This window comes from Peromyscus maniculatus, chromosome 4 (assembly GCF_049852395.1).
Source record: "Peromyscus maniculatus bairdii isolate BWxNUB_F1_BW_parent chromosome 4, HU_Pman_BW_mat_3.1, whole genome shotgun sequence".
Taxonomy (NCBI): domain Eukaryota; kingdom Metazoa; phylum Chordata; class Mammalia; order Rodentia; family Cricetidae; genus Peromyscus; species Peromyscus maniculatus.
The window spans coordinates 118,303,565-118,447,743 of record NC_134855.1 but is presented as its reverse complement, the minus strand read 5'-3'; the positions used below and the strand labels follow the sequence as shown (position 1 = coordinate 118,447,743).

The window sequence follows — 144,179 nt, the reverse complement described above, 5'->3', positions numbered from 1 at the left end:
CTGGCTGTGTTTTCTTCTTCAGTTCAGTAGGACTAGCGATTCAGAGTCACTGGTGGGGAGTTTCCTGAGAATTGGCCAGGCAGTGCTGTCTACAGCCAAAGGCTTCTTAGGCCCGACTGCCGAGTGATGCAGACCCCTCTGTCTTGAGCTCCCTGCAGCCTGCCTTTGCCTGATCATTTCTCATCAGCCTCCCAAATCCGGCCAACTCCAAATCCAGCCCAGTTTCCCATTCCTAGCAGACGTGAGCTACCTGTTTGTAAAATGCACAGGAGCAAGTGGTTCAGTTGGGGATTTCTCCGGATGTCATTCATTGATCTTCCACTTCCCGCTGCCATCCATATCAGTGAAACAGAACTAATGATACCTGGCCAACCCCCCAGTTTAGAGAAGGAAATGAACAAGCCTGTGTGAAAGGGCCTTGGAGTTAAACAGCATGTGGAAAGCTGGGCGGTGGTGGCGCAAGCCTTTAATCCCATCACTCGGGAGGCAGAGCCAAGCAGGCGGATCTCTGTGAGTTCGAGGCCAGCCTGGTCTCCAAAGCGAATTCCAGGAAAGGCGCAAAGCTACACAGAGAAACACTGTCTCGAAAAACCAAAAAATAAATAAATAAATAAACAGCATGTGGAATGATGTCATTTAGATCAGAGGGGAATTTGAACAGCTGCTAAAGTTTCAATAAGATTCTGGCTTTTATTCATAATTCCTCATATAAAACACCAAAACCCAAAAAAAGCCATGACCCCACCTTAGTTACCTCTCCTACCCAGGGGGACTCAAAACACGACTCTCTCTTAACAGCCACCTCCTCACCACAGTGAGACCATTTTCTCCTGTGTCCTCAGAGGCAGAATGGAGCATCCTCTCACGACAGGAGGCCAAGATGGCAGAAAAGAACAACACACTGTCCAGGGCCCAGCTTTGGGCCATCACCCAGAGGCTTTGGTTCCCCCCAGACCCCCCCCCCCCCCGCCCCCAGTGAACCTCTTCACTATTCAGACAGCAGCTGTTGGGACATCCATTCCACACTAGAAATACAGCCACAGGCTCTTCTCTCTGACCCCTCTTCTAGTCTTTCCTGCCAGGTTTCCTCTTAATTCACAGGTCGCTCACTGTGATCAAACTGATCAACTTTCCTCACTGGAGGTCTTACGGATTTTTGTTTGTTCCTCTGGTTGTTGTTTTGACAGAAAGCATCTACATTAAAAACCGGGGTGGGGTGGGGGGCAAATAAAAACCAAAGAGAAAAAAAGAAAGAAACCAGGAGCTTCGTTCGATCTCCTTTAGATTTAGCTGATGAGAGATCACTCCATTTTGTCCTTACTGATCTCTTCATTTAGCAATTAAAAAAATAATCAAGTGTTTAGGGCAAACTTTATTAATTTTGTCATCTCAGACAAATTAATAAAGTGACTCTGATTTTCAAAAAATAAGCATCCCGGCAAGTTCAGGCCCCAAACTTATTACAAAGGTGTTAGGAGCATGACATTTCTAGTGTTTATCATCACATACTGTCCATTTCTTCAGTGAGGCACTTCCCAGTTCTTGTTGCCCTAAACCTTCACGCGAACCAGTGAGGAAAAATGAGTGTAATGTCACTTCCAGAGAGCCTCTGAGAATGTAAGAAGGTTGAAGGGGTCATGTTTGGTAAAACCTTGAATTCAAGGAATGGAAGTGAGGTATCCATCAACTATTGTGGAGTCGCTGTAAAAATAGGAACCTCTGGTGCGCTCTTTTGTCTTTGGGAACATGCGCTGGACCTAAGGTAACACAGACGACTTATCCAAACAGCCTCACTGAGAAGCACCTCAGTGGGCTGCTTGATCTGCTTGATCCAAACTCAGGGTCAGGACAGACTGCATCGCTGTAGGAACATGGAACAACGCCTCGTTTCCCAAATTCCTTCTCTGCCAGAGATGTGAACAGAGGAACGGGGGTTCCTCCAAAGTTCACCCTGGGGAACTAATGGGGCGTGGGGGGGGTAGGTAGAGGGGGGGGTGGGGGCTCTACTTACAGAACATGAGTCAGGAGTTACTGACAGGACAGTGGGTGACCCCAAAGCAGCCACGTTGGCAAGTTTTTATCCAGCATGGACGTTGGCTTCTCCATAGCTGAAAAGATGAACCCCCTCCCCTGAGCTTCCCAAGCCTGTATACTCTAGCGCCCCCCTGTGGCCACGTGCAAATAGGACAGACTTACAAACGGCTGTGAGAAGCAGCTGGGTACCGAAATGAGGGCCCAGTGACCCTCCCCAACTCCTCCTGCTGTGAGGGGGTGTCAACACTCCAAGCCCAGACACAAGGACCATCTGCAAGCAGACCCAGTTCACCTGATGAAGATGGCGACTGTTTTGCTGGAAGGATGGTAAAATTAACTGAGGATAGGAACTTAAAAGCATTCAGCTGACAAATTACTATGAGACTCTTGCAGTTTATATTTTTAAATTATTTCAGAAGCTTAACCATGAACAAAGCCTGCTGTCCATTCCTACTGGCTATTTCAACTGTCTCAACTGACTCTGGATCAGGTCTGAATTTTTTATCACGTTGGTCTGTTGCAAAGGCCACGTGGTGCCTTCAATTCTGATGTTCTCCCATTACGTTTCTACCAGAAATACCTCTGCCCACTAGAGATTATAATCTCTGGTCTTTAGAACAATTATAGAAGAATGCCTGTCTTGTTGGACTACATTTCCCAACATCCTTTGCATCCATGTATCCCCGCCCCTCCTCAACAGCTTAAGCGAAAGGTGCCATTTGTGCTAAGGCAGTCAGTAGGCAAATGGAACTTCTTCCCAGTCACTTTGCACTTTGTGGATGGAACACAACAGAAAGCAGAGGCTCTGGGGAAATACAGAACCACTTAATGGAAAGAGTCCCTTAATTACCAGTGAAGAAAATCCTCCACCACCTAGGAACATCCACGTTAAAGTGTTGATTAAAGGTAAAAACAAACATTTCGGTATTATGTCCCTGAATTTGGGGAGTTTATTTGTTACAAGTGTTAGCATTACCTTAAGGAACACTTAATTCATCTACCACTACTATGTTATTGTGGATAAAGTGTAACTCATTCAAACTGCCACCTCCTTTACTGTCCCCCAAGGGCAATGCAGATAGACAAACACACAAACTGAAAATACCTTACTGGCATTATAAATCCTAGACTTCTTTCTTTAAATTCAATGCCTTCTTTGACTTAACTGTTCTTGATAACAACAACTTCGAATACCATTTTCCTTCTAAATATATTCTAAGCAATATATTCCTCCCCCTCAACTCTTTCAATATATTCCCAGGTTTAAAAGATACCTACTTCTAGAATGCCATGTTATGGCCTGGTTTTCATTCACTCATCGGTATATTTACCAGGTGATTGTTCACACTATGAAGTAGTGGGCTTGGCTCTGGGGTCAGGGACAAAACAAAATAATCTTCAAAGAGATTGCAATGCCCTCTGGGAAAAGCATATCATCTGCTGGAAGAATGTGTATAAAATATTATCAGTAGTACCCTCTGCACTGGAGGGTTATGGTGATTTTTTTTTCCTATTTAGTTCTATAATATCAGTTTCCCCTAATTTCAGAGAGATACAGTCATAATAAGAAAATGAAAATAATTACTCAAACATCCACCTTTCTATTCACATGGTCTATTTTAGTATAGGAAATCTTTGATGATATTAAAATATTTGGGCCTGGAGAACCTGTGTGCCATGCTTCCTTGTCGGAGAAGTCAGCCTCTTGGGCCCATAAGAAGCCATTTTCAACATATGAGCACATTAAACAGTACTGTGGCACACCTGATATTTTAGTTAGAACATGTTCTTTGAGAAGAGTCAGAGATTGATTCACCTAACCTGAACCACTGACTTTAAAGTAAACTCTCATGTACAGAGTACAAGTTATGTCTAAGTTGATTAGGTATTCGGTGGACTTGTTTACTGAGTCCTGGGCATCCTCAGAACAATATATATCAAAAGAAGACTTTTCGTTTGTTTGTTTCAGTGGTATGAACCTTTTGCTAAGTAAAGTCAAGGAATAAGGAGTCATTTCTAGAGTTTAGCAATGCAAATTCCTTTATTTGAGTTGCCCTTAGTAGCTAGAAGCATGCAAGAATTTCTTTTTCTGGAATTTTAAAGGAAGATTTTTATATCCCATCTCAACCCTCTACAAACTTCGAAGTCTGTTGAGCAAGGCATGTATGCCCATCTTACTTATAGGCACTTCTTGCCGTTCTTAAACTCCAGATCCCATAAATGAATGGAGATTCCTATGCCTCAAGAAATAAACTAAAAATGATTAACTTAATTAATCCTTCATTAAATTAATGATGATTAATTTAAGAATTACAGACATGTAAGCAGGAAGATCAGGACTTCGAGGTCAACCTCAGTTATGTAGTGAGTTCGAGGCCAGCCTGGGCTACATGAAATCCTATCTCAAAAATCAAAAACAAGGGCCACTGAGATGGCTCGGCTAGTAAAGGCACTTGCTGTGTCTGGCGACATGGAACTCACATTAAAACGTAAGGCGATCCCACACCAGTTGTCATGACTCCACACATGTGCTGTGACATGTACCTTCACAAACATACAAATAATAACAAAAACCAAAACCAGTAAGTGAACACCTCAATTATTGACAAAAGCTGCCCAGCTCCACGTCATTTGAGTCAATATGCCTTCCACACGTGGGCTGATACAGCTTTAGAAGGTGCACCCCGCTGGCCTATGAACACACACACACACACTGAATGGGCTGGAATTAAAGACATAGACCGCAGGTTACAATGTCTATTTTCTTTCTTGCTAGGAAGATCTGTCCCAATCTCTTGAATTTTAAGTACTGTTAGGTGAGCATTTTTTTCCTCCCAACAAATTTATTTAGCAGACCTCAAAGCTTTAGAAGTCTTTAAGAAATGAGCCAGGTGTGGTGGCACACACCTGTGATCCCAGCCTTCAGGAGGCTGCTCTCTGGAAGATAGTGAGTTCAAGGCCAAGCGTGGGTCACACAGTAAGACCCTGCTTTGGTAGGGGGTCAGGGAGGGAGGGAAGGAATGCAGAGAGAGGAGCAACTGATAAGCAGAACACAGCCGAAGGGACGTCACATGAGAAAAGGGTTAGCGGAGACCCCAAGGGCTCACACGTTATTGAAGCCTAAACCTGGGTTTGAGAACGCAGCTTGGTAGCCTAGCACGTATGAGGTGTTGAATTCAATCCCCAGAACCAAAAACAAAGTGAATTTCTGGGGAAAAAAGAAAAAACAAAAACTCTCCATAACACATAGATGCCCAACAAAAACACAGTTCTGGGAAAGACGCTTTAAAAGTAATACTCCCGCCGAGCGGTAGTGGCGCACGCCTTTAATCCCAACACTCGGGATCTCTGTGAGTTCAAGGCCAGCCTGGGCAACAGAGTGAGTTCCAGGAAAGGCGCAAAGCTACACAGAGAAACCCTGTCTTGAAAAAACCAAAAAAGTGTTTAAAAATACTCCTTAGAAGCCTTTTCCTCCATGTTAAGCAAACAAAATAAAAATAAAAACATAAGCCATAAGTAGTTGGAAAATAAAGAAAATAATTTTCTACCTTGGCATAATTCAATGAGGAAAAAGCCCCAAAAGAATATGGTAACATATCATTCAGGAATCATATTCCAACCTGAGAGATAAAATAGCCTACCCGTTCATTCTGTAAGAATGATTGAAGCCCTGCTAAGCATCTTATTAAACTTAGTTTTGAACAGAGAGTTCAAGACTGTCAAGAACCTGGAGAGAAATAGATAATCACATTCCATGATTCATACTATGGAGATTATGTGATTATTATTACGTAGCTAACTACACTTTTATTTCAGGGATCTGTACTCACAAGTACCTCAAGTTCTTTGCTCACAAGTAGGAGCTAACTAACCCAGGATAATAAGAAGAAAGGGTTTTGAGGCCTATGTTAGCTTTCTATCACAAATGTCCTTCCCCAAAACAGCACGTTTATTTTCTCATGGTCTCTTTAGCTCAAGAGTCTAAATGGCCTGACTCTGCTTATGATCTCCTATGACTAAAGTCAAGGCTAATTCCATACTGGAGGCATTGGGGAGGGCTGCATTTTCAGTCTTACTCAGACTGTTAGCGAATTAAGTTCCCTGAAGTGTTAAGAAGACCAAGCCCCCTGTGGCCTTGCTGGCGGCTCATTGAGCTGCTGCTGATTCTTTCCATGTAACCCCCACATCCCACCATCCAGTGTGGCAAGTTGAGCTCCTCCAGTACTTTTAACTTCCCTCTCCTGCTCTGGCATGATGAGGGTGTAGACCCTCTGCCTACCAGACATAAATTGTGGCATTTCTGGACCCATTCTGCCTACCAGACATAAATTGTGGCATTTCTAACAACAGTCTCTGGTTCTCAAGTATCTGTACCTGATGGGGATGGACTGCTTCCTTTCTAGGACATTCACCTGGCCAGAAGATTGTATGACATGGCTGCTCAGACAAGCCCAGATGCTCACATTCCTGTGTTCTTTGCCCTTATGAAACTGGAAACTATGCATTTGCTCCGAGATATTCTGTTTTTTAATGTAAGTTTGTCTCAAATAGATTTTGAATAAGACACTCTGGGACAAAGTGATAAGGCTTACCAAAGGAGTCTTTTTTTTTTTTTTAAAGTTAACTTTTCTTTGGTAAGTAGAATGCAAAGTCTTGTACTAACACAGCAATTCTGCTTGTTGAGTATGTGTTGACACTATGTAGTACAACCAGTGAATTAATTCAGCAGACACTCTTTCCGCACACTCCATGTTCAGAGTAAGCAGGGATGTGCTATATATATTTGTTCAAAACACAGCTCTTGCCATCAAAATCTGAGACTGGTAAGCAGATGGCAGGTGGCAAGTGGTGCCACAGAGAACTGTAGTTCTTAAGAGTAGAAATTAATTTATTTTTTTTGAGACAGGGCCTTATGATATCATCAAGGCTGACCTGGAAGTCACTGTGTAACCCAGATTGACCTCAAATTTGAGATCCTTCTGCCTCAGCCTTCCCAGTGCAGGTACTACAGGCAAGTGCCACCTTGTCAAGCTAAATTTGATACATCTTCGTGGTTATTTTAATGGTGGTAATTCAGCCTGCGTATGGGCTCTACCCTGAAATAGACCACATCTTCTAAGATGGAAGGGAGCTGGGGGATGGCTTGAGGATAGGGTGGCAGGGGTGGGTTTGTGAGGGGAAACGATTCTGACTCCAGTGAGGTGCTGGGGTTGTTTTCTTTTTTTGACTGTCTGCCTCTTTCCAGCAGTTCACCATGAGATGGAAATGGCTGAAACTGGACAACACCGTCGGACCATACTGGGATTTATTTGTGATTGGCCTAATTGTTGCCATGCTGATCTTCTTGCTTAGAAATCGCCATAGGTAGGCTCTGGACCATCAGGAAACCTGCTCACAGGTTTATGCCAAGCTATCCTCACCCAATAAAGAATTTCCTCATCCAAATCACGAGCTGCTGCAGATTTCCCCACACAGGCTGTGATGGAGAGTGGATAAAGCTTAAGAACTGTCCCAGAGAAACAACTCCAGACTTCCTGCTTAGTTAAGGGGACCATAGCAGGATGCTGAGGACAAGTCATCTAAGACTTGCCACAAATTTGCCATCTTGGTGATCTAGTTCTGACCTACAAAGGTGTCCTCCCCTTTTGAGAGAGCAAGCTGGGTGTCTTGGCTCTAGAACACATACTGAAGTGAAGAGAAGGGTGACTTTGGGGAAGGTGACAGATGACACTACACAAATAGATTCCATAGGGATGATCTTGGGAGCAGACTGAAGTTCTGATGAAGAACTGCACTTCACAGCAGGCCATGCCTGGGAAGGGGGAGTGTGGCAGAAGTGGAAGAGGGTACCAGCTTCCTGGGCACCGGTGGAAAGGTCTCACTTTTCTGGCTCCCAACAGGCAAGTCAGGGGCCTAAGACCTAGCAGGGGGGTTGGTGGGTAAGGAGAAGGCCATGACCTCTGCTGAAGGCTAGGTTTGAATCATAGCTCTGTAACTTTCCAGCTACTTTTGAAATCTTTAGCTTCAGTTTCCCGATCTGCAGGACAAGGGGATTATTACCTATCTTAGACAGTTGGCATGAGGCGTAAATGAAGCAATGTATGTAAACAGAGTAGCGGAGTCTTGCACCTATGGGGTACATCATAAATGGTAGGGTTGGGGGCTGGAGAAATGGCTCAGCAATTAAAAGCACTTGGATGCTCTTCTAGAGGACCCTGGTTCAATTCCCAGTACCCACATGACAGCCCACAATTATCTGTAACTGCAGTCCCAGGGGATCTGATGCTCTCTTTTGGCCTCCATGGGCACTGTGTACACATGATGCATAGACATACAGGCAGGCAAAACACCCACACACATCAAAATAAAGGTAATTTAAAAAAATAAGTAAGTGGAGCTTTGAATATCCTTTTAAAATTCATGGTGAGGAAGCTAAGCACAGTGTATACACCTGTGGTCACAGCACTTGGGAAACCGAAGCATTGAAGTTGTGGCCTATATGCTGTGAATAGTGAGATCAAGGTCATCACTGATAACATAAGGGGAGCCTATTTCAAAACACAAAAGCAAACACAAACAAAACCTCAAACGACTTTATAATGGGGTGACAGAGGCTAAGTTAATAATCAGCATGGCCTGTGTGCCCTGTGACTGTCCAGCCAAGATGCTGAGTACCAGTAAGAAAAGATCCATGTTGGTACTCTATAATCCAACACAGTCACAACAAGAGTTTGTTGTTGTTGTTTTAAATGATGTGGAGAACAGTACAGATGAGGGAATCTAGAAGAACATGGAAAGCAGGCTTTACAAACTAGGAGTTTACAAGTCATCAAAATGTCCATTTCTGGGCCTCTTCTCTGGTGCCACCACTGAGGGCAGCTTCAAGATGACAGACCAAGGGAGAAAGAGCCTCCTCCCTCTGGAAAGCCACTGGCATTTTCCCACCATGGCAAAGCATTTTGTACTGTTCACCACATTATTTAGCAGGGAGCACACAGACCCACAAGCAATGTACAGAGAGACTCTTAATAGAATCCAAGAGAAAAGTAATGACATTCAGTCACTATCTTCATGACAGCAGACAAATCTGATCAGGATGATGAGCCCTGAGCAAGCTGAGGTCATCTTAGTGCCTAGAAAACACAAGATTCATTTTGCTGCTGAGGGGCCTGAAAATCGGCCATCTGAAACTGATGCCACAACAGCCAGAAAGAAGGCAGCCGAGACTTGGCAAGTATGCTGGCCCAGGGTGAGAGAGAGGGAGACAAGAAGCTTATACAAAGATCTCAAGCCAGGTGGAGGAGGGATGGATGTGGAGAGAATGGAAGGGCCTCACTTCTGAGAGCCTCACTTGTCACAAACACTTCAAACTTAATTCCTTTCTCATCATTTAGGGTCCTCTACAAGCTGACCAGGGACTTCAGTGTAAGTGGTTTATCTGGAGGGTATCATGGGGTCCTTCTTGGGGCGTGTTGGATAGGATTACTACTGATAAGGATATCCTAGATCATTGGGTTCAAAGGAAAGGGTGTTTTTATTGTAAACAAAAGTCTTGTGAGATTCCTTGAAAATATCAGAAAAAGGAGTAAATGTCACACACATTAGGGCCTTAGCATGACTGATTGCTATTTTAATGTTATTAATGTTAAGTATCTTTACATAGGAATAACATCGTCCACACATAGGAAATCTTCAGAGAACATGTTGCTAATTGTGCTGACAATCTTGATTTTTCAGCTGGTGAAAGTGAGCCTTTTTTCCCCATGTTTCCTTAATTTCCTCTGTGGGAGACCAGCTCCCACATTTTCCCATTTTTCCCAGGGTACTCTTGAAGAGAGAGGGATAAAAAATGTTAGATAGAAATGTAGTGGAGAGAGAAAGAGACAGAAACACTGGATAGCTTCGGGAGGTGCTGTGGGATATTCTGTATGTCCTGTGTGAGCCTGTTCTTGGGTTCCTCATGGCTTTACCCAGCAGGTTCGCACAGAGGATAATTAGGACCACGGGCCTGAGTGCAGGTGTCTGAGATGGTCTGCAGTTGGCTGTGCTGGGGGATGGTCTGTATGTCAAGTTGCTCTGATTGGTCAATAAATAAAACACTGATTGGCCTGTGGCTAGGCAGGAAGTATAGGCAGGACTAACAGAGAGGAGAAATAAAAGAACAGGAAGGCAGAAGGAGTCACTGCCAACCACCACCCTGACAAGCAGCATGAAAAGATGCCGGTAAGCCACGAGCCACGTGGCAAGGTATAGATTTATGGAAATGGATTAATTTAAGATATAAGAACAGTTAGCAAGAAGCCTGCCACGGCCATACAGTTTATAAGCAATATAAGTCTCTGTGTTTACTTGGTTGGGTCTGAGCGGCTGTGGGACTGGTGGGTGACAAAAATTTGTCCTGACTGTGGGCAAGGCAGGAAAACTCTAGCTACAGGGAGGGCCCAGACCAATATCTATCGGCCCCTCCTAGATCTTCTAAAGGGCTTTATATAGGAATGTCAAGGGGTGGGTAGATATAAGATAAAAATTTCAAGCAGCACTGGCCTCAGGCTTGTTCTTATTAATAAGACCTTTAAGATTCATGCAACAGGTGGGGCAAAAGACCTCCCCATTGCACGGCCAAGTGCAAACCCTTCCAATCACCTGGTAACCACACACATGGTCAAGCCATCCCTTAATGCAGCCCTGCTGGGTAAAGCAAGCTCAGATCTCACTAGGAAACCTTTGTGGGCCCCTATACCCCTCTTTCTATCCTCACAGCCATTAGCAGAGGGTGTTTAAAGCAGAGTTGTTGTATTCTGATGCTACCCAGTGAGCAAGTTCTGTCTCTGGAGGGTTCAGCAGAACGGACTGACCAATGTGAACAATGTGTCTAGAACAAAAGTCTTCTGTAGCCTGGAACCTTGACAGAGGGGGACAGGAGTGTGGCGAATAGCCAGGCCCACCCTGTTAGCTTCCTTTTCCCATTTCCCCAAAGCAGAGACTGAGACAAAGAATCAGTGCAATGTAGGTTTTTCACTACTGTGGTTAGGGTTATTCCTATTTTAATTGTTTAGGGATATTGTGAATGGGAGTGTCTCCCCGATTTCTTTCTTAGAACATTTGTTACTAGTATTTAGAAAAGCTACTGATCTTTCCATGTTGTTATTCATCCTGCTTCTTTGCTGAAAAGAGAAGTTTGCATCCTTACCCCCTGCTGCTGGTAGATAGGCATTTGACTCCAAGGGCAGTCTGGTTTCGCTCACTTGCTTTCATTTTTTTTTTTTTTTTTTTGTTCTGTCCTCTGGCACATGCCTCACCTCTCCCTATCATTAGGCTGTGTCACATCCAAATCCATTATGACCTCTATGTTCCAAATGTTATATCACAGATGCAGATCCCCACCACCACTTCAAGAAAGCTTACTCCAAAGGGGAACTTTGTCAGCTCCTTTCTACAGACTGTTCAGCATTCTTCTGTTTAATTTTGTTTTCTAACATAAAGTTGGCAGATAAAGCATCCTCAGTGGTTCCCTTAGAACCTTTCTCCCTTGCTGAAGCTTGGAGGAGAGGTCTATCTGTCTTATCATAGTGGAAAATGCAACAATGATCAGAAACTTCCAAAAACATTTGGTGGCACCCACCCACTTCAGGACATAACACCCTGCCACTCATCAGCAACTCTAGCCCAGGACATTCAGACTCCCAGATTACAAATTGGGGGCATTTGGCTCCTCTGACTTGGGTCTCAAAAACCAAGACTTGAGTTGTCCTGTTGCATTGCCCAGAAGGCCTTGACAGTTTTAGACTGAGATGTGAGCTATGGCTGAGCAGCACTGAGTAGCTCTGACCTTAGAAACAAGAACAATGTTATGGTTTGGGTCATTTCACCTCTTCATTTTCCAGTTCGCTTAGGAAAATGAGACTGTTGGACGAGTTTACAAAGCCACAAACACTGTGCAAGTATACAGCTTCACCTCTGAATGAAGAAGGCCTCCCTACTCAAAGTGTAGTGGAGAGAAAACTCTGTTGAAGCCCAAAGAATTTGTATTTGTGTCCCAACTGAAAACCTAACTGTAGCTGGGCAGTGGTGGCACAGGCCTTTAATCCAAGTGCTTGGAAGGCAGAGGCAGGCGGATCTCCATGAGTTTGAGGCCAGCCTGGTCTACAGATGGAGTTCCAGGATAGGCTCCAAAGCTACACAGAGAAACTCTGTCTCAAAAAAACAAAAAAACAAACAAAAAAAAAAACAAAAAACAAAAAAAAGAAAGAAAGAAAGAAAAAGAAAAGAAAACCTAACTGTAAGTTTATAATGGTTCACAAATACAGAACTAGACAATACTATTTCATTTACAAGGTATCAAGAATTCACTTTTTTGTAATTTATAAGTAACCCATTGGAGAAGGGGAGGGGTCAGAAATAAAATGGAGGCGGGGTGGGGGAGGGAGACTGGGGTGTCATGCTGAGTTTTGCTTCCTCACCAATTCTGTCTTCCCTTCATTCCTTGCTTGGTTAGAATAAATTATTTTCCCAGAGATATTTTGCTTATAAATGATTGACATAGAAAATTATTCACCTCCTCTAGACACATCTCTTTTTTTGAAGAAAAAGTATCAACCCACATTAAAAATAAATGTGCCATCCTAACAATAGTATGTTACTAACAAGAAAAAACATGAAACTAAAAATATCAATTCCAGCGGAGGCAACAAGGGAAACAGCAGGTGCTGGCTGGCCTCTCTAGAAGCACAACACACCTGAAACCTCCAGCTTTCCGGATTTTGAGCCTCAATGGCTTCTCTGAGGAAACCAGAATTCAACCTAAGCATCCTCCCTGGATCAGAGAGTAGATAGCAACCTTACCACTGCCCTTTCTCATTCTCTTTTTTCTTTCTTTTTCCCCTTGTTTTCACTTTAAGATAGGATATAGCTTTGTTTCCCAAGCTGACCTAGTGGTCTATGCCTCAGTCTCTGAAGGAGTGGGTTTAAAGGAATGTGTCACTGTTTCCTGCTCGTAGTGTATCCTCCTCTCATGTTACCATCGAAAATAGCTTTCACTGTCATCTCTGTTTTCACTTTTGCACCTTCAAAAGTATTAAAATGAGCAAAAATTGAACTTTACAACTTTCTTTGGAAAATCCTGTTCTTAAAAAGAAATCACATTTTGAGTCATTGTAGTGTAAATGACTAAAATATAAAAGAAGAAAAAGGGAAGAGGGAGGAAGGCATAATTTTTCCACTTGATTTGCTCATAATTTAGAATGGGATGTGCAGTCTTGATTGTGATCTGTAAGTGGAGTTTTCCTGTCCTGGCAGCTGCTCCCAAACAACCAACATGGAGACTTAATATGAATTATAAATGCTCGGCCAATAGCTCAGGCTTGTTACTAGCTAACTCTTACATTTAAGTTAACTCATATTTGTTATCCATGCTTTGTCAAGTGGCCTAGTACCTTTTCTCATTACAGCATGTCCATCTTGCTTCTCTCAGCAACTGCTCAATACTCCTCTGACTCCACTCTCCTTTTTCTTCCCAGCATTCTCTGTTTGGCTCTTCTCCTAACCTTATCCTGTCCAACTACTAGCCAGTTAGCTTCTTTATTAAACCAATCATAGCAACATATATTCACACAGTGTAAAGGAATATTCCACATTTCCCACTTTTTGTCTAATTAAAAAGAAAAATTTTAACTTTAACATAGTAAAATTATAATTATTAAGTAAGAATTACAGTTACAATATCCAGTCCATTTGTATTTGGCAAATTTAGAGAATTTATCTTATCTTTGTGACTCTAAAGTTTTATACTTAATTTACCTTTTATCATAACTAAGGAAAACTTATGATGACTGTTTAGTCTTCAAATTTGTCAAAGACCCTAGAAGGGTGAAATGTTACCTAGTGACAGGGACATCTGGCTGCCTGGACAGTCACTCTAGGTTCTTCTGTAACATTGGGGCATCCAACTTTGGCCTACAGGCCTAGTATATCTGACAGACATTTCTGAGAAACAGGAAATTTCTATCTTATTCTGGCAAAGTTTGGCAATTGCTGTTTTGCATCCTACTGGTTCAGTTTGGACAGTATACTGTCAGCAATTGAAGCAAGAGCAGTTTCTTGCCCAGTGGCTAACTAACTATTGCCACAAGGAAAGCAAACACCATACAAATTTTCTTTGGTGCCCATCATCTCCTCTGAAGTAAACTGATGCTGTCAGGAGTAAATATGTCTCACTGTCATAAAAAGCCTTAAGTTATTAAACATATTAAATGACATATTCTGTAGGTCTTTGAAGTGTTTGAACCATCTATCTATCTAAATATATCTATCTATGTATGACCTTGAAAACATATCTAATGTGACTAAGTTTGATTATTATAGATGACTATTTATTAATCTGTATTTCTTAATCATGTATTACATTTTTCTTTGTTTTTTTAGTGTATTACATTTTTAAATGAGCTGCATTAACACAATACCTTAAACATATATAAACTTTTAAAGGTAATCTATGACTGTACATACTCCTTCCCTTCTCGCTCCCAAGCCTATGTATAGTTTTAAACACACTGTAACCCATTCAGAGGTTTTTTTTGGTCTGGATCTGTTTTTACTGAGAATCTATATTGTTTTTTGATCCCATGAAACAAATCTTAAACTGCTATGTCAGCCACCGCCAGTGTAGCTTAGCTTAGTGTATGGTGGTAGTGCATGGCGGCTGGCTCTTCCCACAGGCAGCTGCCAAGAGATGCCTCTCTGTATCACCACCCACGTGTGAGACTGCTGGAACCTGCTAAGTGACTTAGCTCATGGCGCACTGTCAGGAGGGCTCAGGCCGGTGGCTCAAGTCTACAGACCGTGGCTGGGAGATGCGTCTCAACATTGTGGCCAGCATGAGAGACTAGAAAGCTGTGCCTGGCTCTATTTCTGTGTGTCTAGAACCCTTTCCCAAGCTCTCTCAGGTTTTATGTGGATGTTGGTGCAGGACATTTGAGCACCATTTGTAGGCGGAAGTTTGGCCTTGCAGGACAGAAACTTCTACCTATAAGTGATCAAATACTGTTGTGATCTGTGAGCTACACAGGCTTTCCATGCCAATTCCTCTCCTGTTTTCTCCTCTGTTGCTACTCTATGTAAGTGTTCTTCCTTGCAGATGGATGGTGTCTGAAGCACCAGTGGTTTAACCCAATGCCCTGGGAATGGCTCAGCGTTATCACGGGGCAGCTCTTAGCATCCTGCGCTTCTTTCCTTCCTGTGCTCATGTTCCTCTCTGCTTAGAGGAGCACAGGTGGTCACAAGAAGAGCAGACCAGAAGTGTCATGGAGTTGATATTCCCAGAAACAACCCCCACTAAGGAAGGGACAGGAACTCCTCCCTTTTCTTGTCGCTCAGTGGGCTGTGTCACAGAGTGTTTCTGTAGAACATCTCCTGAGGTGCCAAACAGGAAGGAGCTCAATTTGTCCACCTGGTAAAGTGTGATCATTAACACATTGTTACTGGCTTCCTTCCCTGCTTCTTTCCCACTCCCTCTCCTGCCTACTCTGTCTCCAAATAAACCAACTGGCCTTCAAAACCTTGTCTCAAGCCCTGGTGTGTGAAAAACATAAACCAAGACATAGCTTAAGGAGGAACATGTCAAACATCTCAGAAAACACAGAGAGAATTGCTGAGTTGGGAATAAGAGGAAGATCTGTCCATATATGTACCACAACACACACTCTTGTGGGAGCACAGAGCAGTTTTGGGCTGGCTCACCACTGTATTTGCAGCACCCAGGAGTCAGCCTGTATATTGCTCTCAAAAATGTAAATAGGATTCCAAGCTGGCTTCTAAGGTCTTTCAAACACTAAAATAACAGTTATCCCAAATAATGCCAAAGAAAAAACTGGGATTATGAAAGAGGAATAGAAATAAATTAAGGAAAACAAGCTCTGTTTCCCTTTACCCACAAAACACTCCTGATACCAATTGTGTGGGAGGTTTTTCCATAGCAACAAACTCTCCAACTCTAGGTGCTCTACAATTCTATTCAATTCTGGCACCATCCACCCAGAGCTAACCTGACACTCTATAAATTGAAGGACTCAGTCTCACAGGACTGGTCTGCCTACCACATCTGACACCAGTCAGGTTACCCATACTTTTCTCCAACTTAACTACAAATCAGGGCTTTGCACAGTACTGTTAAATAGCTTACAAAAGTCAGTGAAATATTTACTTGCCAGTTCATTAAAATATATCATTTTTAAAAATCTGCCCGATATCAGCATCTAGAATTACAATCATCCCAAACCAAATTCCTAGACACCAGTGTGAAGAAACAGTAACAGCCAAGACATTCTGTGCCCAGGAGAGCCCAGCAATTCTTCTGCAGTAGGCCCTGGGAAATGCAACACAGCTGAAGCCCAAGACAAGGAAACAAATAAATCCAGTTATGAGAACACAAACAGTGGGAGGAAATGAATACAACAGTTCAAGACCTAAAAATGGAAATAGGATAAATAAAAACCCAAACTGAGAGAAATATAGAAATGAAAAATTTAGGAATTTGAACAAGAAGCCCAGAGTCAAGCCTCACCAACAGAATACAAGAGATGGAAGAGAGTATCTCAGGCATTGAAGAAAAGACAGAAGAAATGGGTACCTTGGTCAAAGAAAATGTTAACTCTAAAAAATTCTAGACACAAAACATTCAGGAAATCTAGGACACTATGAAAAGACAAAAACTAAAATAGAGGAGAAGAAACCTAGGTCAAACCCACAGAAAATGTTTTCAACAAAATCATTGAAGAAAATTTTCCTAACCTAATGAAAGAGATGCAGCATATAGAACATCATATAGGTTGGACCAGAAAATAAAGTCCCCTCAGCATATAATAAAACACTGAACATGCAGAACAAAGAATATTAAGAGTTTCAAGGGGAAAAGATCAAGTCACATACACAAGCAGTTCTATTAGAATAGCATCTGATTTCTCAATGAAGACTCTAAAAGCCAGAAGGGCCTATACAGATGTTCTACAAAATTTAAGAGACCATAGATACCAGCCAAAAATATGATATCTGGCAAAACTTTCAATCACCATAGATACAGAAAGAAAGACATTCTATAATAAAGCCAAATTTAAGCAGTATCTACGCACATATCGAGCCATACAGAAGGTGCTAGAAAGAAACTTCAACCTGAAGAGGTTAACCATACAGAAGAAAACACAGGAATAAATAATCCCAGGCCAGAAAAATCAGGGTGGGGGGACACACTACAACAACAAAATAACAGGAATCAACAAACATTGCTCATTGATAACTCTCAATATCAATGGTCTCAATACTCCAATAAAAAGACACAGATGGACAGAATGAATGTGAAAACAGAATTATGGCAGTTTGAAAGAAAAATGGCTCCCAAAGGGAGTAGCACTATTAGAAAGTGTGGCTTTGTTGGAGTAAGTATAGCCTTGTTGGAGGAAGCATGACAATGTGGAGTCAGGCTTTGAGGTCTCAGATATGCTCAAGATACCACCCAGTGTCTCAGTTCTCTTCCTGTTGCCTGTGAGTCAAGAAGTAAGAACTATCAGCTACCTCTCTAGCACCGTGTCTGCCTGTACTCTGCCTTGCTTCCCACCATGGCATTAATGGACTGATCTCTGAATTGTAAGTGAGCCACACAATTAAATATTTTCCTTTATAAGAGTTGCTATACCAGAAACCCTTTCCTAAATATAACACCAACAACACAGACCCTGAGCACAACAATTAATAAATGGGACCTCTTGAAATTGAGAAGCTTTTGCAGGGCAAAAGACACAGTCAATAAGACAAAAAGACAGCCAACAGAATGGGAAAAGATCTTCACCAAGCCCACATCTGACAGAGGATTGATCTCCACAGTATAAAGAACTCAAGAAACTAGACATCAAAATACTAAACAGTCCAATTAAAAAATGGGCTAAAGAGCTAAACAGAGAATTCACAAAACAAGAACTACAAATGGCTGAAAGACATTTAAAGAAATGCTCAACATCCTTAATCATCAGAGAAATGCAAATCAAAACGACTCTGAGATACCACCTTATACCTGTCAGAATGGCTAAGATCAAAAACACCAATGACAATCAATGTTGGAGAGGATGTGGAACAAAGGGAACACTCCTCCACTGTTGGTGGGAATGTAAACTCATACAACCACTGTGGAAATCAGTATGGCGGTTTCTCAGAAAATTAGGAATCGAACTACCTCACGACCCAGCCATCCCACTCTTGGGCATATACCCAAGGAATGCTGATTCATACCATAAAGATACATGCTCAGCTATGTTCATAGCAGCACTATTTGTAATATCCAGAACCTGGAAACAACCTAGATGCCTGTCAATGGAAGAATGGAAAAATGGATGAAAAAAATGTGGTACATATACACAATGGAGTACTACTCAGCAGAGAAAAACAATGAAAGCATGAAATTTGCAGGCAAATGGATGGAACTAGAAAAAATCATCCTGAGTGAGGTAACCCCAAACCCAGAAATACAGTCATGGTATGTACTCATAAGTGGATAGATATAAAAAAGAACAATCTGACTACAACCCACAGAACCATGGAGGCTATATATATATATATATATATATAAATATATATATATATATATATCATGGAGGTCCCTAGGACAACTGTGGCTTATAATAAATTTTGGTTTTACTCAATTACTGAGCAAGCCTCAATGAAACACCTCACTATTAAGATAAGAATACATACTCTATCAAGATGATAATAGAAAAATAAATAAATAAATAAATAAATTTTAAACAATAAAAAATAAATAAAAATAGAAAAATTTGAAATATTAAACAAACAAATATTTTGCTAAAGTTAAAAAAAGGGAGAACTAGGGACTCATCATTCCTCTCCACATTCTATTCTTTCCCTTGTTTTATATATTTTAAATTTTTTTATCAGTGGATTCTGCTGGAGGATCCGATGCAGATAAGCACTGGAGGGCTCCTGTTGTAAATCACCCTCTGGAGCAATGGAAGGATCTTTCTACTAGCACATGGAGGAGACCCAATCTAGTGTTGGTGTGGCCCCGGAGTTTGGTTTGTGTCTTTCCTCAGGACAATGAGGTTCCTCTTGGGATTCCTGAGCACTGAATGTGCCCTGTGGCTGCTGCTGAAGCCCAACATGACAGAGACCTAATGGGTCATCATGAAAAAATCTACCCTTCTGATGCCAATGGAGATTGAGAGCCCAATATGGCCAGCTTTGGCAAACATTAATGTAAGCCTAGGAACTGTAGCCATGAGATTGGATTCAGCAGAAGAGCTGCCAGCCAAAGTCATGCTCGGATCAAGAAAACCGGGCCTTGGTTCGTGTTCCTGGAGTTGTATCCATGCCAGTGGATGTCCACACAATCCAGAAGAGAATTTGACATTGCTGCTGCTGCTGTTGCTTTTATAACAATGGCGCACACCGCTGCTACTATTTCTGGGATTACCATTTCATAATTGCTACTACAGCTAGCACAGTGGAGACCCTGGCAACAAAAGTAGCTACTACAGTTAGTTAATCTTTCATTCTATTGGGCATGATAAATTTAATTCAGTAGTTATATACATCTCAATTGGCTTTGAAAATTATAAATTTATAAACTCAAGTTCCAGTTGCTTTTGGGATGCTATCTTACAAGGACTCCAATGTACAGTATGGCTTGATAAGGAAGGGAATGGCTTGGTTGCCTTTAGCCTACTGGCTATAGGTGAGATAGGACCTCTGTTGGTCTTTTCTGTATTGAACACACAGATTGCAAGCCCAGTGCCACTTTGAGATCTTTGGCAGCAATTAACCATGCAGCTCACACATGATTGAGCCGGTATGATAATGAGTATTCAGAGACAGGTAATACCTGGGGGGCACTCACTAACCTAAGACAGAGCACCTGTGTGGCATGTGTAAGCGTCTCCATGATGGGTAAGGTGACCTGCTGACGTCCCATGCAACCCAAGTCAGAAGCTCATTTTTTAATAAAAGGGGGACCTGCAGGGCCTTCGCCCCCGTTTGGGGTAACTGTTGACTTGCTTGCTGACCTTGACCTTGATATCCTCCCAATGCTAATTCCCTGCCAGGTTCCACCCTCCTGAATGCTTAAGGGAAGTTCCTTGTCTGTGGATCCTGAATAATGGGCATTAACAGTTTAGATGCAAGATTGTAAAACATCAGTAGTGAACTTCTGCCCTCCCGGGTCCTCCCATTGTGCTGTAAACCTGTAATTAAGACCTCCTACCCCCTTTAAGAAATTACATTCGACATTTAAAATTAAATATATATATAATTGAATGAATACTGCGAATGTAATCTATGAATACCACAAATGTGATTAATATCATGAGTGTAACTTAAAAAATAAATAAAAGAAAAAAGAAAAAAACAGTTGCCATGGTCATGGTGCCTCTTCACAGCAATAGAAACCCTAATTAAGACAAGAATCCATCCTTCTGATGCATCCAAGAAATACACCTTAACATCAAGGATAGACGCCACCTCTGGGTAAAAGGATGGAAAAGACATTCCAGGCAAATGGACCTAAGATAAAAGTAGCCATTTTAATATCCAACAAAATAGACTTCAAAAAACAAAACTAATTGGAAGAGATAGGGAAAGACACTACACACTCATCAAGGAAAAATCCACCAAGGGAACATTACAATTCTTAACACCTATGAACCAAACACAAGGGCATCCAAGTTTGTAAAAGAAACATCACTACAGTTTAAATCACATATTGACCATCACACAGTGATAGTGGATGAATTCATTACTCCATTCTTGCCAATAGACAGGTCATCCAGACAAAAACTAAACAGAGAAATGCTGGAGCTAAATAATATCATAAACCAAATGGACTTAACTGTAGCTACAGTTTTCCAGTCCTGCTTGGCCCACAGTCAGGACAAATCTCTGTCACCCACCAGTCCCACAGCCACTCAGACCGAACTGAGTAAACACACAGAGACTTATATTGCTTATAAACTGTATGGCCATGGCAGGCTTCTTGTTATCTAGTTCTTATATCTTAAATTAACCCATTTCTATTAATCTATAAGTTGCCACATGGATTGTGGCATACCAGTATCTTTTATATGCTGCTTGTCATGGCGTCAGCTGGCAGCGTCTCTCTGACTCAGCCTTCCACTTCCCAGAATTCTCCTCTCTCCTTGTCCCACCTATACTGTCTGCCTGGCTACTGGCCAATCAGTGTTTTATTTACTAACCAATCAAAGCAACACATTTAACATACAGAACATCCCACTCAAACACAAAAGAATATACCTTCTTAGCAGTTCATGAAACTTTCTCTAAAACTGACCACATACTGGTATATAAAGAAAGTCTTAACAGATACAATAAAATTGAAATAACAACCTGCATCTTAGCTGACCACCACAGATTAAAGCTGGATATCAAAAACAGAAACAACAGAAAGCTTGCAAACTTATGGAAATGGAACAACTCACTACTGAATGAAAAATGGTAAGGACAGAAATTAAGAAACTTAAAATTATTTAGAATTGAATGGAAATGAATACACAACATACCCAAACTTATGGAACAAAATAAAGGTGGTTCTAAAAGGCAAGTTCATAGCACTAACTGCCTACATTAAAATAAAAAATTGGAAAGATCTCATACTAGTAACAATAGCACACTGGAAAGCTCTAGAACAAAAAGGAGAAATCATACTCAAAAGAAGTAGATGGCAAGAAATAACCAAACTCAGGGCTGAAATCAATAAAGTAGAAACAAACAAAAACATGCAAAGAATCAGTGAAACAAAGAGTTGGTGTGTAATGGAGGTTTTTCTCTGTCCTGCCCCATCCTGCAGCCATTTCCAAATAATCACTCAGAGACTTATACTAATTATATATGTTTGACTGATGGCTCAGGCTTATTATTAGTTAGCTCTTACATTTAAATTAACCCATATTTCTTATCTATGCTTTGTCACATGGTTCATGTCTTGTTACCTCATTTTCTATACATCTTGCTTCCATGGGTAGCTGGCTGGTGTCTGCTGACTCCACCTTCCTTCTTCCCATCATTCTCAGTTTTGCTTTCCCACTCAGCCTTATTCTGCCTGGCTATAGGCCAAATCAACCATTATTTATCAACCAATGAGAACAACACATATTCACAGAATACAGAAAGACCATCTCACAGCATCTCCCCCTTTCTGTCTAATCAAAAAGGAAGGTTTTAACTTTAATATAGTAAAATTACATATAACAAAAAAACTAGTTATATCTAGTCTATTTGTATTTGGCAAAATTAAAGAAAATACTCTATCATCCACATTGGGTGCCAGATGAAGCACGATCCTAATTAGTCTCTATGAAATCTCAGACTGAAAGGGTGGGATCCTGTCTGTACAAATCCTCAGACTGAATGGGCACAATTCTGTCTCCACCCACTTTATATCCCTATCTCCAACCTCCCTAGTGCTAGGATTAAAGGCATGTACCTCCCAAGTTCTGGGATCAAAGGCATGAGATCCCAAGTGCTGGGATCAAAGGTGTGAGCCACTACTGCCTGGACTCTATGGTTAACTAGCGGCTAGCTCTGCCCTCTGATCTCTAGGCAAGCTTTATTTGTCAGAACACAAACAAAATATCATACAACAATGGTGCTTTGGGAAACCAATAGCATTGACAAACTCTTAACTAAATTAACTAAACAGCAGAGAGAGAAGATGCATACTAACAAAATTATAGATGAGAAGGGTGACATAATCATAATGACATACTTTAGAAACTTGTAATTCACCACATTGGAAAATCTAAAAGAAATGGATAATCTCTTTTTTATTAAGAAAATAATGTTTTATTCATTTTAGATCTCCCTCTTCCCTTTTCCCGATGCCCAGCCTGCCCCTCCCAACCCACTCCCATTCCCTCCTACAAGAAGGTAAGGCCTCCCATGGGGAGGTACATTTAGTAAAGGTAGGTCAAGTCCCTCTCCCTGCCCCAAGGCTGTGCGAGGTGTCCAATCATAGAAATGGGCTTCAAAAGGCCTACTCATGAACCAGGATAGACTCTGATCCTACTGCCAGGGGGCCCCCTAAGCAGATCATGCTACACAACTGTCTCGCTATGCAGAAGGCCTAGTCCAGTTGCATGCAGATTCCACAGCCGTTGATCTAAATTTCATGAATTCCCATTAGTTTTGTTTGGTTGTCTCTGTAGGTTTCCCCATCATGATCTTGATGCCCCTTGCTCACAGAATCCTTCTTCTTTCTCCTCAACTGGACTCCTGGAGCTCAGCCTGGTGCCTGGCTGTGGATCTCTACATCTGCTTCCATCAGTTACTGGAGAAAGGCTCTATGATGACAGTTAGGATATTCACTGACCTGATTACTAGGGTAAGCCAGTTCAGGCACCCTCTCCACCGTTGCTAATAGTCTAGGCTGGGGTCATTCTTGTGGATTCCTGGGAATTTCCCTAGCATCTGGAAGAAATGGATAATTTCTTGATATATATCCCCTACAAAAGTAAAATCAAGGTCAGATAATTTTAACAGACCTATAACTCCTAGTGAAATGGAAGCAGTCATTGAAAGTGTCCAACAACAATAACAACAACAAAAGCCAGATGGTTTTAGCAAAGAATTCTACCAAACTTTCAAAGAAAAATTAATGCCAATACTCCTCAAATTTTTCCACAAAATAGAAACAGAGGAAACATTGTTCATTTTAAGAGACCATAGTGACCCTGATACCTGAACTACATAAAGACCCAACAAAGAAAGAGAATTACAGACCAGTTTCCCTAATGAATATAAATGCAAAAATTCTCAATAAAATACTTGCAAACCAAGTCCAGGAATACATCAAAAAGATCATCCATCTTGACCAAGTAGGCTTCACTCTGAGATGCAGGAATAGTTCAACATACATAAATCAATCATTGTAATCCAGAATATAAACTGAAAAACAAAAACCACATGATCATCTCATTAGATGCAGAAAAGGCCTTTGACAAAAATCCAACACCCCTTCAAGATAAAAGTCCTGTAGAAATCAGGGATGTAAGTGGCATACCTCAACACAATAATGGCAGTTTACAGCAAGCCTACAGCTAACATCAACTTACATGGATAGAAACTCCAAGCAATTCCAGTAAAGTCAAGAACAAGACAGGGTGTCTACTCTCTCCAAACCTATTCAATATAGTACTTGAAATCTTAACTAGTTCAATAAGACAACCGAGGGAGATCAAGGGGATACAAATTAGAAAGGAAGAAATTACTATCTCTATTTTCAGATGATATGAGGGTAAACATATGTGACGATAAAAATTCCCCTAGGAAACTCCTACTGATAAACACTTTCAGCCAAGTCACTGGATACAAAATTAACTCACAAAAATCAGTAGCCTTCCTATATACAAATGACAAATGGACTGAGAAAGAAATCAGGAAAACAATACCTTTCACAACAGCCTCAAAAATACATAACATCTTGGAGTAACTCTAGCCAAACAATTGAGAGACTTGCATGATAAAAAGTTTAAGACATTGAAGAAAGAAACTGAAGAAGATACCAGGAGATGGAAAGATCTCCCATGCTCATGGACCAGTAAGATTAATATAGTAAAAATGGTCATCCTACAATAAGAAATCTACAGACTCAATACAATCCCAATCAAAATTTCAACACAGTTCTTCACAGATCTTGAAAGGACAATTTTCAGCTTCATATGGAAAAATATAAACAAAACAAGACAAAAAGAAAAAACAAACAGGATAGCTAAATCAATCCTGAATAATAGAAGAACTGCTAGAGGAATCACCATCCCCAATCTCAAATTGTACTACACAGCTATAGTAATAAAAACAGCATGGTATTGGTACAAAAATAGGTATATCAATAAATGGAATCAAATTGGAGACCTAGACATAAATCTGCACTCCTATGGACACCTGATTTTTGATAAAGAAGCTATAAATACACATTATAAAAAAAAGACAGCATCTTCAATAAATGGTGCTGGTCAAACTGGATGGCTGCATGTAGGAGAATGCAAATAGACCCATACTTATCAACCTTGTCAAAATTCAACTCCAAATGGATCAAAGACCTCAACATAAGGTCAGATATACTTACTCTGATAGAAGAGGGAGTAGCAAATAACCTTGAACTCAATAGCACAGGAAAAGACTTTATGAACTGTGGGAGGCCATCGCCCACCTTTTCAAGGGTTCTTAGGAAGAGGAGAGAAGGATAAGAAAATATTAGATAGAAAGACAGTGAAGAGGAGAAAGACAGAAACACAGGATAGCTTTGGGAGGCCCTGGGTCAATACCCAACAGCCTTTTCCATTTGTTCAAAAGAGCTTTATATAACAATGCCAAGGGGAGGGGCAAAAGACCTCCCCCTTGCTAGATCAAAGCACACTGCACAGCCAGATGTAGACCCTTCCAAACACCTGGTAACCATGTCCATGGTCAAATCATCCCTTTATGCAGCCCTGCTGGGTAAAGCAAGCTCTAATTCTCAAACCCTGAGTAACTTGGGCCTCCACACTTAACAAGAACACCAATAGCACAGGCATTAAGATCAACAACTAATAAATGGGACCTCACAAAACTGAAAAGCTTCTACACACCAAAGGACACCATCTTTCAGATAAAATGGCAGGCTATAGAATGCCAGCCACCGCCATGAGTACCAACATGTAAGATACTGATAAGCCACAAGCCATGTGGCAAGGTATAGATTCATAGAAATGGGTTGATTTAAGATGTAAGAACTAGATAGCTAGAAGCCTGAGCCATTAGGCCAAACAGTTTAAATAATATGAGTCTATGTGTTTGTTTTATAAGTGGGCTGCAGGACTGCCCGGGCTTGGCGGGAGCTGGAGAGTTTCTCTCCAGCTACAGAGAGATGTAATGGTATTTGTTCTGCCCATGACCTTGGGCTATAAGGCCTGAAGGAGGCGGTGCTTCCTGCCCCTTCTCCCTGCTGCCTGCTTCCTGGTCTGACTGGACTGCCAGGTGGATTCACTTCAGGTCAGAGCAGAGGACAACTTCAGTTGTTCACTTGTTTCTGCATTTGAGTGTATTTCCTCAATTTATATTTTAATAAATCCCTATTACCCATTAAATAGACTCACATGGATTGATCTTAATAAACCCAGGCTATTGCAAAGGCTATATAGGTTGCTCTCCATAAACAGACACCAAGGTCCTATTGTTGAAAGTAACACTTGTACAACTCACTGGACACAAAGTTGAGCTGGTGCCTACATAGAGCCTTCACCCCTACTGGCTAGTGTTTTGGGTACCGGAAGGTACTCTGCAGGTGACCAAAGGAGGAATGTGAGCACCAACCCAGCTACAAACCCTTCAGTCTACAGCAGTGCCCTGCCAGCAAGACGTACCAGTGCAATAGCGGCACAAAGCTTGTAGAAGACACCAGCCAACATCTGATTTGACTGAAGGCCTACTCCATGAGATGGAACCCACCCCCAGTGCTGCTTAGGTGACCAAGAACCTGAGACTGGATAGCCCAGGGACCTAAGGGGAAACCAAATACTGCTGTTTAACAAAAGAGACATAGAGATAAAACGACTCCTAATGACCTTCTGCTATACTCATAGAACAGTGCCTTCTTCCTGCAAGCAGATGGAACAAATCCAGAAACCCAGGCGATATGCAGAGAGTGAGACCTTGAAACACTCAGCCCTAAATGGATGTCTCCATCACATCCCTCCTCTCAGGACTCAAGGAACCCCGGGCAAGAGCCAGAGAGGATGGAGGACACCAAGGAAAGAGGCCTTCAAAACACAGAAGGACAGATGCACATAGGAACTCATAGACTGAGGCAGCATGCACAGAGCCTGTAGGGGTCTGTACCACATGGGGTCCTAGAGCTGAAAGGAGAAGTGGACTCCAAGGGAGTCTCATTGAGGGAGGGAAAAAAAACTACTCTTAAGGGTAGACAGCATGCCCAGCAGGAGATAGACAACAGAAAAACAAATTCAACAGCATCTTTGGAGGTTCCTTGTCTCAAAATGTCTTCTCAGGGTTGTCTCGATTATTTTTTTTACTTTTATCTATTTATTTATTTATTTATTTATTTATTTATTTATCTATTTATTTTATAACCCTTCTGCTTTGCATATGTATTATGGCTTCCAGTTTTGCATTTTCAATGGGACTCTTGAATGTTTCTTGTGCCTTGGTGTGTGCAGAGGTGGTGAGGTGGGGTAGGTGAGGGGAGTGGGGGATGGGGGGGTGGAAGTGGGGGAGTGTTTTTCTTCTGTTTGCTTGTTTTTTCCTATTTCAATGTGTTTGTTTTTGTTTTCTCTTATTATATTTTGTCATTATCCCTTAGATTTTTGTTTGCTTTCTAATGAAAGGCAGAAAGGGGGTGGATCCAGATGGGAGGGGAGGTGGGAAGGAAATGGAAGGAGTCGAGGCAGAGAAATTGTAATCAGAATATACTGTATGAAAATAAAACCTATTTTCAATTTCTGGGAAAGGAAGACAATTTTGAAGAAATAAACAAACTGATAAAAATATAAGGCTATTGATAACTAAACCATTTACATAAGTTATAATAGAATAAGCCAAATATATACCGTAGAACTGGTGTTTCAAATCAACCAAGAATTCATTTCTTTCTGTTTGTATTGGGTAGTCTGCTAGGGGAAAAGAAAAACAATCAAAAGCTCTACCTCATAAACTGCATTAGATTCTAGAGAAGCCAAGATTTAAACATGATAAACTTTAATGAAAAGACATTAAGTTCAAAGACACAGACAGGCTTATGGATAAAATGTTAAAAGAAAATATGATAATTCAAACAGTAACCAAAGCAACAAAAATAGTGGTGTAGATATCATACAAACTATTTTACATTTTTTTAAAAAAGGAATGGGGTGTAGCTCAGTGGTAGAGCCACTGTCCAGGATGTACAAGGTCCTGGTTTGACCCCCAGCACTGAACAAAAAGTAACACAGAGAAAGAAGGGCTTTTTAGAGTGAAGGGAACAATTTCTTAGGAAGCTACAATTACAAACATCTAACATCAAACACATCAGGAACAGCTGCCAGAATGAAAGGAACAGACGATCCAATGACGACGACTGTTCAGTGCCCCACTTTCAGCAGCAGACCCTAAGGAGGTGGATTCACACTGCAAACCAACTAGACAGAGCAGATATCAATCAGGACATCCCTCCCAACAACAGAACTCCGTGGAAAATGGTCAGGCAATTCCTCAAAATACTTCAGCGTATTTTGTATGTATGGGCATTTTGAGGCCATAAAACTGATTTAATACTATATATTAGTAATGTTTCTACAACTCTTTGAATATACTAAAACCCACTCAATCTTCTCTTCCAAAGGGGAAATTTATGTTATGTAAATTATAGCTCCATTCAAGCTGTTACAAAAATAAACAGATGGAGACAATATGACAGTCCTCTCATTTGTTAGGGCTTGTGGAATATGAGTGTTATTGTTTAAACTTTAACTTTTAGGTTATAGTGAAAGTAAAGGGATGCTGAGACAACATGGAAAGAACACGTTACTTCCTTACTCCCTGTGGTACAGACAAGTGGTGTTCAGCAAAATGTTCCCCGTGCTCCCCTAAGCTTCCCAGCTTCCTTGATGAGTATATTGGTCTCATGTGACTAGTTCAGGCCAATGAACTATGAAAGTGATATTTGGCACTTCTAGGAAGCCAAGGTGATCCAAAGCTATTTATGCTTCTTTAGTCTCTCTTTCCCTGATAATAATACCTTGGAATGCAAAGGAAAAGATGGCTATAGTGCTGGACAGAGGGAGTGTGGCATCAATAAAAAAAAAATGATACTGATTACCCCGATTAGATAGAATGTTTTGGCATAAAACGATTAGTAATAACCCAGTGGGCTTTCTTGTTGGCACATACCTATACTCTCAGCACACTGACTGTGGAGGAAGGGCATGGTAAGGTTTAAGATCAGCTTGGGCTACACAGAGTTCAAGGCCTGCCTGAGCTAACTAGCATGCTCCTGTCTAAAGAAAACCTAAAGGCTGGGGATTTCCTTGCCCAGCACGTGCTAGGTCCTGGTTTCAAACCTGAGCATGGGGTAGGGGTGGGGTATCCAGAAAAAGTGGGAAAAGAATTTAAAAATAATGTTTAAGATCCTAGAACGGGGTTATACTTTGTAAGTACAAATCTGTAGAAGTCATTACTGAGAAAAAATGAGTAGAAACAAAGAAAGCTATAATCTACAAAACAGAAAGGAGGGAAGAAAACATCTACAATAGATGTGTCCAACTAAATCACAACAGAAAAAAAAAACGGGATAGGGTCTATTTAAAACCTAGCCAACAGTTATTTGTGCCACTATATATAGGCACTGTGCGTATATCACTCATCCTCACAGTGATTATGCAAGAGATATCATGTTTCTTTGTAAAAGGAGGCAGGTGGAGGAGGACTGGAGTGAAAGCAACTTCTGGACAACTGCTACAATCATGGACTCACAACAACTTTGGCTGCCTGCAGAAAATCAAGACAGTCAATATGCCAGCATGGACGTGGAATGCACATGAGTCCCCACCCTTAGCTGGGGAACTACGACAGTGAGGAGTGTGAGAGTCCTTTTCTTTAGGGTCTGGTCCCTGGTAGGGTGACCAGGCTCCAGTAGTTGGTCCCAAACCTGTGTACTAATAGGACTCAGTGGATTATATATATAAAAAAACAAAAACAAAACAGAGCACATGAATGAGGAGGGAAACATGGTGAGGAGAGTTTGAGAGAGTTGGAGGGAAGACAAGGATGAATATGATCAAAATACATTAAATGTACATCCTAGTTCAGGTTTCTATTGCAATGAAACACCAGGACCAAAAGCAAGTTGGGGAGAAAGGGGCTGATTTGACTTACACTTCCACATTTTAGTCTATCATTGAAGGAAGCCAGGACAGGAATCTGGAGGCAAAAGCTGATGCAGAAGCCAGGGAGGGATGCTGCTTACTGGCTTGCTCATCATGGTTTGCTCAGCCTGTGTTTTGTTTTTTTTTCTCTAGAATTACTCAGGCTATCAAAAGACTTGATGCCTGCCACAGACCTGAAACTAAATAGTAATGGAATGGTAAAAGCACAAACATCTGAGCCAGTTTTCTTACACAAATTAGGAATTTCATGTCTCACCTTCACCACAGATCCAAGTTTCAAGGAAACATGGCAATTCAAGACGCTGCAGAGAGGCCCTTCATTTGATAGGCAGCTGCGTCATGCTGCAGGAGGAGCAGAGGCTGTGTGTGAATATCCACAGCAGAGTACCTGACTGACATTGGATGGCATCTCCCTTTCTCGTAAAAGTCGGCACACCACAAATCCCTTTATTTTAGTAAAGATTCCCAATAGCTTGCTATCTGCTGTAAACTCAGCCTCACAGGTGTGCAAAACTAAACTAACTATGCCCAAGAGCAACCAAGACAACTGTTCTCTTACAAGTGGCTCCACTAAAAAGCTGCTATTTTCCCTGTCCCCCCTCCCAAAGACTTGACTTTGGGAGGGGGGACAGGGTGACTCAGCAGGCAAAGTGCTTACCACCCAATGGTGCGGATCCCTAGAACGTCCTAAAAGCTGAGCGAATGTGGCAGCCCTCCCGTGGTCCTCAGCACACTAGGAGGTGGAAACTGGATCCCCAGGAAGCTGGCTGGCTAGCCAAATCAGCAAGTTCTAGCACTAGGAAGACACCTTGCCTTAATATAGGAAATGAAGAGTGATGGAGGAGATCCAGAGTCAGGCCCCTGCCTCCACATGCGTGTATGTACACAGCTGTACACACGCGTGCCAACACAAACAGAAACAAAGCCAGTGGGGTTGGTGGTGCTCACCTTTAATCCCAGCACTCAGGAGGCAGAGGCAGGTGGATCTCTGAGTTCGAGGCCAGTCTGGTCTACTGAACTACTTCCAGGACAGCTAGGGATACACAGAGAAACCCTGTCTTAAAAAATCAAAACAAAGAGCAGCGCCCCGGAGATTCCATGTCTGTGTCTTGCTTCAACAGTGTTTGGATGGAGCAGACCCCGGGCCTCCCTTTGTTAGCTTCCATCCATCCGTCTTTCAGTGTCTCGAGTTGCAGCCTCTGGGACCACCTCCTCGCAGCCTTTGGCTACTAGGAGCAGCCAGCATCGTGTCTTCGAGGTTAGCTCCATACTGCGTATCAGCCATGAGCTCCCAGGTTCGTCAGAATTATTCCTCCGAAGTGGAGGCTGCAGTGAACCACCTGGTCAACTTGCACCTGCGGGCCTCCTACACCTACCTCTCTTTGGGCTACTATTTTGATCAGGATGACGTGGCTCTGGAGGGTGAAGGTCACTTCTTCCACGAGTTGGCCGAGGAGAAGCGCGAGGGCGGTGAGCAGCTGCTCAAGATGCAGAACGATCGCGGTGGCCCTGCACTGTTTCAGGATGTGCAGCAGCCATCCCAAGATGAGTGGGGTAAATCCCAGGAGGCCATGGAAGCTGCCTTGGCCCTGGAGAAGAATCCAAACCAGGCCCTCTTGGATCTTCATGCCCTGGCTTCTGCTCGCACAGATCCTCACCTCTGTGACTTCCTGGAAAACCACTTCCTGGATGAGGAGGTGAAGCTCATCAAGAAGACGGGCAACCACCTGACGAACCTCCACAGGGTGGCTGGGCTGTAGCCAGCGCTAACCGGTGTGCCCTCGCCATCTCTGGGCGAGTACCTCTTCGAGAGGCTCACTCTCAAGCATGACTAGGAGGCGTCACCTTCCAAGGGGCTCCCTCCTCTGCTCTGCACCAGCCAGCCTCAGGACCTTCACCCGAACCTCTAGGCAGCTTTGTAACTGCTCTGGAGCCCCTCCCAAGTCTTGGGACCAAGTGAAAATAAAGCATTTTGAAATAGCAAAACAGAACAAAACAAAACAAATAGAAGCATATATATTCGATTACACCTCATACATATGCAAACACAAAAAGTTAACTCTGAGGAACTCTGTAAGACTAGACAATTTAATCTCTGTATATATTTATCACTTTTTGTTCCTGTGACAAAAAAAAAACCAACGGAGAGAAGACTGATTTTCTCTCACAGTGTCAGAGTTTTAGTTCTTGATCAGCCATCTGAAATGGAGGGCAGAGCACGGCAGCATGTGACAAAGGAAAAAGAGGTAGAGACCAGGGACATCTCAAAACCCTCCCCCTCTAGTCAGGCCGGAGTCTCACAACCCGCACCACCTCCTCCTGAGAGTCAGCCAGTCAGGATCCAATCACTTCCCACAAAGCCCCATTACTGACAGCGAGCCTTCTTGAGACAGACCATTTCAGATTCATATCATAACATAAAACTTTAATGCCAATTAACCTGAAGACCTGTCAGGAGCAAGGCACACTCTGAGCAGAAATCCATGGCTTCTAGAAGGGGACCAAAGCACACCAGCTCTCACTCCCCTCACATGGGGGAAAGCTCTGAAACCTGGAGATGCCAACAGCAGAAAGAAAAGCACCGGGCACTGTTCCCACTCCAGCAACCTCCCAAGCAGACAAACAAGATTGGTGCATACATAATGCAGGGAAATAAATAGGACTTGGGGAGCCCTTGTGAGCTGGAGATGGGGCTCAATTGGTAGAGTTTTTGCCTAGCATGCTGGGAGCCCTGAGCCCTTATCCTCAACCAGGTATGGTACCGCATGCCTGTAATACCAGCACTCAGAAAGCCAGAGGATCAGAAATTCAAAGTCATTCTCAGCTACCTATTGAGTTCGAAACCTGTGTTCCACAAACACATCACAGTGTGGACCCCTCATACCTGGGTGAGTCCTTCCCTGATCATCTGAGAAAATGCAGGGCGGGAAAACTAGACCTTCTTTGGTCCCCAAAAACTTTCCCAGCCCGTTGCCCCATAAAGCAATTATAGGCTCTCTTTCCAGAAGGATCAAGATCTTCCAGGATGGTCGTGGGGATTATCAGGAAACGGTATGAATCCAGAACTCACACCATAGACTCCCAAGTCAGTAACTGGGATCAATCCCAGAAAGTCAACTTCTTGAGAAAGTGAAACTAGGTTTGGGGTTCACACGTGTAAACAGGAGTCTGGGTTCTTTTCCAAGTCACTCAATTAAATATAACCGCAATGCTACCCAAAAGTTTCTTGATTCTAAGTCTATTTTGGGGACTTAGTTTCTTTGCAACAAGAAAAATTTAGAAATATTCACAGGAGTCTGAAAAGGGTCAGCAGTACTGAGTCATGTTGACTTCCCAACACAAGGGAAATGTTGAGCGTTGTGGATGCTTCTCAGCATCTTTTCCTGTAGAGATCACCAATCCCCTATCCTGCTCTCTTCCCTACCGGGGCGTCCAGAATATGACGTGGGTCACCCAGATCTCAACAAGAGCTCGCTGCCACTCTGCTGAGAAGAAATGCATGGCCAGCAATTTTCAACTCCGCTTTGTAAAGGGCCTGTAAAACCAATCCACACTTGCCCTTTGCATTAAAGGAGACCAAAGGGGCTGTGGGTGACATTGGAAAAAGTCAGGGCATGGAGGCTGGCGGAAGCAGTCTAGGGACCGGGGGGATCTCTTGACAACAGAGAGATATGAAGTACTCAGTGGCTAGAGAGAGACTGCCCGGGGAGAAGTGCGAACAGCTTACTGGGGGTGGGGGTCGGGATGAGGGGAGTCGATACTCCTCCATGCCTCAGGAAATTGTGTGTCTCAGGTCCAGAGAAACTCGGACCACCCTGGATGTCCCAGAGCCAGGGCAGGGTTGTGATAAAGGGCTCCCACAACCCTGAATTGGGAGAGGCCAGGGGCCTCAGAGACCTTAAGCTGGGGGGGTCTCTGCTTGAGACACTCCTCCCTCGACCCAGTCTCTGCCACCACTGAGCAGTCAGTCACATCCCGGCTGAGGAGGGGCTGAGGGATAGGTCTTCCCAGCGGGTGGAGGTGTGGACCCTGGAGGGGCTCCTCAGCCACAGGACCCTGCACCCAGCTCCACTTAGGGACAGACACCTGCGGCAGCCAACATGGATTTTATTTTTTTGTTTTGATACAGGGTCTCACAGTATAGCCCAGGCTGGTCTAGAATTCGCTATATTGTCGAGGCAGCCTTGAATTCATAGCACCCCACCTGCTTTGCCCTACTTGGTGCTGGACTAGCTGACATCGACTTGAACTTGGTTCTTAATCAAATGTCAACGCTAACTGCGTTTCCATAGGAAAACAGGTGAGCTCGTTTTTTATAATCAGAGATATTAAAAGAAAACCAAGCTTTTTCTTTCGAGCCACCAACCAGCTCCCAAATGTTGACATGGAGATTTCTTATTAGTTATGAATGCTCGGTTTAGCTTAGGCTCGTTTCTGGCTAGCTCTTTTAAATTAACCTGTTTCTCTTTGTCTGCCTTTTGCCACGGGGCTTGTTACTTCCCTTTCCTTCTGTGTGTCTTACTTTCCTGCTCCCTCCAGTGTCTGGCTGCCTGGTGGCTGCCTGGCTCCTTGCCCAGGCATGTCCCTCTCTCCCTCGTTCTTTTTTCATTCTTCCTCCTCTTGGTTTTCTTTCTCTCCAGCCTAGATTCCTCCTCCTACTTATTCTCTCTGCCCACCAACCCTGCCTATCCCTCTTCTGCCTAGCTACTGGCTGTTCAACTTTTTATTTGACCAATCAGGTGCCGTGGGCAGGCAAGATGAAACAAATGCAACTCATTACACAATTAAACAAATGTAGCACAAACAAATGTGACACATCATTACACCATTAACAAAGTCAACAGAAACAAATGTAACACACCTTCACATAGTTAAAGTAATATTCTGCAGCAGAAACAAATGTAACACATCTTTGCCTAGTTAAAATAATATTCCACAACAATGGTATGTTAAATATATAACAATAAGAATAAATGTAAGTGTATAGTGAGACATATATTTGCTTTTCATTTATTTGTGTGTGTATGGTATATATACGTGTTCATGTAGGCGTGTGTGTGTGTGTGTGTGTGTGTGTGTGTGTGTGTGTGTGTGTGTGCCAGAGGAGTTCATTGATTTGGATAGGCTGGCTGTCCAGTAAGCCCCAGTGATCCTCCTGTCCCCCTGTTTCTCCCCCAGTGCTGGGTTACAGAAGACCTGAATGTGAGGACTCCAAACTCAGGTTTTCATGTTTGCACAGTAGACCTCATATTCACACAGTAGATCAACAAACCATCTCCTTGGGCCCTGTTCGGTTTTTGAGCACTCAGCAGTTACTAAACACATGCCAGCTTTTCACCACTGTGCCAAAGTAGCTGAGATAAGCGACTTATGAGGTAGAATTGTTGGCTCACCTTTTGGAAGTTTCAGTTAGGGTTGGTTGGTGCTATGGTTTTGGGGGGGTCTATGGCAAGACAGCATCACTGTGAAGAGTTGGCAGTGAAGACAGCTGCTCATCTCACAGCAACCAGGAAGAGATGGTGACAGGAAGGTGCAGAGGACCCAGTATGTATTCAAGGGCATGTCCCCAATGGTCTAATGCCTTACATTAAACTCTACTTCCTAAAGGTTACATACCTCCCAAGAGTGCGTTATGTGAAGACCAACCTTTCTTTTTTCTTTTTTTCTTTTTCTTTTTCTTTCTTTTCTTTCTTTTTTTTTTTTTTTTTTTTTTTTTTTTTTTTTGGTTTTTTGAGACAGGGTTTCTCTGTGTGTCATTTTGGTGCCTGTCCTGGATCTCACTCTATAGACAAGGCTGGCCTCAAATTCACAGAGATCTGCCTGGCTCTGCCTCCCAGTGCTGGGATTAAGGCATGCACCACTGCCACCCAGCTTGAGACCAACCTTTCAACACAAGAGCCTCTGGGAAGCATTTAAGATCAATCTTTACCCTCCTTTATGTTGCAGTTGGGAATTTAATCAATTACTAAATGACAAACTTGTCCATACCCACTTTTCCTCTCTCAATCCAGTCAGAAAGCCTCTTTAACATAAGCCCCATCACATACCACACACCGTATAGGACACATTTTGTTTCACTTATTTAACGTGCACACACACATAAGCATGGCATGCCAGAGGACGGCTTTGCAAAGTCAGTTCTCCTTGCGTCTTTCCATGGCTGTGAGGATCCAACTCAGGACATCAGGGTTTCGTAGCAAAAAGGGTCATCTCAGCAGCACAACATATATATTTTATTACCAACACAGCAACAGGAAGCCCTTCAAGACTCTCAGCTGTAGGTTGTGGGCATAGCTAGTGAGACAGTACTTGCCTAACAGGAGACCTGAGGTTCTAAACCCCAGCACTGTTTTATCAAGCAACTGATTGATTTAAGTTTCTAACTACATTAAGGAGCCAAAACTGGGTTTTTATGATTCAGTTTTCCCTCCTCAAAAATAAATAAATAAATAAATAAATAAATAAATAAATAAATAAATAAAACAAAAAACAAAAAAAACAACCTATTCTTCTGTAAGGTTTGTATTCTTTTAAACCCCTGAAAGCAAAGGTAACCAATATTTCTGGGCACAGGTAACAGGCAAGAGTTTTGGTTTGGGGTTGTGCCCTTTGCAACATACACCAATTCTCAACTTGCAGCCGTTGCAGTCTATCATAAACTGCAACGTGGACATTTGCTATGAATGGATAAGAGCGGACTCTGGGTTTGTGAACTCTATCCTGAGAGGCCTTGAAATGAACATTCCCAAGGGATCCCAACAATGTCCACTTGCCACCCCTTTCCTCACTCTGCCTCTGAACAGGGTAGGTGCACCAGGGTGGGTGTTGGAACTCTGCCGGGACTGAGGCAGGGGAGCTAAAGCACCTGCCTTTCCAGTTCTGATGCTACTTCCGGCTCAGTACTGCCCGCAATCAGTCCCTTTCTGTGGGACTTGGCTTTCTCAACTGCAAAGCACAACTGCTCTAATGTCTTATAACTCAAATTTCAAATGCTTGCAGTCTAGCTTCTCAGATGAGAAATTAAGGGCTCCAGAACAGGGAAAAATGCTTTAAGATCCTCCTATGTGCAGCAAGAATAGTATTGTTTGAATCTTATCTTTTTTTCTTTTTGGTACTCAGGGAATTTCATCTGGCATGCCTGTTTTGATACAAAAACATCTGCTTCCTATTTTGGATATTGGGTGTGTGCTTGTGTGAAATAGACTATTCTAATTTTTATTTCATTATTCAGAAAATATTTGCTAAAGATGAAAATGATCCATCTTCACCTTACTAAAGCATTTCAACGGTACTCTTATACTCAAGCCTTGTTTAGATTTTGCAGAGAAGCAAAAGAACTGTCTGAGGTCAAGTGATTTGTCTTCAGAGAAAAGGAAGCAGGAAAGGGAAGTGTGTGTCTAGTGAGATGGCTTAGCAGGTATGTGACCTTCAGCCTACCCCAACAGCCTGTGTCCGGTTTCTGAATCCCATAAGGTGGCAGGAGAAAACCAACTCCCAGGAGTTGTCCTCTGAGCACCACCTGTACCACAGCATGTACACACCCATACTATTTTGGTATAAAAATGAAGCCAGGTAAAGTGGTGTAAGAATATAATCCCAGCATCAGGGGTGGAGGCAGGAAGATCAAGAGTTTAAGGCTTTCCTTAGCTACATAGTGACATGGTGGCTAGCCTGGGCTACATGACACAATTTCTCAAAAATAAATAAGACAGTGATTCAAGTAGTACCTAACTGTTTACTAACCAGGCATCTAGTGTGAGCAGGAAGCAATTTCATGGAGGACCAATGGCATCATAACAGCAATCAATTCATTTTTGAAAGTATCTTTAAAACTTTCTAGATGTGAGCTAACATGTCACGTTGACTACTACATGCCAGGCATTGCTGTAACTAGACAAGCTCACCACTCATCGGATCCTCACAAATCCTCCTGGGAGGACACTGTGTCACCATCCCGATTTTACAGAAGAGGAAACTGAGGTCAAGTCACTCGCTCAAGGCTTAGTTAGCTACTGTGCTGGTTACTGGATAATCAAGCCTGTAGGTGGAGATTCTGATAACTGAATGTCGAATCTTCCAGAACCATTCAAATTACTTAACCGGCCTCTACAACACCTGACACCATTGTGCTGAGCTAGTATTTCCTAAAGCAAGTTCATGGTTTTGATAAGAGTCTGGAAGACTGGGGGAGGGAGGGAACCTTCCTTGAGACTTACAGAGGTTCTGTGAAACAGTCACAGGTAAGATTGCCACTGAATTTTGCTTGACTCAGCTGTGCCAGCCATACTTACCTCTGAGAATCCTCTTACCTGCATGCCAACCCACACCTTCTCTAATGCCTATTAATATTCTGCGTTAAGGCAGGCAGGCTTTCTAGGCTAGAAATGGCAAACATGATGCTATTCTCTGCTAAGTTGTGCACTAACATTTCTAAAGCTGGTTTCAGTGCTCTGTAACCTACCAATGTCAACTAGTTAACAATGGAAGGGGATTCAGTGGGAAGGCCTGACTTCAGAACTCAGGCTAATCTTAACCACCATTCTGCAAGGCCATCTTGGCATAGAATGACAGCTAGATACCTTCCTGGACTTGAGATGTACACTATCCCATAATGTGATGCCCTCTTAGTTTGGCTACAAATTCTTTTACCTCAAAATTCTACTTGTTCTCTAGGGCAAGTCCCCTCATCCCTAGCACACATCTCCTCCTCGTCCCCACAACTAACTGTTATAATTGTCCACATCTAACTACTGTTTTCCTTGGTACTCAGATTTCTGAGGTAACTGTAGCAGGAATCTTAAAAGTTCTTATTAATAAAATCAAACCTGAGGCGAGTTATTGGGGTCCATGCTGGTAGATCAGAGAGACAGAACAAGCCACAGCTACCTCACCTCGCCGGATCCTCAGCTGGTCTTGTCTCCTCAGACTGGAGGCCTCTGAGTCCTCATCTGGAATGGGTCTCAGCTGAATTACTGCTCAAAAGCCTGAATGCTTAACAAGCCAAAATCTTCTAGTTTCTGGTCCTCACGCCTTATATATCTTTCTGCTTTCTACCACCACTCCCTGGGATTAAAGGCATGTGTCACCATGCTTGGCTATTTCCAATGTGGCCTTGAACTCACAGAGATCCAGAGGGATTTCTATCTCTGGAGTGCTAGGATTAAAGGTGTGAGTGCCACCATTTTCTAGCCTTTGTATCTAGTGGCTGTCTGTTCTCTGACCCCAGATAAATTTATTAGAGTACACAATATTTTGGGGAACATAATACCACCACAGGTAACAGTCTACCTTTAATTCCAACTGAGTGGCTGATCTTAGAACCCACAGCTAAATGTGCCTGATACTGCTGTGCTCATTGGAATTCCAATTCATTTATCTATTTATTTATTAACTGTATTTATTCTTTCTCTGTGCTACTAGAACTGTGGTTGTTATAGCAGTGTCAGTGTAGGAGGTGAACATTTAGCTGAAAGAGGTCAAACTTACTTGACATACAGGAAACAATGTATAAAGTACAAAATAATTCAAGTTCAAGTCAGGCTCGGAAAATCAAAAAGAATTTGGGCTGGACTGGAAAGACAGTTGAGCTGAGAGTACAGGGGACCTAGAATGTGGCAGGCAGGCAAATATGTAGGGACGAAGACTCTGAAACAGGATGGCTAGGCACAGGCTAAGGACATAATCCCTCCAGTTCTTAACTCATAACTGGCTAGGGTGCACAGAGTATGCTAGTATGCTAGCTTTTGCACCAAGACCAAAACCAAACGAAAACCAGGAGAAAATGAACTTGTGAGGACACGTTTATTTCAGCCTGTGGTTTCCGAGGCTTTAATTCCATGGATGCATGGCCCTACTGCTTTAGGCAGCCTCACATGGAAGTGACAATCGGAAGCAGAAGTTATTCGCCTTATGCTGTCAGAAAGGCTACACCCCTAATGACTTAGGTTCCTTCTACAAGGCCCCACATTTTAAAGGTCCCATCACCAACCAACAGAACCATGAATAGGACCACGCCTTCAACTTATTTACCTGTAGAGGTCATTCAAGATTCAAACTATAGCAGGTGGGGAGGATGATATGAAGAGAGACTGGAGGCTCATGTTCTTGTCCTCCAAAAGGTGGCAGGTGTGACTTATTGTCAACTTGACTGGATTTAGAATCACCTAAGGAACATAATTCTAGGCATATGTTTATCCAGTAGGACAAAACCCACTGTTTTAGTCAGGGTTTCTATTACTGTGAAGAGACACCATGACCACGACAACTCTTATAAATGAAAACATTTAATTGGGGTACTGGCTTACAATTCAGAGGTTCAGTCCATTATCACCATGATGGCAGTGCACCCCCACAGTGATATACTTCCTCCAACAAGGCTCCATCTACGTCAACAAGGCCCTACCTCCTAACAGTGCTATTTCCTTTGGGGGCCATTTTCTTTCAAACCACCACACCCACCCTTAACATAGGTGGGTGCCCAGACTGCATTCAAAAACAAAAAGACAAAACCAGGGCAAGAGAGCATGGTGTGCAACAACATTCATCCCTGCTTCCTCACTGTACATGCAGGGTGACCAGTCACTTTTGTGCCTCTAGCACCATAATGGACAAAGTAAGCCCTTCCTGAAGTTACTTTGTCAAGTATTTTATTATAGTAATGAGAAAAGTAGCCAATACAATGAGGGAATTAACACACCCCACCCCAGCCCTGTTGGAATCCAACTCAGCAAGCATCACTCATACCTGGTAGGCAAATGCTCTACCACTGAGTTACACCTTAGCACTAAAACTGCTTTGTTCTGCCTCACCACACACAGCAATGAGGTCAAATCCTACTGGCTCTGCTATCTGTGTGACCTTGCAAAACTCACAATCTCCACACCTGTTTCCTCATCTGAAAAGTGGGACAATGGTGCTGGTATTTCATAAGGAACTGTACAGATAATTATGCTATCAGCAATTAACTATCTGGCAAGAGAATATTCAGAGCTCTTTGGTTTTTGTTATTCGAGACAGGGTTTCTCTGTGTAGTTTTGGCACTCACTCTGTAGACCAGACTGGACTTGTATTCACAGAGATCTGCCTACCTCTGCCTCCTGAGTGCTAGGATTAAAAGTGACACCACCATCCAGCTATACTCAGAGCTTTAAAGTGCTTTATCATTCCATGGCACTGTACAGGGTAAAGGGAGTTGCTTTGAGAACCATGTGTTTAGCTGGCTTTTCAAGAAGCCGGCAGACGACCTGACTTGATTACAGACTGCTCTAGCTGGTCCTCCACAATACTGCCACTGCCACCTGAGGCCCAAACATTTCCAGTGCTTTTATGATTTATAGCTATGACCTAGTCATCTGGGTAAATCCAGGGCACTTTCCAAATGTTTACTTCTTTAGGTAACATCTAGAAAAATGTCATCTTCTGCAGAAAATATAGAAGGCCATTCATACTGAATGAGACTGAAACTCTCCTTTATAGCTCAGAATTTTTTTTTAATGCAATTTTGTGTCTGGAGACATAGGTCAGTTGTTAGCATGTTTGTCCATCATGCAAAGCCCTGGGTCTAATCCACAGAACCACATACAACTATGCACACGGTAGATCATATCTGTAATCCTAGCACTTGGGAAGTTGAGGCAGGAGGCTCAGAGGTTCAAGGTCATTCCAACTACACACCAAGTTCCAAGTTTGAGGTCAGACTGGGAAACATGGGATACCTCCAACCTTTCCAAAAAACAAAGTCTAAAAAGGAAAAGAGGAGGGGAAGGAAGAGGCAAGGCAAAATGGAAGGATTAAGGTAAATCACAATGTATTTCTTTACTGCTTTCCCGAAGTTTATTATAAAAATCAAACTAAACTTTTGATTAACAAACAAACAAAACTTCCCTTTTTAAAAGGGAAAAGTTAGAGGAAGATCAGCATGATTTAGGGGGAGAATGTGAACCAAGTCAGTGATATGTATCTGTCAAAATACCAGAATACAACCCATGACACGGTACATCACCAACAGAAATGTCCAGTAACCAGAGATCCAAGAAACCGTAACGGTAGGAAGGCCTCCCTGGTTAGTCTGTCTTGGGCTCCAGGTCCTGGGGTCCATCTGGATGTTCCTCTCATTTTAGCTTGTCCAATGGTGCCTAACCTCAGTAATGGGTTTGCTTAGGCCATGATTCTCAACAACAGGGAAGCATATGGAAATACTTGAAAGTCAGTGTTGTGGAAAGGCATCCTGTGAGCTTAACAGCCATTAATCTCTGCATCAGAGCTGCTGAGAATACTCAAACGCCATTACTATCGTCATCTGAGACTCCAGTCTCTCTCTGCTATACCTTTCTCCCAGTTGTACTTCTACACCAGGCCTATGGTCTCCTGGTTAGGCTTAGGTTATAGAGTATAGATAGTGTGGACGTCGTCTTCTATGCTCAGATTTTCTGGTAGTGTGGCTGCTTTAGGTCACCTACCATCCTTGAAGTAAGCCCGATAAACTCAGTGGCTCATCAAGCTGGACTTTGGGGGTGAAATTATTACTTTGGTCCGTTGTTGGTGCCTTCTCCAACATGAGATGTTTTCTTATGTCTCTACAGCATAAGTTCATTCGACACTCAGAAATTTGCAAGGTATGCTGGGAGCCTCTCCTGAAACCGAGAACCGAGTCTTGTATATGAGAATCCTGAGGCCAGAGACAGAATTGCCAGAAGCAGGGCCAGGGCTAATCCCAGGCCACCTGACTTCCATGCTCCCTTCTTGTATTTCCAGGCTTTGGTTACAAAGGCTGCCATGTTCTAAGAATTTTCCTCTTCCCATTCTCCCATTCACAGGTAGACTTGGTAACTGCTCTTGACTCTCTGCCAAGCTGGTTCTGACAGATTAAGGGGCATCCTGAAAACATAATCCCCTCACAACAGACTAGAAACAGGCTGGTTTAAACTTGCTGCTTTGAAAATGTACTTAAGGGACTGGTGAAATGACCTGTTTCTAGCACCTGTGTAGGGAGGGTTATACCCACCTGTAATTCCAGCTCCAGGGAATTCAATGCCCTCTTCTGGACTCTGTAGGCACCTGCACTCTTGTGCATATATTTACACACATACACACAAATGACAAAAATAAATCTTAAAGGTAGAGCAGACTTACAGAGCATGATCAAATCTGGGTTTTAAAAAGCTCATAGTTTTTGTTTTGTCTTATTTGTGTGTGTGTGTGTGTGTGTGTGTGTGTGTGTGTGTGTGTGTGTGTGTATTTTTTTTTTTTTTTTTTTTTTTTTTTTTTTTTTAAAGATTTATTTATTTATTTATTATGCATACACTGTTCTGCCCACATATATGCCTACACACCAGAAGAGGGCGCCAGATCTCATTACAGATGGCTGTGAGCCACCATGTGGTTGCTTGGACTTGAACTCAGGACCTCTGGAAGAGCAGCCAGTGCTCTTAACCTCTGAGCCAGCTCTCCAGCCCCGTGTGTGTGTATTTTAAAGACTCATAATATTTCCATATACTTTGTTCCTTTAAGAGCCTGATAATAAGTGTGGCGTAGTATGGTGTATCATCTAGTCATCTTGATAACAAGCTGTCAGTAATTCAACAATCAAAAGGAACCAACTAAGGAATCCATGAATATATGTGTAGCTCACCAAATTTTCAAGGTCAGTTTCACAAATTCTCTGGTTTTCTTCAGAAGCAGCCCAAATCACACTTCCAGAAAATTGATCCTAAAACTCATAGGAAATGAAATTTGAATCTTAGTAAATGTGCCCTGGGAGGCTTGTTTTTTGAGATACTAAGGAATCAAATCTCCAGGCAAAATTATCTTGGGTCTTGTGATCTCTGAGAATAAATATAATAAATGCATATCTTTACCTAATTTTAATAAATAGGATGTTTTACATGTAAAGTTACAACTCAATATAACCTAGGTACCTAATTTGTCTCAGAGTAAATTAGTTGCTGCTTTGTAAAAATAAATGAATCGGTGCTTAAATGACAAATATTTATGATCTGTTTCTGTGGCTTTGCTGGGTAATTTAACTCAAAGTCTCATGAGGCTGTAGTCAATGTCAGCGAAGGTTGCAGTCATCTAAGATGTTCCTAGTACTGGAGGACCTGCTTCCAGCGTGGTTCCCTAACATTTCAGTTGGCAGGCACTCTCTGCTTCTGACCCTTTAATCCTCTCTATGACACTGCATGGGTAGCCTCAAAATTCAACAGCTGGCTTGCCTCAAAGTGAGTGATTGAGGAGAGAAAGAGGAAAGAGCAATGCCTTTTAATATCCCCTTCTGTCTATATTCGTTTGATGCCTCAGATTTTGGGTACTCAAGAAGGAAACTGAAGCTCCATGTCTTCAAGAGGAATGTATCAGAACATGTACAGAAATGTAAAACCAGCAGCTAGCAAGATGATTAGCTTTTTACTTGTAATGCACCAGGGCCCACTACACTGTTTTCTTCTCCTTCCTTTTTTCTCTCCCACACCAAATATCTAGCCTACCCCCAGATGTGTACTCATTTTTTTTCTTTCCTAGACAATTCAAGGTAAAATAATATTTAGTATTCTATCCCCACATAAGAACTACATAATCAAAATAAAAATGGTAACATGACCGCAATACATATATAATACACTTACATATATACAATGTGTTCATATGCATATCAATGTTTACATTACACATATATAAACATATATACAATATACATAAATAGTAGTTCTTTTATTGTTGTTTCCACCTAGTGGATGAAAATGTTATGAAAGGGGATTAAAAAAAATACAAATGTTTAATTCAAAGCCAGCGAGATGGCAGCAGGGAAAAGTGATTGCCACCAAGCCTGACCACCTCAGATTGATCCCAGGAACCTGTATGTTTAAAGGAGAGAACCAACTCTTGCAAGCTGTCTTCTGACTACAACAGGTGTGGCCCCCTCTAACACAAAAGAATAAATAAATAAGTGTAAATAATAAAAAAAATATTTATTTCAGGCTGGAAAGCTGGCTCAACATTAAGAGTATTTGCTACTCTTGTAGAAGACCAACGTTCTGTTCTCAGCACTCATGTGGTTGCTCACAACCAATTCTAACTCCAGTTACTTACACACACACACACACACACACACACACACACACACACACACACACACATTTGCGCATGTGCACACAGACATAAGTGGCCCCCTAGTGGCCACTTCCTCTAACCAGGCCCCATCTCCGAAAATTCCACAAACTCCCCAAACAGGAGCAGTGACCAAATGTTCCAACAAGAAGCCCTGTGGCACACTTCACTGCTTCCACATTTTCTGACCCTGAGATGACAAGACAGTAAACTTGGATTAGAATAATACTGCAACAGGTCTAAAGTTAACAAAGGAAAGCCTGACCATAAACAGTTGAAGCATTATATCAGTATTTTTACATGATTTGGCCTCTGCAATTCTTTAAAATGTTTCTTCTCTTAAGATAAAGCAGTGTAGAAACCCATGGGGATCCTACCTAGACCCTAGAAGTAAAAAAAAAAAAAAAAGAAGAAGAAGAAGAAGAAGAAGAAGAAGAAGAAGAAGAAGAAGAAGAAGAAGAAGAAGAAGAAGAAGGGGAGTATTCAGGTGCTTTTAAAATGAGGAGGAGCTGGGGATGTGGCTCAATGGTTAGAGCACTGGCTGCTCTTGCAGAGGATCCAGGTTTGGTTCCCAACACCCACATGGTGGCTCACAATCACCCTTACCATTGTCCCAGGGGATCCAATGCCCTCTTCTGGCCTCTGCAGTTACCACGCATGCACATGGTGCAAACATGCAGGCAAAGACTCAAATACACAAAACAAAACTCTAAAAACAAAATCAAAACTAACAACAACAAAAATAACACACCCAGGGAAAGGAGGTGGATCTGGTGAAGGGATGCTCTCCTAAGATCCATAACAGCACAGTAGCTTTGGAGAATGCAGACTCCTCGGGTCATCTAGGTAAGTCAAAAGTGCGACAAATAGCTGGGTGTGGTAGAGCCTGCCTGTAATATGAGCACTAAAGGCTGATGGAGCTCTGAGTTTGAGTCCAGCCTGGTCTACATAGTGAGTTCCAGGACAGCTAAGGCTACCTAGTGAGACCTGTCTCCAAAAACAGACAAACAAGAAAAAGTGTAAGAAATAATTTTGGCTTCCGTGTCTGCAGCAGTCACTAGGAAAGTGTTTCCGCTGTACTGCACCAGAACTCCCCGGAACCTAGCAATTTGTCCCTCCTCTCACCTTCAGAGCTGTGATCCTCCCGCAGAGATAACAAAGGACCAGCAGGCAGAAAGGTACAGAATGCCAGCGTGAGCAATGTTTTCCTACCAAATCATATATTTACACATGCACACATATTTCTAGGTTCTTCCTCCCACCCCCAAGGAAAACATTTCCTTTGTTTTCAGGCTGAATCTGCAAAGATGCCCAAATCACTAGGTAACAGTATCCTTACATAAATAGAACCACTGAGAACCTGGAACAGTTACTGAGCATGGATTAATATTAGATTGCTAGCAAATAGCTTAATATGTTGCTTCTTGCTTCAAACTGTAATAATTTAGATGTGAAAGTTACTCATTTCTGATGAAAATTCTGGAATTCATTACAATTGAATAAAATAATATTTATTGTTTTTTTCCTTGTGACATGACATCATTTAGTTTTGCTAGCTCTCCAAATGACACAGTTGCAGAACCTCTTTCAGCTGGCCTTGCCTGAAAACAATAAAAACAAAAGATATTAGATAGAGAAGCCCCGCCCAACACAACCCCAATCATGTTATGCATAATAAAATATACCCTAAGTTAATCAGCAATGGACAACAAACAGAAACACAAACACTCCAAAAAAAGTGATGCCTTAATAACACTACCTGAGAGTCATGGTATTTCCATCCTATCATGTGGTAGATCTGGTATGTGGCAGGTATGGAACCATCTTCATTTCTGTACATTTCTAAAAAGACACACACGGTTAAATTCTGGAAACAGTCAGGTGAGAAGAAGTACCCGCTCAATAACAATCACCTACTTCAAAGAGAAATGGGTACTAGGATAGCTGCAGGACTGAGAATGAATGCCTCACCCAGGAAGTCTTAACACAGAAAAGCGACATGATGGAAACAAGAGTTGTTTGCAAACAGATATATAGGCTCTGTGTTTTGAGAGGAAAAAAAAAAAAACCATGAAGCCGAACAATACCTTAGAAGAAGGAACTAGCACTGTGGAGCAAACCCCACTGAGCACAAACCCCTCCATGAGTGCAGGTAGAAAGAGTGGGTGGCTCACCTCTGTAAACCGCTGCAGCTGCCAGCATAGTGTCTCGGTGCAGCAGAGCTTTTCTGTTCCAAGAACAGTTGCTCTCACCCATACCTAAAAATAGACTACAGTTTGAGAAAATACTGCAAATACCCTGGCAGCTCAGTATAAAGACAACATCTTATCTTATCCAACAGCATACCTATCCTCAGTCTCATCCACCTTTAGATTATAGCGAGGCTGCTTACTGACTGGAGCAAAACTGCTTGAAGCCTCTTCATTATTGAGTCAGGTAAGAAATTCTCAGGAGGGAAGCCCCAGGACGCTTCTTTCCATAACAGCCACAGTCTATAGTAAGACAGCTCAGCAAATGCCACTAGACTCTAGATGGGTCACAAGCATTGACAAGTGCCTTTCAAAGAAAACCACATCTTACACCCCTTCTAGCTCTGACGCTTTGACAATGCCTCCCTCCTTGTAAGCAGCACATATAATTACAAGAGCCAAACTTAGAAGAGGGCTGCCTGTACCACTCATTAGATAGGACCAAAGCCATGTCTTCAGATTTTGTGATATTTTACTAACACTAGATTTAAAAATTATGTGTGTTCCCCAAAGAGACGCTTCTTATTTTTATTTTTTTATTAAGAGATTTTCTATTCATTTTACATATCAACCTCAGATTCCCCTGCCCTCCCTCCTCCCACAACGCCCTCCACCTCCCCCCCAATTCACCCCCCATTCCCACCTCCTCCAAGGCAAGGTCTCCCCTGGGGAGTCAGCAGAGCCTGGTACATTCAGTTGAGGCAGGTCCAAGCCCCTCCTCCCTGCACCAAGGCTGTGCAAAGTCAGAGACACTTTTCTTAGCATTTTTAAATTAATCTTCAGACCTCTTTCCTTATTTTAAAATTTCAAACTGTTTCTCAGTTGTTTCAAATGGTCAGAAGGCTATTTATTGACAATTCTTATTGTAGAGATTGAGAGATAGCTAGGTGATACAGTGCTTACCTAACGTGTTCAAGAGGCTGGGGATATGAATTAATGGATACAGTGCTTATCGTATAACCATGATCTCCATCCAGCACCCACATAAAAAGCCAAGTGTACCTGATACTTGGGAGGCAGAGGCAGGAGGATCTTTGTGAGTCTGAAGCAAGCCTAATCTACAGAGTGAGTTCCAAGACAGCCAGGGCTACACAGAGAAACCTTGTCTTCAAAAAAAAAAAAAAAAAAAAGAAGCAGCAGCAGCCAGGTGTGGTGGTAATCCTTGAGGCAGCTAGGCTAGCACATTAGTGAGCTCTAGGTTCAGTGAGAGAGAAAAAAAGAGAGCAACAGAAGAAGATACTGACAGTGACCTCTCGCAACCACATGTGTACACATATGGAGGCTGCCCACACACTCATATGCACACATAAGCATATCACACACACAGAAACCTGGGTTCAATTCCCAGTACCACAAAAAATAAAGATAAATTAATGTAATATCAAATTAATGTTATGCATCTTTCTTTATGGATACATTTAAATTTAAAGTTATTTGGAAAGGCCATGTTTAAGATCACTCTACAAAACAACTAAAGGAATTTTAAAATATTATAATTATTCTTAATATTAAAATGTACTACATGCTGGGCAGTGGTATGGTAGTGCATGCCTTTAATCCCAGCACTTGGAAGGCAGAGGCAGGTGGATCTCTGTGAGTTCAAGGCCAGTCTGCTCTACAGAGTGAGTTCCAGGACAACCAGGGCTTGACAGAGAAACCCTGTTTCAAGAAAAAAAAAAAAAGACCAAGTGTCTACTACTTACTTCACTAATCAAGAAAAGATTCATTCATTTTCTTCAATAGTCTAAAAATAGTAACCTATTTTTAAATTTTTATTTAAATAAAATTTTAACAATAAATAACATGTCAAATTTTATTTCAATGGGTTTTTAAAAGCAGTCAACAAGGAGGCTGGAGAGATGGCTCAGTTAAGTACACACACTGCTTTTGCTGAGGACCTGAGTTTGGTTCCCAAAACACATCAGGCAGCACACAGCAGCTTATAACTCCAGCTCCACGGATCTGACACCCTCTTCTGGCTTTTGAGGAGACACTGATTCTAATAAACCCAATGTCCTATATTTTGTGAGTTTAATGGTCCCAATTCATAAAGATGATTAATAGCTACAAACTAGTAGTTAATAAAATATTGTGGCTAAGTATAAATGATAATTTGTAAATATACATTTACAATCCCAGTACTGAGGAAATAGAGGCAGGTAGATTGTGATTTCAGGGTCATCCTCAGCTATGTGAGACCCTTTTTCAAGTACACAAATAAACAACCTGCAACCAAAGTAAAACACTGGGGGCCAGAGAGATGGCTCAGTGGTTAAGAGCACATACTGCTCTTCCAGAGGACCTGGGTTCAATTCCCAGTATCTACATCAGAAACTCATAACTTCCAGTAATTCCAGTTTTAGTATCCACTGTCCTCTTCTGTCCTCTATGGGTATCCACACAAAATAAAAACAAATCTTAAAAAAATATTTTAGACCCACTATATATCCATGTTACAACGCATTCTCCCACATAGTGAATATCAATCACAGTGACCAAAAGTAAACTAGGGTTCACGCTGCAACAATATAACCAATGATGAACACAGTACTTGAGTTTCTACTCAACTCTCCACTGCCCTGCCTTCCTTACACATCACATGTAGTAAATGCATACACAACACAGAATGCGCTACTAGACATTCTAAAGTGCTTTCCAAACAACTCATCACTTGCATATTCTAAATAAGATCATTAGACACATTCCACCACTGTGGGTCTGACCCAGCTCAGTTATCAAGAGAACTCTACACAGTATCAACAGCAATTCCACCGCCTTAGTAGCCCACTCTTCCTCAGGGACGGGCACTGCCTTACTCAACACCCCTTTCCTTGTGAAGTACTCAAGAGAACCTGGACTCAGGGATCACAACTTTATAAACTAGGATTCAGCCTTTATTAAACCCGGTTTTTCATCTTTAAAGTGGAATATCGTGAAGCACACTGTGGGGAAGCTTTACTGACAACCACCTAGCAAAGATGGCAGGCTCAACCTGAGCTTGGGATAAGACCAGCTGGGAGGGAACTGCCTAAGAGTCTCAGTGTTTTCATATTTGATCTTGGCCAGAAGGCTGAGACTTCTCACAGTGTTTTTAAGGTTAAGTTCAATTGCTTATTAAAAACAAACTTTAATATGTTATTACTGGAACAATGATGAGTATTGCCTTAAAAAAACTGAACTTACCTTAAAACCACTGTGAAAGCCTTGAAAATTTCTCATGTATTCATCAGCTGATAATGCAACTTGTTTGTAAAATTAGGTCAATATTCTGGACTTTTTTTCTGTGAATTAATAATAATGGCAGCTAAAATGAGACATCCCTCAACTATTTGGAAAACAAACATAACACAGATGTAGATAGAATAGCCAACTGGGGAGATACCACCTTCCAATTGGCACAGCAGCCCCCCTGAAAGCACCCAAGCCCCTCCAAGTCCCATTCCCCTCGGACTTTTCCCACTGAGTAAATAGCTGAGACTTCAGGATATGAACGACTTAAGCTGTCTGCCTCTACTAAATACAACTTGGGCAGGCTCCTTACCTGTCTGTGCCTTAATTTCCTCATACATCAGGACAGACTGATCATGCTAGTTCCAATCTTACCCTCCTATAAACCATGCCTTATAAGCATGCAAACAGTGCTCTTCTACTATACTCAAATCTGACTCATCTCTGTGGAAAATTCTCTAAACAAACTATAAGGCTCATCTGAAAAAAATCTAGAAGCTTCTGGTCTTCTATCATTCCCCATCATCTGCCTCTTCTATACACTTAAGCAATATTACTACAGTAGTTCTCCCAATATAAGATTAGGATATATATAATAATCTCTCCACCCCATGATTTTATACACACTGTTCTCTGTGCTACCCCTCCAAATTCTCCCTACACTTCCTCCTCCTGGGCAACTCACTTTAGCTTAGGTTCAGCTTTTTCTACAGATGACTCCCTGACATCCTAAGCAGATTTAAGGCCAAATCCTTTGTGTTTCTCTTATTTTACAGCTGAAGGTTTGTCTGTCTATCTTGGGAGTTCTTTCATCTACAATATTAGCAACTTGAGATCAGAAACTATGTATCTCTTACCACTGGCTGAGAAGTTGGCACACAGCAAATGCTCAATAAAAAGTAAATGAATAAATATAAAATCCAGCAGTTAGTATTTGTGTCCACTTTCTCAAATGGCATTTTTACACATTATCTTTATATAATTCTTAATCCACCTACAGATTAAAAAAAAAAAAAAACATCAAAGATATATGACTTTTGTAAAAGGCCTCACAGTAGAGATATCTCTCTCAAGAGTAAGCATAGGAACAGTTCCTCAAAATGTAAGACCTATTTAAAACCCTAGGGGACAGGCATTATCAATTGGGAAAGGGCCTGAGGCACCCTTCTGGGGAACCAGAAGGGTTTTAAAACTTAAGTCTAGAAGGTGGTTAAAAATACAGTGACCTGCCTGGTGGTTGGAAGACCATGTATAGTGGTTTAATGAGAATAGCCCTTGAATGAGGAGAATGCCTGCCATAGCAGTATCTGAATGCTTGGTTCCCAGTTAGTGGAATTGTTAGGGAAGGATTAAGAATTATGGCCTTGCTGGAATAGGTGTGGCTTTGTTGGAGGAGATGTGTCACCTGGGGTGGGCTCTGAGGTTTCAAAAGCCCATGCCAAGCCCAGTGTCTCTCCCTGCTTGCCTACCAGTAGATCAGGATGTGAGTTCTCAGCTCCATGCCTGCCTGCCTACCACCAAACTCCCTGCCATGATGATAATGAACTAAACCTCTGAAACCGTAACCAAACCCCTAATTAAATGCTTTCTTTTATAATACTTGCCTTGGCCATGGTGTCTCTTCACAGCAGTAGAATTGTAACTAAGAGAACATGTGTCCCACACCTGCCTTCCTGTACCTCTTCCAGACCTCCCTTTCAGACTAAGGCATCTCTCCACCCTCATCAGAGAAGCTTCTGTTTGCAGTAGATAGTAACACAGAGACCCACAACTGGCCATGGCGCAGAGAATTAGACACTGTAGATATTCAGTTCTAAATGGAATACATATACCAAACCCTTTCCACCAAAGGCTCAGGGATCATTGATAAAGAGGAGGCAGAAAGAACATAAGAGGCCAATAGTGGGTAAGAAGAAGGAAACAGTGTCTTCTGGACACAGCAAGGCAGCTGCACAGTTGAACCAGTATGGCAGCATGCCCAAAACCTGGCAAGCCCAAGCCAAATCAAGTCCCAGCATGCAGAGTAGAACTGGATACAATGTTCCACGCCTACCTGAGGTGTTATTAGCCATTGTTAACTGCTGGGAGAGGAAGGGTCAGTTTTCTCTAAGAGTGTAGCCACTGAGAAGCCAACCATAATCCAACAGAAGGCCACAGATCTAAGTAGCACAAATTGGCCTTGATTTGGGGGGTTCGGGGCAGGGACACAAAACTGGGTGGGAAGGGAAGGTGGGTGGATCTTTAGGAGAGTGAATATGATCAAAATATATTGTATGAAATTCTCAAAGAAATAATAAAGTATTTTTTTAAAAACACAAGTAGCTATAGCATTAAAATTATGGCATTTAACTGGACAAAAAAGGCCAATTTCACTATTTTAAGGATATATCTATATTTAGTATACAGTATGTGGATTCAAGCAACTAATTCTAGGTTTAGCATGACTACAAACAAGAGAGAGAGAGAGAGAGAGAGAGAGAGAGAGAGAGAGAGAGAGATACTTATGCCTTGATATGTTCACCTGTAAATTAAGGTATTAGAAAATCTAAGCCAGATACAATGGTAGATACTTATAACCCCAACACTGAGAGGTAGAGGCAGGAAGACAGTGAGTTTGGGGTCAGCCTGTGATCCAAAGCAAGATCAAGGGTAGCTTGAGGTACATAGCCAGAGTGTCTCAAAAACATCAGAGGCTAGAGAAGTAGCTCAGTGGTAGACCACTTACTTTATATGTGCAAGGCTAAGGGATTTCTGATCCCTAGAAAACACACCAATGTGGAGCAGGGGAGCACCCACACATGGAAAGAAAGAAAAAAGCATCAGAGAACTGCAGAGTAATTACTGTATTTTTAAATCAGTGGGCAGTAACCTTTTCCAACTGATAGGTCTAATTTCTTGTCTCTATTTTCTTTCTTGAAATGAATCATGAGCACAGCATTTATTGTAGACCAGTACAAAATAAAGTCTATTTGAAGAATTATCACTGAAGCCTAAATGAGAAATAATAAGTTCATTATCATGTCTCAAGCTTTTAGATAAAAGAGCTCCATGATTCTATCAGTGTTTTCAGTATTTGAGGAAGTGTTCAAAAAATAGTTTCTGTGTTTTATTACCTTTATCATCTTGAGTATAAATCTACAGCCTACCACTCCTTTATTTCATGATGAAAAGGGACCACAATGGTAAGCTTTTGGCTATGTGCATTTCCCTATGTTAACATGACAGTGTAAGGCCACACTCAGAAGAGTGCTAAACATGTGAAACGGGTCTTGTGATAAACAGGCAAGTAATGGAAGCACATAGGGCAGAACCTTATCACTAATAGACAACCACAACAAGCAACAGGGGTCAGTGAAGAAGCCAGGGCAGGAGACAAGATATTGGCACCTAATTCTGCCACTCAGATTCAACTGTTCTCCTTAGCCCTAGTGTTCCTCACTAATACAAGAGCAATGCAGTTACCAAGAGGGCTACTAAAAAAACAAGTGTAATAATGTTTGTAAAAATCCTAAGTCTATGAATAAAAGAACAGGCAAACAATTTTATAAATTTAATTATTTCAAAACACATTACAAATTTCAGAACCAGATAAGGGCTTCCTTAGGTAAGCATAATTCTGTTTCACAGACCCCAACTTTAACTCCTCAAAATCATCCATGCTATTAATGAAATGTGTGTGTGTGTGTGTGTGTGTGTGTGTGTGTGTGTGTGTGAGAGAGAGAGAGAGAGAGAGAGAGAGAGAGAGAGAGAGAGAGAGAGCGCTCAAGGGCACATGGGGAGGGAGAGAGAAAGAGAAGAGAGAGAGAGAGAGAGAGAGAGAGAGAGAGAGAGAGAGAGAGAGAGAGAGAGAGCACATGAACAAGTAGTTCACAAAGGAGACCAGTTGGAAACCTCTCGATGGAAGGTATTTATTACTTATGAGTCACAGTCATCTAAGTTGGGAGGTAGGATCTGTGTGGCTGTTGTTCCTCAGTGTCTTCCTGGCCATTACCTCTGCCACCTGTCATACACCCTCTCCACTTAGCCATAACCTTCTCCTGCTTGCTGGCAGGTTATCACCCAGTCAGTCCCCTCCTTTGCAAGGTTTGGTACTTGGCTCAGTTTTCCTGTGTACCTCTGGTCATACCACCATTCTAAGAGAAAGGGTTTTCAATGCTAGTGTCCATCAAATTCCATTCTCCCTACCTCATACCCATTGAGTTCTGTCACTCCATCTCTGCCCCATATGTGAAATATGTCCCAGAAGGAGTTATCACTTCAAACTGCTTTACCTTCAAATCATTCACCAAGCATCTCATTTTCCGACTTAATCATCCTGCCCTTTCAGCATGATTAAGTACTTCAGCCATAACTGTTTTCTGACTGCTTTAAGAATGCTTAGCTACAGCAACTTTCACCCAACTTCCCAGCTCACTTCTGCCTTCTACTTCCTTTTTCTTCCAGGTCACTATTTCAATTATATTTGTGGAGTTACCTTTCACTTTTGGATTTCTATCACAAAAATAGCAAAACCTCAATTCGAACCGACTCAACTACCTCCCTGTTGCTAACCACCGTTGATAAGTCTGATTGACTTTAAATCAGACTTCAAACTCTGTAACTTTTCCCTAGTCAGTTCACCCTTCTCTCCAATGACTATTTCAGAGTGTTTCTACATCATTCTCAAGCTTTGTACCTCTATAGAGTATTACTTCCTTTGTAACAAGGAAAACAGCTCCATGATCTGGGAACTTCCAAAAACATATGTCTACTGGGACTATTCTCTTGCCAGATAGATAGATAGATAGATAGATTGACAGACAGACAGACAGACATAGACAGACAGATAGATAGAGAAAAAAAATATATATATATATATATATATATATATATATATATGACTCCCCATCCCCTAGTCAACTCTGCTTCAGTGCTGTGGGAGACTCAAGTTACTACAGGGGATAAGAGGCTCATCAGCAAAGACATACAGGTAATCAAAATTTATACAACTGCACTCACTAAATGCTTATTTCATAAAGGCCACAACTGAGCTACCCAAAACTGTCAAATTTCCCTCCTAAATAACTAAAATACACTTACCAAAATCCAAAACACCACCATCTCTTAGCAAACTTTATTGCAGGAAACTTCCTTTGCTAATTAACTCTTAAAAATATGTATCTTGTACTTGGAAGATGCTTGGTGGTTTGGAATACTTGTTGCTTTTGCACAGGACAAGAGTTTGACTTCCAGCAACCACATCCATTTAAGCTTAAACTCAGGGAATCCAACATCCTCTTCTAGCCTCCTCTAGGACCAGGCACACACATGGCACACATACATAAAAACAAGCATATACAAAAATAACACATATACATATAAAATAAATCTTTAAAATTTTTTTTAAATATTAATGATATTTTGGCTTCCTCCCAATTAAAATGCTTGATAAGGACAATCTTTTTTTAATTGAGTAATTATTTAATAAAGATCTGCAGTGATATGGGAGACTCAAATTACTACAGGGGGTTAAGAGGATGATCAGCAAAGATACAGGTAATCAAAATTTATAAGACTGCAATCACCAAATGCTTATTTCACAAAGGCCATTGCATCAGGTTGGGGGATACAAAAGTGAAAAAGAAAAACTGAACCCTTGAGAACCTTTGTCTGATAGAGACTAAGGAATCTGGCCTCAACATGGGCATGACCATGAGCAGAGACAAATCAAGAGCTCTCTACTGACATCTGGGCTACTTTGCAGGTGTGGTATGTATCAGGGATTGTAAGAATGAACCTTGAAAAAAGAGCAATTACAGAGACTTTGGAAGGTCTAAGTGACAAGCCTGGTACAGCTACATGATGCAATTTTCAATGCCAAGCTAACACTCTGGATCTGGACTAATGATAAAGGCCTTCCTTAATTTTGAGCAGGAGACAGCAAACATGTATGTAGGAAAAAATGCATTACAACACATTAATTTGGGTAGCCCAAATTAACATACCCAAATGCCCAAAGCAACATACCTCTGAGTTCAAGGCCAGCCTGAGGCCAAACCATGAGACAGTCTCACAAAACCAAACCCAACACAAATTTTAAGAATTTGGGAAGTCAAATTATCAATATATTTGGGGTACTGGAGATCAAACTCAGGGAAGGGAAAACAATGTTAAGAGGGTCTGTTATTGCTTAAACATGGAACCTCCCACTCCCCCAACACATACACCACCACCACCGCCAACAGGTCTATGTGTTTGAAATCTCAGTCCCTAGCTGGTGGTACCATTTTGGAAGATTGTGGAACAGTCTAGCTGAAGGAACTGGGTAACTGGGGCGCTAAACCACCTCTTTCTCCCGTCACAGGGTCTTCCCTGACATGACAGATTGTACACCCTAAACCCTGAGCCAACATCACTTCTCCCTTAAGTTGCTTCTGTAAGTTACTCAGTCATAAAGACAAAGGTAAGTAATCCCGGGACTTTAAGGTTCTGTGCAGGATCTGATCTGATTCTTACCTGCCACCAATCCAACTCTCCATCTCACTGTCCTCTGCCAAATGCTCCTTTTCCAGTTCCAGCCATGTTCTCTTGCAAAAGGCTTTTGAATATGCTATGCTCTGTGCCTGAGACACACTTCTCTCACCTTTCATCCGGTTAACTCATTTTATTTCTTTAGAACATAGCTCAAATGCCATCTTCTCAAACAAAATTCCTTAAATCTCCCAGACCAGGATCTATTCTCAACTAAACCCTCAATCCTAAACTCATTAAACTATCTAAGGTTTGTAATGTTTTTTAAATGTCTGTGTGTGTGTGTGTGTGTGTGTGTGTGTGTGTGTGTGTGTGTGTATGTATATATGTAGATATGTGTGTGCATGTTTAGACCTGACATATGAACTGTTGCTACTGGAAGTCACTGAAGTATTTTATCACAAATGTACCCTTCAACAAATTCCTCCTCTATTATTCCAGAAGCAGATAGTGCTACAAGCCTCAATTTCATAGCACTAGCCACAATTCCAATCTAACTCTTCTAGTGTCACGTCCTCCACTTTATACTATAAGCTCTAAGACAACAGTGTGCTCTCTCTACAGGAATGGATCCCTAGTGCTTACCCCAACCTCTGACATAGAGTGCACCGTCAAAATGCCTCTCAAATGGAGTCTACAAATGTCTCACCTTTTAAATCTTCCATCAATTCAAACATTCCAGGATAGTTAACTTGAATTTCATCAGTATCCTATTTTTAAAAGAAAAATGTAATATTTATGTGACAATCACAAACAAACAAATAAAAATCAAGACATCTTGGGGTTGTCTTCTGCTCTTGACAAAGCCTTGCCTACTCTCCCAATCTGCTGTTTCTTCCCTTACCCCTCTGGAGCTACTTTTTAAGATTAGGGGTTCTGTCAGTTTACCCCCCTTGCTTTCTATCAATACACAGGAAATGATGTCATTTTTGGTTGGCTGATTTTATGAAATGCATTCACGGTAAGTTAACTCAAATAGGTATTTTAACGGTAAGCCTATCGTCGCTAGCTATGCAACTGGGGGCGTTCTTCATCAAAAATTCCAATCACCTCCAATCAGATTTAGTTGTTTCTATGTCAGAGGGTTTGGAAATCACAGTCAATCTATTCAACTCGTCTGAGCAGAGTAATGAGTCCTGTAGGGCGACTGTGATTGGAAGGTGGGAGGGAGATGACTCTCTTCTGGAAATTTATTCTCGGAAAGTTTGAGGAGTAGAAGGAAAGGGAAAGAGAAAAGCAAGTATTTCATACCAATAGTCAGGGTATCTCATACCCTTTGGCCATTTAATAACAAGGGCCTCTCGGGGTGAAAAGCACTTATATATTTTTTAAAATGCTGAGAGAACTGAAGCACCTCTCCTAAATTCCCTTAAGTAGTACAGAGATAGGGTAGGGAGTCAAGTCACAGTCACTGAAGCCAGGTGTGTATGCCTGTGATCAAAGTACACCGGGGGTGGAGACAGAAGGATCAGTTCAAAGTTACAGTGACTTCCACATCAGCCTGGGGTATATGAGACCCAGTCTCAAAAAGGCCTCCCCAAAATAAAGTAAGTTATATCCAGTGTGCTATCCCATCAGTCTATGAAGAATCTGTGTTTCTTCTACACTTCCTATTTATGGATCCTCTTTATAAAACTCTCCACTGGGACTGAAATACAGCATGTTCTATCTCAACTAAGCCTAGACGGAGAAAATGTAGTCATTTGTGTCTGCTGGAATCGAGAGTTGGTGGTAGGGACAGTACCACAAGTGCCCCTATAATGGATACCCGTTACCACATTTGTAGTGGTCTTATCTCATATTACACCTAGCTTGGATTAGAAGATTCTAATGGAGTAGTATTTTTAAAGTCTCCCTTAAAGGGGTTGGCAGGCAAAGCACTGAGTTCAGTACTGAAGCCCACAGCAGGAGAGAACTGATTCTCAAAAGCTGTCCTCTGACCATGGCACACCTTCCTCCCTCACAAAATAAATACATGTTATTTAAAGAGAAGTCTCTTCATAAACTGGTACATTTTTTGAAGCTACTTATCCTGGAAGCTAAATGCTAAAGTTTATATTCTCAACAATTCAGTCAAGTTGTACTTATGCACACTAAAGATAGCAAGACACTCACCACCCCCCAAAAAAAGAAGATAAAAGAAAGAGCAAGGGAAACTGCCCCAAGCAATGAAATAAGTGGGTGACTTGGTTCTCCTGCTACTCACCACAGTCAGAGTATTGAAGCCAGCTCTCCCAAGCAGATGTCCTAGGTCACTGACAGCAGTGAAAGGAGAAATGTGTGGGGAAAATCCTCCTTCCCTTTCTGTTTCTGCTAACTGTAACGAACACCGAAGTTCATAGAGCGTGTCACCTCCAAACATCGCACCAACAAACACCCCATCTGGTTTTAAGACATAATGAATCTGTAATAAATATAACACAACTATTCAAATTTTACAGACAGAAACATCAAAATGATAAATGTATCCAAGTTAATGTTTTATGACTACAAACCTTATTTTGCCAAATAAATCAGGAAGTAAATAACATCAGACAAGAATCCTAGAGTCACTACTGTATGGCGTGTAGTCATGTTGTACAGTAATGACAGAGACAGAAAATACACTCACTAATGATTCTAGTATCTATAAGATGTCGTATGTTTTCAAATTTTATAAGAGAAAACTTGCTTTTTACAGTAACAAAACACTACAAGAAAAAACATTTAAAGAATGATAGCTCACAAAATTGTAATTCTTCCTGTTTGTGCCCTCTAAAAAGAATTTTTTTAAGATGTCCCACCAACAGATGGAATTTATTTCCTACTCTTTTAATCTGGGCTGAACTTCTGGCTTATTTTGGCTAAAGAAATGCAGTACAAGTGCCAGCTCATGAGTTTCAGCCTCGTTTAGGCCAGTTCTCACATGGCTCTGCATGCTTCCTTCAAACTGTTCTCTTGGAACACCCCCACTTGGCCACACCATCATCTACCCACCACTCGCTGCTCACTGATAAACACCAGTCCACAGGCATTTGTCTAACACTGACTGAGAGTAAGGTACAGGACAGATACAAACATAAACAAGTTCCTACCCAGAAAAAGTTCACAGGCTATAAAGGGAGAGAAGGAATTTAATATAGAATATGCTTTGTAGCCAGGCAGTGGTGGTACACACCTTTAATCCCAGCACTCATGAGGCAGAGGCAGGCAGATCTCTGAGTTCAAGGCAAGCCTGGTCTACAAAATGGCTTGCAGGATAGTCAAGGCTGCATGGAGAAACAGTGTCTCAAAAAAAGACAAACAAACAAAAGAATATGCTTTGCAATACCAATATTATTTTAAACAGTAATTAAATCTTTTATAAATATAAGTAATTCTAAAACTGACTATTCTTAAAGTTCTCAGGAATATCACCTAATGTGTATATTTGTAAGTCAAAGAGTACCAAGTATATCCAGCCCACAGAACATTACAAATATTTGGTTTCATTCCATTCTCTGTAAGACTTATAAACAGTGAAAACAGAAACATTTGTCAATCTGGATAATAAACTAACACAGAACTAAGCCAACATAAGTTTCCTTACCTGTTCAAGTGCTCTAGGAAGGTCATTCACCCAGTGCAAACTAAAATAGAAACACATAGTTGCTTAACCTTAATTAGTGTAATTATCATTAGGCTAAACCACAAAAAAGTATTAAACTTTAAAATCTGAAATTAAAGTATTTGCTATACTTCCACAACTCTGATCTTTTTTTCACTCTCTCCTTAATTTTGCCTTTTCCAGAATGTCATATAGTTGGAACCAACATAATTCAGCTTTTTGAATAAACTTTCATTTGGTAATGTGTCTTTAAGTTTCCTGCATTCTTATCATGTTTCTACACCTTATTTCTTTTTAGTGCTAAATAACTCCATTGTCAAAATGTACCACAATTCAACCACTTAGTTCTGAAGGACATCTGTGCTGGATAGTTTTATGTCAACTTGACACAAACTAAAATCACCTGAGTAGAGAAAACCAATTAGGAAAACAGCTGTAGGCAAGTTTGTAGGATATTTTCTTAAGTAGCGATCAATGGGAGAGTGCCCAGCACATTGTGGGTGGTCCCACCCCTGGGCAGGTGGTCTTGAGTTCTGTAAGAAAGCAGGTGGGCAAGGCAGGGCAGGCAAGCCAGGAAGCAGTACTCCTCCATAGCCTCTGCATCAACTCTTGCCTTCAGGCTCTTGCCCTCACCGATTTGATGATGAACTTTATATGGAACTGTGAGTGAAATGAACCCTTTCCTTCTCAAGTTACTTTGGTCATGGTTTTTCATCACAGCAACAGTAATCCTAAGACAGCATCTTAGTTGTTTCCAAGTCTTAGCAATTAATAACATAGCCACAGTGGTAAAAGCACTTGTTACTCTTGTAGAAGGCTGAGTTCAGTATTTAACACCCAAATGGTGGCTCACAACAATCTGTGACTCCAGTTCCAGAGGACTCTACATTTATTTCTGGCCTTCACAGGCACCAGACATGCATGTAGTGCACATACATACCTACAGTTAAAATACTCATATACATAAAATAAACGAATTTAAAAAAATTTTAAGGAGTAATATATTATTCATGTTCATGATTTTGCATGGATATAAATTTTCATTTCTTTGGGTAAATACCAAAGAGTATAAATGTTGGAACCTAACAAAGTATGTTCAAGTTTCAGGAAATCATCGAACAGTCTTTCAAAGTGTCTATATCATCTTGCTTTCGAACCAGCAGTGAGTTCCTGTTGCTCTACACCCTTGCCAGCAGCTGGTGTTGTCAGTGTTTGGATTTTTCCTATTTTAATAGGTAGACAGTACATCCGACGTCTTTTAAGATGATGGAAATCAAAAGAACAAAGCTTTCTAAACTTACACATAAGACACCTTTTAAATCTCATGTTTTCTGCTGACCCTGTTTATTCTCTAATGTGTGACAGCAAAAGAGCTTTAGCAAGCTGTATGTAGAAACCTGGGAATAAAAAGACACTACATCAGATGATTTCTACTAGGGTGTCCTAAATCCATAATTGCTAAACAGAAGAATCTTGCAGTTTATAAACTAAAGAATTTACTTTATCACAATGAAGAACATACAGTAAGAGTGTTTGTCTTTAACCCAAGGATTTAGGTTTAATTCCAGGTTGGGGTGGAGGGTGGTGGTATTAATCCATTATCTATTGCTAGCTTAAGAGTAAAATGTTACAATGTAAATTAGACCTACTTATAACATATATATACACACATACGTATGTGTGTGTTTGTGTACACATGCATGCATGCCTGCACATGTGTGCACGTGGAGGCCAGAGGCTAACCTCATGCTTGGGTTCTGACCATACTGTTTTTTAAATGGGGTCTCTCACTTGTCTGGAACTCATCAAGTAAGACTGACCTGCTGCTGGCCAGGGAGCCCAGGGATCTGCCTGTCACTGCCTCTCCAGAGCCAGGATTACAATACAAGCATGTGCCATCATGGCTGCCTTTGATGTGGGTTCTGTGAATCCAACTTAGGTCTTCATGCTTACGCAGCAAGCACTGTACCAGCCAAGGCATCTCTCCAGCCTCTCTAACATACATTTTAAAAGTACAAATGGATTACTAACCTTAAGCTGCTAACCACCAGGTCAAATGTGTTTTCTTGGAAGGGAAGGAATTCTTCGTCAGCTAAAATATTCACAGTAGGAATATCTGTTTCTAAGGAATTTTTCTAATGGTAAAAAACAAAAGTTCAATATATTTAAATAGAGTTTCAATTACTAACACAATCATTGTTAAACACTGTTAACGTTATATTTGCTCAGAAGTTTCTATCAAAAAACAAAACGAAACACAAAATGTGGCACACAAAAGCATACAAGAATCTTTCTTAAATAACATCTAGCTGCTCCAAAAATAGGAGCAATAAATCCATTCACACTAAAAGAAATCTCAGGTAAATGAATATTTCAGAACAACAAATGAAGCCACAAAATACTAGATGTAAATCTGGGTGAACACTTTTATACTCTTAAAAACGTATGTAAACAAGACTAAAAAGTTAGAAACTGTAAATGAAAATATTGATGTTTTATGACAAACTAATTTAAAAACTTCTAAAAAGCAATAAACAATGTAAATGAAAAGTGGGAAGATATATATTATAAATTATGAAAAGTTAATGTCTCTAAAATATAAACTCTTACAAATGGCCTAAAAAACAAAACAAACAAACATGTAAAAGCTCAAATCAATGAAGGTGAGAGGATAGGCATGTCACAAAGTTATTTTAAAAATTCAAAGTTAAGGAATACCAATGAGCGTCAGGCATGGTGGCGCACGCCTTTAATCCCAGCACTCAGGAGGCAGAGGCAGAAAGATCTCTGAGTTCAAGGCCAGCCTGGTCTACACAGCTGTTCCAAGACAGGCAGGGCTCGTTTCCACAGGCACCAGGCATGCACATGGTGCACATACATACATCCAGGCAAAACACTCATACACACAAACTAAAAATAAATTTTGAAAAAGAAACATACCCACACCCACAGAGAGACAGAGAAAGACAGAGACAGAAAGACACTGACTAAATGGTAAGTGGCCAAAATCCAATAATCAAGCTATCTGTCCACAGCTATTTCACTGAACTAATAATCAAAGACAGAAAAAAATAAGAGGCAATTTTAAATTTTTACTTATCTGATTAACAAAAATAAAAGGGGCTGGACCAGGATTGCCAAAGAAAAGAAGAAAAAAGCACTTCCACATAAAATCCTCATTCATCTTTCTAGGGACAATCTGGAGATATATACTGAACACGAAAAATAAAGAAATAAATGAATTCGACCAAGAATTTATCTACAGGTAAAAGTAAATAAACCAAACACACACAGTCACTTTACATATGATGTTAACAGCATGGGTGGCTACAGAGAAATCAAAACTGCAGCAGGCTTCCAGAAGCTGCTTAGATAAATCTATGTGATGCTCACATACTGGCAGGCTATGTGGTCATTTTAAAAAGAGGTACACACACAAACAGTATTCAAACATAACACAGTATCATTCCACAAAAACATGGAATGTTAATGTACTGTTTACGTGAACTTGGGGAATGGAGATACACATTTATAAAGGTGGCAGGCCAAATGTCAACAACAGCTGTCTCTGGGTAGTAAGATTAAGAATCCTTTTCTTACTGTATTCCCTGTATTTATAGCTGGAAGATTTCCTGTGTCCTGGCCTGCCGGCGGTCGGGACAAGTCTCTCCCACTCACGTCCCACAAGTAAACACACAGAGGCTTATGTTAATTATAACTGCATGGCCATGGCTCAAGCTTTTAGCTAGCTAGCTCTGTATCTTAAATTAGCCCATAGCTATTAATCTATGTATCACCACATGTTCCGTGGCTTTACCTGCTTCCCATTACATGTTGCTTCTTAGGCAGCTGGCTGGCCTCACTCTTCTCCTTCTTCCTGGATCTCTGAATTTCCTACCTGCCTCTAAGTTGCCTTGCCATAGGCCAAACAGCTTTATTTATCAACCAATCAGGGCAACACATATTTGAAGCATACAGAAAGACATTCCCCCATCAGTATTATCTGAGTCTATATATTTATAATTACACTTATATTGCGAAAGAAATAAAGAACTAAAAATTAAACCAGGAGGTCAGAAACAAATATTAAAAAGCTACCTACCAAAGCATGTTCTGCAATGTCTGTTTGAAAAATCTTTCCCACGGTCTCCTGCAATGGAATAATCAAAGCAAAACAATTACTGAAATTTCCAAAGGAGGAAATTACAATTTTTACCTCCTCCAATCTTTAATCTGTATCTTCTGGTCTCTTTCTCTCACCAACAACAGGCATCAGCTTCCCAATCTTGAGAAAATTCTTATCTCAGCACCTCTCTGATTTTATCTAGTATTACTTGTGTATTATAAACATATACTTGATGTATGGGGTTTTTTTGCTTATAATTCAGGACTCTGCTCATGAGGTTTACAATTCTTGGTGTTTATAAAGTCACTAAATCGCCCTCTAGGGGTGGCTCATGGTCTAAGCATAATCACAGTTTCTCATTGGGTCAGTCCTGGTCAGTCAGTCTCTCTCTCTCTCTCTCTTGGTTTTTCAAGACAAGGTTTCTCTGTGTAGCTTTGCGCCTTTCCTGGAACTCACTTGGTAGCCCAGGCTGGCCTCAAACTCACAGAGATCCACCTGGCTCTGCCTCCCGAGTGCTGGGATTAAAGGCGTGTGCCACCACCACCCAGCCAGTCTATCTCTTTAACCGCAGCACCACTGAGATCTCCAGGAAACATCTTCAGTGATTTCCATTTGGTGTCCCTCTTCTGTTAGAGAAACTGCTATCTTTCAATTCATACCACATTCACTTTTTTCTGCTCACAGCTTAGCAAGCATACACCCTACCAATATTTGTTAGGCAGCGGAGAGAAACAAGAGAGCACTGTGAGTTGAACTCTTTGCTGATTTCCAAGGCACTGCTACTCTGCCGAGGTGGATTACGTGCTACCTGCCACAGGCTTGGTAAGGGAGGTGCAGAACTGGCTCTCAGATGACACCACTGTGGAGAGCAGAGAACTAAGCTAATCAATCTGACTATCTATCTGTCTCTCTTCAAAATCTGAACAAAGAGATGAAAAGACAGGAGCAAAGGTCTCTGAGCTCGAGAGCACAAACACTTAAGGTTAGAGCAGTGGTATGCTAAAAACTAACTCTTGGCAGGGTACTATTATGTAGCACTTGACAATTTCCATGGTGTAACTATTTCTGCCATAGCTGATTTCAAGTTATCAATACAATATCATTAAACAGAGTTGGGGAAGAAATAACAACTAGCTCTCAGGAGCTGGAAAAAGCTAGTTAATCATAGGGTATATATAGTGGGGCCACATGCATCAAGAATACTAGAGACAAAAAGCTGGGCAGTGGTGGCACATGCTTTTAATCCCAGCACTCAGGAGGCAGAGGCAGGTGGATCTTGGAGTTCAAGGCCAGCCTGGTCTACAAAGTGAGTTCCAGAATAGGCTCCAAAGCTACACAGAGAAATCCTGTCTCAAAAAAACCACAAAAAAAAAAAAAAAAAAAAATGTTAGGGACAATCTACAAGAGAAAAAGAATGAAGATAACATATAGCAATATAGCATCCATATAAGCCCAGAAAGCATGTAAAACAGGGGTGTACTTCATACTTCAGTTTCAACATCTCAATACCTTATGAGAGATAACTCTATTTCCAAATCTGAGTAGCATAGAACTTCCAACAAATACCTTTGTATTTAAATTGACTTCAGTGGATTTCTGCTTCTTAAAATCAAAAGATGGGCCAGAGACATAGCTCAGTAGTAGAGCCCACATTAGCAAGTGTTCTATCACTGAGTTACACCCCAACTGAGTTAAAGTTACCTTAATATTCACGCATTCACAATGTAATAATTATTCATTGAGGGTTGTAGGTACTATGATTTTAGTAATGAACAAAAATAAGCAAGTCTAGTACAAGAAGAAAGACACCAAGGAAACAAACTAATACCATAGATTAATGAGTGCTATGGAACTTACTGTCAGCAAAAGTGGGGGTACTATTTGAGAAAGTAATCACAAGACTGTTGAGATGGAACAGTGAGTAAAGATGCCAGGCGCCAATCTGATGACAGATATAATCAACTTTCTAAAGACATCCTCTGATCTCCACACGTGTGCTGTGACAAGCATGTGCTCGCACACATACAAATACACACGCAAATACATGATTATGACGAATTTAGAAGAGAATCCATCAGTTCTGACAAGATGAAGAATGACTTGGCTCATACTTTAAAAGGATCATCCTGAAGTGAGCACAGATTGTTGGGGGCAAAGATAGAAGCAGGGAAACCCATGCGGGAGCGACTACAGCAATTTAGGCAAGGGTTGGGGACAGCTAGGGCCAGTACGGTAAGGTGAAGGATGTAAGAAGTGGAGCTACAGATACATATGATACCAAATGGGAATTCCAGATCCAATCCTGATCAAGTTCTGCTGGGTTTAGTAGGACTCCCATATATTACACCTTTAAATCTGCTTCATCTCCCAAGACTGTAATGCCTTTAACACTGCCTCTTAAAGGGCCCATCTACTCCCTCTTCTTGACTCATTCTGACATGACATGCCCAAATTAATGGTCCTTCAGCATCACTCGATCACACTCCACAGCACTCTCCCTTCCTTCTGCCATGCTGATCCTCAACGCTATGAACCACCAACCCGGGATTCTGGGCCTCGAAGACTACATCAAATAACTCCTTGCTTCTCCTGCCCTTTCACTCTTGCATTTCAGCAAGTGTTTTATTTCCTATGGCATTTGTTATCATCAATAGTCGTGTCTGGGGAGTCTCACAATCCCCCTGCACCCCAGCCCAAATATACGTTTATCAAAATAGATTTTACTTCAGAAATCCCAGGGGCTTCAAGATGGCTCAGAAGTTAAGAGCATCTTCTGCTCTTTCAGAGGATCCAAGTTCATTTCCCAGTCATGTCAGGTGGCTCACAACCATCTGGAACTGCAGCCCTAGGAAATCCAATATCCACATGCCAACATACTCACCTACACATAATTAAAATAAGACAAATAAATATTTTTTTAAATCTCATTTTAATCTTTGTGTCTAGCACAGTGTCTTAATCACAAAGGCTAAAAGGATATGTGAACAAATGAATGTATTTATGGTTTGTGGTGATTTGAATAAGAATGGCCCCTATAAGCGCGCAGATTTGAATGCTTAGTCATTAGGGAATGTGGCCCTACTCAGGGATTAGGAGGTGTGGCCTTGTTGGAGTAGGTGTGGCTTTGTTGGAGGAAACAGTCCCTGGGGGTGGGCTTTAGGGTTTCACATGCTCAAGCCAGGCCCAGTGTCTCTTCCTGCTACCTGCAGATCCGGATATAGAACTTCCTTCTCCAGCACCATGTCTGCCTGCATGCTGCCATGCTTTCCACCATGACAATAATGGACTAAACCTCTGAACCTGTAAGCCAGCCCCAATTAAATGTTTTCCTTTATAAGAGTTGCTGAGGTCATAGTGTCTCCTCACAGCAACAGAAATCCTAAGACATGGTTTGCATTAAAAAATGTGAAATAAAATAATATGAATACTATTAAATGCTATCTATATTTTACACAGCTTTTAACTAATAAAATTAATATGACTATGTATGTATTTATGTGTGTGTACATATTTTTTACATTGCCAAGAATCATATTCAGAGCTTCATATATGCTGGACAAGAATTCTGCCAGTGAGCTACACACCAGCTTTTATGGTGAATTATCAAAAATGCTTAAACAAAGTGAGAACAAAGAGAAAAACAGGTTTAAAGAAATTATTGCTTTTAGAATTCTTAGATTTCTTTAAAAAATTATTGAATTAAAGCACTGAATAAATGTTTAGCAATTTTAACATAATCAAAATCTAAATATTCACAGGGAAGTCTTTTCTTAAAATTAAGTAAATTGGGGCTGAGGAGATGACTCAGTTATCTTGCCTTCAAAGTACTAGGATCTGAGTTCAATTCCCTGAACCCACATAAAAAAAAGCTGGGCATAGTGGTGCCCGTAATGCTAGCAAAGGAGTAGAAGAGACAGGCAGCTCCCAAGGCTCACTGGCCCTCTAGTATAGCCTACTTGGCAAGGAGTAGGCCTACAAGAGACATATCCCAAAAAAACACAAAGATGGATGGCACCCAGGGAGAGCACCTGAGGACGACACCAAGGCTGTGCTCTGCCCTCTGTGTGCGTGAGCAAACACGTACCTACGCACACAAAGAAATGCTCCAGGCATGCTTTGCATGTGCACACACACAATTAGTCAACTGTATTTTTCAAAGTTGATTAAGCCAGTGTATCAAATACCTTATTCAAATGTTGTGCTATGTAGCCTCTTCCACATCCCACGTCCAGCGCAAGAGGGAAATCTCTGAAAAAAGACATAGAAGCTAAGCTTTGCAATACCGTCCATAAAATAATCAAGAACTAATTGTCTTAAGTAAAAAGATTTTAGTAACTACACCTTTCAGGAGCCTTGCCGTACCAGCGTATCTAGCAGAAGATAGAATGTACAGAGCCAATCTGTTTGATCTAGTCACTAATCCACAGGCCCTAATACTGAACCATGGAGACCCAGCCTTAGGCAGGGGATGTAGGTCAGCAGTAGGTCAGCAGTGCAGCACTTTCCTAACATGTTCGAGTTTAAGCTCTAGCAGCACAAACAAACAAAAAGGTTTAGACATGAATTTGAAGAACACTTAACAAAGGCATCTGAGTTCAATAACCCAAGATTGAAGTCAAGCTAAATGTAAGTTAATATGGAAACGATGGCATACTTTGCAGCAAATCAATAATTATCTTTGCCGGGCGTTGGTGGCGCACGCCTTTAATCCCAGCACTCGGGAGGCAGAGCCAGGCGGATCTCTGTGAGTTCGAGGCCAGCCTGGGCTACCAAGTGAGCTCCAGGAAAGGCGCAAAGCTACACAGAGAAACCCTGCCTCAAAAAACCAAAAAAAAAAAAAAAAAAAAAAAACAAAAACCAATAATTATCTTTACTTCTCAAATACTCTGAGGCAGGAGAACACTTGGAAATGTGCTCCATTCTCCATATGAAATTTCATAAAGCATTTTCAAGCTTGGGCTGGGGATACAGCTCAGTGGTAGAGCGCTTGCTCAGCATGTGCAAGGCCCTCGGTTTAATCCCCGGCACTACGGAGTTAAAACTAAAAACCTAAAACTCCAAGAATTATCGAAAACTGAGGAGTACAGTAAGTTCCAAGTGTCCAGTGCTAAGTTAACTCAAATATCTCCTCTTTCTTTATATATATAATATATATTTCTTAAAATTATATATATATTTTAAATTCTTATTTTATATATGTGAATGTTTTGATTGCAATGTATGTATATGCATACCTGGTGCCCACGAAAACCAAAGTGGGCATCCCTTAGAACTAAAGTTACAGATGGTTTGAGCCTCCATGCGGGTACTGAGAACAGAACCCAAGTCCTCTGGAAGTGCATGCAACCAGTCTTCCTAACTACTAAGCTATCTTCCAGATCCCAGCTCAAACATACCATGTAAGGAGCAATGGATACTTGAATTCAGTCAATCTGAAGCCAGAGCCAGAAGATTAAACCTCCATATTAGACTAGCTCCTCTAAATTGGGACGCACAGCAACTATAAACCATGGGTTTCCATAAACAGAAGAAAGAACAAAAAGAACTGTCAGTTTAATTATTTTTAAGACTGGTTGCCAAAACTGGGCTAGGGAGATGGCTCAGTTGATAGAATGCTTGCCATGCAACGTGATGACTTCCAACCACCAGCAGCACCCACATGAAAGTTAAGCTTAAGTGTGGCAGCATGTGCCTATAATCCCAGTGCTAGAAAGGCAGAGGCAGACAGATCTCTGGGCCTTGCAAGACAGCCAGTTGTAGTGATTTGAAATAAAATGGCCCCCAAAGAGAGTGGAACTACTAGGAGGTGTGGCCTTGTTGAGTAGGTATGGCCTTGTTAAAGGAAGTGTGCCACTGTGGGGGTTGGGCTTTGAGGTTTCCTATGCTCAGGATACTGCCCAGTGTCTCAGTTGACTTCCTGTTGCCTGCAAGATGTTGGACTCTCAACTACTTCTCCAGCATCATGTCTGCCTGTACACCATCATGCTGCTCAAATGATAATGGGGTAAACCTCTGAACTGTAAGCAAGCCACCGCAACTAAGTTTTCCTTTATGAGAGTTGCTGTGGTCATGGTGTCTCTTCACAGCACTAGAAATCCTAACTAAGACACCAGTCTAGCATAGTATAAGGGATGGAAACTGCAGGCTTGTGCATGCTAAGCACAGTGGCTACAAATCAAGGCCTGTTAAGTACTCTAATATCAGACAGAGTATCAACACAAGGACATTTACTAGCATTTTAAATAATTTCATTCTGAACATTTAATGTTTAAATTATCCTTTCAGTCATAATCACAAGTCTTAACAGACTTGGCTTCATTATCCTCAGAGCTGTGGCATAGTTTGTAAACTCCAAACTAAAAAGCAAAATTTAGTGTTTCATTCATTAAATCACAAATAAACTATAATTCAGGCAAATGATAATAGTAAGCCATTTTTTGTCTTTAATTAGTGACAAAAAAATGAAACAAGGAGGGGCCTATTTGCAACAAGGAAGTATTTTTTTACCTTACAAAATTATAGACTCCTTTTCATTTGTAAAGATGTATCCAAAATATAGCTGGAGATTCTGAGAGTTTACAAAACTCTCCCTGCTTTTATGAGATAATGATGATAAATTTATCCCATGTTCGTATAATTCAATGAATGTCACTTAAAGAAAAGCCAACAAAAAGGAGTGATTTGCTAATGCCAGAGAGCAGGTCTACTATAAAGCCATTCTTTGGCTGTAATTCCACTACATGGTGACAAGTCTGAATCAATAAAGCTTTCATTACGCCCAAAGCATACAGCAACAGATCCATCAAGATTTTTATACTACTCAATGAAAGTGCTCTTTCTCAAGTCATTCCCCACAAAATTGTCATAAAATCTGTACCACCATTAGCAATATGTAAGATAAAATGGGCAAAGCCTCACCTATATGAACCAGGAAACAAATCTAGGTACACTTTCTCCTTCACTCAAATGGCAAAAGATTCTATTGTTTATTTCAGTAAAACCTAAACTTAGATTTAATAAATCTTAAAATTTCACATGTAGTTGATTTTTTTTGTTCCATATTTTGAGCAATCTGTCTATTAAAAAATTTGGACTAAACCAAGTAGATCAGTCATTCAGGCTTAAAGAAAGGCAAAAGTTTTACATCCATACTATTTGCTTTCCCAGAAAAAGAACAGCCAGGTGTGGCTGTGCAAGCTTATAATCTCAGCACCTAGGAATCTGAAGCCGGAGGAGTGCCATGAGCTGGAAGTCAGCCTGGGCTACATAGTGAGACCCTATCTCAAAAATCTAAAAAGAAAGATGATGTTTAGAGTGATTTCAATCACCAATCCTGGTAATAAATTTCTCAGATTCAACTATTCCACATATCAAGCTCTCATCGTTTAATTTCAAGTCTGCATTCAACAGCAGATTCTGTTGTCTTCCAGGACTGGTGGAACATGTCTAGATTCCCAGATGCTCAAGAGACTAAGAAAGGAGGACTGCCCAAGCTCAGTTAGAGGCAAGGCCTAGGAGTTAGAGCAAGACTCTGTTTTGGGAAAGAGAGACAGAGACAGAGACTAAGAGACAGAAAGACAAGGAGAGGGGGGAGAGGGAGAAAAAGAAAGTGACAGCATCTCACTGTAATATCAACTCCTACCTGGCTATGTCATACACACGGTCTGCAATCCGACTTCCAACCTGAAAGATTTCAAGAGTCAATGGGTTAAATACACGGAGTAGGTTTAACAGAGGAGTAACATTCTTTTTTCCTAAGATTCAGTTTACGTTCAAAATGGTAAGTACTTTGCATCCAATTTTCTATTTTCCCACAGCAACTTTCTTTATAAATACTGGATATGGATAAAATAATATAAAACATAATAAAATATCCCTGGAAACAAACTGAAGTAAATTACTTTAGAGCCAATTTAATAAAACCAAAATTAAACCATCTGCTGGGTGTGGCAGCTTATGTATATAGTCCTGTCTGGAACATATACTAGTTCCAGCCTAGTCTATATTATAAAGACCCTTGTCTCAAAAACAACATAAACACAGGGAGGCTGAAGCAGGTGATCTCTGTGAGTTCAAGGCCAGACTGGTATATATTACACAGTGAATTCCAGGACAGCCAGGCCTACAGTGAGATCTTGCCCCAAAACAAACAAGACCAAAACCTGCTCTAAATAATCTTAAAAACTAGGTTTAGTTTTTGGTTTTTCAAGACAGGGTTTCTCTGTGTAACATCCCTGACTGTCCTGGAACTCGCTTTGTAGACCAGGATGGTCTCAAACTCAGAGATCCTCCTGCCTCTGCCTCCTGAGTGCTAGGACTAAAGGTGTGAGCTACCATTGCCCAGCATAGAAGAGGGCATCTTAATTAAGAAAATGTCTCCATAAGATTAGCCTGCCGGGCGGTGGTGGCGCACGCCTTTAATCCCAGCACTCGGGAGGCAGAGCCAGGCGGATCTCTGTGAGTTCGAGGCCAGCCTGGGCTACCAAGTGAGTTCCAGGAAAGGCGCAAAGCTACACAGAGAAACCCTGTCTCGAAAAACCAAAAAAAAAAAAAAAAAAAGATTAGCCTGTAGGCCAGTCTGTAGGGCATTTTCTTGATTAATGATGGATGTAGGAAGATCCAGCTCTTTATGAGTGGTGCTACCCCTAGGGCAAGTGGTCCTGGATGATACAAGAAAGCAGGCTGAACAAGCCATGAGGAGCAGGCCAGTAAGCAGCATTTCTCTAGGGCTTTTTCTAGTTCCTGCCTCCAGTTCCTGGCCTGACTTCCCTCAGAACTGAAGTGTAACTTGGAAGTTGTAAGATAAACCCTTTCTTCTTCAAGTTACTTTTGATCATAGTGTTTTATCACAGCAATAGAAACCCCAACTCAGACAAATACAACTGATACATTAGCATGAGATACATTAAAATACAAAATTATTCACTTGGCTAAGGATTATAAATCAGTATATAACTGATCACTTAATAAAAACTTAGTACAAACTTTGTGTAACTGCTAAATGAATTAACCACGCTTTTGTTTTGTTCTATCTGAGAAAGGGTACCCAGGCTGGCTTTGAACTCAAAACAACCCTCTAATCCCCCACCTTCAGCCTCCTGAATGCCAGGATCACAGACATGTGTCACCATACTCAGCCAATCTACATTAACAGCTTTTTTTTTTTTTTTTTTTTTTTTTTAGTAACTTTTGCAAATTAGTAAGCACCAAGTCTGGAAAAGTATAGATGACCAGCTCCCCAGCACACTATAAAAGAAGTCGAATGGTAAGTGCCACCCACCCTTCACTAGGCTAGTGACATCTGGCATGATTCCACTCAGTCTTTAATAAACATTCCGGGGCTGTGATTACTATTTGAAAGCTCAGAACATAGCTGTTTTCATTTTGAGAGGGTGATGGGCAAGAGCTACATCGAAGTCTTTGCCCTGCACAGCCCACTTTGTACGTCATTCTAAATGGCAATACCTTTTACTTACTTCAAAAACGACTTTCATATGCTTTACTGAAAATATTCTAGTTCTGCACATTCACAAGGCTCCAGTAGGCTGTAATCCAGGTGCTTTTCTTGAACAGAAAGAGGTACTTATGGAAGGGCCCCTATAGGTCCTCTCAGGCTGTCAGGAGTTCTGTACTTATCTCTTCTTTTTCCTAGGATACTCGAACTATCTCCCATCTCAGCTCGACTAATTTCTCACACTTTTCGCCATAGCAGCCGTTCTTGACCATCCTAGTCACCAATTCCACCATTTCACTTTTTCTTCTCCTTACTTTGGCTGAAATTACATCCCTGTCTATGCCTGTCTCGCGCCCTCTCCTTAATGCTATCCTGCAAAGGCGGGGGGTGAGGGGGGTGAGGCGGGGAGCGGGAGGATTGCTTTGCCCTGGAACTCAGGCCGTACTTGCTAAGCGAATGAGTGATTGTCATGCACGCTAGCCGAGCCTCGTCCTTTCAGCATAGGAAGGCCCACAAAGGTGAGGCTTCTTCTCAAGGTCACACGGCCGGGTGGGTCGGTCCGCCCTGCCGGGCTGCGCGCCTCCAAGCGCCGCGGTCCCGCAGTCTCACCTCCTCCTTCAGGTAGTCAAATTTCCTAGGCTCAGGCTGCCGGGCTGCCCAGTTTTTCTGCTTCCTCTTCAATTCCCTGTCGAAGATGTTTAGGGCTCTGGGCGAGGTGCTGCCCGAAGGAGGGACACCGGACGCTACCTCCCTGCGACCACAGCTCCCGGCAGAGACCGCCGGGCCCCCAAGCCTCGGGCTTAGGCGCCAAAGCACGACCGGCCGCAGCATCTCCAGGAGCGGCGCCACAGCAGGGCATATTTTCTCTTGTGCGCATGCACCGGGGCGGGGGGACTACGGCTAGCACAATGATACACAATTATTGCAAGCGGGAAAGACAGGGCTGAAGTAGTTTGGCCCAGTTCGCGTGCCGTCACGGCGGAGTGTCGCGCGAAGGATTGTGGGTGTGCGCTCCATGTGAACTCAGACCGGGATCCGAAGAGAGAACCGAGGAGCTGCGTGGGTCTCCGACGGGATCTCCTTGGGATCTGTGAGTAGTGCGCCTCTTGTTTGGTCCCTTTCTGGCCTCATTGTTCTCTTCAGGGCTGCTCTCCGAGAGACCTCGGCCGAGTAACTTTCCCCGAAAGTTTGTGAGATGGGAAGGTGGTTCCGGAACCAGCTGGCCTGGAGCTCCCGGTAGGGATGAGGGGAAGCGTTTGTAGTGAGGTCGAGTTGCCTTCGCTCCTCTGAACATCCGACGTTTGTCGAGGGCTTCAATTTCCAGCGTTTACAAGCACTACCTCTGGTTGTTGGATGCCGTGATATCTATATCGTAAAGCTATTCAAAGATTAAGTGCTGTAGTACCTCTGAAATTTACCAGCGCAGCCGTGAAGTTTTATGTTTCTCTCGTTAGAATGTAAAGGATTTTGAAGTAAAGCAGCCCTGCCCTGTGTGATGGCGGAGCACACCTGTAATCCCAGTATTGGGGCAGAGACTGTTCACAAGGGAACAGTATGCATTTGTACAAACATCTGTGCGTTTTCATATGTTTATAGCGGATCAGCCTTTCTAGACCTTAGTCACTTCGAGAATAAAACGTTATAAGAAAATGACATTTGGAACTGGTGAGATGGCTCGAAGGTTAAGAACACTGGCTGCTCTTCTAGAGGACCAGGATTCAATTTCCAGCAACCACGTGATGGTGGACAGTCCATAAAACCAGTTCCAGGGTATCAGAACTCACCAGGCCTCCGTGGGCAGCAATCACAGAACTGGTACTCAGACATACATACAGGGATAACACCCATACACATGAAAAAATTTAAGAAAAAGAAGGTAACATTTGTTAACTGTAGTGCGAGACATTTTTATTTTCCTTGAATTTTTCGAGACAGAGTTTCTCTGTGTAACAGTCCTAGCTGTCCTGGAACTCGCTTTGTAGACCAGGCTGGCCTCAAACTCAGAGATCCTCCTGCCTCTGCCTCCTGAGTGCTAGGATTAAAGGTGTGCACCTCCACCACCCAGCAGTGTGAGACTCTTAATTTGGTTCTTAATAGATGGAAGGATTTACAGAAGGAACCCTGAGGTAAATCTAGTTTGATCCTCCCCTTCCCCCCCATTAGTTATGAGACAACTTTGTAGAACTAAGAGCTGTTGAAAATATAAAGATTAACAATGAGAATGGAACAAAGTATGAAAAACAAATGAGACTAACTGAGATTTAAGAATATTTTATTTCTCTTTCTCTATGTGCGTGCGTGTGTGCGTGTTGCATGTGTGTTGCATATGCAGTTGCTCACATCAGGCCACATGCACTGTGTGCTCATGTTTGGGAGAGTGCTTGCTCTCCACCTTATTTTTTGAGATAGAATCTCTCATTGGAACCTGAAGCTCTTAAAGTAATCTGAGTTGGATGACCAGGGATCTTCCTACCTCTGGTTACCCCAGCCACCCAGCACTGGGATTACAGGCATGCAGGGTTTTTATGTGTGTTCTAGGGGATCAAATCCATATCTTATTTGTGCAGCAAGCACTTCACTGACTGAGCCTTATCGCAACCATCAATCTTTGGTTTCTTGAAACAGTCTTGCTATGTATCCCAGGCTGACCACCAGTTCCCTGTGTAACTGTGTAAGGTCTGGCCTCAAACTCATGATAATCATGTCTGCCTTTAGAATCCTGATTTTACATGTGTGTGACTCCACCTTAGTAACTGTTTAATTGATAACAAATACAATCTAGAAATACAGAAATTATGAGGGCATTCAGCTACTAAACATTGCCCTCCACAAAGCCCTAGGATTCTCTTTGCTTTGTCTTATATTTGTTTCAAGTGATCTGTAATGTAAGGATTATATTTTACTATGTTTTTTTTAATGTCCAGAATAGGTTGGTTTTCTGAAATTAAGTTTAAGTTCCTTAATTTTATGTAAATTTAGTGTTTAAGTGTGTGTGTGTGTGTGTGTGTGTGTGTGTGTGTGTATGTATGTGTGTGTGTGCATACACAGTGAACAAATGTGGTTTTGTTTTTTTATATTTTAGTTGTATTATTAACCATTCATCATTGTAATATATATTTTATTTTTCAGTGTTTGGTTTTTCTGGATATTTCTTCAGTAAGACTTTAAAAATGTCATCCAAACAAGAAATAATGAATGACCAGCGGTTTAGGCGGGTTTCAAAGGATCCCAGATTTTGGGAAATGCCAGAAAAGGACCGAAAAGTCAAAATTGACAAGAGGTTTCGAGCCATGTTTCATGACAAAAAATTTAAATTGAATTATGCTGTTGATAAAAGAGGGCGCCCTATCACCCACAGCACTACGGAAGACTTGAAACGCTTCTATGAGCTTTCAGACTCTGATTCTGATCTCTCTGATGAAGAAAGCAAAGTACTGAACCAAAAAAAAGTAAAGCAGAAACAAAAACAGACCAAAAAAGAAGCAAAGTCAAAAATGCTGATTGAGGAGAAAAAGAAAGAAACCAAAAAAATTGATCAAAAGGATCCTATAAATAAAAATGACTTAGATAATTCTGAAAAAATTCAGAAAATGAAAAGCTTGTGTAAATCACAGAAGATAGATTCAGAAATAAGTCCCAAGAAGGATAGTGAAGAATTTCTGCAAAATACAAAAAAGAAAGGGAGCATCACTAACCACAGTGCAGACTCTTTGCCTAAAGGAAAACAAAGGACCAAAGATTCTAGTACCTCTGAAATTGTGAAATCTCCAACAATCACTGGTTCTAAGGCAAAAAGAGAAAAGCAATCAGGTTGGTTGGGAGTGCTGATTCTTCTGTATTACACTATTTTATTGATATCTCCTTAAGAAGTACACAATAATTATTTTTGTAGTATGATGAGAATGGTCAAATGTTTATTATATGCTATGAAAGAAACAATATGCAATGATTTCTTCTAGTTTTGGTACCAGAAGACAAACATGAAAGCTTGGGTAAATGATTTTGGTTTCTAGTGAGCAATGCTGAGAGCTGCTATATGTTGTTATATAGGAAGAGATGTTTGAAGAAGGTAAGTAGAGTTGGATAGTCGTTCATTTAGTCTGTTCAGCTACTGAGTGACAACTACTATAAGGCATGGACCCCCTCCTTTAGGATTATTGCTAGCTTATATGATGTCTTTTGCAAATTAGAAAATTGCATGTCCTCTGACCACATAGACACAACGTGCTCTGGGATTCATAGTTTGGTGAGAGGATGGCAACTTTGAGTGAAACAACATGTTGATTTCCCTTGAGGAAGCATGGCATCTGCAGAGTACATGACTTGATGAATTGAGACTAGATTAATCTTAGCTCTTTTTTCCCTTTTGGCAGATAACAACCTGCTAAACTCTGTATGATGACCCTGGTCTAATGGCACTGTCCACTAGAAATACATAGTGATGTATTTCCTAGTAGTGGCATTAAATAGGAAAAATAAGCACTTGAAATAATTTTATTTATTTAAATCCAGTAAATCCAAATTTCATTTCTATGTAATTAATGATAACAAATTTATACTTTTATATTTTAGCATTAATCTCAAATTGAAAGAGCCATTTTTCAAGCGCTAAATTGTCTCTTTAGACTGTTAGCTACCATATTAGACAGCATAGACCTAAAGTAGAAAAGTCAAACCTGTAACACAAAATACTATAACAGAAGGTTTGTAAGTGAGATGGAAAAAATTCAAAAGTTGTTAATCAAAATATAATCAGAGAAAAATTCCTAAGGAATCCATTATTTCTATTGGGATTTTGGGGTGGGCGTGATTGGGACTAAGTTTGAGAACCAAAATACTTTTTGAGCAGATTTAGGATTGGATGTATGTAGATCAGTGGTCCCATTCTTTTAGACAGTAGAGTATTAAAGAGGTTTGTAGTTTTAATCCAAATAGTATCTGTAAAGTCTTCTTACTATAAATACCTCCCTGTATCCTGGCATGCTAATAAATGTCTGTAATCCCAGCAGTTGGAAGATAAGTCACAAGGATCAGGAGTTCTAGGTCATCCACAGCTACATAGTGCTCTTGAGGCCAGTGTGGGCTACATGAGATCCTGTTTTAAATTGAACAGGCGAGTGGCTCAACAAGTAAAGGTGCTTGCTGCTCAAGCCTTGCAGCCCGAGTTTGATCCTCAGTATCCATGGAAAGGAGGAAGTAGAGAACTAACTCCACAAAATTGTGCTGACCTGAGCACATGACATGTCTGCATCCTCCCCACCCACCATGCACAAGCACATCGTGCACAGCCATGCAAACAAAATTTTTTTAAAGCTGTTTGTATGTATATGTATGTACTGTGGAGATCAAAGAAGAGGGCATTAGATCCCTGGAACTGGAGTTACAGGTGGTTAGGAACCACCGTGTGGATGCAGGGAACCAAACCCAGATCTTCTACCACTGAGCCATCCTCCAGCTCCCCTGTAGACAAGTTTTAATGCCTCAATATGGTACATTAACTCAGATTCATTAATCAATAATTACTCTTTGTTTATGAACCCATCAAGGGCATAGAGCTTATAAATTCCCTCTTGCCTTCGCTAGTTCAATGTTTTACACATTGTAGGCAATAAGTAGTGGATTAATGAATAAATATTATAAAAAATAGTATTAAAATAAAAACAAATTTCACTCTTCATCTTAATTTTTAAAATTTACCTTGCATTCTCCAAACTTAGAGCCTCTGGAGTAAGCTGAAACAGGAATACCAGCTTAAACATAGTGCATTAGACACATGCAGAGGTGATTGCTGTTAGAAGTAGAAGATGAGCTCTTTCAGAGCTGTGAAAGAAAAATGAAATCCTATTTAAACAAAACATCTTGGTGTGTGGTTAACTAGCAGTTATAAAATGTCAGAGTTAGCAGAAAGTTTTTATTTATTATTTCTATTTGGTGATCTCATTCATAATGCAACTTCTTTTGTCAGTTATGTATGAATGAGTTATAAATTTTATCTCCAGCTCACACTTTACTGAGCATATCTCTTACAGTAAACAGCTTTATTGATGTTTTCTGTTACATGACTCAAAGGCACTTTGTTTTGTGGTTCTAGAGATCAAACCTAGTGCTTTGGACATGCTAAGCAAGCACTCTATTAACCTTGAAGACACTTTAATTCAAATATCCAGAACTTAACTAAAGTAAAGTCTCTTCCTCAAATTAGTTACTTTCCAGTGTACCATGTTTACCTGTCTAGCCAGCTAGCTGGCTGTGTCTGTAAGCTAGGAAGGCAGGCCTCATTGACACTTCTAAAACTGTTGTTCCCCATGTCAAATACCCCTGTCACTATACTATCTGGTTTTACCAAAGCTTTTTTCACTTTGCTACATTTCTACTGCCATCAGCTTTATATTGCCTTCATGTCTTGTGTAGAGTTCTATACTGTCCCTCGATTTTTATTATTCATACCCACTCTACCCCTCCAGTTTTCTGCAGTGTAATTCAGATGATATCTCGGTGTGCCAATCTAGTAGTGTGTCCTATTGGAAATGGAGCAGTGGCAAAGCCCATCTGTAGCTGAAAGTTTTTCTGTGTCCCACCCGGTCCTGCACCCGCTCAGACCCAAATAAACACACAGAGGCTTATATTGTTTTTGTTTTTTTTTTTTTTTTTTTGGTTTTTCGAGACAGGGTTTCTCTGTGTAGCTTTTGCGCCTTTCCTGGAACTCACTTGGTAGCCCAGGCTGGCCTCGAACTCACAGAGATCCGCCTGGCTCTGCCTCCCGAGTGCTGGGATTAAAGGCGTGCGCCACCACCGCCCGGCATATTGTTTTTAAACTATGGCCATGGCAAGCTTCTTGCTAGCTAGCTCTTATATCTTAAATTAACTCATTTCTATAAATCTATACCTTGCCATATGGCTTGTGGCTTACCAGTACTTTACATCTTGCTTCTCCTGTGGGTGGCTAGCAGCATCTCCCAGCTCTTTCTCCTTCCTCTCTCTAGTTAGTGTCCTGCCTAACCTTATTCTGCCTCACCATTGGCCAAACAGCTTTATTTATCAACCAAGCAGAACAATACATATTCGCACCATACAGAACATCATCCATCACCCATCCCCTTTATCATGCTTCCGTGTTAACTCCTTAGACCTGTTTGTTACTTGACTCCTTGCTAGCTACAGACCACACATGAGTGCTGCTATTTTGTAATTGACAATTCTTTACAGATGCTTTTCTTACTGCTTGGAACAAATTTCCTTCATCATCTTTCTCACTTTGATTACTTAATTTCTCTTCACCCTTTAGTTAGCTGTTGAGTAGTTCTTGGAAGCTTTAATGCTTGTAGAGTAGTTTCATTTTATGTGTGATTTGCTTGTTTAATACTTGTCACTTATTCAACTGGAAATAAATTGACACCTTTTTTTTTGCCAGTGGTTGTATATTAAATACACCACAAAGCAGGTATTCCATGAATACTAAATGAGTATATAAACACACTTACATCATCTTATAAATGTTATGATTTCACTTAAATAACTTGCTATAGCATGAGTTTTACTGAGCTTATGTTCCTTTTCTCTGTTTTGTAAATGTTATACTGGATCTAATGTCAATAATTTGGATTTAATATAATTCAGAATGTATGTCTCCTTTCTCCCTCCCCCAATATGCTGAAGTGCTTCCAATCAGAATGGCAAGAGACAATGATGGTAAAATGCTGGACAAAGATGCCCTGGAGGAAGATTCAGACAGTGATAGTGAAATAGGAAGTGATGAGGAATCTGAAGGTGAAGTCACAAGTGATGATAGAACTTCAGCTGATGATGATGAAAATGAAGACGAAGAAGAGGAAGATGAGGATAGTGAGGATGATGATGAAAGTGACAGTGGTCCTGATCTTGCAAGGGGTAAAGGAAATATAGAAACTAGTTCTGAAGATGAAGATGATTTTGAAGATTTATTTCCAGAAGAACCTGGTTTTGAACATGCTTGGAGAGAATTAGATAAAGATGCTCCTCGGGCTGATGAGGTAACATTTTCAGTAAATTATTTATGAATAACAGAACAGTTAGCTTTTATGGGTGATAGGGTTGATATTATTGAATTAACTAGGAAAGAACTGAACAGCTAATTCAGTGATGGAATTCTTGGCTAGCATGTGTAGGCTAAATAAAGCAGGGCTTGGTGGCGCACACCTATAGTAGCACCACTGAGGAAGCAGGAAAATTGCAGTAAGTTTAAGGTCAGCCTGGAATACATAGTGAGTTCTAAGCTAACTTGGATTATAAACCCGCTCAGTAAAACCCTATCTCAGAAAAGAAAAGTAAACAAAAGAAAGCATTAAAAATAAATTGAGTGAAGCTTCACTGGTAAAAATATTTGTGGGACTTGTTTGTTTTTGATTAAACTCAGGGCCTCCTATCTGCCAGGTAAGATATCTGCCAGTGAGCCACATCATCAGACCCTGGCAGAATTAATGATGATTAAGAGTTAAGGACTGGAGATAAACTCAGTGGTACAGCACTTACCCAGCATGTACAAGCCTCTTAAGTTCGATTCCAACACTAGAAAGAATAAACACCTTGAAATGGAGCTAGTGTGTGTAGATTAGATGTGTGTCCAAGCAGATAAAATGGGAAAGAAGTTCTTTTCCTTTTATCCCTTTTTGTTGTTGTTGTTTTTTGAGAGTGTTTCTTTTGTAAAATGCTGTTTTTAATTTTTAAAGATAGCATGTAAAGTAATGTACCTTGCTGTGGCATTTTCATACATTTATGCCAATATACTTGGTTCCTGCTCATCTTCCTTCCATTCTGCCCTCTCCATCCTTTCTGCCCTGCTCTTATTCATCCATTGCCTCACCCCAAATAGTTCCCCCTTCTGCACATGTATTCCTTCATTATCTTTTCCCCAACTCTTCCTCCACTGTCATGGACCTTTTCTAGTTTCATGATGTATATACACACAAATTTAAATCTGGATTTAGCAGGCTAGGGAGATGGTTCCATCCATAAAGTGCTTGTTTATAAGGACCTAAGTTTCAGTGACACAAAAATAGTAGGATCCTAAAGGCTAATGGCCAGCCAGTCTAACCAACCAGTGAGCTTCAGATTTGGTAAGAGACCCTGTCTTTAAAATAAATAACGTGGAGCCAGGTGTAAGTGGCACAATTTAATCCCAGGATTTTGGAGGCAGAGGCAGGTAAATCTCCTGAGTTTGAGGCCAGCCTGATCTGTATAGTAAGTTCCAGGACAGCTCGAACTACATAGTCAGACCCTGTCTTCTTTAATAATAATAGTAATAACAACAACAACAACATACAGAGTGATCAAAGAAGACACAATAGTGTCAACCTCCAGCTTCTGTATGTAAAACACACACACACACACACACACACACATGCGCGCGCGCGCGTATCAAAAAGTAAAAACCTAGCAAAAAAGAAAACATGAAGTATATGTTTTCTGAGGCTGGTATATCTCATTTAACACAGTTTCTAATACCATCCTTTTTTCTGCAAAGGTCATAATTTCATTTTTATTTTTTCCTTTTTTATTTGCGTTTGTGGTGTTGGGGGCTGCATAGGCAGACATCAGGTGTCCTCAATTGTTCCCCACCTTATTTGGTTGAATTGGTTTGGTTTGGGGTGGGTTTTCTTTTTTGTTTGTTTTTTGTTTTTGTTTTTGTTTTTTAATTAGTTTTTGGTTTTTGGTTTTTTGAGACTGGGTTTAACATCCCTGGCTGTCCTGGAACTCACTGTGCAGACCAAGCTAGCCTTGAACTTACAGAGACCCACCTGCCTCTGTCTCCCAAGTACTGGGATTAAAGGTGTGTGCCACCCTTTCCAGCTCTCCCTTATTTGGAAGTCAGGTCTCACTGAAGACAGAGCTCACTAATTCAGCTAAACTGACTGCTTAGCAGCCTGAGGGATACTCCTGTCCCTGCCTCCCACATACTGGGTTATAGGCATATTCAACTTTCAAATTTTAATTTGGGTTCTGGGATCTGAACTCAGGTCTCCTGCTTGTTCAGAAAACAATATGAACTGAGCCATCATTCTAGTCACCTGAGTAGGTTTCTGTTTTGTTTTTGTCTTTGTTTTTTAATGTGTTTAGTGAGCATATGTTAATTATACATAATAATGGGTTCATTATGACATACATGTTCATACATGTATTAATGTATTTTGATCATTCATTCCTATGATTATCCACTCTCATCCTCTCCCCACGCCCACTAGTCTACTTCCTGTTGGGTCATAGGCCCTAAGGAGAAAGCTACAGCTTTGCTAAGTGGACATGATGTGCCTGCTGAATTGTCTCCAAGTTACTAAGTTTATTCCCAGAAATGAGTGCTGCTGTCAGCTTAGTCAGAGAAGCTCCTTTTTACAAGGAGCAGCAGCAGTTACAAAGAATAAGTGACTTGATTGCTCAGGTATAAAGGGGACATTTATCTCACACACACACACCCTCCAAGTCTTGGAGAACATTCTAGGAGATAGAGTGGAAGGTCCAGGAATGTCCATGTAGAGCCTTTAGAAACCTTCAAGTATGTGATTATGTTGAAAATAGGGATGTTTGACTTCTTTTCCTGTATGTATCCCTTAAGTCAGTGGTTCTCAACTCTCCTAATGCTGTGACCCTTTAATTCAGTTCCTCTTGTGGTGACCCCAACCATAAAATTATTATCACTGCTACTTCTTAACTGTAATTTTGCTACTGTTATAATTTAATGTAAATATTGTAATGTAAATATTTTTGGAAATCGAGGATTGCCCAAGGGGTAGCGGCACACAGGTTGACAACCTCTGGCTTAAGTACTATTTTGAATCAGAGTAGAGAAATTGGACACCATTATCTCCTTCCTGATTTTAGAAGACATGCTTTTCAATTTTCCCTGTTTAGTATAATGTTGGATATACATTTGTCATCTATAGACTTTTTATGTCAAGAAGTGTTCCTCCTATTCCTGATTTCTTTAGGAATTGTATCATGAATTTATGTTGATCTTTGTCAAAGGCCTTTTGATACAGAACCTTTCTGTGAATACTTGGCTGGCCTTGAGCCTACTGTGGTCCTGCTTCTTCTGCCTCCCTCTGGAGTGCTGGGATCTCAGGTATGTGTGCCGTCCTGTTCAGGAAGAATTTCTACATAAGTCATTTAAAATACATAAAAGCAGCTTTAGATTTGTTTTTGCTAGGAGTTTGTATTTATGTTCTTATTGCACCATAAGAAATGCTCTGGCCGGGCAGTGGTGGCGCACGCCTTTAATCCCAGCACTCGGGAGGCAGAGCCAGGTGGATCTCTGTGAGTTCGAGGCCAGCCTGGGCTACCAAGTGAGTTCCAGGAAAGGCGCAAAGCTACACAGAGAAACCCTGTCTCGAAAAACCAAAAAAAAAAAAAAAAAAGAAATGCTCTGGAGTAACCCATTTCCTCACTCTGAACTGGTGATAAACTATCTTTAAAACTGTTGTGGTTAAAACATCAGTTTGTGATCACACCCTGGTTCAAGAACTCCAAAAACCAATTTAGAGATAGTGCTTATCGCTTGTGGTTTTCCTATTGTTTGCCCCACATGACGCTCCCTCTGCATGTTAAATCAGTTAAATAACACAGATGATTTCAGAACTGGAGAAAGACTATACTACATTGTTTATCTTTCTTTTTTCAACCATTGAAAATGATACAGATCCCAGCACTTGGGAGGCAGAAGCAGGTAGATCTCTGTGAGTTCAAGGCCAGGCTGGACTGTATAGTAAATTCCAGGACAGGCCTAGATTACATAGTGAGACCCTGTCTCAAAAAAAAAAAAAAAAAAACAAAAACAGATTCTATAATAATTAATAATACTTTAACTTTCTCAGATTACACACCGACTAGCAGTTTGCAACATGGACTGGGATAGATTAAAGGCAAAAGATTTGCTGGCTTTGTTCAATTCATTTAAGCCCAAAGGCGGAGTTGTATTTTCTGTAAAGGTGAGAAAATTGATTTTATTTAAAGTAAGTATTTCTAGGTGTTATAACTTAAATCTGACTTTGTTTCTAATTAAACTGACTTCATTTTCCTCTTCGAAAAAATATTTTATTGATCTGGAAATTGTCCAATACATTTGAGTATGAAACTTAATTAACAGGTAGTAAGAAGGGAAAAGCAAATCTTTTTTTTTTTTTTGGTTTTTTTTTTTTTTTTTTTTTTTGGTTTTTCGAGACAGGGTTTCTCTGCGTAGCTTTGCGCCTTTCCTGGAGCTCACTTGGTAGTCCAGGCTGGCCTCTAACTCACAGAGATTCGCCTGGCTCTGCCTCCCGAGTGCTGGGACAAATCTTTGTGTGGGTGTGGGTGTGGGTGTGGGTGTGGGTGTGTGTGTGTGTGTGTATGCACGCATGTGTGTATGAAGTTAGAGAACCCCTTTCAAAGGTAGATTATTTCCTCTGACATGGGTTCTGGAGATGGAGTGCGGGTTGTTGATCATGGTGCTTTGGTTTTGTCCCCACCCTATCTGTTATACTCTGGCCAAAATTATTACCTAGAGAAAACTCTTCAGTATGCTTTATCTTCATGTAGTTAGAAATGAGTTTTGCTTTCCTGCAGTGAGTTTGAAATGAGTTGTAGTTTTTGAGCCTAGTGCTGACTCTTGACATCTTAGTTTTGACAGGTCTTCAAATTCTATAAGAAAGAATGTATGGATTATGTCAGTCTTATTTTTTGTGTTCAGATATATCCTTCGGAGTTTGGAAAGGAGAGGATGAAGGAAGAGCAAGTTCAAGGACCAGTAGAGTTACTGAGTATTCCTGAGGATGCCCCCGAGAAAGACTGGTACTGAGTCACTCTAGAATATAAAACTAATCCTAGTAAAGTCACGTACTTCACTCGGAATTCTATTACCTTAATAGGACTGAAGTTTGCACTTAATACTAACAGATAGGATTCAGACAGCTTGATAACTGACTATAGTTGGTGGCGCATTATGCCAGCATTTTGTGTGTATGCTTGGAAATAATGATTGCAGTATTTGAAAAAAAAAAAAGCAGTTCATAATTATCTTCATTGCTATGAATTAGTGTTGTTTTTATCTTCATATTATATTTTTGAGTATTAAATAGGAAAATAAAGGAATAAAACATGGTTTTATGTTACAGAAAACAACTTAGGAAGTTGTAAACCACTAGGTGGAGCTGCATGTGCACTTAATAAAAACGGTGGTTAACTGGATGGTAACGAAAGTGGCAGAGGAACAGAGGATAGTTAAGTGAAATTAAACTTTTAAAGTTCAGATGCTGGCCAGTGAGATAGCTATGGGTAAAGGTGCTTACCCTCTAGTCTGACAACCTAGGGATCAGAATTCAATCCCCAGAACCCACATGGTAGAAAGAGGAAACCAACTTTTGAAAAAGTTGTTTTCTGACCTTGTAATGGAGAGATTTCTTTGTTCTTGTGTACATATGTTGGATTTAGTTTTTCCCCATTAGGTCCTCTAGAGAGAAGCTAAGAGACTATCAGTTTAAACGATTGAAATACTATTATGCAGTAGTGGAATGTGATTCTCCAGAAACTGCAAGTAAGATTTATGAAGATTGTGATGGCCTGGAATTTGAAAGCAGTTGTTCTTTCATAGACCTAAGGTAATTCAGTTCATGTCTTAACCACTGAATCCTACAAGATCATAATGCAGTAATATTTGAATGCGCAGTACTCACTTACATTCTAGAAAATGAACAAGAAAAAGCTAATAATAATTGAAGAAAAAGTAATTTAAAAACCATTTTATTATTTATGTCCTTGAAATAATAATTCTTTCAAAAAACATTTTTAAGATTTTTTTTAATTTATTTATTTTTACTTCATGTGCATGAGACCCCTAGAATTGGAGTTGCACATGGTTGTGAGCCGCCAGGTGGGTGCTAGAATTCAAACCTAGATCCTCTGCATGAGCCAGCAGGTGTTTTTAACTGCTGAGCCATCTCTCCACCACCTCTCCCAATAATTCTTGATACAATATATAGTAGATGCATTTTATATGTATGTGGAAATAATCTCCTATGTAAATTATAAAAACATGGTTATAATAATCAGATATTTACCTCTACTTTTCATCCCACATTCCCTAGCCTGATACCTAAAAATTGTCAGTCACCATGGCTGATTTACCTGTAAGGAATAGTTATTTGTAAAATGAAATTTTTGGCTAAGATTATTCTTAATCAGCCTTAAATTTTTCTTTATTTTCAATGACTTTTCACGATTATGTGCTATGTATTGAGACCACTTACCCAGTATTAATTCTGTTTGATCTTTGAACTTAAAGTGAGTCAATGACTGTGTTATTGCATTGGGTCTTTGGAAGCTAGTTTATATTAACTAGTTCCTAATGCAAAGTCTATATAGAATTCTCTCAAACTTAATGAAATTTTAGATTTATAGTTTACAAATTTCAGAGATGTGCCAAGATTGTTTCTGGCCTTTTAGAAATTTTTACATTTGTTTTCTATAGAAATTTTTGTATAGTATATAAACTATAACTAATTAGAAAATCTAGATGCTGGTATTAACTGCTTTTTTTTTTTTTAAGGTTTATACCAGATGATATTACTTTTGATGATGAGCCCAAGGACGTGGCCTTAGAAGTTGATCTAACAGCATATAAACCAAAGTATTTCACATCTGCTGCAATGGGAACATCGACGGTATTTATTTGTTTATTTATTTGATGTACACTGATGTTTTGCCTATATATATTCTGTTTGGGGGTGTCAGATCCCCTGGAACTGGGAGTTACAGACAGTTGTGAGCTGCCATGTGGGTGCTGGGAATTTAACCCAGGTCCTCTGGAAGAGCAGCCAGTGCACTTAACTGCTAAGCCATTTCTCCAGCTCCTCAATGGTATTTCTTAACTCTTAAAAATGTGTAGATGAGCCAAGCATGGTGACACATGCCTGTAGTCCCAGCACGTGGGAAGTTGAGCAGGGGTACCAGGAACTCAAGAGTCAGCCTTAGATACATGAGACCCTATATTTAAAAAAAGAAAAAAAATTAAATGTATACCTAGACTCTTGCTTTTAGCAACTTTACAATTAGATGGTATTCTGAATGTTTGTGCATAGGATACTATAATGTTTGAACATATTTTTCATAGTGTCTTTTTGTCTTTAAGCCTGAGTCAGTCTGCTAATGTTTTATGTTGTTTGTTTGTTTCCCTCTATTATTTTACCCATATACTTTGAACTAGATTCTTTGTACCCAAGGATGTATTTCAGTGGTAGAACATTTATCTAGCACATATGGAAGTCCAGCGTTTTATCTTAGATTTTTTTAATAGGTAGTGTGTCAGTTATTAAGATCCTAGGGAATAGGAAGGACATAGCTTTACTTCAAATGACAGCTACACAGAATTGTTGACCATTTGAAATAGGAGCACATTTTTCAGCAGATGTGATTTTAAAAGTTTTGTAAACAACCGAAGTAGAATAATTCATTACTACTAGTTTTCATATTAATAACAAGTAGCCACATTTCTGTGTGTTACAGTAGTTTGTTACATACCTAATGGCTTCTCTTTCACCCTAAATCTCTGCCTACAGCAAACTGTGTGATAGACTATTGTGCTTGTCCAAGAAAGCTGGTGTCAGATATCTGCTTCCTGCTGTGCTGTGAGAGGGTATTCTGGTATTGATTAGTTACAAAGGATAGTAAGACCCCAGAGTAAGTGAATTCTAAAAGATAGAGCCACATCATGTTATTTTCAACACTTAAGCACTTACAGTAGGCAGCATGTGTAGCCAGCTCATCTGGAGATTCTGCATCCTGATCTGTATCACCAATACCTGTTTTCCTTACAGCAGCCATTTGGTCATTATCAACACACAGACAGTTTTCCGAGTAGCCAGTCCTGTGACGGGCTAGACCGTCTAGGATATTTTAAGGATCTCGTGGTTAATTAGTACTTAGCTTGTTATCTTAATGTGGAGAAATTGGACTGAACAGAAAAGGCAAGGCCTTGAACTCATTGTGCTGTAAACATAAAACCCTTTCAGAAGGAACCTTTCACAAGGTACTGGATAAAGCAGTGGTTTGCAACTCCTTTGAACAACTCTTTTACCAGTTTCCCTAGGACCATTGGAAAACACAGATATTTACATTACAGTTCGAAACAGTAGCAACATTACAGTTACGAAGTAGCAGTGAGAATAATTTTATGGTTGTGGTCACCACAACACGAGGAACTGTGTTACAGGGTCACAGCATTAGGAAGGTTGAGAATATAGGATAGGAGCCAGTCTCCCTCAGTCATGTTATCAATGAACGTACTTGCTGTACAGCTGTGCTGTACTTATGATCATGAAAGCCTTTGTCATCAGTGACTCAATCTTTTTAGGAAAATGGCACCTTTTGAGATTATGTTGCTTATTAATAGATTTCATGTAGTCTATGGCTCAACTGTCATTTTAGTTCTCTAGAAGAAAATCATGTTCTCACTGGTTTATAATAGTATTAACTTTTTCTAACATATTTCTTTTTTTTCTATCATAGTTAATCTGTTTCATAATATATTAGGTAATGGACTATCATTCATGTAGCTGAGAATTAGGGGGAAAGTAAAAGTGGACATACATGATTCTCTGTCCACAAATAGGATACCATTTATTTATTCCTGCCATTCTTTTTTTTTTTTTTTTTTAAATGTGTCCATGTCTGAACTTTTTATGTGCATTGTAACTTTTGGTAGGGGAGAGAGGTAGGGGGGGTCTCACTATGTAGCTTTGGCTGGCCAGGAACTGTCATGTAGACCATGCGGGCCTCATACTCACAGAGATCTACCTCTGCTTTCAAATACCTCTGGGATTAAAAGTATGCACCACCATGCCTAGTATGCTTTTTAGCTTAATACTAAACATCTAAGTTAACAGTGTACTTCAGTAAGTATGAGTTTACCTTTGGGCTTTTGTGTGGTGTTTAATTTTCATTCTTTGGTTCAAGGTGGAGATTACTTGGGATGAGACTGATCATGAAAGAATCACAACACTTAACAGAAAGTTTAAAAAGGAGGAGCTTTTGGACATGGACTTCCAGGCCTACTTAGCTTCCTCCAGTGAGGATGAGGAGGAAGAGGAAGAAGCACTGCAAGGTACTTGCTAATCCTTTTATTGGGTGGTTAATGGAGCTGTGTCTTGGGCAAAACTTAAAAAGATCCCCAAACTGACTGCATAGCATACTTATATACATAGAATTATATGCATGTATATGCATAGATACATGTTTGAAGGATTGGCAAGATGCTCATTGGATGAAAGCACTTGCTGTACAAACCTAATGACTTGACTTTGATCCCTGGAACCCAAGATAGAAAGAGAACTGACTCACCAAAAGTTGTCCTCTGACCATCACATGCGTGCTTTGGCATAGTCATGTCCACCTTCCTGCACACACACACACACACACACACACACACACACACACACCACAAATAGTTAAGATAAATAAAAATTTTTTAAAATCCTAAATACTTTACTAGGCTAATTTTCTATAGCCACAAAATTTATTTAAACTCTGGCTTAGTAAAAATGCCTAGCCTGTTAGACTTGTAAACATGTAAAATACTGTTTCTCCCCACACACCTTAATTAGTTTTGAGACAATCTTTCTATGTAGACTAGGCTTATCTTGAAGTCACAGATCACAGAGATCCACCTGCCTCTGCCTCCCAAGGTCTGTGATTAGATTATAAGCATGGGCCATCACATCCAGTTTTTGCAGTGCTAGGGACTGAACTCAGGTTATTGTAAATGCTAGGCAAGGACTCAACTAACTGAGATACATCCCCAACCCCACTATAGTAATCCTAAATAACTTTTGTACTTTATTGTGTAACACTGTCTTGTACTGCCCTTCCTTGTTTTACATTTCCCTGGCTTCCATTGCTCTTTCTTTCTAAATCTCTTTCCTTCAACTTTAAGTATTTATTTAAGAAATCCTTTCACTAAGAACCAGCTACTGTCAAAACTCTCCTGATATTTGGTTTGTATGAAAAGACCAGAAAATTTTGCTTTTGCTTGCAAAGGATTCTAAAATTGGATTTCCAAAGACTTCCCTGTATCCACACTGATAATAACACCCCATTGACTTCTGACTTGATTGGTGTTTATGAAAGTTATCTGGAGATTTTCTTTATTCTAAGAGTGGATTTTTTTATATATGTATTGAGCTTGGGATTTTTTTGGGTCCATTTAATTCACAGTGGTATCTTTTTTCAGTATTGATGTTCTCAGTCACTTGATTTTTCTCCTGTTCTTCTAGAACTCTATTTAAGTATGCATTAAATCTTTCCACTGTATCTTCTCTTTAGATGTTTTTGATTTAGGGCTTTGTGTGTACTAGGCAAGCACTCTACCACTGAGCTAAATCCCCAATACATTCTCTTACATTTTTATCATTTCCCCCTGTACTTCATTCTGGATATTTCCTTTTGTTTACACATTTTCTAGTTTGAAAGTGTCTTTTCAGCAGTGTTCATTCTACTAATATACCAACCCACTGAATTCTTTATCTTGGTTGTTATCAACTTCACTTCTAGCAGTCCTGTGTGCCTATTTGTCACATCATCAATGCACTTTTTGGTAGTTTGATATTTGTCTGGTACTCCCTCTGGATCTCTGCTTAATTCCAGGGGACTAGTTGAACTTCCTCCTCTTGTGGATTTTCACTTGTGTCCTTTTGATTCTTAATAGTCTTCCAATTGAGTTCACAGCTGTGGATCAGGAACTAGGAAGTGCTTAGAAATAATATAAAACACTTGGGATCATCCTTGTGGTATTCCATTCTCTATTCTTGATTTTGACATGATAATTCTTCATTAACTTGTCAGTCCTTTCAGACTTCAATTTCATTTTGTAATCCCTTTGAAACTTATAGAAAGACTTTAAAAATAACATATCCAGCTGGGCGATGGTGGTGTATGCCTTTAATCCCAGCACTCAGGAGGCAGAGACAGCTGGAGCTCTATGAGTTCAATGCCAGCCTGGTCTACAAAGCAAGTTCCAGGACAGTCTGAGCTGTTACACAAAGAAATCCTGTAGATATGTAGGTAGGTAGGTAGAAAGATAGAGATAGATGGTATCCAACTAAGCAATAATTATCAGGTCTATCTTTGTTTAAAAAATTTTGATGACTGAAATGATTGTGTGTTTGTTAAATTGATCATGCTATTTGCTTAGAAATAACTAATGTTATAAAATACAGTACCAGTTTTTTTCCATTTAGTTATTTGGTGATTTCTTGTGAGTCGTGTTTGTGTGTGTGTGTGTGTGTGTGTGTGTGTGTGTGTGTGTGTGTGTGTGTGTGTGTGTATGCATATGTGCTGTGGAGACCAGAGGTCACCATCTTGTATCTTTGTTTATTTTTAAACACAGGGTCTTTTCCTCTCTGAGTGAACATGGAGCTGACAAATTGGCTAAGCTGGCTAACCACTGAACTTCAAATCCGTTTGTCTCCATTCCTCAAGTGCTGGGGTTGGAGACTTGCCTAGCTTTTACTTAAGTTCTGGGGACTCAAACTCAGGCCTTTATACTTTCATAACAGACACTCCACCAACTGAGCCTCAGCCCAGTAAAGTATTATCAGTGCAGTCTGAGATTTTTCCATGTATTTGTTTGTTTTGGTGGTTCAAGGGATTCAACTGAGCTACGCTAGCTGTAGCCCTTAAGCTTTGAATGATAGTATTTGCCATTACATCTGTGTTATTCTTATCTAACAGAATTGCCAAGCATTAAAAAATACAAGTTCAGTGCTGACAGAAAATGAGAAACCAGAAAAGTTAAACATAGATATAAGTATTTTAAATCAGCCAGAAAGAACATCTTTATTTATAGTTTAAATTTTTCCTTAGTGTTTTCCTTTTACATGATGTAGTATTTCTATAACCTAGTGGCATATGAAATAATAAATACTTTTATAATTTTAACATAAGGTTATTAAGCCTTGACTTTCTTAGTTTCTGAATGGTCTGTTGTTTGTTTTTATGTCACTAAAAGTAGTGCTTTTAAGTTTGCCATAAAATGCTATTTTGCAGTATTAATGTAAGAGAAGGAAAATAGTATTTAATAGCTTCTGTTTATTTGTATACATTATATATTGATAAAATCATGTAATTGCTGGAGTGTTTCATCCTCTTTGAAAATGTATAGTTTTCCAGCTAGTGAGATGGTTCAGTAGGTGTTGCCAAGCCCAATGGTCTGAGTTTGATCCCTAGAACCCACCCACATAGTAGAAAAGAACCAACTCCTCAAAGTTCTCATGGCACATGCATTCACCCAATAAATAAATGTAATGAAAGCTTAATAAAGAACGTATGTAATTTACAGTGGTGCATATTGGTTATGAAAGACTTTACATTTTAAGGTCTCAGTGACTGGTACTTGTTAATCTTCCTCATGAATTTGAATGTTTTATTTCTTAGTGTACATGGCATAGCCTTCTCATAGACCTTTTGTATCTTTCCCCTGTAAATAAGAAGAATGAATTTTGTCTTCGTCTACCATAAGTATGGGAAAGGTAAATTTATTTGCTTATGTGGATATTATGTGCTTTTCTGATAATTCTCGATAGTTTTCCTTTGCTATAGTTCTAAAATACAGAGGAAAATAATATTCCATGCCCATTGGGGAACACTAGGTCCATGTTTTTCAAATGGCTTTGGAAAATGGAACTAAATTTTATTGTTTTGTGTGTGTGTGTGTGTGTGTGTGTGTGTGTGTGTGTGTGTGTGTGTGTATGTGTTGCATGTAGAAATCAGAGGACAACTTGTAAAAATCAGTTGTTTCTTCCTACAGTATGAGTCCTGGGGATCAAAATCATGTCAGCAGGCTTGGCAGCAGGCATCTTTCTTCTCTGAGCCATTGCACTCATCCTGGAATTATTTTATTTTACTTATATGGGTGTTTCACCTGTATGTCTGTGCGCTGTTTGAATACCCCTGGTGCTGGTAAAGGCCAGAAGAGGGTGTCAGATCCCCCTGGGACTTGAGTTATGGATGGTTGGTAAGCTGCCTGTGGGTACAGGAAATTGAATGAACCCAGGTCCTTTAGAAGAGCAGCCAGTGCTCTTACGCGCTGAGCCATCTCTCCACCCACCTAACCCCATTTAAATTTTAAAGCAATATTGTTAACAATAGGACACCTAATATTATTGGTAAGTAAGCATTAATATTCCAATATATTTAATATGTTAGACTCATTGGGGCTATAGCTCAATGGTATAGTGTTTGCCAAGCTTCATAAAACCCTATGTTGAACCTTTAGGATTGTAAAATAGGGGGGAAAAAAACAACACAGAAAACAAACTTAGACCCTGCTGGTTTCATATCTGGACTTAACCACATAGTGAACACACAGATCAAGTTTTCTTAACGCCCTGTTCCTTTTTTTGTGTAGCTGTGAAACAAGAATTATAATAATACCTGGCTCATAGATAGAAATGATGTATATAAAGTATTTAGCATAGTACCTTGTATCAGGTATTTTAATTTTAATTCTTAAAACTAAAGATTAATTTCTTTCAGTTTGAAATATAGTAATTATGATTTTTTTCAAAAGCATTCCTTTTTCTTCAGTATTTTAATTGATTACAAACACACCTTAATCTGTAATTTAGTGCCTCAGACTAGTAAATTTGGATACTAAACATTCCTGATAGTTGTTTATAGAGTAGCTCACTGTTTGAATTTATTTTTAAAAATCTTATGTACTATTAAGGCGTTCATAATATTGTCCTTGAATTAGGAAAACAGACCTACATGAGTTATCCCACATTTTAGAGCTTCAGAAAGTACAATTTTAGTACTGGAAAAAATCAATTTAAAGTAAGCCATCAGAGACTTACCACTAATATTTCAACCTGGAAGGAGCTTGCTTCTAATTATGTTTTCAGAAGTAAGCTTTTAATAGAATGAAATACATTGCCATTTTGTTAATGTGTTCCTCATGTTTTATCCATTGAATTACGGGATACATGACAAAATTCCATCCAACATTATTATTGTGGCACAAAGCACAAACAGCAAAAAAATGAGCTTCAGCTGTTTGAGTGAAAATATAAAAGTGTGATAGGATGATGGAAAGAATGCCCACAGCCGTTTTTATTCACTTAGAGAGAAAAAATAACTTTTAAATATTTGCTTAACCAACTTTTTTTTTCCTTTCGAAAATCACTTTTTTTTTTAAGAGATTTAAGAACAAGGTGTTAACACTGATGTTTTACAGCTCCATGCTTTTATCACAGTTTTGATGACTATAAGTTACAAAAACAGGAATATCACTGTATCACTTCCAAATTTTCCTCCACTGGCAATGTTTAATGAATTTGATAAGTTTGTGTGTTTTACATTAAAACCCAGATTTCTTATTTATGTTACTGACTTGAAGAATTTACAATGAAACTGTAAAAAAACAACTTTATGGTTTGATTTTCTCTGATGTTTGTTGCCCAGGGGTTTTATACTGTTTCTTCGCATTTAAATTTTTTGTAAAACTAGAATTCAGAAATATCAATCGTCTTCTCACATAGTGAAAGTAGTTGAATTAGCTCGTAGTCTTTTTGTCTTTGTCATTGATTGGTGAACAATATTCTAAGAATATATGTGCTTATTCACAATCAAATGGAAGGACTTCATAGGCTCGGGTTTACCTTCTAAACAACTTCCTTTCCTCTTCTGTGTGGCCTGAGAAGCTAATCCCATGTGTCAGATTCACACCAGCAGCATTCAGACTCCATTTATTGAACAGAACATTTAGAGGGGACTAAAATGTCAAACTTAGTGCTCTTGCAGTTTGCATAGAAGGGATTATTGTGTAGTACTCTGACAATGCTATTATTAAATTTCATTGTCTCTGAGTTTTACTGAGTACAAGACCAGTCTTTGTTTTCATATTCACAAGTTGAAGTCTGATTTAATGTTCTGTGATTGCAGTATTTCTTTGACAACAGTTTTTAGCCATGTACTGAAGAGACCATGAGACCTAAACACTGAAGTTGGAAGGTAATTGTTTCTCTCTGTCAAATGACATTGATTAATTTCGTTTTTGTTTTGTTTTATTTAGATGAGGATGGAGTCAGTGTAGGAGAAGATGGAAAAACAAAGAAAAATCAAAAGGATGATGAAGAACAAATTGCTAAATATAGACAGCTTTTGCAATTTGTTCAAGAAAAAGAAAGAAAAGGAAAAGAAAATGATATGGAAATGGAAATCAAGTGGGTTCCAGGTAAGAATTAGATATTAAGTAAAAGTTTTCTTCTGAATGCATTTAGATGTAATTACAAAGATGCTAATACTTCTTTAGAAGCATACTTTTTTTATAAGTTCTATTTTCCAGAAATGTATTGATAAGGAAATGGTATTTAATTCACCTCAGAATTAATGTTTTATGCTCTTTTTCCTTTTTTATTTTAAATTTTCTCATATATTTTCATTATATTCTTTCCCTTCTCCCTACTCCTCCCAAATCTTCCCCACCTCCCTACCCATTCAGCTTCATGTTCTTTCTCAGAAAAAGGAAAAACAATTATTAAAAAAAAGAAAAGAAAAGAAAATCAAAACAAACTAAAAAGAAAACATATATGACCAAAAGAAATGAAACAATGCACAAAATGGAAAACAAACCATGGCGTCTGTTTTGTCCTGGCCGACTACTTCTGAGCAGGGGGCCTGCACTAGCATGAGGTGATCTAGCTAGTGTCGTTCCGTTACAGAAACTGATTTTCCCTCTCCTAGTAGGTGTCAATTGCAAATATCTTCTTGGTTAGGGATAGGACTGTGTCTACTTCCCCTTCTCATTTTGTCTGACGTGAACCCGTGCAGGTCTTGCACATGCCATCCAGTCTCTACAAACTCCTGTGTGTGTCAGTCCTGTTGTGCCTGGGCATGCTGGAGTTTCTCTGGAGTCGTCCCCTCTGGCTCTTACAATTGTTCTAACTCCTCTTCCCATAGATCCTTTGGGGAGGCCAGGAGTGGGGTGGGGAATGGGGGTGGTTATACACTTTCCAGCTTACATTTGTCTTAGTTTCTTGGTTTTACTAAGTACAGATTATTCCTGTTCAGTTATAAAAATAGACCTTTCCTAAGTTTGATTCCTCAATTTAGAATATAGAAAATTGAAACCAAGTATCATGTTTTCTAGTTATTACAATTCTTTAAAAAAAAAGAAAAAAAAACACTATAATTCTCAAGTGATCCCTTTTCCTGTAGCCTTACTGTTTTCTTCTTTCCTTTCTTTTTTCTCCCCCTTGCCCCTCCCCCCCCCCCCCAGACAGGGTTTCTCTGTGTGACAGCTCTGGCTATCCTGGCTTTGTAGATAAGGCTAGCCTCGAACTCACAGAGATCCACCTGCCTCTTCTTCCTTGGTGCTGGGAATTAAAGGCATGCACTACCATTGCCTGGCCCTTACTGTTTACTAATTCATGAGGTTTCACTAATACAAAATATATGTTATTGAGTGTTCCATCTCAGTTTTGCTATAGTTAAAGAAATGTGGCCTAATAGAGTAGTATACTGAAAATTGTAAAATGCGTAACGTAAAGATAGATAAAAGCTAGCATAAACAGGAATTGTCATCTACAATATACATTTACACTCACGCACATCCCAATAGTTGTAAATCTGCATGTACTTTTGCAAACAGCGATGTTTATGGATTACTGCTGTTTACATATGATCATTTCTTACTGTTTTTGGTGAATTCATTCCAGGATCTCCTACAGGTACAAAATCATGGCCTGTTATTTGCAGATAACTTATACACATCATCTTTTATACTTAAAATCATCTCTAAATGACTAAGTAAAGGCCATGTAACAGATGTCAAATTATTTTTTTTTTCTTGAATAATGACAAGAAACAATATATAGTTCTACTACCCTGACTCAGCTATACCTTAGGTAAGTTCTGGTTCCACTTGCCATTTTTCTGTTGTCAAATGCTTAACCATATTTCTGATCTATCACTGCAGTAGACTTACAGCATTGAAAAGAAACAACATTTTTCAAAGCTACAAGTATCAGTCCTTTCAAAGGGCTCTTCACTTGGGCTTGCTCTTTTAGGGCCTTTTAATTTAAAAAACTTATTTTTAACAACATTCCCCACCCTTTTAGAAGACCAGTGAAGAGCAGCTAGCCACAGTGAGAAGCAGATGCTGACATTCAGGCTTAGTGCAGTAGTCAGATATGTGACTTCCTCTTCATACAACAGCTGCCACATATGCTCTGGAGCAGCCTGTGGTCCTCTCACACGCTGGTAAAACTACCACTGACAAAACCTCAAATGGTAAAGCTCAGGTGCCAGGTGTCTAAGATGCTATAAATAACCTATAGGTTTTTTTATAGAATAGCTTCCCAAATAGAAATACTAGGAAGGAGTATGGGCGCTTTCTGTGTCTTGAGGTTGCTGTCAGATTTCTTTCCGGAAATGTTAACATCAGTTTTTAGTGCCTTCAGTAGTAAGAGTGCCGGTGTCCTGGAATCATCACTATTAGGTATGTACTTTTCACATGTTACTGAATTGAGTAAAGTTGGTTTTCTTGGAGAACTGAACACCTTGATTTAAAATGTTTTAAAAGCTCTATACAGATGTATAGATATATATAAAAATACTTGCCGGGCGTTGGTGGCGCACGCCTTTAATCCCAGCACTCGGGAGGCAGAGCCAGGCGAATCTCTGTGAGTTCAAGGCCAGTCTGGGTCTACAGAGTGAGTTCCAGGAAAGGTGCAAAGCTACACAGAGAAACCCTGTCTCGAAAAACCAAAAAAAAAAAAAAGAAAAATACTCTGTGTGTGTGTTAGGTCACAGAACAACTTGCAGGCATCATTTTTCTCCTTTCGAGCATGTAGCTTCTTAGGATCAAACTCCAGTTGTCATGTCTGGTGACAAATATCCACTGAGCCAACTTGCAAGCCTAAACTCTATTTTTGAAAGCTCCCGATAGGGTATTTTTACTGTGAACACATATTATATGCATGCCTATGTGTGCATTTGAGTATAATAGTGAAAGAGGTCTTTTTACATATTATGTAGTGTATGAGATAATTGAGCTACTCTTTCTTAACATTGGTTTACACATTTGAAGAGTAGGACTAATAATACTTAGTTTTTGAGGCATTTGTGAAGGTACATTTCATGTCATGTATATTTTGGTAGTTTTACCTTAAGAAATGTAGGTTTTCGGTAACAATTACTGTGAACTTTCTTCTGTGGTCTTCTATGATATTATACTTGAGTAAACCACAGAAGCCTATGTATCAAAGTCCAGAGGGAAATAGATAGCAGGCTCCAGTCAGATGGAAACCCATTGTCCACAAACTTGACTAAGATGAACTACTCCTTCTATTGATACTTAGTTCCTATGAAAATGTAGTAAACCAACCATAACTAGGGTATGTAGCAACATTAATTAGAAGATTCTTGAAAGAGCTGTAATTCCTTATTTTTGTGTTTGTGAAGTAGTATCTTCTGCTATATACTGTTCCTAAAGTTCCTGTCTGACTATTGAATTTGGTAGATAAGGTGATGTGTGTAATTAGCATTATCTAATGATCTAATTAGTGAATATGCCTCATTAGACAATTTATAATAAACAGATAAATTAAGTATATCTCTAACATAACTTTTCACATATTGGTAATTCTATTAATAGGCATGGTGCTTGAAAGTATTCAGGGCGAAAGCCTGTCTTAAGCAGAGAGAGAGAGAGCAGAGGGAGCAGGAGAGAGAGGAAGGAGAGGGAAATCAATTTTTAAAAGAAAGTTTAGGACATTCAGGAGGAGATCATCTCATGGACTGGAATTGGCAATGAGTAGCAAGAAGCCTACACTGTGGGGGAGAAAATTTCACCAGCTCACTTCTGTTTATTTGTTTATTTATTTATTTATTTCCAAATGCCATTTATTGAAGTGGGGGAGAGGTTTTAAATACAGGCTTACAGCACAATGGGAGAACCCTGGAGGGCAGAAGTTTGCTACCGATGTTTTACAATCTTGCATCTAAGCTGTTAATGCCCATTATGCAGGATACACAGACAAGGAACTTCCCCTAAGCATTCAGGAGAGTGGAACCTGGCAGGGAATTAGCATAGGGATGATATCAAGGTCAAGGTCAGCAAGCAAGGCAACAGTTACCCAAAATGGGGGCCAGGACTCTACCGGTCCCCCTTTTACTAGAAAATGAGCTTCTGACTTAGGTTGCATAGAGATGCCTGCCCAGGCCACACAGGTGCTCTGTCTTAGGTTGGTGAGCACCCCCCAGGCATTACCCGTCTCTGAATACTCATTATCATACAGGCTCAATCGTGTGTGAGGCCACTATGTGTTGGGGGACTCAAATTAGTGCCAATGGAGACAAAGTGGATTTTGTTAATAGCTGAGTGTGACTGCTAATGAGTAAAAGCCAGTCTCTGAGGAAGACTGGAAATTGAGTGTTCATTGCTGGTTTGATTGATAATTGTGAAAGTGGAGATGGTTTGTGAGAGATTTCGATATTAATATGGGATGTAGGAGATTCCTTCTGAAGACTACACCAGTGGTAAAGCTGTGAATATCATAGGCCTTTCTTGTTAGAAACACTTGGGATTGGGATCCTTACTCTTGAGAAGGAGGAATGGAGTCCAGAGAAGCAAAAGCAAAAGCCCCTCTGTCTCATCCAGCAGAGAGTTCCCCTTTCTTCCTGCCTTGGGCCATGGAGCAGGGGTACATTTCTTCCTCTCCACCTTGTCTTCCCTCCACTTTTCAAAGCAGTGTCCCAGTTTTACTCTAGCATCTGCTCTTTAGCCTTGTCCTTTCCCGTCTTCCTGTAATCTCGGATCTGTTGCTGTCTTCCACAAGTAGTTTACACAGAGATCAGGGACAATCATATATGACTGTTGAATTATTAATTCTTTATTCAGAACAAAATGGTTTGAATCAGTTGTGCATTCATTTTGTTAGGTAGCCCTGATCCAAACATTTCATTTTCAGACATCTTAAAGCCTGTTCAGGCTGGGTAGTGGTAGCACACGCCTTTAATCCCAGCACTCGGGAGGCAGAGCCAGGCGAATCTCTGTGAGTTCAAGGCCAGCCTGGGCTACCAAGTGAGTTCCAGGAAAGGAGCAAAGCTACACAGAGAAACCCTGTCGTGAAAAAACAAAACAAAAACCTGTTCAGCATTAATTTTTGGCTATTTCTTTATTTCTGTTTATTGCCAATGTATTCATTATTTGAAATACATTCACAAGATGTTTTTTTGCTCATAACTTTTAAAAAAGCCAGATATTTTAAATTTTGAATTGAAGGCCAGGAATATAACTCAGTAATAGAGTACTTGTCTAGCAAGACCCTGGGTTAAGTCCCTAGTGCCACAGTGGGGTTGTGGGGAAGTTAAAGGATGAGATGTAACTCAGTGGCTGAGTACTTGTCTAGCTTGAATGAGTTCCCAAGTTTGATCCTTAGAACCACAAACACAAAAAAGCTCCAAATATCATACCCAAAACAGCTAGCCTTGGGCTGAAAAAGACAAAAAGGTTTGAGTTGAGAGGAGAGTCAAATGGAAAACCTGTGCTTAAAAATGAACTAAAAGAACTTGCAGTCTGCCTCCTAGTTTGACAATGGAAAAGAAAGTTTATATGGTAACTGCAGAGTCACACAGCTGTTAGGTGATTAGAATTTTAAAACTTAATCATCCAGGTAACAGGGTGACTATAAAAGCTTTGTAAGGTAGTAAGCTGAAATTAATACTATGTAAATAACGTTTGAGTCATTTGTGGACTGTATAATAAAAATAGAAGCAGGAGCTAGAGAGATGGTTCAGCAGTTACGAGCACTTACTGTTCTTGCAGAGGACCTGGGTTTGGTTTTCAACACCCATGTGATGGCTCACAACTGTCTGTAACTCCAGTTCCTGTGGCTCTGACACCCTCTTCTGCCCAAATGTGATACAAGCCCACAAGCACATGTCTATTAAAAATAAATAATTTAAGCCGGGCGTTGGTGGCGCACGCCTTTAATCCCAGCACTCGGGAGGCAGAGGCAGGCGGATCTCTGTGAGTTCAAGGCCAGCCTGGGCTACCAAGTGAGCTCCAGGAAAGGCGCAAAGCTACACAGAGAAACCCTGTCTCGAAAAACCAAAAATAAATAAATAAATTAATTAATTAATAAATAAATTTCATTAATTAATTTAATAAAAATAATTTTTAAAAAATCTAAAAGTGTTTCTAGAACATTTTCTTTATAGAGTTGCTTGTCAGTCTCTCAGTTTCCTGGGTTATTGAAAGATATTTTCTTCCTTAATAATATTAAAGTGAAAACTGGGGATACTTTTTATGCTGATTATAATACATTTGGTTTCTGTTTATGTTTTTCTAGTGTTTATAATAACATATAGGATTTTTTATTAATTTTTTTATTTCTTGAGGTTATAATACAGTCACATCATTTTCCCCTTCCCTGTCCTCCTTCCAAACCCTCCCATATACACTGCCTTGCTCTCTCAAGTCCTGTTTTTGCATTAATTGTTGTTACATAATTGTGTGTGTGTGCATAATTCTTGAATACAGACATATAACCTGTTCATTCTGTATGAGGTTACTTGTGTGTATGTTTTCTCTGGGGCTGACCGTTTAGTCTTTTATAACCAATTGGTGTGCTGTTCTTTGGAGAAGACTAGTTCTACTGACTGCTCTTAGCATTCTTGAGTTGCCTGTAGTTTCTTGGTGGGCTTGAAGCCTAATGAGCTTTGGTGTCATTCTTGTTTAGGCATTGATGTTGGTGAGACTTTCTGGATGTAGCTTTTGACATTCATAGGAGACATAGTGTCTCAGTAAATCCCAGTTCCCGTGGCTCTTACAGCCTTTCTTTCTGCCCCTCTTCCGCAGTGATTCCTGAGCCTTAGGTCCACCAGTTGTATTGTAAATATAGCCTTTGGGACTAGGCTCTGCAACTGCATTTTGATTGGTTGTGGTTTTTTGTAATGGCCTCCATGTGTTGCAACAAGAAGTTTGCTTGTTGAGAGGTGAGGACTACACTTATTTGTGGGTATAATGACAAATATTCAGAATATAGTTAGGGATTATGCTGGCTTAGTAAAATGGTGGTTGTGGGTTCTCCTCTAAGATACATGAATTCACTGGCCCTGTATAGTTGGCTAGGTTTCTACTACCAGGCATGATTTCCCTCTTGTTGGGTTAGGTTTTTATTTTTAAATTTTAAATTTAAGATTTTATTTATTTTTATTTTATGCATATTGATGCTTTTTGTGGTAGCCAAAATAAATAGTGATAAAAGAAAAGAGACTATTTCTGGCGAATCTGTTCTTAGACCTAGCTGTGCTGGTGAGGCTGTGAGTGTTGCAGGTTAGAGCAGGGAGAGCACCTGCTATTGTGGATATCCTGGGCCAGTCCGCATCTTAACCCCTTTCCCAGAAGAAGGAAATGGACTGTCCGTGTATGTGAGGACGCCAGTTCAGAAGGTGCTGTATTGGGTTCCTAGCTTTAAAGTATGTTTACCGTCTGCTGTATTAGACTTTAGAATGGTGTAGGTGGTATGATTGTTTTTGCTTATTTTTAACTCTTGCTTGGAATTAATTGAATACTGTAGCTTAAATAGTATCTTTCATCTGCTGAAAATTCCTCTACCATTTTCCTCTTAAAAGTCCTAGGTTGTCTTCATCTTCTCTGGTTTCCCTTCTAGAAATCGTGTTTGGTTTGTGTTTTATGTGTTACTTTCTTCGTTTGTGTCTGATAACTCTTGACTTCTGTACCTTTGTATCTACACAACTTACTGGCTAATTTCTTCAGTTCTGCTTTTATTTCATTGATTGAGTCTTTCTCTGTAGTATATGTGTTGTAACCTGGACACTGACTAGTTGTTTTTCATCTCTGGGAGTTGCTTTTTTCTTTTTTCCTCCAAACTTGTATCATCCTTTTGATAATCTTAATTTTTTAAATTTCCTCTTTCACTTTTTTAAGTGCTGATTTTATATTTTGTATCTCAATTTCCAAATCTGTAGTTTATGTTTCTGTCTTACTGGTTTTTGTTTCTACTTTCTCTAGTTCATCGGGGATTTTAATTGGAATCTTGTTGTCTCAGATCTTTCTCTTCTTATAAGAAATCTGTATCAGAAGGCCTTTTTTAGAGAGTATTTGTCAGGTGCCTGGGGCATTTCTAATCCAAGACCTATCGAATTTTTGAGTTGGTGTATTTGGGACCACACAAGTAGTGTGAATTCCAGCTACAAGTCCGTGGCTTTGTGGGCTTGTGGTTACAAAGTCTCTAAGGAAACTGTATTTTTACTCCCCCTGATCTGCATGTACTCCCCCTGAACTGTAGGGGGAGGGTCATCATCTAGTGGGGGCACATTTAAAGATCCCAGGACCTCCCACCATGATCAGACTCCAAACTTTGTCCCCTGCCTCCTTGGCTAGCAGCCCATTACAACCCCAAATCCATACTAGACATATTAGCTTAGTATGTATCCCCAAGGAAAACTCCCTGCTTCTGAACTAGTTTAATATTTCTGTTTGGGCTTCCTTGTTGAGACTTGACTCAGGAATTCTTTTTCTTTGTATCTTAGTCATTCATGTAAAAGATTTCATTCATTTTCTACCTTGCCAATAAATGTATAAAAGTCACAATAGAACAAATAATTTCTTAGTCTTTGCCATCAATAAATTAGCAGATTGTCTTTCCCAGACTTGGCCAGAAGTTAGTCTGCAAATATGAGGCTATCTTGGTAGTATGTTACTGTGATTACAAGCTGCTTGGAAGGCAAGGAAAACATACAAATAAACATGAGACAAATACAAGAAACAATAGCTCCCTAATGAGGCCCACATGTCTTGTATTTGAAGTCAGTGTTTTAAGAACATTGAACTCTAAGAAGCAGGCCTAGGGGACAGTTTGATGTGTAGTAAAGTTAATACCCTTGGAAGTGGAAGCCATTATTGTTTTAAGGGAGAATGAAAGGGCATTTAGAAAAGGTTAGAGAAAGATAACTTAAGTTCTAGACATATGTAAAGCATTTTCTACCAGTGTTGTTATTGTCTAAAGTGAAATAACTTTAGACAATAACAACAAAAAGTAACATCTATTCAATGAGTACTTTGGGCACATCTGTGAATATTTATTAAATGTTTTGGGGGGAGACACAATTGTTAGGTGAGTAGAAATTCCCAGTCTGAGCATCTTTCTTAGACTTATCCTTATTATCCTTATTTTATCTTTGTTGTTTTCACATAGTAAATGTAACAGGATTCTAATAGTATTGAGTACAGCCAGAGAACATTTGTTGACTTTGATTGACTGACAGCATTAGCTATTTGCTATTATTGCAGAACTAGTTTTTATTTTACTTTCCAATTCCATGTGTTGTTGCTCCCAGTCAGTGGGGTGAAACAGATTTGAGTCACTTTTCCCTTCCCTTGCTTTCTTATTCTATAGACGTTTATAAGATGTGTGCTGTAGGACTCGCACTAGCTACTATTCTGGACTAGGTGTCCCTTTGACCCTAGTTACGTGAGTAAATGTGTCCTTCCTTGTCCTAACACTTTCGGGAGTAATATGCTATTTTGAAGAGGTGCCTTGATGGCAGTGCTCCTCAGGACATGACTGGTGGTTTTCCTCTATAAAACCCAGTATCCAGAATGAGTTCCACATTTGGAGTTTTGGTGTTAGTGACGGTAGTTAGTAACATTTTAAAAGCGTTTGGAATTGAGTGCCACATAGTCTAATTTATAACACACACAAAAATTTTAAGAGATTGATATGTAAGTGTTCATAAATACTCCCAGTGAGTCCTAAGCCTTTATTTAAGTAAAAAGTGCCAGTTTTGACCTATATGAGAACTCTTAAAACCTGCATTTTGTTTTTATAAACAAAGCCTGTAATAGTACCTAGTTGAGTTGTTTTAAAACATTCATATCCTTTGAAGACTTCAAATATTTCATATGGATAAGGTCAGGAGGAATGTATATTCTTCTTATAGATTTTGTGAGAATATTTATGAGTCTTTTTGTATGCACAGAAACTGCCAAAATGATTCTGAATAGATTGTGCTTATTAAATTATTATTGCCATATTGAATCATCTGTAGTTGTGGCTCGCTTTAGAAGGGGCTTTACCCCTTATTTGTGGGATTATTGATATCTTTATCAGTCTGTGGACATATGCTTAAAGATTTTTTTTAACCAATTTGTACAAAACTAAAAGCAGTTACAATGAAGTTGTTTTTCAGTCACATCGTGTCTTCTCTTAAATGAGGCTAAACCGACTCTGAAGAATGTTCTTGTGCATTTGCCAAGAGACTTCTGAGATGGGCATATTTTTAAGAATTCAGAACATAAACAACTGTAATCTGTGGCAAGAGATTTAAATGACCTCATGATGACAATGAGAACAAAGCATTTTTAAGTTACTGTGGTGGTGTGTTAATTCACTGCAATGTGTTTGTCAGTCTTCTATTTTGGTATAGTAAGTGAGAGCCAGGCAAAGGAAACTACAGACTGACTTGAACTCAAGATATTATTTCTTTATTGCTAGAAACAAAGTTCCAGAGAAATATTATTTCCTAAGGATAAATAATGCATGCATTATTCTAGAACTAGTGGTTCATGTGAACCAGTTAGAGACAGAAGCCATTTGGAACTTAAAGTTTTGATTCATTTTCTATTGGAAATAATATGTTCTAAACATCAAAGATCAAACACTTGGCAGGAAATAATCCTTCCTTCAAATAGTTCAAGACGTGTTTATTAAGTACTTAGTGTGTGTTTGGGACTGTGCTAAATATTATGGAATGTGAAAGAACTTAGGAAAAAGAACTATATATTCAAGTACCAAATAAAATGACATCTTACTTACATGATGCAAATAATCACATAACCCCTTTTCAGAAATTACCTCTAGCCACGGGCATGGTGGCACATACCTTTATTCCCAGCTTTTGAGAGGCAAAGGCAGGTGGATCTTTGTGAATTCACATCATGAGTTCTAGGGCAAACTATGTCTCAAAAAAATAAAAACAAAAGATTTTAAAGATTTAACTGTCATCTAATAATATAATAGTATATCTATGAAGTTTGAGGTTAGAGTGATTATATGCTGATCTGTGTGCATTATATATATTACTCTATCTTGTTATGTGAAATCAACTTGTTTTATCAGAATTTACTGCCTTCTCCTATATGAGGATCTCATCTTACATTCCCTAGGTACATTACTGGTTCATTTGAAGATCTGTATATGACTGTATCATTCACATATCTTCTAAAAACTGAGTACTAATATAAAATGTTTTTCTCATAAAGAATGAGTTTTAGTGATTTCTTTTATGTGTATGAGTCTTTTATCTGCTTGTGTAATAGGAACTCAGGGCATGCTTGGTGCCCACAAAGGACAGAAAAGGGCATTGGATACCTAGAACTGGAGTTACAGGTGGTTTTGAGCCACCATGTGGGTGCTGGGAATCAAACCTAGGTCCTCTGAAAGCAATCAGTGCTCTTAACTTCTCAGCTATCTCTCCAACCCCAGATATATTTTTTAATTGAAGTTTGTGTTTCTTTTTTTTTTTTTTTTTTTTTTGCATCTAACAAATCAGAGCTCCTACCCTCAGTATTTTATATATAATTTAATACTTTTCTAAGTCTTGGAAATTTGGAGATTAAGTATTTGCCTAACAGCCAGGAAATGGACCTTAGCACTCACCTGTTTCAACCTGGTCTTTAGCACTCACAGCACTGTTGTTACTAGTTCTATATATTTTAACATCTACCAAGTATTTTGAAGTTCAAAGGGAGGGAAGTATATGTGGGAGGGAAGGTTTGCATCCATCTAATCTCTACCAGATTTATTTTGTATCCTGAGACCAAAGGTAAATTTGAATGAATAGGTGTTAAAGCCTAAGCTGGCCAAGGTCATTACTACTACCAGAGTAAAAAATATATAACTACATTTCTGTCTTCTTTGAAGATGATGGTATTTATTTATTCATCTACTTTTGTTAGAAATTTTGAAGGACATAGTTAGATGTGGAGTTTTAAATATTTATATGACACAAAATCCATCTTTTAAAAATAGCAAATGGTTTGGCATGGTGGCACACACTTATAATCCCGTCTGTCAGGCGGCAGGGCCAAGAGGACACCACAAGTTCAAGGCCTGTCTGGCCTACACAGTAAGTTGGGGACCAGCCCAGCCTTCCAATTCTGCATAGTGCAAACCTGTTTCCATATAAACAAAATAAAATGTAACAGTGAGTGGAATGATCAAAATGGTCATTTGAGAAAAGAGGTGAGTGATCTAATTCATCTTCCCAAACACATTCAAAATGCTATAAATGCAAAAACAATCCTAGAAATTATTCTAATTGCTAAATACCTTAAAATTTCTAGTTTAATGGCCAAAGGATAGATGAGTCAAGAGCAGAATATAGGAGCAAAAGCTTTAGAGATGAACCATGAAAACAAATAACAGCATTGAAGAACCAAGCCATGTAGAGTCGAGGGAAGCTGGTGGCCCTTTGGTTCTTAACTCTATAGCCTTGGAGAATACTTAAGCAGTGACTCGAGGATTTGTTCTCCAGTTTTTGTTGGTCACAGTGCTCAGGGAACACAGGCTTTCATTCGAGTGACAAGAAAAACTAGAGATGATTTTGCTTAATGAGTTAGTAGTTGTAGCTTGTGTTTTTGCTTCAGAATTTTTCTTCACTCAAGTCTTCACCAAAAGGCAGAGAAGCAGGAATTCTTCTTAGAGGCTCAAAACAAGTGTAGAGAGAGGAAGTTTCGACCTAAGTAAATATTTGGGTTCCTTTTTCCTTTATTTTTTAAATTTTGTTTGTTTGTTTTGAGACAGTATTTCTATTATATAGCCCATTTGAACTTAAACTCAACCTTGAAGTACTGGGATTGTAGGTAAACCACCATGTCTGACTAATATATTTCCTCCCTCTCCCTCCCTCTCCCTTCCTCTCTGTCTCTCCCCCTCCCCTCTGGAAATTGGTTACCTGTCATTTTGTGGCCTTAATATTGCAGGTATTCATTGTTGGATATGCCTACTTACATAAATTATGTATGTCTCTTTCTGCTTTTGTAAGCTTTTAACTGACTGAATATCACCATTTTCAACTAAACAATTTTTCCTTTCCAGGCCTTAAGGAGAGTGCAGAAGAGATGGTCAAAAACAAGTTGGAGGGAAAGGATAAACTGACCCCTTGGGAACAATTCTTAGAGAAGAAGAAAGAGAAGAAAAGACTGAAAAAGAAACAGAAGGTATTCATGCTAATTGACCGGGTATTTATTGAATGCCAGTTCTATGCTTCACACCGCACCCATTAGTTTGAAATGTTTGTCTCTGAGACAGAATCTCACTGTATGTATGGCCCATGCTCCCCAGTGCAGGGACTGTAGGTGAGAGCCACTACACCCATCTACAAAAAAATAACTTTTGGACCTTTATTGTGATAAAGTGGCAAAGTAGGGTAAACGTCCGACCCCCTTGATATGCTACCTCTTTTTACTGCAGCTTTCTTCAAAACGTATATAGACAGTTCAATGCCATTAATAGAATAATTCCACAAGGAGTGAAGCTAGCAGTTTCTGGGAAGATTTTCTAAGCTGAGACTTTCCCCCTACTTTTACTTTTTTCTTCTTTTAGTTTTGTTTTGTTTGTTGTTTTTTTGAGACAGGGTTTCTCTGAGTAACCCTGGCTGTCCTGGAACTCACTTTGTAGACCAAGCTGGCCTAGAATTCTGAGATTCACCTGCCTTTAATACCACTTAAAGGTATGCACCACCACCACCTGGCTGACTTCTCCTTTTCTTATTTGTATCCATTGAATTTCTTTCTTTTGCCTTATTGCTCCAGCTAATGTTCAAGCTCAATATTGAAAAAAAGTGGGAATAATGAACAGCCCTGTCTTGTTCCTTATTTCTATAGAATTGCTTCAAGTTTTTCTCCATTTAGGATGGTGTTGGCTGGGTTTGTCACATAAAGCTTTTATTATATTGATATATTCCCTCTAGTATATAAGAGATAAAAATCTCTCTTGGATTTTTATCATGATGGCATCTTGGGTTTTTTTTTTTCAAAAGCTTTTTCTCAATTTACTAATTGTGTACTAATCATATGTTTTTTCTTTTTAAGTCTCCTTACGTTACTCATTACATTTATTGGTTTGCATATGTTGCACCATCCCTGCATCTAATATAAAGCCAACTCGGTCATGGTGGATAATCTTTTTGATATATATCTGTCTTGCAAATATTCAGCTTGCAAGTATTTTATTGAAGTTTTTTTTTTTTTTTTATCTATTTTCATCAGGGATATTGGCCTGTAGATTTCTTTTTCTGTTATGCCTTTATCTGGCATTGGGATTAGAATGATACTGGCATCCATCATAGTAGGTGTTTGGGAGTACTCCTGTTTCTATTATTCTTTAAAATTTTAAGAAGATTGACTCAGATCTTTGAAAATGGTGAAATTCTTCTGTGAATTCATCTGGGCCTGGGCTTTTTTTCTGTTTGTTTTGTTTTGTTTTTTTCAAGACGGGGTTTCTCTGTGTAGTTTTGGTACCTGTCTTGGATCTTGCTCTGTAGACCAGGCTAGCCTCAGAGTCACAGATATCCGCCTGGCTCTGCCTCCGAGTGCTGGGATTAAAGCCGTGAGCCACCACAGCCCGGCTCTTTTTTTTTTTCCCCAACAGAAGCCTTATTATTACTTTTTCAGTCTCATTTGTTATGGATCTGTTTAGATTGCTATAACTTTGATAGTTTGGGTGAATCTAGAAATTCATCCATTTCTTTTAGATTTTCCAACTTAATGGCATATGGGTGTTTTAATTATTCCCTTATCTGAATTTCTTTTATGTCTGTTGTAATATTTCCCTGTTTAGTTCTGATTTTGTTAATTTGGGTCTTCTCTTTTATTCTTTTGGTTAGTTAAGCAAGCCAAGGATCAGTCAACTTGTTTATCTTCTCATGGAACCAGCTCTTAGATTTGTTGATTCTTTGTATTGTTTCCTTTGCTTCAATTTCATTGGTTTCTACTCTGGTTTTTATTATGTCTGGCCATCTACTGGATTTATCATTTTTTCCAAAATTTTTAGTTGCATCATTAAGTCATTTATTTGTGTTCTTTATAATTTTGTTATGAAGGCACTTAGGGCTATAAATCTCCCTTGCAGGACAGCTTTTGTCTCCCAGAGATTTTGTTGCATTGTGGTTTTATTTTCTTTTAGTAACAGAATTTTTTTTCTTTCTTATTTTCTTCTTTGACCCATTAATCACTCCAGTAATGAGTTGTTTACTCTCCATGAGTTTGTGTACTTACTGAAGATTTATTTGTTATTGATTTTAGCTTTTATTTAACTAGGGTCAGGTAAGATACATCTGAATTTGTTAAGAATTGTTTTGTTAGCTGGGCATGGTGGCGCACGCCTATAATCCCAGTACTCGGGAGGCAGATCCAGGCGGATCTCTGTGAGTTTGAGGCCAGCCTGGGCTACAGAGTGAGTTCCAGGATAGGCTCCAGAGCTGCACAGAAAAACCCTGTCTTGAAAAACCAAAAGAGTTGTTTTGTATTCCATGATATAGTCTATTATAGAGAACCTTCCATGGGCTGCTGAGTAGAATACATATTCTTTGGTATTTGGGTGGAATGAGTCCATTGGATATATAATATTATTTGTTTTTGATGTTTCTCTGTTTATCTTTTGTCCAGATGATCAGTCTATTAGAGGAAGAAGGGTATTGAAATTACCTACTATTAATGGGTTGATATTAATCTGTGCTTTTAATTCTAGTAGTACACATGAAATTGGGTGTACCAATTTCAGTACATATATGTTAAGATAGTAATATCTTTTTTGGTTAACTGTTCCCTTGATTAAAATGAAGTGTTTATGGTAGTTTGAATGTAGTTGACCCCCATAAGCTTATTGGGAATGACGCTCTTAGGAGGTGTAGCTTTGTTGGAGGAAGTTTCTCACTGTAGGGGTGGCTTTGAGGTCTTCTATGTTCAAGGTACACCCAGTGTCTCAGACCACTTTCTGTTGCCTGTGGGTAAAGGACTCTCAGCTCCTTCTCTAGCACCTTGTCTGCCTGCATGCTATGATGATAAGGACTAAACCTCTGAAAATATAAGTCACCCCAATTAAATACTTTTCCTTTATAAGAGCTGCCATTGTCATGGTATCTCTTCACAGCAATAGAAACCCTACCTAAGGCAGTGCCCTTTATTATCTCTTTTGACTAGTTTCTGTTTGAGGTCTATTTGTCAGATGTTAAGACAGTAACACCTACTTGCTTCCTGTTCCTTTTGCTTGGAATACTTTTTCCATCCTTCCGCTTTAAGATGATCCCTATCTTTAAAGCTGAGTTTCTTGTAAACAACAGAAAGATGGACTTTGTATCTTAATTCATTCAGCCAGCCTGTGTCTTTTGATTGGAGAGTTGAGGCTATTAATATTTAAAATTATTGAAAGGTGTGTATTAGTTGCTGTCATTTTGTTGATTTTTGTTGTTGTTTTGTTGGTTTTTGTTTTTGTTTGGTTTGGTATTTGTGTTCTTAGTTGTATTTAGTATTTTATTAATTGCAGTTTCATTTGTCTTCTTTCTAGGGTCTCTTGGCTATGCTTGTTCTTCACTAAGAAGTATTGTTTCCAGTATTCTCTTTAGGCTTGGCTTTTCTGGACATGAACTCTTTTAGCCTATTTGAGTTGTGGAAAGTTTTTCTTTCTCCTTCAACCATGACAGATGGCTTTGCTGGGTACAGTAGTCTATGTAGGTGGTTTTGTAGAACTTGGCGTACATTGCTCTTTTGGCTTTCAAAGTTTCCATTGTGAAATCAGCTGTTATTCTGATGGGTTTTCCTTTTTATGTGACTTAGGATTTTCCTCTTGGAGCTTTCAATACTCTTTCTTTGTTCTGTTTAAGTGTTTTAACTGTGATATGTTGTGGGGAGTATTGCTTATGGTCTTCTCTATTTGGTATTAGCTGTGCTTCTTAGATCGTCTGGGTATATCTTTCCTTAGTTTGAAAGTTTTCTTTTGAACATCATTGTTCAAAAGCCATTGACCTGGGATCATCTGTGCCTTTAAGTCAAAGATTTGGTCTTTTCATGGAGTCCCAGTTTCTTTCCTGTTTTGTTTTGTGTTTCTGCTTTCTTCCTATTCTTTGCTTGTCTTTTTTTTTTTTTTTTTTTTTTTTGGTTTTTCGAGACAGGGTTTCTCTGTGTAGCTTTGCGCCTTTCCTGGAACTCACTTGGTAGACCAGGCTGGCCTCGAACTCACAGAGATCCGCCTGGCTCTGCCTCCCGAGTGCTGGGATTAAAGGCGTGCGCCACCACCGCCTGGCATGTCTTATTCCCCTAGTTTGTCTTTAGGTTCTAATCGTATGTCTTATATTTGATCAATTTTACTTATAAGGCTTTCTTCTGAGTTTTCTAATTGTGTTAAATTTTTCAATTCTATCTTCATTTCAGCTTGAGGTCTCTTCAGTATTTCTATGCCTGTTGAATTCCTTTCTCAAATCTTGTATTGTCTTTGTCCTGTCATTTCAGACTTATGTTTGTGTTTTCTTGGGCACCACTCAGGTGTTTTGTTCTCCTTGAGTTCATTGAGCTATTCGATTGTGTCTTTAAACTCCAAGTTCTTTGATTAGTTTTATGATTGTTCAGTTCTGTGTCCTGGAGCTCATCTTGGTAATGCTCACTGGAGACCATTGCTATAGAACTTGGTGGGTTTGGGAGGACATACTGTCTTGACCTTTCATAGTTTTTGTGCAATGAAATCTGGAAGTGTGGGCTTCTTGTGTTGGTCATGGATCTGATGCGAACACAGCAGACTGATGTGATGCCTGGAGGCTAGAACAGGAATGAGTGGGTCTGTAATTGTGGGTAAGCCTGGGAATTAGGGAGGGTGCAGTCATGGTGGGGTCAGGTAGGGTTCACCAGGCTGAGCCAGAGCACATGATGTCCAGGGCTAGCTGGACTGGATCTAGATCTGACACAAGCAGCCTCAGGACCGAAGTTAGGAGGAATTGTACCATGTACTCGTGTCTCACCACCTGGGCTTGGCTAAAGGGTCCCTCTAAATGAAGGCTCCCAAATCTGGCAAGTGCCAGAGGGAGGAAGAGCAGCCAAGAGAAGATCTGGATTTGTTAACATGTAAAATACATACAGTAAGCAATCAGTGTCTTCAAGACTTGGTCTTCTGCACCAGACTTGATGATAGCATCAGATGCCTTCTGATTTCTTGGTGCCTTTAAAGCTTAATGGATCATATCATTTTGCATCCAGGATGAATATATTCTAAGTATATTTATTAAAATGACAGGGATGTTTTAGACTCTTAGAAATAAACCCAGTTTGATTAGTCTTATCTCAGTTTACTTTATGGTCTTATTTGTTAGTTAAATAGACCAATACAGTATAGACAGTCTGTTCAAATTGTATCAGGGAAATTTTAGCTTTCAAAATTATTTAAAATAGACAGTTTACAATGGTAGACCACAGATAAAACAAGGTGTTTGTTTTTGTTTTATTTTCTTTTGGAAATCGTCTTACTAGGTAGCCTTAGCTTACCTGGAACTTGTTGTGTAGACCAGGCTGGCCTCAAACTCACATCTGCCTCTGCTTCCTCAGTACTGGAATTAAAGGTGTGTCCCACCATGCCTGGCCTTTAAAAAAAATTGTTTTTAAATTTTGTATGTGTTTGTCTGTGTAAGTGTATATGCATATATGTGTACATGTAGATGCCCAAATAGGCCCTTAGAAGCCATAATTGGGTGTTGGATCCTTTGAAGCTGGAGTTAAGGTGGTTGTGAGCCATCTGACATGGGTCCTGGTCTTTTTATGATAAAGTAGTGGTTGCTTTTAACTTCTGAGCCATCTCCTCCCCAAGGTCATTTTTTAAACTGAAAATAAGAACAGAGCATTAATTTATATGTTTTAAAATTTTGTAGTAGAAATCATTTCCTCTTTAACCAAATAGATTGTTCTAAATGTTTGAGATAACCTATAGTGTTGACTTTGTTATTCATAATCACTGCCGTTTTTTAGTTGTATCAAATATCAAGCCATTCTCTTTCCTGAATAACCAACAATGTTCTCCTGTGAGTATCTATATCCCTTTATAACTCTTATGTCAGTTGAATATTGAATTCAATTGAAGTATTATTTTATAAATGTCTATGTATGCATCTTAGTTTAGTTTCCTTTGCTATGATAAAATATTCTTACCAGAACAACTTGGTGAAGGAAAGGGTTTATTTCATCTTATACGACCAGGTAATAGGCTGTTTCTGGGGAAGGATATTGGGGAAGGAACTAAAGCAGGACACTGCTTTCTGGCATGCTTCCTCTGGCTTTCTCAGCTACATTCTTTATGCAGCCCAGGACTAAAGATGGCACCACCCACAGTAGACTAGGCCCTACTGTAGTGATATATTGTGTACCCTAATAAAGTTTGCCTGAGGATCAGAGGACAGAGCCAGCCACTAGATTAGACATAGAGGTCAGGCAGTGGTGGCACACACCTTTATTCCCAGTACTGGGAAGCACACATGCCTTTAATCCCAGGAAGTGATATGAGTGGGTGGAGAAAGGTATATAAGGCGTGAGGAGACAGGAACTAAAGACTTGTTTTGGCTGAGGCCTTTCCGGTGAGGACTCAGAGGCTTTCAGTCTGAAGATTCATGGGAACAGGATTGGCCGAGGAGTTGGTGAGGTGAGGTTGGCTGTGGCTTGCTCTGCTTCTCTGATCTTTCAGCTCTTACCCCAATATCTGGCTCAGGGTTTTATATTAATAAGACCATTTAGCATTCAAGCAACACTCTACTTCATCAGTTAGCAGTTTAAAAAGTGCCCCCACAGACATGCCCACAGGCCAATCTAATGGAGGCAGTTCTTCAGTTGTGATTCCTTCTTCCCAAGTGATTCAAGTTTCTGTCAAGTTTACAAAAACTGAACAGCACAGTATGTCTCATTACTTTCTAAGGACGGGGACCACATATCTGATAATACTCTCTTACAAAAATCGTAGTTTCCTGTTATTATTTTCCATGCATAAGTGAACATATTCTTGGGTGTGTGCACATATGTGTGTGGGTGCATGTGCAGACTGCTCTGCACCTTTGGGGGCTGTAGTTTCTTTGTTTGCCTGAGTTTGTTTGAGATCTGATCTCTTACTGAACTTGGAGCTTACTTACCTATTAGCTAGACTGGCTCTAGAGATGTTTCAGCACTCCAGGCCTCGTCCGTCCTGCCCAGCACTGGGGCTACAGATGTACTTCTTTTTTTTTTTTTTAACATGGGAACTGGAGATATGAACTCAGATCCTCATGCTGTACGTAGCAAGCATTTTGCCAATTGAGCATCTCATCAGCTTTTCTTGACTATTTTCTAAATGTCTGGTGGAAAAACAAAAAGACTGAGTTAGAATTATTTTATAAATTAACTTGTTTTAGACTTTTAATTTTATATTGAATTTCTTGACTTCAAAAATGCTTATTATTTTCTTCATATTCACTTATTGCGGTCCTTACAATGTTGAAACTCTCTTTACATTCCTCTTTAAGGCTCTTGCTGAAGAAGCTAGTGAAGATGAGCTTCCTTCTGATGTTGATATGAATGATCCCTACTTTGCTGAAGAAGTTAAAAAAATAGGTAAGCCAGCTTGGATTTGTGATTTTTTTTTTTTTTTTTCAGTTGGAATCCAAAGAAAAGATGATATGGGTTGAAAACCATTAATGGTTTATAACAAGTCTGTCTTGTAGATTTCAGTCATAAATCATGTTGAGAAGAGCCAACATGCCCCAAAACATAGAAGATATAAAATAACTCCCTTATAAAAGAAGATTTCCTTATTTTTGTGTTATGTATGACTATTTGGCTTGCATGTATGTGCACCACATGCATGCCATGTCTGAAGAAGCCACAAGAGGGTGTCAGAACACCTGGAACTAGAGTTCCAGATGGTTATGAGCTGCCATGTAGTGCTGGGAAGCTAACCTGGGTCCTCTACAAGAGCAACAAATACTCTTGACTGCTAAGCCATCTCTCCAGCTCCCTCATTATGAGACTCTTCGTAAGAGTGAGTTTAACAGTTTAATGGGGGCTCTTTTCTGGAAATTTTCTTTATAGCTAGCCAGATGGACTCTAAAAGAATAATGGGATTTAGAATGAAGAATAGTCTCGTTGCATGATAGTACTTGCACTCCAGCACTCTGTCTTGCAAAGGCAGTGAAAAATTTGTCTGGCATGAATATAGTTTTTAAATATATATGAATGTGTTTGGTAAGGTTGAGGCCATACTTGGGCAAGTCAGTGCAGAAACCATTGTAAGTATTTCCAGTTGCTGTTGTGTGCTTTGCCTTCCCCTCGTCTTTATGCCACGCACAAGAACTCCCAAAGGCTTATTCTTGGAGAACTGCAAGCTGGCATTGTAAAGAGAAGTAGTTTATGAGGTTTCCCTGCTTCTTGTCCCTCCTGACCAGTGGGCCAGAACAGTCCTCAACAGGAAAAGTCAGAATTGCTTAAAATTATTTCCTGCTTGTTATAGACTTTTAGCACTGACATTTTATTGATGAAAGATTAAGTTGAATAAATTCTATTATAGGCTATGAGACTCTTAGGAATTGGAAAGGGAAATGGAAACCTAGCATATTCTGCTTTTTATCATACCTGTGTGGTCATTTCTAAAAGATGATGAATTTTAGCCTTTTCCTCTGACTGACACAAAGTTTATTATGGAGTGTTGTGAAGCATTAAAGTTTCCTTATTTTGTTTTCAAAGTGCTTCATTTGACAGATGTAATCTGGTCAGATTACAGAACTCAGAGCAGAATTCAAAGAATAACCTAAATGGTTTGGTGGTGTGGAATAGCCAATTTCTTAAAGAGAGCACATTGAAATTGCACATAAGCTTTCTCTAGCAATAGTAATATAGGTAGAATTTGTTTTCAATGTGTTTATTTCAGAATGCTCCATAAGAATTGTTTCTATCTGGTTTTAACAGTTATTGGTGCACATTCATAGAGGTAGGCATATTCCTAAGCATGCTCAATTAAGGAATACACTACTGAGCATGCCCAGTTTGAAGTCAGTTCAAGGACAAAAATGAACAATTTGTGAGGCATGGTTAGTTCAAGACTATAGAACTTGTTTAAAGGTTAAAGTTGGAGCTGACAAAATGGTTCTGAAGATAGAAGTGTTTGTCACACATACCTGATGGACCTGAGTTTCTTCCCCAGAACCCCACAGATGAAGAGAATCAGTCTCAAAAATGTCTTCTGACTGTGCACAAACTGAACTGTGGCGTGCTTGTGCATATGTGTGTTGCTGCACATGAGCATAAAATGAAGTTTTTAAAAGGTTGAAATAGTAGGTAGGAATATTTTGAACAAATTCAGCCTGTACCATGAAATTGGTGGACAGGAATGTCTCTGGGCATCATCAGTTTTCTTCATAATGTTTTAACTGACAAAACAACAAAAGATACTTTGAGAGTCTATTACTACAAATACAACAATTATTTCAATTTATTTTCTGTAACTATAAAATCCTCACATCTGATTTAGAGTCTTGGTTTTTATGTGAATCAATAGACTTGATCCTTATGTACTTCTTGCAATATTATATTCCCAAGAGATTTTAAAAAAAAAAAAAAAAGCTTTGTTTATTTTGCTTTGTTATTTTTTTGAGACAGGATCTCACTATGTACCCAGGCATGTCCTGATGCTGACATTTAAGGCATGTATGGCCAGGACTGTCTTAAGAGATATTTCCTACTTGCTGTGAGATTCCCTGATGAGATAATGTTTCAGAACACAAACTTTTCATTTCCCTAGTATTCTGCATGTAACTGGGATCAAAAAAGTGGTTTTGGGGTTTTTTTTGGTTTTGTTTTTTTGTGATTTGTTTGTTTGTTTGTTTTTTGGTTTTTCGAGACAGGGTTTCTCTGTATAGCTTTGCGCCTTTCCTGGAACTCACTCTGTAGTCCAGACTGGCCTCAAACTCACAGAGATCTGCCTGCCTCTGCCTCCCGAGTGCTGGGATTAAAGGCGTGCGCCACCACCGCCTGGCTCACAAAAAAGTTTTTAAAAAGATGTACTCTCTCCTTGGATCCCCAGGACTGGACTTAGAGGCGGTTGTGAGCCACCATGTGGGTGCTGTGAACTGAATTCAGGATTCCTTCAGAAACAAGTGCTCTCAACCACTGAGCCATCTTTCCAGCATCTTGATTTGTTATTACTGTAGAAAACATTGGGGGTGTGTTAATTACATTTCTGTTGTGATAAAACACCATAACCAAGGCAACTTATGGAAGAAAGAGTTTATTTTGGTCTATGGTTCCAGAAGGTTAGAGCCCATAATGGAGGATGGTGGCCGGGCCGGAAACTGAGGGCTCACATCTTGATGCACAGTCATGAAGCAAAGAAAGTGTACTGGAAATGAGGGAGACTAAAAACACTCAAAGCCTGTTCTCAGTGTAATGCCATACCTACCAAACCTCCTCAGACATCACCACCAACTGAGGACCAAGTATACAGGTGCCTAAGAATGTGGGGACAGTTCTCATTCAGACCACTCCATTGGGTTATTTTTGTTTTGTTTGTTGTTATATGTGACAGAGTCACATATAGCTCAAGTTGGCTTCTTTCTCCCTGTTAGCTAAGGGTAACCTCTTACCTCCACTTCCCAAGTACTTCAGTTGCAGGCATGAGTTGAACCGCTATGCCTGGTTCTATGTTGTGTTGAGGAGCAAATACAGAACTTGATGCCTGCTAGGCAAGCGCTCTACCAACTGAGCTATATCCCCAGCCCAAGTCTATTGCTTTCTAGTCAATGGAAGAAAAAGCAGTTTATCAAAAGAAGACAGTGTCCCACAGTACACAGAGAATCAGTGATGCGTAACAGTCTAACAGATTTCAGATTAATCTTTCATACTTTATCACCCAGACTCCATCTACCTTTGAAGTCCCCACACTCAGACACACAAAAGAAAGAACAAAGTCATAGTATCAGCATAATTACTAAGGAACTTGAGATATATATGTATAATCAGACAATAATGGAAATAATTGCAGGCATCTTATAGGATTATGTGCCAAGCAGTAACTATATTCTTACAGTTTCCTAATTCATGAAGGCCATAGAATAACCCTACAGGTAACTGCCATTATTAAATTCCATATTTGGGGCTGGAGAGATGGCTCAGTGGCTAAAAGCACTCACTCTTTTGCAGAGAATTCCATTTCAGTTCTCAACACCCACATGGCAACTCAACTGTAGCAGTTCCAAGGGATCTAATGCCCTCTTCTGACCTCCATGGGTACCAGGCAATTACTTGGTATGCACACATATGTGCAAGATATTGCTCAGAATGTAAAGGTGCTTGCTGCTACACCCAAGACCATGGCAACTCAACTGTAGCAGTTCCAAGGGATCTAATGCCCTCTTCTGACCTCCATGGGTACCAGGCAATTACTTGGTATGCACACATATGTGCAAGATATTGCTCAGAATGTAAAGGTGCTTGCTGCTACACCCAAGACCTGAGTTTGATCCCCAGGACCCACATGGTAGAAAAGGAAAACTGTTGAAATTCCTGGCCACTCCCCTAACTACATGACCGCCCATTGTATCAGAGGTATTCTTCTTCGCAGGATTCTTCTGAGCCTTTTATCACTCTAGTCTAGCACCAACCCACGATTTAGGGGGCTGCTGACCACCCACAGGAATCACCCCCCTAAACCCATTAAAAGTACCCCTACTAAATACATCAGTACTCCTAGCATCTTGGGTCTCCATTACATGGGCCCACCACAGCCCATGTGCTGTTCAGATATTTAGTCATTCCAGGGCTTTAGGCCCTATGTCATCGTCGTATAATTTCCACGCAGCATGATCACGCAATCTACATACATGCGTGGCGTAGCTCCATAAACATGTGCGTATGTGCAGGGGAATCCATAAAAAGCAGATCACAGACTCGTCCCCTTCTTCTTCCCCACCCCCGCCCCCATTTCCCTCTGAACATGTCTTCCATAAGCCTGATCACATTCTCTTCTGTTCTTCCCTTCTAATAAAACTCTGATAGTGACTTTTCTCGCATGGTAACAGCGCCACTTAATGAGTAACATTGCACTGCTTCATTAAGACCAACAAAAACCAACTCCCACAAGTTGTCCTCTGGCCTTCACATTTGATATGGTACATGCACATACAGACATACCAAAATAAATTAATTTAAAAATTAATTTATTTAATTTAAAATTTAATTTAAAAACAAAAACATATAAGCAAAACAAAAAAAAAACCCTGTTTTTCAGATAAGTGCATAACCTGATTCTCTATTTCTAGGATGAAGCAAATTGTTCATTCTTTTAAATAATTTGTGTGTGTGTCGGGGAGTGGGAGGGGAGTGTTCCTTCACTACAAAAGGACTAAGCCATTGTGTTCAGTCCATGGTTTAGTGATTCTCTTTATTAAATACTGCTGTTTGCTTTGGTTTTGAGATGGTCTCACTATATATCAAACTTAGAACTCCGAACCCTTCTTCCTCTGCTGAGTGCTAGAATTAGAGAAATATGCCACCACACCAACAAAAATGCCTTCCTTTCAATGCTTAGTTGCCTTCCAGAAGGCTTGTGTACTATGTTTATAGCCATGGCCTTCTTTCAGGGTTGTGCTTTTCCTTCCTGTAATTTCGACATTTATTGTTAAGATTATTCCTAGATAGTTTGCATTTTATTCAGAATATAAACAGATTTTGGCTGTTAATCCTGTCATTTTATCTGTCCTCTGTTGGTTTGTTGTACCAGGTATAAAGAAAAAATCAACGAAATCTGCAAAAGACAACACATCTTCAGAGGAAAAAACTGAACTAGAAAAACAAAAGGTAGAAAGTGGTCATTGTTGAGTGTTTATTGATGATTAATATGTGCAATTGATGTGGTTCATGTGAGTTTTTAGTGTCTAATTTTAAAACTGATTTTTCCATTGGATTTTGTATCATTATAACATACGTAAGTATTTTAGCCACATAGTTTTTAAATGTTATATTTAACCAAACACTGTCTCTCCAGCTAATATGAAGTCAAAGTTTCTCAAGACCTTTGTGACTAAGAAGAGACATTCATATTCTCACCCTCTAGGATGACTGAAACAGAAAATACTGTTGTTGAAACATAAAATAGTATTTTTACATCCTTTGGTTCTATTTGAATCAACCATATTACAGTTTCTATTATAGCTTGTCAAATTAACAAAGACTATAGGTGTCCAGCCCTTCATAGACTTTTTCCAGAGTCTCTACATTTTTCTGCTGTTCTCTTTGTGTTCTATCTTAGTACTACCCCATCTCAGTTCTCCATCTTAGTTCTCCTCAAGTCTCTGAGGTTTACAGTTATATATATACCCGTGCAGTCAGCAATACTCTGCTAAAGCAAGGTCACATGGCTTGAATTCTTTGAGGATCAAACAGAGAGGTGATAAGATCCACACAAAAGGCAGTAATTGTCAGTGTCATTTGCAACCCAAAAAGGGAGTGATTAAAGGAGGAAGGGTCAACTAAGAGCTAATTGGTTAATAGATCAAAAGGGGGAATTTGTGTGCTCAAACTATATTCTTAGAAGTGGTTAGGTAAAGTATAAGGAGTTTTATGTCACTAAATCATGAGTAAGATAAAACTGCCTTATTTTCCTTTGGAACCAGATCTGTCTCAGCCAAATCTTGGCTGTGCCGTTTTCTGGCAGGGTGGGGGAAGTGAACTCAGTAGCTAGATAGCCTGTGTCACAGCTTGATGTACCTGGTATGTAAAAGCCCTTTTGTTCTTTATTAAAGGCAGACTTGGGCTATGGGAGAAAGGAGGGTTTAAGTTTAATTTACACAAGAAACAAAGCTTTGTACCTAACATCCCCCTGGTCTTGACAGTTTTCTCAGTAAGATATTTTTTACCTTATCTCAGGAAATTAGCAGGTGGTCAGAGTGCTTATGTATCTCCATTCTGTCCTTGGATGTTTGAGAAATATCTGAAATAAAGTACTTTTGTCTGGAGATGGTCCTGGCCAGATACTTGCTAATGGTGATTACAGAATTACAGAAAGGCACACAGTTGTGGGATGTTATCCAAATACCCCAAATTGTATAGGGGAAAAATTGTGCCCAATGAATGATCAATCAAATGGGAAAGCTACATAGCACACAAGAAATTCATTGTAGGACACAGCTAATATATTCAAATCCTGATGTCACCAAGACTCCTTGAGGCTTGACTTTATCCTCTAGAAGAGCCCTGCTATTCCAGGTATTAGCTTTTGCCATTGTCAGCTGAATTCCTACTTCATATTTCTGCAGCCCACAGCATCAAATGCTAATTTCTCTTTTATTAGTAGTAAATATAAGTTTAACGTACATATGCTTAATCTTCATTAAAAATGCTGTGATGCTTATGTATAACCCTGGGCTCTGGCAGTGGGCCTTGACTGGCCACCTAAATTGGTCAGTTTAATGCATTTTTCTATTCTCTATTCATTACATGTAAGTACTCATAAAGTTACTTAAAGATCCATCTGTTCATGGGACGTGGCTCTATAAGGAAGTCAAATGTGATGGAAGTGCCAGTGATGGAAGGAAAGGAAATTAAAGTATTCTTGTGTGTAAGAGTCAGGGAGCATGCTCCTGTGTGCTTGTGGCTTTTTATTTGACTCTTGAGGTGTCTCTCTAATCTCATAATCAGTAGAAACAGAATGCTTGGTCTCTGAAGCAAATGCTGAGTCTAGCTCATGAAAGTATATCAGTATTGAAAGAGGCAAGGAAAAAAAGAGCAAAAGATTTTTCCTAGTTGCTAAAGTACACATCTGGAAACTATAATTTGAATCACAAAGTAAATTTCCTGTCATTACTTAAAAAGAACAAGGTGAAGATGAAATGTATTTGATAGACCCGGCTCTGTTCCTTTGCCTGCTAATCTGATGACTACAGGAATGGAAGTCTGTCCTTTGCATAAAGACTGCTACTTCCCTCCTCCCCTGTAGCTGATCCTCACATCACAGTGTGGAATGGACTGAAGCTGTACTGTATCTTGGGCCTCTTTCTACTCCAGTCATTGAGTATAAGCAATTCTCAGAGTAGCAGTGCAGGAAAACTCCATTGTACATTTCAGGTTTTGTTTGTTCGTTTTTCTCTCCATAGGCGGAAATGGCCTTGCTTGTAATGGATGAGGAAGAGGACAGCAAGAAACACTTCAACTATGACAAGATTGTGGAGCACCAGAATCTGAGTAAAAAGAAGAAGAAACAGCTTATGAAAAAGAAGGAGTTAGTTGAGGATGACTTTGAGGTAACGGCAGCACAAGTCATTATTAGCTTCTTGAAGGTGGAGTTCAATATAAAGTCTGGCCAGGCGTGGTGGCACACGCCTTTAATCCCAGCACTCGGGAGGCAGAGCCAGGCGGATCTCTGTAAGTTCGAGGCCAGCCTGGTCTACACAGTGAGATCCAGGACAGGCACCAAAACTACACAGAGAAACCCTGTCTCAAAAAAAAAAAACAAAAGAAAAAAAAAGTCAGCTCTGGATATAGAAATGAAGCATGAACTTACCCTTGAAAAGCCCTTCTCAAGGGCCCATAATGTTGACAAAGCAACTGTCCTTTAATCTAACACAGTTCATCCCAGAGTGGAGCACATCACTGTTTGAGCTCTAGGTGAGATAGTTACCTTTAATTTGGTAGCTGTGTTAGAACAAAAATCTGTGGCCTTTAAATGTTAAAACCAGAAGCCGTGATGTTCATGCTATGAGAGGTCAGCTAAGCATGGAGGGGTCACATGACAGTGGGTTCACTCTCACTGTGTACAGTAGCCAACATGGTGAGCAATGCTTTTTTCATTTCTGCATATCACATTGCCTGTCCTCTTCAGTTTTCTTGTTACGGTGAGTGAGTGGTCCTAATGGCCATACACATGAGTTTGAGCCCTCCACAGAAAGCTTTAAAATATCCACTAGGAATTACTTAACAGTTTCCATTAGTGAACTTGGAAGAAAAGATGGGTGAGTTTTGAATTTGGTCAAAGTGGAGGGAAGGACATAGACTTCTTCATAGCATGGAGAAGGATTACAAGGCCCCTATTGCTCCACCTTTTCATATATGCTTCTATTCTTATGAAGTTTCTGATTAATTGGTTTTCTAATAAAAAGCAAAGAATAATTTCTAATTATGAGCTCTACCTTCACACATAAATAACCATGCTTAAAATATTTTTTATGGAGCTGTGATACAGCCCAGCAGGTAGTAGCACTTGCCACTAAGACTTAGAACCTGAGTTCAGTCCCTGTATTCCACATAGTGGGAGAACTGACACCCTCATGTTGTCCTCTAACCTCTACACAACACACAAATAACTTTTTTTTCCTGAGGACTGTGGAGATGGATCAGTGGGTAAAGAACTTGCTGAACAATCATGAGACCTGAGTTTGGATCCCAGCACCCACATAAAAGCTAAGAGCAGTAGCATATGATTATAACCCCAGGCAGGGCTGTGGAGGATGGAGACAAGCCAATCCCAGGGGCCTGCTGACAGCCAGCCTCCCCAGGTGATGAAGCTCCAGTATAGAAAAATTTCTAAGCGGTCTTATTAAATAAGAAACACGGAGCCAAATATAGGGGTGAAAGCCTTAGAGATCAGGGAAATAGTGAGAGCCACCGACCTTACCTCTCCAGCTCTACAGCCACCAAAAGGACCGCTTCCTGTCTAATATGCACCTTTATTGCCTTGCTGTTCTGCCCTCTCATTGGCTCTTAGCCCAGCTACCTCACTTCCTTGCCTGTGTGTACAGACCTCCAGGTCCCTGTGGTTGGTACTGGGATTAAAGGCGTGTGTCACCATGCTTGGCTGTTCCCTAGTGTGTCCTTGAACACACAGACCCTGCCTGCCAAGTGATCAGAAGGATGTGTGCTACCACTGCCTGACTTTTGTGTTTATGGCTTGCTTTGTCCTCTGATCTCCATCCAAACTTTATTTATTAACATACAAATAAAATATCACCACACTCCAGCTTCCATGAAAGAAACTGTCTCAAAATATAAGGTAGAGAGCAATAAAGGAAGAGACCTGTCATCAACCTCTAGTCTCTACATGCAGGCACAGGCACCTGTACACATGCACGCACACAGAATTTTCATGAGATTTCCTTTGTTGTTCTTGGTATCCTGTCTGTTGCCATCACTGTAACTAAGTAAAGCTATGATCTGTCTCCAGTAGACTCAGGTTTTTCTTTGTTGTTCATTACTAAGCCTGGCTGGATTGAAGGGTACACTTTTCAAGGTAGAACCATAATGCTTTCTGTAGAAACATAGAGGATAGTTTGGGGTTTGTATCTTACCAAATCTTGGACTGGAGGGTGGATTTCTTTGCTCCCCCTTTTCCACCCCCACATGTTTCCAGGGTGATTGAACCTGGCACTTTACACAGGTTTAGGCAAGCTCTCTACCATTGAGCAGCCTCTGCAACTACCATTTTGCATTATATTTTGAAACAGCTGCCCAAGGTGGCCTTGAATTTGAAATCCTTCAGAGTCAGCCTCCTGAGTAGCTGGGATTACTGCCCCATGCTACCTGGTTTAGCTAGTAGCTACTTTTTCTTGATACCAAATTTAAAATTTCTTAAAATTACACAGAGTGCAGTGACTGCTTAAACTTGGGCAGTTAGACAGTGTCCCAATTGACTTATGATGGACAGAAGTCAGTCTTATGCTAAGCAAGTAGCGGAAGCCTTGGGAACTTCTTCTCTAGTCAGTCAAAGTAATCATCCCAAGTTACAGACCACTATACACATGGGCCACTATTCTCCTCTTTCAAATAGATTGGTTTGGGGGAAGAGAACAGCAAACCTTGCACATTGTGGTTGAAGCGCAGGTCTTAAGATTCCATTGAGTCTACCCTGGACATGGTGGCACATTCCTGTAATCTCAGCTCTCAGGAGGCCAAGGCCGGGAGGATCCTGTGTTCAAAAGCAGCAAGTTCCAGTCCAGCCTAGAATTAAAAGACAGATTTGTCTCAAATAACAAAGTAAAAAACTCATTGAAATTGTAGAAATGGTTCTAATGTCTCATTGCACTGTGTGCACACTTGTGTACTAATAACCAGCAGCTCTTTGCCTTTATTTACCTATTTGTTCCTTTTGGATTTGCAGGTAAATGTTAGCGACACACGGTTTCAAGCAATGTACACTTCCCACTTGTTCAATTTGGATCCCTCTGATCCTAATTTCAAGAAAACAAAAGCTATGGAAAAAATTCTTGAGGAGAAAGCCCGGCAGCGAGAACGCAAAGAAGAACTACTTACTCAAGCAGTAGAGCGAGCTCAGCAGGACACAGGAAAGCCGACCCAGAAGCGGCCCATAGATCCTGCCTTGTCTTCGCTGATTAAATCCGTGAAAAACAAAACAGAGCAATTCCAAGCCAGAAAAAAACAGAGAGTCAAATAACTGGGTACTGTCTCTGTGGTCTCAAGTACACAGAAATAGAATAAGGGATAATGGGGATGAAGCCACCTTTCTAGAGTATGAAAAAATATCCTTTTCTGACCATCGTGAAGTTGTTCTTCACTGGGACTAGAGAGACAGCTCAACAGTAAAGAACAAAGGTGCTTTTGCAGAGCATCTGAGTTTGCTTCCCAGCACCCACATGACGGGTCACAACCGTATGTAATTCTAGTTCCAGGAGATCCAGTGCCTCTCGTGGCCTCTGTGAGCATTGTGTGCCCATAATGCCTACACAAACATAAATGCAGGCAAAATAGTCACACACATAAATTTTTTAAAAAAAATATTCCCCTTACATACTTGTTCTACTTGTAAATAATTCATATATTCACATTTTATACTGTGTATTTCCACAGATTTGTCATAATTATGTGAATTATAGAATTTATAAGATTTTTATATTGTATGAAGTTCATTTCCTACAAGTACAGTGTTACTCTAATTTAGCTTTCTAGACGACTACTTACAATATATGTAAAAAATGGTGTCCATTTTTCTGTGTAAAGATTAAAAATAAATTTAAAAAATACATATATATGTAGCACCTTAATCTATATTACATATGTATATACATATATATATATATGTAGCACCTTAATCTCTCTGAAGGCAGGAGGCAGATCTAAGTAGCTATTGAGATAACTTACTTCTCTATCAAAAAGGATGGAAGCTGTGAACTTGTTTTCCATGCTTAGTAATTTGCATGTGGAACTAACCTACAAATAAAAGTGCAAGATGTTTTTACTGGTTTGTGTTTTTACTAGTTTATATTTTTACTAGTTTGTATACTGTTGGTTTGTTTCATTATATGCACTTCAGGCGACTATTCTGGAAAAAAAATACCTAAAAGTATGACTTTAACTGTTTAAGAAGACAGTTCCTTGGAAAGGCAGTTTCATTTTTACATTACCCATATACATTTGAAATGTTCATAGACTCTGCAGTCATTTTTCTATTTATAGCAACCACACACAACAAAAAATCCACCTGTCCTTTAGATTTTTCGAATGTTTTGGAGGGGTGGGTATGCTGGTATAAAGGAAACTCCAATTCTTTGTAAGATTAAAGGCCATCTGGTATAGATTGTAAGAACTATTAACTGACCACTCACAGGAAAACTGAATGTGCTTCGTCTAAGTTAAATAAAGCCAAAATGGACTGTAGCAATTAAAGGTACAGCCCCTTCTGAAAGGCAGTATATATTTTCTGGGTTTATGTTTAATGTTAATGTTGCCATCTTTAGTGTAAAAACCTAAGTTTACCAAGAAAGCATGTTTTTTAAAGATGCAAATCTCAGAGCAATATCAAAATCCTGGCAGTTTAAAGTTTCTGAAAGAGGAAGGAAAAAAATAGCACCTGTTACATAAATTGTTCATTATAATAAAGAACAATAGAGCCTCTACACAAGACTGTCTTTGTTATAAAGCACCCCTCTTGGGCTGTTCATCCAGGTAATGCTCCTGGGATATGTCTGAATTCTCCAACACTGACCAATCACTGTGAATGACATCATAGGATGATTATGAGTATAATTTACAGACACCTTCTCCCTACCCCACCAGTGTTTGAGACAAGATTTCTCTGTGTAGCCCCTGGCTGTCCTGGAAGTCTCTCTGTAGACCATGCTGGCCTCAAACTCAGAGATCCACCTGCCTCTGCTTCCCAGTGCTGGGATTAAAGGCGTGTACCACCACTGCCCTTACAGACACTTCTTATTTCAAGGAAATTTTTGTTACCTTTAATTCAGATCAAGTAGAGATTCAAATTTAATTGGTTTGATTTTTTTTTTTCAGTACTAGGAATAAAACCTAGCCCATATGCACTAGGCTAGTTAGTATTTTCCCACCAAGCCATATCCCAGCCCTTGGTTTGAGACAGGGTCTTGCTATGTAACTCAGACTGGCTTTAAGCTCACATCTTCCTCTTACTCTGAGTTATGAGATTACAGGCCAGAACTACTCCTTGATTTAAGGGTTCCTGAGAAACTCAACTCTTTAGTGGATTATGATACCAGAAAAATGAGTTATCTTTTGAGTCCACAGGAACTTACTTCTTGCTTCAAGTAGGCCTCTCAAGGGCTGGGATGCCAGATACTCAGGTTCACATAAAACTCTGACTGAATCAGTGACTTCCAAGTTATAGTCTGGTGAATTCAAAGAATGAAGTTCACAGAACACAGATGGGGAGTTAGAAGTTTCTTACTGATTCATAGATGGGAACTCAGAGAAAGCCGAGCTCCTGTCTAGTAAGAGTGGGTTCCAGGAAATAAGGTACCATCGAGCTAGTAGTCTGGGGTCTTTTTAGAGGGCTGGTGGCAGACACTAGGGCGAGGCAGGGAGAGGTAGTCTGTTCATCCACTTGGCCCACACACAAGGTGTCGGGATATCCTGAGTTGTTACATCCTCACTTTTAGCATCTGGGCAGGGTTAGGAGACAACAAAGAACCAAGGACCAGAACTCCCTTTGAGCATTCCTGGCCTTTGACAAAGACTCCAAGTTGCTACTTGGGATCCCTGCTCTACCTGACCAGCTTCTACCTCAGGTTCTCATCAGTTTCATTAGTTTTGTGTTGTTGTTTGTTTGTTTGTTTGTTTTTCTTTCTCTTAGAACCTTTGTCTCTAAGTTACTGCTGAAATTGTTAAGTCTCCTTTTACTAGTGAAGCAAATTGTTGAGCACACTGGCTCCTTTTCTCTTTTTATTTTATTTTTGGTTTTTTTTTTTTTTTTTCCCCAAAACAAAGTTTCTCTGTGTAGCCTAGGCTATTCAGGAGATATCCCCAATAAACCTTTCTATCCATGTAGAATTTAAGTTCTGTGGTTTCACTGTGCCCTTGCTTACAGTTATATCTTCTTATAAAATTATTAGTTTTATATATTATATATAGGTGAAGTCTACTTGTTAAATGAGTTTCTGTGGAAGGTGGGAAGGTTTAGTTGATATTATCTCCCTTTATTATTTTTTCAATCTCTTCTAAAAGAATACTTCTCAACTTATATAAGACCAATATATCTTTGATACCTGTGGTAGTTTGAATGTAATTGGCCCCCAAAATCTCATAGGGAGTGGCACTATTAGGTATAGCTTTGTTGGAGTTGATATGGCCTTTTTGGGAGAAAGTATGTCACTGTGGGGGTGGACTTTGAGGTTTCCTGTGCTCAGGATACCACCCAGTGTCTCGGTCAACTTTCTGTTGCATATAAGATGTAGGATTCCCAGCTATTTCTCTAGTACCAAATCTGCTTGCCTGCTGCCATGCTCCTTGCCATGATGATAATGGACTGAACCACTGAAACTGTAAGTGAGCCCCCTCAGTTAAATGTTTTCTTTATAATAGCTGCCATGGTCATGGTGTCTTTTCACAGCAGTAGAAACCTTAACTAAGACAATACCAAGAACAGACAGACAGAACAAATCAAATCACATGGTAGGCTTATTAGTATACAGCCATGTAGCTAGATTCAGGAGATCTGTCTTTGAAAACCAGGCTTAAAAATCTTGAACAAGGGCCGGGCGGTGGTGGCGCATGCCTTTAATCCCAGCACTCGAGAGGCAGAGCCAGACGGATCTCTGTGAGTTCGAGGCCAGCCTGGGCTACCAAGTGAGCTCCAGGAAAGGCGCAAAGCTACACAGAGAAACCCTGTCTCGAAAAAATCAACCCAAAAAAAAAAAAATCTTGAACAAAACCTTAGCAAGTGAAATCTAGGTATACATGAAAAGAATACCAGGCCCCTGTTAGAGTAGAAAAGACTCCTGGTCAATGGAGTGGAGTCTTTGCCTGGGTGGAGACATAACATGCCAGTTCAATTACTTTGGTTGAGGGAAGACTCCTAGGAAGGTGGACTACCTTAAACCATCCTAAGAGATGGGCATCAGTGAACATTTTCTTCCCAGAACCCCTGCACCTAGTTCAGTAGTTTGCAGGGTTGTAAGTAAACCCCCTTTCTGAATTATTCAAAAAGCATAACTTGTCCTTTTCCTCTGTACCTTTATAAGCATGCTTTCCTTTCTGAAATAAGAAAAACAAAGAATTCACAAGAATCAAGTATATTTCTGTAGATACAAAATGGTTTGGTAATTTCTTATAAAATATACGTGTAATTACCACTCAACTAGTCAGTTGCACTCTTGTGAATTCTTTGTGATTTCCTATGCAGATAACAATGTCATTCATTGTTTCATTTTTCCTTTCCAGTCTGTGTGCTTTTCTTATTTTGGGGGCTAAAATTTCCAGTATTGCAGTGAAGGAGTGGTCAGTGTGGCTATCTTTGGCTTGTTCCTTTTAGAGAGGAAGTATTGTCTTTTACTGTTAAGTGTGATGCAGCTTTTTATGTATGGTCTTCACCATCAGAAAGCATGTGTGTTTTCTCATTATACCAGTCAGATAGACAGAAACATTTCTAAACACCCTCAGATAGAAAAGGTCTAGCACTCACCGCTGTTGTGGATTTTCTTGCCTTACCCTGGTGGTGGCCTTGGAGCAGGCTCTCCATAGGCACCTGATACTTGGTCACTATTGCTTGCTCTTTCATCCTTAGCTCATTTAATGCAAATATCAGCACAGTGGCATTAGAACCTTTGTGGACCATATTGCCTTTCCACTTTCCTGAGGCAATGTTCACATAGTCCAGACTGTAAGACCTTGAGCCTCTGATCCTCCTGCCTCTACCTCGCAACTCCTGTAATTACACATGTGACCCAGCATGCCCAGGACATGCAGCACTGATAAACCAAACTCCAGGTCTCCTGCATACTAGGCAAACACTCTGTTAATTGAGCTAAATCCCCAGCCCCATTTCTCCATATTATTAAAGCAACCTTTTCAAACTGATCAAACTAATGGCAACTTGCACTTACTGGAACAGGATGCTTAGAAACTGTGAGGTTTCCAGATTTCTGGATGTGGACACAAGTCAAGGGAAGTGAGACAAACTCCCCTAGAAAGCAACTGGGCCTCTGTTGTGCTGGTGTGCCTGGCATTTTGGTTCCAAACTGTTCTCAGCATCTCTGGGTTCACATCATCACCTTCCTCCAAACATTTATACAGGAGCAGCTGCCAGAGTCAGGCACATGGGAAATGAAGAGTGTGTGAGAGATTCTGTGCCAAGCCTTAAGTGTGGGTTCTACATTACCCCAAATCTGCCAAGCGGTGGAGACAAATATCTCTACATGGTGTGACAGTGCCAAAGCAAACAGACAAGCTTGGAAGTGTGTACTGGAGAAGCTGAGAGAAGTGCCTGCTTGGGGCTTCTGAAGTGTTTTCATTAATTTTTAAATTTGAAAATAAAATTTCCCCATTACTATATGTGCTTTTGTCTTGACTACATGTCATATTTTTTTAAAAAAAAATATGAACTTAATTATCAGTATCTTTTCTCCTGGGCCAGTAAAGAAAACAATGTAATTTACCATATTGCAAAGAGTTCATCTGAGGGCTATGGTGACTCATGCCTCTAATCCCAGATTTCAGAAGGTTCAGGCAGGAGGATTGACATGAGCTCCATCCAAGCAAAGCCTTGATTACAGAATGAGACTGCCTCAAAAAAAATGTACATTAAATTGGTAGGGGATTATCAAATTAAGAAGGAAAGATACTTTATAAGTGGCTTTTAAGTTTGATGTGATTCAAGGCAAATCTCTATTTGCCTAGGCTGGTCTTGAATTCTTGATCTCAAACCTGCCTCAGCCTCCTGAATGTTGTGACCACAGGCGTATGTGACTGTGCCTGACTGAAAATGGGCTTATTCCAACAGCAACTCATTAATTAAGTATAAACTCTGAAAGTAATTATTGATTCCCTGTGTTCCTCCATTCAAATGGATAACCTAGACTTTACATTCTGCAACAATTATAGGGTTCTACTAGAAAATCAACAAATTATCAGGGACCACACAGGAAATGCACTCCAGATTTCTTTGTATGCCAATGAACCTCAGTGTCCCTATAGCCTTAGGAATGTAACACATTTCCCATTTTTATAATAGAATACTTGAAGCCAAGTACTTTATAAAGTTAAAAAAAAGTATGTTAATCACAGATTTGGAGACTGAAAATCCAAGCTCAGAGGCAGGTAGCTCAGGTCTGTGATCTCAGTACTTGGGAGGTGGAGGCAAGAGGATCAGGAGTTCAAAGTCAGCCTCCCCTATAAAGCAAATTCAAGGCCAGCATGAGCTACAAGAGACCTGTGTAAAAAATAAAAGGAGTCAAAGGTCAGGTGTCCTTGTCCACTCAGCCTCTGAGAACCCCTTTGCTTGGGTCACAACATGGTGGAGAAAAAGAAAACCAGAGAGCCAAGGGCTTACAGCTGAGGTAGCATACATGAGGTGGCCTTATTTCCACAAGAGCTATGTAAACTTTGAAGACCAACACTAACCTCTTTAGACAGTGGTGCCCACACCGACTTAATGACTTCCAGCATTGATCCCACCTCTTTTTTTTTTTTGGTTTTTTGAGACAGGGTTTCTCTATGTAGCTTTGCGCCTTTCCTGGAACTCACTCTGTAGCCCAGGCTGGCCTCGAACTCACAGAGATCCGCCTGCCTCTGCCTCCCAAGTGCTGGGATTAAAGGCGTGCGCCACCACCGCCCAGCTTGGTCCCACCTCTTTAAGACCATACTAGGCCAACAATGTCACACTGGGAACCTGCTTCCAGGATGTGACCCCCAAACCATATACAAACTATGAAACCAATCCAAACTAGGGACTCAGGTCAACACCATCACGTGAGACTAACTACTGCTAACATGCTTGCAAAGAGACATTTAGAAAATCAAGCACCGGCCGGGCGGTGGTGGCGCACGCCTTTAATCCCAGCACTCGGGAGGCAGAGGCAGGCGGATCTCTGTGAGTTCGAGGCCAGCCTGGGCTACCAAGTGAGTCCCAGGAAAGGCGCAAAGCTACACAGAGAAACCCTGTCTCGAAAAACCCAAAAAAAAAAAAAAGAAAAAGAAAATCAAGCACCAAAGAGAAACAAGATGGGCAGCGTGAGAGCGCAGTGGATGACTTGAGTTCAACTCCCAGTACCACATGGTAGAAACAGAAAATCAACTCTGACAAGTTGTCCTCTACCCTCTACACACTTGCTGTGGCACCCACAACCACACAAAAATAAATATGAATGGAATCTTTAATTGTTGGTGACAAGATCCCACTAAAAGCTCACCTGACAGAGGTTTGTCCATCTCTGTCTTCAAAGTGCTGAGATTGAAGACATGCGCCACCACTGCCATGCCCAGTATAACAAATGTAGTTTGAGAAGGGTAGGGGGAAAGGAAGAGAGGGAAAGAGGTAGAGATGCAGAGGCTGGCGAATGCATGCCTGTAATCCCAGCACTTGGAAAGTGGAGGCAGTAGTAGGATCAGGAGCTTGAGGCCATCTTCAGCTACACAGTGAGTTCAAAGTTAGCCTGGGCTAATGAGACCCTGTCTCAACAAACAGTCAAACAAACACAGACGGAAATAAGAGATAAGGCCGTGTGGTTTGAATGACAGTGGCTGCCATAAACTCATATATTTGAACGCTTGGTCCCCATTTGATGCAACTGTTTGGGAAGAATGAGGGGATGCGGCCTTGAGGGAGGTAGTGTGTCACTGGGAGGGGCTTTGAGATTTCAAAAGCCTCATATTTGTGCATCAGATGTAATCTCTCTGCTATTCCTTCAACACCATGCCTGCCTGCCTGCCTGCCTGCCTGCCCACCAGCCCGCCTGCCTCCATGCTCCCTGCTGTTATGCCCAGATAGCAGGAATGACCCCAAAAGACCGCCATGGAGACCAAATTCCGTATGTAAAAGCAAAGAGCCTTTATTTTCAAGCTCCGGGGCTTGGTCTCTCTGTCTGTCTGATGCAGCAGTGAGAGCAGAGAGCCCTGAGCTCAGGCAGGGTGGGATTTTTATCATAGCAGAGGTTGGGGGTATCGGGAATGTTTGGAATGTGAGGTATTTCCTCTTAGATACAGGCCCCATTAGGTGGGGTCAATTTATGGCTTTTCCTGGGTCCAGGTGTTGCCTGCCAGAAGCTGAGTCTGGGCCTCTAAGCCTGTCATGGCAGCTGGGTGGTCAAACTGTTCTGCCCCACCCCCTCCACCCCCACCCCTGACGCATGCCATGGTCTTTGACCTGATACAAGCTGTTTGGATTGACCTACAACAAGATGCCCTTGCCTGAGGTTACTTGGCCTTTGGGAGTGCATTAAGGGAGGCTCCTGTTAAACAGAAGCCTTCCTTTACAAAATCTGCTTTTCTGGTAAACTGAAACCTGCCTTTAGGCTTTCGATTACCCAGTAACAATCCTTCTGTTCATCTGGCCAAAGTCCATCTGTTTAGGACATTGTCATCAGCACCGCTGTTTTGGGTGGAGGCTTTGGACCTAACAAAGAGAACTGGCTGCCTTTCCACAGAACCCGAGTTTGGTTCTCAGCACTCACGTGGTAAATCACAGGTGGGGGTCCATAAAGCCAGAGCTAAAATCAGAGTGGGAAAACTAACTCTCCCTCTACTTCAGTGTATGTCATGATTCTAATTGTTATTAGCTCATCTCTTTGGAAATACTTTCTCTACTTAGAAAGTTTAGGTTGTCCTGTGGTGGTTTGAAACAAAATGGCCCCCAAAGGAAGTGGCACTATTAGGAGGTGTGGCCTTGTTGGAGGAGGTGTGTCACTGTCCGGGCAGGCCTTGAGGTTTCTTTTGCTCAAGTTTCCCTCAGTGTGACTATCAGTTGACTTCCTGTTGCCTGCAAAATGTAGCGCTCTCAGATCCAGCACCATGTCTGCCTGCACACTGCCATGCTCCCCTTCATGATCATAATGGATTGAACCTCTGGAACTATAAGTAAGCCACCACCTTGACTAAATGTTTTCTTTGTAAGAGTTGTCATGGTCACAGTGTCTCTTCAAAGCAATAAAAACCCTAAGACACTCCCAATGTCTCGTTTATTGTTTGACTTAACATTATATCTCACTTTAGAAAACAATGCTTATTTTTCGTATTGTGGACTTCTCTTGAGCTTTTGGGTTAAAGATCATAGCTGGGAGCTGGGAGTTATTGACACATAGAATGAGAAGTATTATTATCTCCATTAGTAATGCTTTGGGGTTCTGGAGAATATATACTTCTTGTTGGGTTGAAATTTTGCACTTGATGTACAAAATGTATACTGTACAAGGGTACATTATGCAGGGTAAACTATTCACTAAATTTCTGAGCAGATGAGGTGCTAAAAATGATCACCTGCTGATTTAGTAAAGATCTGCTTTTCAAAGTGCCTCACGTCTCTTTTCACTCTGGCTTGCACTAAAACTTCTGGTTCCAGACTCTGTTATGATTTTCCCGTTGTGGTGGTAAGACACAGCTCAGGAATGTTCTCGGCTTAGCTGAGCTCATTCCGGTTGTTCAGAATGTTTCAAATTCTTATTCAAGTTTCCTTGAGGACAGGAGAGCCTTAAACTTCAGAGAATTTTACATGGTCTTGTTTCAAAAAGTTTCCTTAATGAGCAGGTTATTTTCTATAGATCTGAAAGACTGCACTATCAAAGATGTTTGAAAGTTTTAGTCTGTTCTCTCAAGTTGACCAAAACCCAATCCAAACTAGCTTGAGCATGGAGAAATTTACTTGTGGATCTGAGAACTCTAAGCTTGTGTGTGCTTCAGGTGTGGATTTATTTTAAGCCATCAATGGACATTAAGACTTCAGGAGCTCAGGCTTGCAAAATGGATCAGCAGATCAAAGGTCCTGCCACATAACCTGATGGTCTGAGTTTGATGGTCAGAACCCATGTGAAAAAGCTGGATGCGGTGGTACACATCTGTGATCCCAGCATTCCTAAGGCAAGACGGGATTGGAAGATGGGGAAGTCACCCCGTAGTCCGAAGTTCAGCTAGGCTGCAGTATGCAGTGAGACAGAAATAAATAGAACTTCATCAGTGAAGTGGAAAGAATCAACTTCTGGAAAGTTGTCCTCTGACTTCAACACACACATAAACCCACACACAACTCTCACAAAAGCAAACAAACAAATACTTCATGCGCTCTGCTGCATGTATATCCATGCCTATTACAATGATTTTTCATAACAGCCAAAAGCTGAAAACAACCACAGGTACATCGATATATGAATGACTTGATGTGTTTGTCTAATTATTTTTAAAAATAAAAGCCTTAGGAGTCAGATATGGGGGTAAGAACCTGAACAATGAGAGAAGTGGCAGAGAAATGATCAATGACCTCTGTCTGTCTGTCTGTCTGTCTGTCTCTGTCTCTCTCTCTCTCTCTTTGTTGCTCCATCCAAAAGGGCCGAGACCCTCTCTAAACACCACCTTACTACTTCCTGTGTCTATCACTCTCTCTGTCCTCAGTCCTTCAAGATCTCTATGGCTAATTTTGGTTAGCTGGTAGCTAGCTCTGCCTTTTGATTCAAAGCAAACTTTATTGTCAGAATGTGATCAAAACATCACACAACAAACAAATTATACAGTGAACGAGTTATAGAGTGAAATATCATGAGGCTATGAGAAGGAAAGAATCACTGAGTCATGTCCCAAAATGAAAAAACTTTGAAAAATCATGACAAATTAAATAAGCCATATACCAAAAAAACCCACATTTTTAATGCATGTGTGTATATGTGTATGCATAAGTACACCCGAGTGTGAATGCATGTAGAAGCCAAGGACAACCTTGGATGTCGGCCTCAGGAACTCTGTCCACTTTGCTGTGGATATCACTCTATATAAATAAAACACTGATGGCCAGTGACCAGGCAGGAAGTATAGGCGGGACAAAGAGAGAGGAGAATTGGGGAAACAGGAAGAAGGAGGAGAGACACTGCAGCCACTGCCAGGACAAGCAGCATGTGAAGATGCCAGGAAGCCACCAGCCACGTGGCAAGGTATAGATTTATAAAAATGGGTTAATTTAAGATAAAAGAACAGTTAGCAAGAAGCCTGCCACGGCCATACAGTTTATAAGTGATATAAGCGTCTGAGTGATTATTTTATATGTGGATTGTGGGACTGCGGGGCTTGGGGAACCTGGAGAGAAGCCCTCCAGCAGCAACACCACTTTTTTTTTTTTTTTTTTTTTTTTTTGGTTTTTCGAGACAGGGTTTCTCTGTGTAGCTTTGCGCCTTTCCTGGGACTGACTTGGTAGCCTAGGCTGGCCTCGAACTCACAGAGATCCACCTGGCTCTGCCTCCCGAGTGCTGGGATTAAAGGCGTGCGCCACCACTGCCCGGCCTCTGTCCACTTCTTTAGAGGAAGGGTCTCTCATTGGCTTGGAACTCAGCGATTAGGCTAGGGAGCTGCAGGGTTACTTTTGTTTCTGCCTCTCTGGTGAGGGATTACAAGGGCATACCACTATGCCCTACATTTTTATTTGGGTGCTGGGAACTGAACTCACTGCCTCATGCTTGTAATGAAGCACGTTAATGACTGAACCACCTTTAAACCACCACCCAGGACAAATATTGAACAATTTTATTTATTTGAAATATCTAGAATAGGCAAAGTCATGGAGGCAAAACACAGATCTTGCTGAGAGGAAATAATTGCTTAATAGAGTTTCCTTGTGGAGAGACAAAAACAGTTTGAAACTAGATAGACATGGATATTGTACAACACTGTGAAAGTACTAAATCTCTGGTCACGGAATCATTTACATTAAAATGGTCAATTATACAGTGCATAATTCTCACCTCAATGAAAAGGAAAGGAAAAGCAAAAATCAAAGCAAAGCACCCAAAACAGATGAGCAAACAGAAACCTTTAAACAGGGGTCCCTGAAAAGAACTCAGGCTGCTACACACAGCAACTCAGAACTGTGTCTCCTGCTCCCACTCTCGCTAACCTGTCTCCCTCCTTCCCTCCCTACTCCATTCTTTCTTTCTTTCCTTAGCGCGCGTGTGTGCGTGCGTGCGTGTGCGGTGTGTGTGTGTGTGTGTGTGTGTGTGTGTGTGTGTGTGTGAGAGAGAGAGAGAGAGAGAGAGAGAGAGAGAGAGAGAGAGAGAGAGAGAGAGAGATTCTTTTACATTTAAGAATGTAGGTGTATGTTGGAGCTCAGAAAACAAGATTCCCCAGATGCAGCGCTTTGACATGTTTGTTCTAGTTTGCTTTCTATTGCTGTGACATTTACCATGATCCCAAACAACTTGGGTAGGAGAGGGCTCATTTCAGTTTACAGTTCCAACTCACACTCCATCACTTAGTGAAGTCAGGACAGGATCTCGAGGCAGGACCCTGGAGGCAGGACCCTGGAGGCAGAGACACTGAAGGATCACCAGGTACTAGCTTGTTTCTATTTATTTGCGCGTGCACACACACTTAAAAATAAGCAAATAGCCGGGCAGTGGTGGCGCACGCCTTTAGTCCCAGCACTCGGGAGGCAGAGCCAGGCGGATCTCTGTGAGTTCGAGGCCAGCCTGGTCTCCAAAGAGAGTTCCAGGAACGGCGCAAAACTGCACAGAGAAACCTTGTCTCGAAAAACCAATAAAAAAATAAAAAATAAAAAAAAAAGCAAATAAAATGAATCTTTTTAAAAGCCAATAAATAAATCATCTACAAAGAAATCGTTTGTCTCCTGGGTCCATTTGTCTTTTTATCCCTTAAATTTAACCTCCATCCCCCTACATCCCTCTGTCATATGAAGAAATGCTATTAAGACCTAAGCTTCGCCGGGCGGTAGTGGCACAAGCCTTTAATCCCAGCACTCTAGAGGCAGAGGCAGGCGAATCTCTGTGAGTTCCAGGCCAGCCTGGTCTACAGAGCGAGATCCAGGACAGGTACCAAAACTACATGGAGAAACCCTGTCTTAGAAAGAAAGAAAGAAAAAACAAATGTAAGCCATGGGGTTGTTGAATAATCACACCCCTGGGAGTTCCATTCTTTGGTCTGGGACCCATTGTCATTGCAGTGCTAGGTGTCTGCCTCATTATGGGTCCAGACGAGGATGTTTTAAACCCATTCCTTAGTCTGATGTATCCAAAAATCTTGGGCCTGATTTTCCTGATATGATTTTAATACGCTCATGTGCTTCTGCTGTCCCCTTTCACTCCAATAAAATGATGTGTTAGAACTCTTTCTCCCCAAACCAACCATTTATCAGTCTATGCAGTGGGTGGTTCTGGATTCCCAAAAGACATCCTCTGACCCTCACATTGCACCATGGCATATGTGGTATATATGTTCCTACCCCCACACACATCATGTACACACACACACACACACACACACACACACACACACGCACGCACGCACGCACGCACGCACGCGCGCACACACACACACACACACACACACACACTCAAATGAATAAAAAAAATTACAAGAAGAAAGAACTTGAATCAAAGGGGAAATGACTTCCTTGGCCAACTCACCTTATAAGATTGACATTCTATTCTAGTTGATCCCAGGAGGAGGCAGGGAGCATTCTTTGAACCTGTATCTGCAACTTTGATCTTCTATGACTCGGTGAATAGTGGCAGAAATTGGGGCAGAGCAGCAAACACAATTATGAATTATGCTGTGGCTGAAATGTGCCCTCTCCATAATGTTGCCCATGTAATAGATAACATTAGGATCAATAATATTTTGGTTTTTGTTGTTTAAGACAGGGTTCTCTGTATAGGCGTGGCTGCCCTGAGACTTGTTTTTTAGACCAAGCTAGCCTTGAACTCATAGAGATCCATCTGCCTCTGCCTCCAGAGTGCTGGCATTAATGGCATGTACCACCACTGCCTGAAGATCAATAGTCTTAACAGGGCTTTTAAGTGATGATGAGGCCATGAGGTATTTGGCACCTTATGATAAATTTCACCCAGTTTTCAGGTGTCTTGCTGTCCTGTCTTCACATAGTGGCTGTAGCACTGAAGCCATCACCAGCCCAAAAACTGATACTTCGAGCTTGGACTTTTAGCCACATGAGAAATATATCTCTGTATTTTAGAGATCTCTCTCAGTCTCAAGTGTAGCTGAAGTTTTCCTATGTCCCGGACTACCGGCAATCAGGACAAATCTCTCCCACTCGCGGCATCCCCCCAAGTAAACACACAGAGACTTATATTACTCATAAACTGTTTGGCCATGGCAGGCTTCTTGCTATCTAGTTCTTCTATCTTAAATTAACCCATTTCATAAATCTATACCTTGCCATGTAGCTCATGGCTTACCAGTACTTTACATCCTGCTCTTCATCACGGCACTGGCAGCGTCTCTCTGCCTCAGCCTTCCACTTCCCAAAATTCTCCTTTCTCATGGTGGATTTAGCCTTTGCTAGTACAAAAAACAAAACAAAACAAAAAACAAAAACAAAACGCCAAGAGTGGGAGAGATTTGTCCCGACTGTGGGACATAGGAAAACTTCAGCTACACTCCAGAGTTTTGTTATAGTAATAGAAATAGATAAACAAGTCACAACAATGCACTGCCTTAGGTCAACCTTAAATGCATGGTTGAGAGGGAAAATGGCAGAATAAGAGAGGAATAGAAGGTAGCGGTCAGGGAGAAACTTTCCCAGTGACTTGGCAAGAGATGGGCCACTGTCAGGATGGGTAGAGAGCATTGCAATGCAAGGCTCTTTACAAATTTGGCCAGTCTGTGGGGAGATCAGAAATTGGAATGGCCTTTCAGACTTGTCCTGGTTCCTTCCACAGAGATGGACTTTTGTACTCTATCACTGGTTAGTCATTGGCTACGGTATTTCCCCATAATATATTTGTCTGTTTTACATTGCTAAAATAAAATATCAAGGCTGGGAACTTTTCAAGGGCATCACCTCCAACCACCCAATACCTGCATCTTAAGGTTCCCACCTCTCCCTGGCATCACTGTACTAGAAATCAGGGTTCTGACACATAAACCTTTTCTGTACAAATCATATTCAAACCACAGCATGGACTGCCCTCACACAAGACAGCGCCCCATACAAAGCAGAGTCAATCTTCGAAGCACAAATGACTTAATAGTGAAGTTCCAGAGCTTCAGGTCTCCATATAACTGCCACCTTGACATTTCTATCATTTCAAAGGCTGTGAAGAGATTGAGAGCCAACAGTGAGAATATAGGGATCAAGATGATGATGGCTACAAGGTCACAGAAGGACAGATTAGAGGTACCAAAGATGGTATCGCCCCCCCATTTACACTTTCACAAAGAGCTTGTCTTTTCTGTAATCAGCTCTCTGAAGTGTAGACCCCAGCTCTTCAAACCCTGGGGTCACCTAATGTCTCCTACTCAGTCATCCCCTGCCCCCACTAAAGTGTTCCTCAAGTTTCACACAGTTGAGTGAATGTTTTCTTTTCCTTGTACTTTGAAAGTTGATTTTCCTCCTCTTCTTTTTCTTTTATTACAGAGTTCAGTGTTTATGAAAAGGCCTTTAGGAATTAATTCAAGACCAATGTAATTTAAAGACCTCAGAGCCAAAAGACTTTAGAAGAAAATGTTTCAGGCCTTGGAAGCACAGATGGCAGCCAATGC

The 144,179-nt window shown here is 40.4% G+C and overlaps 4 protein-coding genes across 26 annotated transcripts in view; 3 read left to right on the top strand and 1 right to left on the bottom strand.

The window, feature by feature from the left end:
- Nucleotides 1–7,479, top strand: part of Sel1l2 (SEL1L2 adaptor subunit of SYVN1 ubiquitin ligase) — a 137,808-nt gene extending 130,329 nt beyond the window's left edge. For 11 of the 17 annotated variants that reach the window (XM_076570735.1, XM_042276352.2, XM_042276347.2 and 8 more), the window contains 2 exons: nt 6,438–6,566; nt 7,280–7,479. In XM_076570735.1, the coding sequence (XP_076426850.1) occupies nt 6,438–6,566; nt 7,280–7,402 (252 nt within the window). In that variant the 3' untranslated portion in view covers nt 7,403–7,479. The remainder of the gene's footprint in view (nt 1–6,437; nt 6,567–7,279) is intronic. The other 6 variants (XM_076570736.1, XM_016002222.3, XM_076570734.1 and 3 more) reach the window with 1 other exon arrangement.
- A 23,760-nt stretch (nt 7,480–31,239) lies between these two features.
- On the top strand, nt 31,240–31,942 carry LOC102927034 (ferritin light chain 1-like). Its single transcript, XM_042276346.2, has one exon. It carries the CDS (start codon nt 31,241–31,243, stop codon nt 31,715–31,717), a length of 477 nt encoding a protein of 158 aa, XP_042132280.1. The 5' UTR covers nt 31,240; the 3' UTR covers nt 31,718–31,942.
- A 14,606-nt stretch (nt 31,943–46,548) lies between these two features.
- Nucleotides 46,549–75,094, bottom strand: Ndufaf5 (NADH:ubiquinone oxidoreductase complex assembly factor 5). 7 transcript variants are annotated; one of them, XR_013050799.1, is made up of 13 exons: nt 74,822–75,094; nt 72,401–72,441; nt 68,943–69,006; nt 64,735–64,782; nt 62,664–62,767; nt 60,615–60,654; nt 59,253–59,450; nt 57,696–57,756; nt 51,394–51,530; nt 50,492–50,589; nt 47,234–47,317; nt 46,819–46,901; nt 46,549–46,660 (listed from the first exon to the last, which is right to left on the bottom strand). XR_013050799.1 is itself a non-coding variant. In XM_006983679.4 (11 exons), exons 1-11 carry the CDS (start codon nt 75,041–75,043, stop codon nt 46,571–46,573), a joined length of 1,035 nt encoding a protein of 344 aa, XP_006983741.1. In that variant the 5' UTR covers nt 75,044–75,093; the 3' UTR covers nt 46,549–46,570. The 7 variants fall into 7 exon arrangements, 4 of the variants coding, with proteins under 4 accessions (XP_006983741.1, XP_076426845.1, XP_042132277.1 ...); XR_013050798.1 differs by lacking the exon at nt 51,394–51,530; XM_006983679.4 differs by lacking the exons at nt 50,492–50,589; nt 51,394–51,530 and having other exon boundaries at nt 74,822–75,093.
- Nucleotides 75,095–75,179: 85 nt separating this feature from the next.
- Nucleotides 75,180–129,465, top strand: Esf1 (ESF1 nucleolar pre-rRNA processing protein). Its single transcript, XM_006983678.4, has 14 exons — nt 75,180–75,302; nt 77,342–78,022; nt 81,869–82,221; nt 86,053–86,166; nt 86,904–87,004; nt 87,658–87,810; nt 88,758–88,872; nt 91,163–91,310; nt 97,275–97,436; nt 110,332–110,453; nt 117,758–117,845; nt 123,004–123,080; nt 125,375–125,521; nt 128,371–129,465. The coding sequence occupies exons 2-14, from the start codon at nt 77,383–77,385 to the stop codon at nt 128,662–128,664; spliced, it is 2,514 nt and encodes an 837-aa protein (XP_006983740.1). The 5' UTR covers nt 75,180–75,302; nt 77,342–77,382; the 3' UTR covers nt 128,665–129,465.
- The last annotated feature ends 14,714 nt before the right edge of the window (nt 129,466–144,179 follow it).

Bases quoted from the DNA above. Each gene is read 5' to 3' on its own strand.
- Esf1 (XM_006983678.4), top strand. From the start codon at position 77,383: ATGTCATCCAAACAAGAAATAATGAATGACCAGCGGTTTAGGCGGGTT. The intron at 78,023-81,868 runs GTTGGTTGGGAG...AATATGCTGAAG, and splicing joins AAAAAGAGAAAAGCAATCAG to TGCTTCCAATCAGAATGGCA. The intron at 86,167-86,903 runs GTGAGAAAATTG...TTTTGTGTTCAG, and splicing joins GAGTTGTATTTTCTGTAAAG to ATATATCCTTCGGAGTTTGG.
- Ndufaf5 (XM_006983679.4), bottom strand. From the start codon at position 75,043: ATGCTGCGGCCGGTCGTGCTTTGGCGCCTAAGCCCGAGGCTTGGGGGC. The intron at 46,902-47,233 runs GTGAGCCACCCA...GTGTCTTTTTAG, and splicing joins AGCTGCAGCGGTTTACAGAG to AAATGTACAGAAATGAAGAT. The intron at 46,661-46,818 runs GTAGTGTTATTA...TATTGTTTTCAG, and splicing joins GGAAATACCATGACTCTCAG to GCAAGGCCAGCTGAAAGAGG.
- LOC102927034 (XM_042276346.2), top strand. From the start codon at position 31,241: ATGAGCTCCCAGGTTCGTCAGAATTATTCCTCCGAAGTGGAGGCTGCA.